This window comes from Zea mays, chromosome 5 (assembly GCF_902167145.1).
Source record: "Zea mays cultivar B73 chromosome 5, Zm-B73-REFERENCE-NAM-5.0, whole genome shotgun sequence".
Classification (NCBI taxonomy): domain Eukaryota; kingdom Viridiplantae; phylum Streptophyta; class Magnoliopsida; order Poales; family Poaceae; genus Zea; species Zea mays.
In genome coordinates this window covers 104,980,632-105,124,810 of record NC_050100.1, presented here as the reverse complement: position 1 = coordinate 105,124,810, position 144,179 = coordinate 104,980,632, and the positions used below count along the sequence as shown (strand labels likewise).

The 144,179-nt window shown below is 46.3% G+C and overlaps 1 pseudogene; it reads right to left on the bottom strand.

Moving 5' to 3' along the window:
* Window positions 1-69,948: 69,948 nt before the first annotated feature.
* On the bottom strand, window positions 69,949-134,016 carry LOC103628372 (putative protein Brevis radix-like 5; annotated as a pseudogene).
* Between the last annotated feature and the right edge of the window lie 10,163 nt (window positions 134,017-144,179).

Genomic DNA, 144,179 nt, shown 5'->3' with positions numbered 1-144,179 from the left:
AATTCGGACGAATGTATCCAGCCTCTTGTAATTCCGTTAACTGCTTCTTAAGTTCTTTTAGTTCTTCTACGGACATCATGTATAGCTGTTTAGAAATAGGGGCAGTCCTAGGTAAGAGATCAATGATAAACTCCACTTCTATGAAGAATGCCGCTAGTCTGGTGGCGGTAGTTACTGCAATTCCAACTTCGAATCTTTCTCCTTTGGAACTGGTGAGTTTTATGGTTCCTTTAGCATAGTGTATAAACTGCCTTTGCCTTTCTTAACCATGATATACCAAGGATAACGTCTATAGTGCTCTCTTCTAACACTATAGGGGTAGCCCATCTGGGTTAGGAACACAGGGTAAGAAAGAAAGGATTGTAGACAAGGCGAGTAATTACGAGGGATGTTACTGCGGGGGATTTATTAGCTAAGTAGATTAGTTTGTCACCTACTAAAGCTTATACATTACCTTGTGGTGGTACATGCTAAGATGCCCAACTATAATGTTTCAATCAATCAAAGAAGCAAATCAAGCATTCATCATCAGAACAATCAACCAACATTTTTAATAGAGAAAATAGTTCTAAATTTTGTCTTAGGTATCCTATCTCTTAAGAATGTCATAAATGTTGGATTCCAAGGTGTCAAATCCTTCTTGTCTTAGAGTAGAAAAGATAAGAATGATCAGAGTGGAATAGTAGAAGGTGAGACAGGGTCAAGATAAGTATAGAAAGAATCAGAGTAAGGTAAGTATAGAATGAATCAGAATAAAATAAGTAGGTAAAGGTTTTGTCTATTTCTATCTAGGTTTCTTCCTACAGTCAACATTTCCTCTGATACCACTTCTGTAACACGCGGCTTTAAGGAACAAAGGCAGGTGCATCTCATACATGCGCCAAGAAGACAACATATATAATAACAGAGTGTATAGAGATAAATGTCACAATAACATCAGAGTATTATTACATAGCAGAAGTCTTATTACAAAATAAAAGAATAAAAACAAACTAAGGATCGTCCTTGGCACAAGAGTCAACTGGGGAAACGCCACCTAGATTAGATCGAACTCCTCGCTTTGAGGCTCCTCCTGAACCACCTGATCTTCACGTGAGGGGGGGGGGTGAGACAACAAGGGTGAGCTCACACATGTTCATCGCTCAATAAGTTGTGGGGAATAATGTGGCATGAACTCACCAAAGGTGGGAGTTCATGAAGTGTAAGGCTGATCAACAATAGAGGTTAAAGCTGAGCATTGCTTTTATAAGTTGGTCAAAATTTTATTAGCAATTACTAGATGTAAGTAAATACCAAACCATAATAAATAGCAATAGAACAAAATTAACAATAAACCCATGCAAATGCAAATGACAAATTGAGTTTAGGTTCCATAATTTAATCATCAGAGAGTCCGGAGCTGGTCATGACCACGAGCATGGCTAGTATACCAGTTTTACACTCTGCAGAGGTTGTACCCTGTACCCACAAGTCATGTATCCCATGTTTCTAGGGTTAGCTAGACCCTTAGACACTACCGAGGTGAATGGCTAGGGATCCACTACGAGGCCTTGTGGTGGCACGTGTTTCTCAAGTTAAGCTCCATTTTCCAATTAACATTAATGATCTTGACATGAACATAAATAGAATAACAAAATAAATTGGAACATGAATATAATGTAGTATTAATCCCAAAACCATATAAAGAAATAGCAAAAACTACCCATGTGATTCAGGGGTAAACAAGGTAAACAGGATAAACAGACTAGGGTGACCTATTGGGTCCCACCAAAATTAAACCTATGCATGGTAAACGATTATAAAGAACATTATTGGGTAACAAAAGTGAATCAAGGGCACAACTTGCCTGACACTTGAGATTCCAGGTACCAACTTGCTTTTCAGATGACACGTGTCCTCGCGCTAGTCGTAGCAATACAAACAAACATGGTATAGATAAAATTAACATCACACTAAACATAAGGACAAATTGAATAATAATAATCTACGCGAAGCTACGAGATGGTGGGGTCGAGAACTACTAAGATTGGAGTTACCGTTACTGAGTTGTGATTTGCGAGAGATCTATGTGATGAATCAATTAAAACTAGGTCTTGAGTTGATTTTATAAAGATAATGAAATAATTAATTCATCTTTAATCTTAATTATAACTTAACTAGAGATCATACTTTATTCAAGTTAGGATTATGGACATGTTAAATTTGATTTAGAAAAGCTAATCTAGTAGACATAGAATAAATAAGTATAAAAGTATGTGACATGGTACAATTGATGTTGTTACTGCGTAGTAAATATTTATACGAGACTAACGCAACTTGAATGGATCAAATTCGAGTAAAAACGGGGAAGTTATGAATTTCCGAAGGTTTCATGTATTTGATGTAAGATTAATTACGAAATAAATTTTTAAAGTGGCTTTCATGTCAAATCAGTGGCACTAGATGATAAACAATAATCTTACTAAATTATAGAAACTGGAATAGTTAAATTTGGACTCAATATGAATTTTCTATGAATTAAATGGGTTTCTAGAATTATTTATATGCTAGAAATTATTTTCTATAGTTATTTATTTATTTTTACTGCTCCCTGGACCTCGCGCACAAAACCATAGAACAGCAGGGGGCAATCTACTAAAATCCCTAGACTCAGATCTATCTGCGTTGGACCGCGGATTTAATCCGCAGAAACGGAGGGGCTCTTATGCAAATGGTGCGGGCCGAAAGGGTATGGTGCATTTTGGGCTGCTGGATCATACACCAAGGGCTATGATTAGATCAGCCACAATAACGAATCGGCATCGGATTCCGACCGTAGGATTGAAGATGTGTGGCTCAGATTAGGTCTTCACCCAGGCGATCCGGTGACCGCACCCAGAGCGGCATCAAGATCCAATGGTCGCGGCATCCTGCTACTACCTCCCTGCGCACGACACGATAGCGCGCACCCAGAGCGGTGGAAGCAAACCGGCGAACGCGCCCTACGGTGAACCTCGTCCGATTCACACACCCGACTCCGTTTTCATGAATGCTCGGCCACCATGAATCTCATGGCTAACCCCTATCCATGAAACGGTGCGCCCAGGCCCCTGCCCACGGCGAAGCTCCGATTCACGGCGGTGCCGTTACTGGCATCAACAAAATCAACGCGACCGTGGTCCAAACACTAAAAAAAGAGGTGCCGAATGAAGCTAGGGATCTAGTGAGCTCGGCCAGGACTTCTTACCCAAGGATCGTGCGGCGTAGAGGTCCAGTGCCGATGTCCTGTGGCGTGGCGGTGGTTTCACGGCGGAGCAGCGGACACAGTGAGAAATTCCGGAGTCCCGAAGTACAATCCGCCCAAGGCGAGGCTTCGCCGGGACCATCTGTTCTTCTATTCTTGGGGGGTTTAGATATCGCATGAACTCACAAAAGGTGGGAGCTCATGTGAAGTGTAAGGATGGTCAACAAGTAATGATTAAAGCTGAGCATTGCTTTTAATAAGTTGGTCAAATTTTATTAGCAGTTACTAAATGTAAGTATATACCAAACCAGAGTAATAATAGATCAAAATTAATAATAAACCACAATGCGATGCAAATGACCAGTTAAATTTTATTCCATAAGTTACTCATGTGAGTGTCCGAGCCGCTCATGACCGTGAGCACGGCTGATATACGAGTTTTACACTCTGCAAAGGTTGCACATCTTTACCCACAAGTCGTGTTACCCATCTGCCAAGGGGTCATGAATCCCATACATCTCTACCATGGAAGTGAGGCAGGGTAACACTATGATGCCTTTACAAAGTTCCACTTGCTTTAGAAAACCCGCTACAGTGTTTAGGCAGCGCAACATAGGAATCCACCGTTTAAAAGCCATCGCAGCAAAATCAACCCGAGAAACTCCCTATACTGACCACTCCCCTACTGTGCTTGCCCCGTTCGAGTAAGGTAGTCCTCTACTAGCTTTCCTAATTAGTCAACCGAGGGCGTCCCATACCACCCTTGTGGTAGCACTGTTTTCCCGGGTGGTTCTCCATGTTCCAATTAACATAATGATCTTGTCATGAACAGTAAATTACTCATTTATAATAAAAGCATGATCATGAATAATGTGTATCTTAACACCCAAAACCACAAAAAGCCATAGCCAGTAGTAGCCAAAAGTTCAGTGGTAGACAAGGTTTAAAGATAGCCAAACTGGGGTGACCTATTGGGTCCCATCAAAATTAACCTATGGAGATCATAATGATTAATGTCATGTACGGCCGCTCGTACGCCAGGCAGCGTCGCGCCCGTGACAGGAGTCGCGTACAGGAGCGCGCAGGGCGCGCAGATCTGGGACATCAGCAGGAGAATATGGAAAGAAGTGGCTAGGAAGGAAAATAGAAGAATGGAAAGTAGAGGGAAGGAAAGGAGAGATTGATGGGTGATTGATTAGTAGAAGAATGGAAAGTAGAGGGAAGGAAAGGAGTGATTGATTAGTGATTGATTAGTGATTGATTAGTGTTACCATGTTTAGGCTTGCCTAAAATAACAGCAGGCCGATGGCTATATATGCGGCACAGGGAGACAGGAATAAAGGCAGCAAACAAGTTATCTCTTCTCCACCTCTCTCTCTCTCTCTACCAACTAAGCCTACGGCTGTGGGGGATAACCACGCCGGAGAAGACGACCAACCGCGGCTATGACCTTCATAGCCGAGGGCCCCCTACTCTAGACGCCCAGGCACTTGACAACCAGGTATCACGAGTCAGGCGATCTTCGTCCTCTCGATCCCACACCTCCGGTCAGTCCCTCAACGTCACCCAACCACCACCAAGCCCTCCACCATCACCGCCGTCGACCTCCTCCATTATGACCACCAAAACCATCGACAATTTGGCTACAATAATCAAGAAGCTCGTGGGCACGATATCTGTCCTCCAAAATGACGTCGAGTCGTTGAAGAAGGACGCCCTCCTCCTCGCCGTCCGGCAGCGGCGGCCACGACGGCCAGCACCACATCGATCGGCCACCAAGGTTCCAAAAAATCGACTTCCCGCATTTCGACGGCAAGTCAGACCCCATGCTCTTCTTCAATCGCTGTGAGTCCTACTTTCATCATTAGCGGATCATGGAGGAGGAGAAGGTTTGGATGGCCTCTTACCATCTCGAGGGCGTGGCCCAGTCGTGGTACCTCCAGCTACAGACGGATGAGGGGACTCCGTGCTGGCACCGCTTCAAGGACATCCTCCAGTTGCGCTTCGGGCCTCCCCTACACTCGGCGCCGCTGTTCGAACTCGCCGAGTGTAGGCATACGGGCACCGTGGAGGAGTACCAGAACCACCTCCAGGAGCTACTACCGCGTGCCGGACCACTGGAGGAACGCCAGCGCGTTCAACTCTTCACGGGCGAGCTGTTGCCACCGCTCAGCCATGCGGTGCGCATCCACAACCCCTAGTCGCTCGCGGCGGCTATGAGCCTCGCGCGGCAAGTGGAGCTGATGGAACTCGATAGGGCCCCAACGCCGGCCCATATCAGGCCAGCCGCACGCGGCGTCCTGCCTCCGCCGCTGAAACTGGCGCCTATGGCGCTTCCGACGCCCCACATCCCCTTGGTGCTCCCGGCACCACCGGCGGGCGCGGCTCTGAGCCATGGCGAGGGCAGAAGGCTTAGCACTGAGGAGATGGCCGAACGCTGTCGCCTCGGATTATGTTTCAATTGCAATGACAAGTATTCCAGGGGTCACAACAGGTTCTGCAAGCGCATCTTCTTCGTCGACGACGTCGAGATCATGGTCGAAGATGACACCGACCATCCCGACGGCCCCGACGCTGAGGCATCGTGCTTCTCGTTGCAGGCCGTCTCAGGCTGTCCCATGGCCGACACCATGTAGTTCGCCGTCAGGTTAGGAGCCACCTCGCTTGTCGCCCTCCTCGACTCGGGCAGTACACACAATTTCATATCCGAGGCAGCGGCGCGGCGTTCCGGCCTTCCCCAGCAACAGCGCCCGCGCCTTTCGGCCATGGTGGCCAACGACGAGCGCATCACTTGCGTGGGCGTCATCCGCAACGCGACCCTCACCATCAGCGGTGACGCGTTCCCAGCCAATCTCTTCGTCATGCCGTTGGCCGGGTACGACGTCGTCCTCGGCACTCGCTGGTTGGGCGCGCTGGGGCCCATCGTGTGGGATCTCGCATGCAGGCGCATGGCATTCCAGCACCACGACCGCACAGTCTGCTGGAACGGCGTGCCCACGTCCTTGGTGGCGGTGTTGGGCGCCACCACCGCGGTCGAGCCTCTGCTAGCGGCTCTCCTGGACACCTTCGCGCCCGTCTTCGTGGAGCCGGCCGGTCTGCCCCCATTGCGCGCCCATGACCACCGCATCATCCTCAAGCAGGGCGCGCAGCCGGTGGCAGTCCAACCTTACCTGTACCCGACGGCACACAAAGACGAGCTGGAACGCCAGTGCGCCGCCATGATCGAGCAGGGGATTGTTCATCGCAGCGATTCACCATTCTCGTCGCCGGTCCTCCTCGTGAAGAAGCCTGACGGGTCGTGGCGGTTCTGCGTCGACTACCGCGCGCTCAACGCGGTCACCATCAAGGACGCCTTCCCGATCCCGGTGGTCGACGAGCTGCTGGACGAGCTTCATGGTGCCCGATTCTTCTCCAAGCTAGACCTGCGTTCTGGGTACCACTAGGTGCGCATGAGGCCGAAAGACATGCACAAAACGGCATTTCGTACCCATGACGGCCAATACGAGTTCCTGGTGATGGCGTTCAGGCTTTGCAACGCATCGGCAACATTCCAAGCCCTCATGAACGATGTGCTCCGTCCCTTCCTGCGCCGGTTTGTCCTTGTTTTCTTTGATGATATCCTGATATATAGCAAGAATTGGGAGGAGCACCTGCACCACCTCAGGATGGTCCTCTAGGAACTACAACGCCACCAACTCTTCGTCAAGCGCTCCAAATGCGCCTTCGGAGCCCCGTCTGTCGCCTACCTTGGTCATGTGATCTCGGCGGCGGGCGTAGCCATGGACCCGACAAAGGTGCAGGCCATCTTTGACTGGCCGGTGTCGCGCTCGGCTCGGGCGGTGCACGGGTTTCTTGGCCTGGCAGGCTACTACCGCAAGTTTGTGCCCAACTACGGCACGGTCGCTGCACCGCTCACGGCCCTCCTCAAGAAAGACGGCTTCGCCTGGGATGACACGGCAGCGGTGGCTTTCGGCGCCCTCAAAGCCGCCGTCACCTCGGCACCGGTCCTCACCATGCTGGACTTCACAAAGACCATCGTGGTTGAGTGTGATGCGTCGTCACACGGGTTTGGCGCCGTGCTCACCCAAGAGGGACATCCGGTGGCATTCTTCAGCCGTCCCATCGCTCCTCGTCACCAGGCATTGGCAGCCTACGAGCGCGAGCTCATCGGCCTAGTCCAGGCGGTCCGGCACTGGCGGCCGTACCTCTGGGGGCGGTGCTTCGTCGTCAAGACAGACCACTATAGCCTCAAATACCTCCTCGACCAGCGCCTCTCCACAATCCCGCAACACCACTGGGTCGGGAAGTTGTTGGGCTTTACTTTCACTATGGAGTACAGGTTGGGCGCCAAACGTCGTTGCGGATGCTCTATCCCACCGCGACACGGAGGAGAGCGTGTTGCTGGCGATCTCCACGCCCCGCTTCGACTTCATCGCTCGCCTTCGTCAGGCCCAGGACATGGACCCGGCTCTAGCAGCCATCCATGAAGGAGTCGGCGCTGGCACCCGCGATGCACCGTGGGCGGTGGCTTATGTCACACCCGGTTTTAGAAGGCAAACCGAATGCGAACCATGTACGTGCCAGGATCAGTTATTCACGTACACAGCAGTTACATAATATGGACATCATCACACAGTGCTCAAAATAGTATAAATAAGGGAAATAGTTGATTACATCATACGTCTGAGACGTCCATATAGTTCTTACAATAAATCAAAGTGCGGAAAAGAAACGTAGATAACGCGGCCTTCACAGGCAGCCGACTGGGGGTTTGCCGCTAACCCACACCTAGAACTCGTCGTAGTCTTGGAACTCCTGGAAGTCTCCTTCCACAGCTTCATCTTCGCCTGAGCAGTGGTTGCAATGCTGACAACCTGGGGGGGGGGGGGGGTTTGGTGTGTAGAGCAAGGGTGAGTACACATCAACATACTTAGCAAGTATCCTGTTTGGCTGTAGTGGACTAGCTTTATGTGGGGATAAGTCAAGCAGTTGCTTTTAGTTGGTCAGATTATTATTTACTAGTAGAAAAAGCCAAGTTTTAGCATTAACCCAAGTTATTAACCCGATGTACCCTTTCCAAACGGAAAGAATACCACTTACCAGCACCAAAGTCGTAATCAGAACCATCAATCTCATAACCACCTGTACCAAAGTATCTCTGATCAAGTACCACTAATCACTGGAGCTCCCTTGGCCGCTCATAACCGTGAGCACGGCTGATATATCAGTTTCATAACACTCTGCAGAGGTTGTGCACTTTACCCACAAGCCGTGATTCCCTCTTGCCTCGGGCCGATCAAACCCTTAAACACTACCAAGGTGAATAGGCAGGGTTTCACTACGTAGCCTTTACAAAGATTCCCCGGGGCTGTAGCCGCCCGTTAGGTTTCCTAAATGTACCGCACTCCTCCCCAAGGGACAAATCAACCTTGGCAGAGCGAGCCGCATACACCGAGCCCCATTGACGGCACGACGGCGAAGCGAACTACACCCCGGATCCTCTAATTATTCAGCTAAGGGCACCCCATTCCACCCTCATGGTTGCACTGTTTTCCCGGGCGGTCATCCATAGAACAGGTCCTTACGGAGAGGCACTCGAGAAACCGCTCGAGCCCCCTTGAAGGTCACAAGTACAACATCATAATAAGAGAAGGGAAAACAGCGTATCATAGATAATCTCATCATGTTCATTGATTAGAGTTGAGCAATAGCATAAAGCTAAACAGTAATAATCCAACCCAAATAGGTAAACAAGGACATGGATAACAAAAGCTAGTCAATCCTTAGGTATAAAGGTGTAATGCGGGAGGTGAATTAAATAATGAATAGGACAGAGATAGGTCAAAGGACACTTGCCTCCACCAACCGACTGCTGCTCAGGGGCTTCTCCTGCGAATTCCTCGGGCTCTTCGACCGGATCGTTCTCTATGCGAGCGCAAACATACATACATCCACATATTTAATACAAAAGAACAGTACACCATACAAGGGAACAAGTAAAGCGAATATGCATCAAGTATGACATTCCATATCGCATTCATTATGGTTAGAAAGAAACGGGAAAAGGGTCTCGCAGGGGGGTTAAAGTTTATGCACTAATGATTAGTTAAATTATGCACTCTAGTTTCAATAGGTTCCTAACAAAAGAATTCTGTTATATGCACTAGTGGGAACCTAATCATTTTAAGTTGATCAACATCGCACGAGATAAACAATTAACTACATGAATCAATTAGCATAACGGAATTTTAAATTAAACTTCCTATTTCAATGGCATGAACAATGATTAACCTACCTAAAATAAAGTAACTAAGATCACAGAAAGTAAATAAAATAAAATAAAAAAAATAAAAAAAACAGAGGGGGGGGGCGGTTGAACCGGCCCTAGGGGCGGTTGAACCGGCCGGCTGGGCGGCCGAGCACGCAGGGGCGGGGGCGCGGCCGGGCGGGCGGCCAGGGCGTGGCCAGGCGCGGCTGGGGGCGCGCGGCCAGGGCGCGCGGCCAGGCGGGCGGCCGGGCGGGCGGCCGGGCGGGCGGCCGGGCGAGGAGAGAGGAGGGGGAGGGGAGAGGGAGGGAGGAGGGAGAGAGGGAGGAGAGGGGGGGGGGGCTCACCGGCGTTGGGGAGCGACGGCGAGGGGCGGCCGGCAGGGGGCGGCGGCGGCTTAGGGCAGGGGCGGCGCTAGGGCAGGAGGCGGGTAGGGGCGGCGGCTAGGGAGAGAATGAGAGAGGGAAAAAAATGAGAGGGAGAGGGAGAGGGTTTGGGGAAAAAGGGGAGGTGGGGGGGCGGCATGGGCCTATTGGGCCCAAGGGGGGGCGCCAGGGGCGGCTGGGCCGGCCGGGGTCGGCCCACGGCGTGGGAGAGAGAGAAAAAGAGGAGAGAAAAAGAGAGGGAAAAAAAAGAAAGAAAAGATCTTCTCCTCATTTTCGAAATCCGATCTTTCTACATGAATGCAATTGCGCTTTCAATGCAATCAAAAGAAATGCAAGGTTCGGCATGGTGCATCAAACAACATAAAGTATTTAGGGTTTTTCTTACACGGGAAATCCAAACCGAATCCCGCTAGAACTTTGGAAAAGGTCAAGGTTTAGCGAGGGGAAAAAGGAAAAAGAAAAGGTAACGCCCGAATTTTGGCGAGTAAAGAAAAGAAAAAATTCAACTGCAAAATTCGGGGCGTTACAAACCTATCCCCCTTAAAAGAATCTCGCCCTCGAGATTCAGGGCTGGCTAGCAAAGAGCTCTGGGTACTTGGCCATCAGATCATCTTCACGCTCCCAGGTTGCTTCTTCCTCAGAGTGGTGATTCCATCTGACTTTGCACATTCTGATGGTCTTCCTCCGGGTGACTCTATCTGCAATCTCAAGGATCTGAGCTGGCTTCTCAACATAGGTCAAGTCCTCCTGGACTTCAAGACCTTCCACTGGCAACTGCTCTTCTGGCACACGCAAGCACTTCTTCAACTGAGACACATGAAAGACATCATGCACAGCCGACAAATTCTCTGGCAGGCTGAGCTGATAAGCCACTTCTCCACGCTTTGAGAGGATCTGGTACGGACCAATGTAGCGGGGTGCTAGTTTGCCTTTCACTCCAAATCTTCTGACTCCTCTGATCGGTGACACTTTCAGATAGACAAAATCTCCGACTTCAAAACTCAGCTCTCTTCTTCTTGTGTCTGCATAGCTTCGCTGCCTCGATTGTGCTATCTTCAGATTCTCTCGAACCATCTTGATGTTCTCTTTGGCTTCAAGCAGAATGTCTGGCCCAAACACTTGCTTTTCTCCAGGCTGATCCCATTGCAACGGAGTTCTACAACTCCTTCCATAAAGCGCCTGAAACGGTGACATCTTCAAACTGGCCTGGTAACTGTTGTTATAGGAAAACTCTGCATAAGGCAATCGCTTGTCCCATCCGGACTGATCTTGCAACGCACAGGCTCTCAACATATCTTCGAGAATTTGATTGGTCCTTTCAGTCTGGCCATCTGTCTGCGGGTGATAAGCTGAACTGAAATTCAGATGCGTGCCCAAGGCTTCATGCAACTGCTGCCAGAAATGAGAGGTGAACTGCGTTCCTCTGTCTGACACTATCTTCTTTGGCACACCTTGAAGACAAACGATCCGAGACATATACAACTCTGCCAATACTGCACTATTGTAGCTGGTCTTGACAGGTATGAAGTGGGCTGACTTGGTCAAACGGTCCACTACTACCCAAATGGAATCGTAGCCGGCTCGAGTGCGAGGCAATCCGACTATGAAATCCATACCGATTTCATCCCATTTCCACTGAGGGATCTGCAACGGTTGCAACAATCCAGCAGGTCTCTGGTGTTCTGCCTTAATTCTTCGACAACTATCGCACATAGCCACGTGCTCTGCGATTTCCCTCTTCATTCCGTACCACCAGAATTTCTTCTTCAGATCCTGATACATCTTCTCACTACCAGGGTGAATCGAATAAGCCGTCTCATGAGCTTCCTTAAGAATCAACTCCCGAATGGACTGGACATTGGGGACACATAAGCGGTCTTTGAACCATATCACGCCTTCTGCATCTTCTCGAAAATCTTTGCCTTTGCCTTCTAGAATCAGTCGCCGAATCTCACTGATCTTTTCATCATTCTTCTGCGCTTCTTTGATTTCGCGCTCCAAGGTAGGTTCCAACTCAACTGTGACTCCTCGAGAATTGTTCAGAAATCCGAGACTCAACCTGTCGAACTCCTTGGCCAACTCATAAGGCATCGGGCGAGCGACCATCAGATTGACTTGACTCTTTCTGCTCAAAGCATCTGCCACTACGTTTGCTTTGCCTGGATGGTAATGAATCTCCAACTCATAGTCTTTGATCAACTCTAACCATCTTCGCTGCCTCATGTTCAACTCTGACTGAGTGAATATGTACTTCAGACTCTTGTGGTCTGTGTAAACATCGCATTTCTGTCCATACAGATAGTGCCTCCATGACTTCAGTGCGTGAACCACTGCTGCCAACTCTAGATCATGGATTGGGTAGTTCTTCTCATGAACCTTCAGCTGTCGAGACGAGTAAGCCACAACTCTTCCCTCTTGCATCAACACACATCCCAAACCTGTGTAACAAGCATCGCAATACACCGAGAAGGGCTTGTGCACATCAGGCAAGACTAGGACAGGCGCTGTAGTCAACTTCTCTTTCAGCGCTTCAAAGGCCTCTTGACATTTCTGGGACCACTTGAACTCAACTTTGTTGCCTAGCAACGCTGTCATTGGCTTCGCAATCTTAGAAAACCCTTCAATGAATCGCCGATAATATCCGGCCATTCCAATGAAGCTCTTGATTCCTCTAGCATCTGTTGGCGCTTTCCAGTTCAGAATGTCTGCCACTTTCTTCGGATCCACAGCCAATCCTTCCTTGTTGATTATTTGACCCAAGAACAGGACTTCACTGATCCAGAACTCACATTTGCTCAACTTTGCATACAACTGGTGCTCTCGCAATCTCTGCAATACCATCCTCAAATGATCCGCATGCTCTTCTTCGCTTTGGGAATAAACCAGAATGTCATCAATGAATACCACCACAAACTTATCAAGGTAATCCATGAATACACTGTTCATCAAGTTCATGAAGAATGCTGGCGCATTGGTCAAACCAAAAGGCATCACGGTGAACTCATACAACCCATACTTGGAAATGAATGCCGTCTTCGGAATGTCCGAAGGTCGGATCCTGAGCTGATGATAACCTGACCTCAGATCAATCTTGGAGAACACACTGGCTCCTCTCAACTGGTCGAACAGATCTTCTATTCTGGGCAAAGGATACTTGTTCTTGATCGTGACCTCATTCAAAGCTCGGTAGTCAATACACATCCTTTTGGTGCCATCTTTCTTCTCCACAAACAGGACAGGGGCGGCCCAAGGCGAGGTGCTTGGCCGAATGTAACCTTTCTCTGACAGCTCATCAATTTGCTTCTTAAGTTCATCCAACTCTGGTCCGGATATTCTGTAAGCTCTCTTAAAGATAGGGGCGGTTCCAGGAAGAAGCTCTATGGCAAACTCAACTTTCCGCTCTGGTGGCATACCCGGTAAATCCTTTGGAAACACATCTGGGAATTCAGACACAACCTTGATGCTCTCAATTGGATTTGCTTCACTGCTATCGACAGCCATCTGATAACAACTTCCTTTCTTTGGCTCAGGCGGGACTAACTCGATCACCACTTCCTCTCCTAGTGGGGACACCAACTTTATTGTCCTTTTATCACAACTGATAACTGCCTGATACTTATCTAGCCAATTCATCCCTAGGATGACATCTATTCCCTGAGTACCCATTACTATAAGGTTGGCGGGAAACGCTATCCCCCTTATTTTCACACTTATATTCAAACAAATGCTATCGGCTCGAATTCTACCACCGGCTGAGTAAATTTGAATGGGGGTTGACATGGTAGTAATTGGAAGATTATGTGCTTCTACCCATGATGCAGTAATGAAAGAATGCGTTGCTCCGGTATCAAATAACACTTCTGCAATATGGGAGTCGACTGGGAACATACCTACTATCATGCCGGGGGTCTCCTGAACTGCTTCAGCCTCCAAATGGTTCAGCCTTCCATGATTATAGCGCGGCTGAGAGCGATTGCCTGCTCCAGGCTGAGACACATTCTGCTTTGCTGGGGCATTGGGGCCTGACTGCTGCTGGGCTGCCTTCTTCGGACATTGCATCACCCAGTGACCCTGCTCTCCACAGTGGAAACATGCTCTGTTTCCAACCTGAGCTGGTGCTGCCTGACTGTTCTGCTGATTTGCTGGGGCAGGAAGACGAGATGCTTGCTGATTCTGCCTTTGAAACTGACCTCCTGACTGATTGCTCTGACGGTTCTGGTACTGATGCTGAGGATACTGCCTTTGAGACTGCTGATGCTGCTGAGGTGGACGCTGGTTCTGCCTGAACTGATTAGGTTGATTGCCTGAGAAACGAGGACGACTGCTGCTTCCAGACTGCGGTCCACTGATCTTGCGCTTACGATCTTCCATCTCCTTACGCTTCCTTTCTGTCATGATCGCTCTATCAATCAGGTGCTGGAATGTCGGGAAGGTGTGGTTCATCAGCTGATACTGCAGAGGGTCAACCAAGCCTCTCAGGAAACGGTACTGTCGCTTGGCATCGGTGTTGACATCTTCAGGAGCATAGCGAGACAATTGCAGAAACTTGTCCCGGTACTCACTGATAGACAATGGCCCTTGCTTGAGGGCCAGGAACTCCTCCTTCTTCACTGTCATCAGACCTGCAGGAACATGGTACTGACGAAAGCTACCTCTGAATTCTTCCCAGGTGATGGTGTCGGGGTTGGCATGGGTGGCGAGATAAGACTCCCACCATGACTGGGCTGCTCCTCTCAACAGACGGGGACCATACAGAACTTTCTCCCTGTCATCGCACTGAGCGGTATGCAACTCCCGCTCCACAGTGCGCAGCCAATCTTCAGCATCCATGGGGTCAGAAGAATGAGCGAACGTTGGGGGATGACCTCTCATGAATTCAGCACGCTTGTCTCTGGGCATCTGAGGCTGGGGTGGTGCTTGCTGCTGTTGCTGCTGCTGCTGCTGAATGGCGGCCAAAGTCTGACCGATGGCTTGAACTGCCTGAGTCTGCATCAGAAACATCTGCTCGATCGACATCGGGGGCAGGGGTGGCAGCTGCTGCTGCTGGGGCACCTCCTCCTGCGGAGCGGCTCGCTCCTGCTGAGCACGCCTTCCTCCTCTGCGCCTGTTTTCTGACATCTGCAGAATGCAACCACACATCAGAACTGATCTGGCAAATCTTGCAGCATAAGAGAAGAGAAGAGAATTCCTCAACAGCACTGAACAGGTGAGCATCTTCACTGATCTCCAACACAGACCACACAGCTTCTCAGATAGAAAGGAAAGTGGAATAAAAGGTTTCCCAACTATATAACTAACTTTATTAACATAATATGTAAACCAAAATGCAGGGGATACCCACACTCTGGTGACAATCATTACAAAGATCCAAACCAAACATAGTTCATCATGACAAACATAAATGCACAGGATATAGCAAACTACCCTGTCTAACTAAGACTAACTAAGACCGAGACTAACGCTAAGACTGAAGCTTCTATGTATATATATTTCGTATTAATTACAAGATCCAACTCTAACGATCTATGGTTCTAGATTTATCTTGGTCTTGCAGTCGGGATTGCCATAAGGCTGATGTCCACGCTGAGGTGAGCGGTACGGGTGCTGAGTCCCGACGGGAGCGGGGGAACCACCATCCAAATAACGACGTTCCGCGCGCTCAGCCCGCAGCAGGGCGATCTCAGCACGAGCCCTACTCAGCTCATCTAATGCATGGTCCAGCTCCGTGTTTAGCACGGCGGCTAGGTTGACTGTGCTGCTCAACCTAGGATTGCCCTCACCGACAGGTGAGACAATCACGCCTCCTGTGCTGCCAGATGAACGGCGGGGGTAATACTTCAGGTCAAGACCGTCAGCTGCCCCACCGAAAACCGAGCAGTAGTGCGAAAGCGCACGCCGTGCAGCATCTTGCATGGCTGCCTCAGCTGAGTCCCGCTCAGAAATAGAATAGTGCTCTGAGCAGGCCTCTGCACCCTGGAGACTGTCCTCCGGGCAGCGCACCAAGCAAGTCGCCTCCCAGCGGTCCGGGTAGACCCCGCGACTATGCTGGTAGACCACACAGCGATACTCGACGGACCAAGTATGCCGGTCAAATGCCCGACGTAGCAGGGTGTCGAGCGCATCATGGAAGTGACACCCGCGAGCAGCGTCGCGAGTGATGGGTCGAGCAACCCATCCTTCCGGCTCAGGGTTAGCAGAGAAGTCGGTGTCGTGGCTCGAGCTGTCGTCGCCATCTCCGTCGTCTGGGTCTCCTCCAGCAGCTACTCCAGAAGCTGGGGCGCCCAGTGGTGGTGCAGGGGGCGGCTCCAGAGGAAGCACAGGGGAGCAGCTCCTCACAGACTCTATCTCCTGGTGGAGCGAGAAGGAAGAGCTCTGCTGCTCCTGTCGTCGACGTTCCTGCTCCTCATGCAGGCGGTGGTGTAGTCTCTCCAAGTGGCTGGACTGTCCGGCCACGGGACGGCGAAGCGGACGCTCAGCAAGGCGGGAGGGTAAGAAGGGGATGACTGACTTTCGTGCAGTGTGTCTAAGTCGAGCCATCTACAAAAGACATCGCAAGCAAAAGGGTGAGAACAGTATTAATATGACCAGCAAGTAATGAATCATAAGTGAATGAAGGATTAGAATAAAACATGTTTTTCAGCAAGGTATAATATATAGTAGAACATAGGTTTGGTCGGTAGGACCAACTTTTGAAGGGATATCAAAGTCAAGGAAGAGACAGAGGTCTATAGTCCTTAGAACGACCATTCTATTCTAGGTTAGCGGTCCTACAGTCAGCACGGCTTTGATACCACTTATGTCACACCCGGTTTTAGAAGGCAAACCGAATGCGAACCATGTACGTGCCAGGATCAGTTATTCACGTACACAGCAGTTACATAATATGGACATCATCACACAGTGCTCAAAATAGTATAAATAAGGGAAATAGTTGATTACATCATACGTCTGAGACGTCCATATAGTTCTTACAATAAATCAAAGTGCGGAAAAGAAACGTAAATAACGCGGCCTTCACAGGCAGCCGACTGGGGGTTTGCCGCTAACCCACACCTAGAACTCGTCGTAGTCTTGGAACTCCTGGAAGTCTCCTTCCACAGCTTCATCTTCGCCTGAGCAGTGGTTGCAATGCTGACAACCTGGGGGGGGGGGGGGGTTTGGTGTGTAGAGCAAGGGTGAGTACACATCAACATACTCAGCAAGTATCCTGTTTGGCTGTAGTGGACTAGCTTTATGTGGGGATAAGTCAAGCAGTTGCTTTTAGTTGGTCAGATTATTATTTACTAGTAGAAAAAGCCAAGTTTTAGCATTAACCCAAGTTATTAACCTGATGTACCCTTTCCAAACGGAAAGAATACCACTTACCAGCACCAAAGTCGTAATCAGAACCATCAATCTCATAACCACCTGTACCAAAGTATCTCTGATCAAGTACCACTAATCACTAGAGCTCCCTTGGCCGCTCATAACCGTGAGCACGGCTGATATATCAGTTTCATAACACTCTGCAGAGGTTGTGCACTTTACCCACAAGCCGTGATTCCCTCTTGCCTCGGGCCGATCAAACCCTTAAACACTACCAAGGTGAATAGGCAGGGTTTCACTACGTAGCCTTTACAAAGATTCCCCGGTGCTGTAGCCGCCCATTAGGTTTCCTAAATGTACCGCACTCCTCCCCAAGGGACAAATCAACCTTGGCAGAGCGAGCCGCATACACCGAGCCCCATTGACGGCACGACGGCGAAGCGAACTACACCCCGGATCCTCTAATTATTCAGCTAAGGGCACCCCATTCCACCCTCATGGTTGCACTGTTTTCCCGGGCGGTCATCCATAGAACAGGTCCTTACGGAGAGGCACTCGAGAAACCGCTCGAGCCCCCTTGAAGGTCACAAGTACAACATCATAATAAGAGAAGGGAAAACAGCGTATCATAGATAATCTCATCATGTTCATTGATTAGAGTTGAGCAATAGCATAAAGCTAAACAGTAATAATCCAACCCAAATAGGTAAACAAGGACATGGATAACAAAAGCTAGTCAATCCTTATGTATAAAGGTGTAATGCGGGAGGTGAATTAAATAATGAATAGGACAGAGATAGGTCAAAGGACACTTGCCTCCACCAACCGACTGCTGCTTAGGGGCTTCTCCTGCGAATTCCTCGGGCTCTTCGACCGGATCGTTCTCTATGCGAGCGCAAACATACATACATCCACATATTTAATACAAAAGAACAGTACACCATACAAGGGAACAAGTAAAGCGAATATGCATCAAGTATGACATTCCATATCGCATTCATTATGGTTAGAAAGAAACGGGAAAAGGGTCTCGCAGGGGGGTTAAAGTTTATGCACTAATGATTAGTTAAATTATGCACTCTAGTTTCAATAGGTTCCTAACAAAAGAATTCTGTTATATGCACTAGTGGGAACCTAATCATTTTAAGTTGATCAACATCGCACGAGATAAACAATTAACTACATGAATCAATTAGCATAACGGAATTTTAAATTAAACTTCCTATTTCAATGGCATGAACAATGATTAACCTACCTAAAATAAAGTAACTAAGATCACAGAAAGTAAATAAAATAAAATAAAAAAAATAAAAAAAACAGAGGGGGGGCGGTTGAACCGGCCGGCTGGGCGGCCGAGCACGCAGGGGCGGGGGCGCGGCCGGGCGGGCGGCCAGGGCGTGGCCAGGCGCGGCTGGGGGCGCGCGGCCGGGCGGGCGGGCGGCCGGGCGGGCGGCCGGGCGAGGAGAGAGGAGGGGGAGGGGAGAGGGAGGGAGGAGGGAGAGAGGGAGGAGAGGGGGGGGCTCACCGGCGTTGGGGAGCGACGGCGAGGGGCGGCCGGCAGGGGGCGGCGGCGGCTTAGGGCAGGGGCGGCGCTAGGGCAGGGGGCGGGTAGGGGCGGCGGCTAGGGAGAGAATGAGAGAGGGAAAAAATGAGAGGGTGAGGGAGAGGGTTTGGGGAAAAAGGGGAGGTGGGGGGCGGCATGGGCCTATTGGGCCCAAGGGGGGGCGCCAGGGGCGGCTGGGCCGGCCGGGGTCGGCCCACGGCGCGGGAGAGAGAGAAAAAGAGGAGAGAAAAAGAGAGGGAAAAAAAGAAAGAAAAGATCTTCTCCTCATTTTCGAAATCCGATCTTTCTACATGAATGCAATTGCGCTTTCAAAGCAATCAAAAGAAATGCAAGGTTCGGCATGGTGCATCAAACAACATAAAGTATTTAGGGTTTTTCTTACACGGGAAATCCAAACCGAATCCCGCTAGAACTTTGGAAAAGGTCAAGGTTTAGCTAGGGGAAAAAGGAAAAAGAAAAGGTAACGCCCGAATTTTGGCGAGTAAAGAAAAGAAAAAATTCAACTGCAAAATTCGGGGCGTTACAGCTGACGGCATGGTCACCTACGATGGGCGCCTGTACATTCCACCGGCATCGCCCCTGCTGCAGGAGATTGTGGCCGCCGTGCATGACGATGGGCATGAGGGCGTCCATCGCACCCTGCACCGCCTGCGCCGGGACTTCCACTTCCCCAACATGCGACGCCTGGTACAGGACTTCGTGCGGGCATGTACGACATGCCAGTGGTTCAAGTCGGAACATCTACATCTAGCTGGCATGCTGCATCCGCTGCCGGTGCCCTCGACGGTCTGGGCAGACATTGCGATGGACTTCGTTGAAGCGCTACCTCGGGTGCACGGCAAGACGGTCATCCTCTCCATCGTCGACCACTTCAGCAAATACTGCCATTTCATCCCCCTAGCGCACTCGTACACGGTGGAGTCCGTGGCACATGCTTTCTTCACCGACATCGTCCGTCTCCACGGGATACCGCAATCCATCGTCTCCAACCGCGACCCGCTATTCACCTCGTTGTTCTGGAGCGAGCTGATGTGCCTCATGGGCACCAAGCTCCTCATGTCATCGGCGTTCCACCCGCAGACGGAGGTGGCCAACCGCGTCATCGTCATGTACCTACGCTGCCTCATGGGCGATCGCCCTCGCCAGTGGCTTTGCTGGCTCCCTCGGGCGGAGTACGTCTACAACACGGCCTACCAGTAGTCCCTCCACGACACCCCGTTCCACGTGGTCTACGACCGTGATCTGCCCTCCATCCGCTCCTACGAGCCCGACGACACAAGGGTGGCGGCGGTGGCACATGAAATGGAAGCGCGGGAAGCCTTTCTGGCTGACGTCCGCTTCCATCTCGAGCAGGCTCAGGCGGTCCAAAAGCTGCAGTATGATAAGCACCACCAGGAGGTCACATATGAGGTTGGGGACTGGGCATTCCTTTGCCTTCGCCAACGTGTGGCGGCGTCCCTGCCGTGAACCATCACTGGGAAGCTCAAGCCTCGCTACGTGGGACCCTACCGCGTCACCGAGATCATCAATGACGTGGCTGTTCGGCTAGAATTGTCGCCCGGTGCGCGCCTGCACGACATGTTTCATGTCGGCGTGCTCCAGAAGTACGTGGGCTCCCCACCCAGCACACCGCCGGCTCTGCCTCCACTTCTCAATGGTGCGGTAGTGCCTAAGCCTGCAAGAATAGCGGGAGCTCGCTTGTCGCGTGGCGTGCGGCAAGTCCTTGTTCACTGGAGCGGTGAACCAGCTTCATCAGCCACCTGGGAGGAGTTTGACGACTTTCGCGCCCGATTCCCAGCCTTCCAGCTCGAGGACGAGCTAGCCTTCGACGAGGGGAGAGATGTCATGTACGGTCGCTCGTACGCCAAGCAGCATCGCGCCTGTGACAGGCGTCGCGCACAGGAGCGCGCAGGGCGCGTAGATCTGGGAGATCAGTAGGAGAATATGGAAAGCAGTGGCTAGGAAGGAAAATAGAAGAATGGAAAGTAGAGGGAAGGAAAGGAGAGATTGATGGGTGATTGATTAGTAGAAGAATGGAAAGTAGAGGGAAGGAAAGGAGTGATTGATTAGTGTTACCATGTTTAGGCTTGCCTAAAATAACAGCAGGCCGATGGCTATATATGCGGCACAGGGAGACAGGAATAAAGGCAGCAAACAAGTTATCTCTTCTCCACCTCTCTCTACCAACTAAGCCTACGACTGTGGGGGATAACCACACCGGAGAAGACGATGAACCGAGGCTACGACCTTCGTAGCCGAGGGCCCCTGCTCTAGATGCCCAAGCCCTTGACAGATTAACATGAACATTATTGGGTAAATAGAAGTGGTCAAGGGTAGAACTTGCCCTCAATGAGCTCCTGCTCAGTATTTTCCACCTGCTGAGTACTTGGGTCCTCAGTCACTTGTTCGTCTACTCACAACAATACAAACGAACATAGTACAGGAGAAATTAACATCACACCAAACATGAGAACATACTGCATAATAATATTCTACGCATCGTAATGAGATCGTAGGTTCAAGAATCACTAAATTCGGAGTTACGGTTAAAGGGTTATGATTTTTCAAAGTTTCTATGTGTTTGATATAGAATAAACCAAGTGAATAAATTTAATCTATGTTCCATGCTAAAACAGAGCTACCAGATGATAAACAATATTAGTACATAATTAATGCAACTAGAATAGATTAAAAAGGAGTTAACATGAATTACTTATGAATTTTACAAGATTCTATAATTATTTCTACATTGGAAATCATTTCCTATACCCTTTTATTCGATTTTATTTATTATCTGGACTGCACGCATTATTCTAGAGTTCTACAGGGGTTTCTCTGCAAAATTCAGGACCTCGGGGTAATGATTTTATAAAAGACCAGGACTATGTGTTGATAACTGAAAACATCAGGGGCAATTTTACAAAATGGCACGACCGAAGGGGTATCAATGAATCCTGGTTGTCCGATGTCAGCCGATCGGCCCAGATTAGAATCATGCGATACAACACTCCGCAATCCGCCCTGGCCGCTCGATCCGGTTTCAAAGGTTGAGGGATGGCTACACCCCGACTTAATCGAACCACTCATCAAAGAACCGATGTCCAAGATCAAATCTCACGAAGAGGTACACGACGCTTAATCTTGGCTGCCCACAGCTAAACGGACAGCTAGGAGACCGTCTCCACCGTCGGTCCGCCCGCGGCGGCGCGGCAGAGGATCATGGTGGAGCCCTCATGGCGGCGAACCCAATTCCCCATTTCCCTACGGTAATCACTCAATCCTAATAGTGTTATCTCGCGCGGCAGTTCCCATGAACGGTCATGGGGGTCATCACTAGGGGAGATCCAGGCGGAAGTCGCCCATGGAGTACGGCGGATCCATCGTACGATTTGACCGTGGCTACCCACCTAAACAACCTTGATGATAAACTAACCATATGGTGATTCCCAGCGTGTAGGTAATAGTGCAGAAGGGGCGCAATCTATGAAGAGGTGCAGAACCGAGGCGGAGACGATGCTACGGCTAGAAATTGCCGCAGATTGATCGGCAATCTGCTCCTGGAACGCCCATGGGTAGTCACGTGATGTCTTTGGGAAATCCCAGACCACAGCCAACAGGTTCCCACGACGGTGTACGGGGATGTCAACTGTCACACCTGATTTTCGGGGCACCAAGACTCGGGCGCGAAGATAATCTCCAGGTGTGCTGGGACCAAGTGCCACACATATGATGAATCACGGTACAAAAACAAATGTCACATCTTTACTATAATAGGAGTTCTGTACAAAATAAATAAATAAATAATTACATCATAAGGAGACAATGATCCAGCAACCCAAAGTTGATTGGGAGACGACGACCTAGACTTCTCCTAAACTCATCACAGCATCCTTCATGCGCCTCATCCTGTTGTACCTGTTCTTGACCTGTGGGAGGGGTGTGAGACAACATGAGTGAGCTCACATACGTTCATCGCTCAACAAGTTGTTGGGAATAATGTGCATGAAATCGTGAAAGGTGGGAGCTCATGTGAAGTGTAAGGCTTACCAAAAAGGATGGTTAGAGCTGAGCATCGCTTTTAAAGTTGGTCAAAAGTTTATTAGTAGTTACTAAGTGTAAGTATATACCAACCCAAATAAGTAATAGTTCAAAATTGATAACAACACCCATGATGCAATGCATATGACAAATTGAATTTAATTCCATAAGTTAATCATGTGAGTGTCCGAGCCGCTCATGACCGTGAGCACGACTGATATACCAGTTTTACACTCTGCAGAGGTTGCACATCTTTACCCACAAGTCATGTTACCCATCTGCCAAGGGATCGCGACTTCCCATACACCTTTACCAAGGAAGCGAGGCAAGGCAACACTACGAGGCCTTTACAAAGTTCCACTAGCTTCAGAAAACCCGCTACAGTTCTAGGAAGCTCCAATGCAAGGACCCCTCGCCTGACCGCCATCGCAGCAAAATCAACCCAATGGCCTCCCTACACTGACCACTCCCCTACTGCCATTGGCCCTTTTGGGTAAGGTACTCCTCCACTAGCTTTCCTAATTAGTCAGTGAAGGGCGTCCCATACCACCCTTGTGGTAGCACTTGTTTTCCCGGGTGGTTCTTCATGTTCCAATTAACATAATGATCTTATCATGAACAGTAAATAACAAACTGATAATAAAAGTATGATCATGAATAATGTATATCTCGATACCCAAAACAACATAAAGCAATAGCAGGTACTACCCAAAAATTCAGTGGTAAACAAGGTATAAAGATAGCCAAACTAGGGTAACCAATTGGGTCACATCAAAATTAACCTATGCAGATCATTATGATTAATAAGAACATGATTGGGTAAAAAGAAGTGATCAAGGGCAAAACTTGCCTAGGACTTGAGGTTCCAGGTACCGACTTGCTCTTCAGGTGACTCGTGACCTCGCACTAGTCGTAGCAATACAAACAAATATGGTATAGGCAGAATTAACATCACACCAAACATAAGATCAAACTGCATAAGAATAATCTACGTGTAGTAACGAGATCGTGGGTTCGAGAATCACTAAAATCGGGATTACAGTTATAAAGTTAGGATTTATAGAAGATCTACGTGATTTAAATATTAAACTATATTATAAATTGATTAGTAACATCATATGAGAGAATATTCTATGAATAATTATCTCAACTTTAATCAAATTATAACCATAATATCATAATACTATATTAACAATAGAAAAGCTAATTCCACTAAACATAGATTAATCTAATTAGTTACTTAATTATAGAAGTATGTGATATTGTTTAGTTAATGTTGCTAGCTACTGTGTAGTAGATATTTCTATGAGGCTAATGCAATTTGAACGGATTGAATCGGGGTTAAGGTGTAAAAGTTGTGATTTTCTGAATAATTTGGGTGTTAAACATAAAACAAATTGAGTGTTAATTTTATAACTAAGTTACATAGTAAAATAAGGTTACTAAACGATAGAAAATATTATCATGAGTCTAATGCAATTGGAAATTGGAATGGATCAAAACAAAGTTAGAATGAATTAAATATGAATTAAACAAGTTTCTAGATTTATTTTTAATCTAAAAATCGTTTTTCTAAATTAATTTATTATTTCTGGATAACCTATGGACTGCAGACACAAAATCCAGGGAGTTCGGGGTTATTTTCGTTAATTCCAGGGCCTTCTGCCAATTAGTTTACTACTGACCTGTACTACGGGTTGATTCATGAAATATTCAGGGTCTCTTTTGCAATAAATACACGGCGAAGGGGTATCGACACTCGTGAGTCGTTCGATCTGTATTGGACCACCAAGATTAAACCATCCATTTTATAACCGGTACGCACCCACTGTCGCTAGATCAGAGCTCGACGGACAACGTTACGCCAACGCTTAATCTAATCCCTGGCCACCCGATCAAGATCGCACGACCAAACTTTAATAAAATCAAAACGCTTCGCCCGAGCACTCCAGACCGCACAGATCGGATCGAATGGAGCAGCGCTATCTTCTTCACTAGTACTAGACGCGAGGCGGCGCCGCCCACTGACGCGGTGACGACCCGCTAGAGTCCTTGCCTTCCGCCATGCCAGTGCCCGAAACCCTACCACAATTAGTGCCATGACTGGAGGAGAACTAGGCCAACACCACGGTCAAAGATTTACCGGAGATTGGTGTGGTAGAAGATCTAGCCACGACTAGGCGTGGTTTTGCGACGGAGATCAACCTCAGCGAGAAATTGCCACCCATCCACGATCACCAGAGGCCCAAATTCCCATGGTAAGAGTTCCCCGGGCACAGACATCCATCCTCGCCCGCCTGCAGCTCCCCAGGTTGGCATCGAGACGAGGACGTGGGCCAACAGCGGCGGCCATCAGCTTCCTTCCCCGCGGTGATGACACTAGGGCTCGGTTCTTGGTTTGGTGGGCGAGAAGGACCCAAGGGTTCGCTTTTATAGCCTAGAGACGAGGTAGAGTCGGCCAGATCGATCCCAGGCCAACAGCGCGCGCGGTTTACGTGGATCTTGTTGCCAGCAGTGAGTCCGAATTGAGGAGGAAGACAACTAACGAGGTGGACCCACCGGTCAGTGGCTCGGGTAGGAGACACGCACACTCGTTGTGAGGAATGAGCTGCTGACGCGCGGGCCCTACAGTAAGTGGACGAGGGGAGAGCCGTTCGTCGACCGTTTGCGCGCGATGAGCCCGAGCAGCAGGCCCACCCGCCACTGACTCCAGGGGAAAGACGCAAGTGGGCCGGCGGGGTGCTCATGGGCCATGTGGGTGAGAGACAGGTCGGGCCGAGAGAGAGTGGCCCAGGCACGGTTATGGGTTTTATTTTTTTCTTTTCTTCTTTTTTAATTCTCATTTCAAATTCCAAACTCAAGTATTCAAACTTAAATTTAAACCCTATTTTAAATTTCCAAGTTTCCAAATGTTTAATGGAAATAGAAATTCTACTGTTTACAAATTTTATTCTTCTTCCTATTCCATTGTGGAGGGAATAATTGATTTTATTAATATTTTGCCTTCTCATTTTATATTTTCTTTTCTTTCTCTAATTCAAAATCTACTTTCTGAATTTGAATTTGTTGGTGAGTTTCACCCATGGATTATGTGCACCAATAAAAGTGCCAACATGAAGGAATATTTGTATTCATATATATATATATATATTATAGTGTATATTATTTTCCTTCTCTTTTCTTTTCTCATCCCATTTTCAAATTCTAATTTTCAAACTTAAACTTGTGTGGCAGAACCGCCCGAATTATTCCAGGTTACGTGCCCGAGTCACGCCTTGGAGGCAGCAACACACTTAAATCAGAATAACCCGTCAGTCCCTCGGATCTAATCCGATGAAGCCACTTACCAAGGATCAAATACCACTAGCTCACACGAAGGTGAGGCCTAGAGAAAATACAATAAACATGAAACCAAAAATTAAGGTACTGAAATTATTACCTAAATCGAAGTTTTAGTAAAAGATAACAAGTTCGTAATTAAAATGCAGCGGATAATCGATAACGTTGATATTGAGGAATTGGGCAAGGCCTAGCCCACTACTCCTCCTCGTCCTCTCCTATCGAGACAGCATCCCACTCGACCGTCCAACCCAGTGGCAGGGTGGAAGGCCAAGTCACACCATCAACCACATCCTGTAGCGTACCTAAAAAAATATGCTACAAGCAAGGCTGAGTATACTAATACTCAGATAGACTTACCCGGTGTGAGGAGTTTACTCCTCTACCTCTAGACCATGCAGCTATTTGGCTGAGGGGTTTGGTTTGCCAAAAGCACTAGCTGAGTTTAAAAACAATTTTAGCTTTTCCCATTCTAGCATATTTATTTAAGCTAGGTTTGCTCCTTTCTAAGCATACATGGTGTAAGGCCCAAAATCTGTATAAAAATAATAATTAATAATAATAAAATAAATATATGAAGAGATAAAATAGTAAATTCAGATATCTCAAATTATACCTGAGTATTGAAAATTGAGGACTGAAATTTGAAAAATCAAGAATTACATTAGAAAAAAGTAGTAGAAAGGTTTTCAATTCAACAAAATGATTATTCATTTCATTGAAGGATGCACCATAAGCGTTTATTTACAAGAATATTTAATTTTAAAGTAACTTTTGACTCTTTTCCCACAATCTAAATACTATTCTCCTAAAAAGAAAGGAACAAAATGAGTTTGTGCCATATTTCAAACATTTATCAAGCAAATAAATTAATTAGAATAAATAGATATCTACTGTACCATGATTGATTTTAGTGGGAATCAAATTGAAATTCTTAAACTTCATCCTAGATTGGAATTCGAATTTTGTAAGTCAAAAAGAATAATATGGGAATATAATAATGAAAAGAAGGTTTTGACCTAATTTGAAACTTAGAATTTGGAGAGGAAATAGAATAGGGAGACTGCATGCAAAGTAGATAAAAATGTATGAATAAAGATATTATTTCATACTGCTATTTTTGAATTGTGTATTTAAATCTATGTACAAAAATTTACAACAAACTCTGGATTTAATTTGAGAATCAAAAATAGAAAGGAAGGAAAATAGAAAATATGAAAAAAGGAAAAAAAGGAAAAGAATAAAACGCTACTTGGGCCCATAACCTACAAAACCGGCCCATTCCCTCTTCCACTTCCGTCGGCCTGGCTGGGGAAATCGGGTGCCGACACCTGGGCCCGCTCGGCTAGGGGCACACTTGCACGCGCCTGCTTTCCTTTTCTGTTCCGCAGTTTCACCTACATGTGGGACCGCCTCGTCAGTTTTCCTCTCCCAACTGAACACCGCGCATGGTGGACGTGCGCTGGGAGGGATTGACCGAGGACGAGGAATCTTCCGCACGCATAAAGGACGAACCCAGCCCCTCTAATTGGGGCCCTATCCTTTCCCCGTGACCCACGTCGTCGTGAGCACCGTGCAGAGAGCTGAGAGAAAATCACCACCGTCGTAGCTGTCTACCGCCACTGTGTCTGTATAACACCCGTGGTTCGCTTCCGTGCTACCCTACGGTGGTGTGGAACCGGTGTCGGGGAGGAATTGGGCGTGTAATCCCGCGACGTGAGGTGAATTTCTCATCGGCTTCCACCTTCCATCGTGTAGCCGCCCCCTTCCGTGGACAAGCTCGTCGTCTAATCAATCATAAGTATCAACTCCATTTCTGGATTGACCGGTGCCTTAGCATTGTCTAGCACCAAGGGTAGCGAGTAATCGCGCACCAGGGGTCAGCATGGGTTTGCTGGTCATGGCGCGCCGCCGTGGACTCAACCCTGAGTTGCCGGCGTTCAACTAGGTGAAGGAGGGCTTTGCCTGTCTGTCGATCGCGCGATATAGGGCTGAGATTAGACTTCTGATGCTGCACGCCTCAACCGTTAGATGGGGGAATAGCGGTATGGATCGGAGTTCGCATAACGATTCGCGGCGCCGGTCTCGTGCCGTCCGATCCGATCGAACGAGATTGGAGTAAATGTATCGCGGTACCCTAGATCGCCATTCTAATGGTTACTAACGCATACCAGTTTGTTATGAATATAGGTTCCTCTGCGCCGTCCTGATCTAATCCTACGGCCGAAAACCCTAGATACCCCTTCGGCCGACAGCTTTACAAAAGAATCCCTGAGATTTACTAGATTCAACCCGCGGTCCGGGGCGGGCACAACCTGAGTCTTGGAAATTTTTGCACGCTAGCCCCTGTGCTCTCTGAAAATTGATGCGTAGTCCAGATAATAAAGAAAACCATATAAATAATATCAGAAATTGATTTTAACACAAAAATAATTCTAGGAACTTGTAAAATCCATATAAAATTTATTTTAAATCCTTTTCAGTTCATTCCAGTCCCTAAATTTTTGTAATAATATTATGCATCACATAGTATCTCTGTTTTGACATAAAAGTTGTACTAAAATTTATCTCATAATTAATCTTGTATCAAATACATAAAACCTTTGGAAATTCATAACTTTCCCATTTAAACTCTGAATTGACCCGTTTCAGTTGCGTTAGCTTCATATGAATATTTACTATGCAAGAACAACATTTATTGTACCATGTCTCATTCTTCTATAATTGGATCTTTATTTAACTTATGTTGGTTAGTCTTGTTAATTTGCTTACCATTGTAACCTAATATAATAAGATCTATGGTCAATTTGTAACTTAGATTAAAGTTGAGATAATTATTTATAGAATATTCTCTCATATGGGATATCCTAACCAATTTATAATATAGTTTAATATTTTAATCACATAGATCTTCCATAGATCATAACTCCCAAACCATGACTCTGATCTTAGTAGTTCTCGATCCCACGAACCTGTAGCATCGCGTTGATCATTATTATTCAGTTTGTTCTTATGTTTGGTGTGATGTTAATTTTATCTATACCATGTTTGTTTGTATTGCTACGACTAGAAGTGAGGTCACGAGGATTTGAAGAATCATCTTGGTACCTGGAATCTCAAGTGCCAAGCAAGTTGTGCCCTTGACCACTTTTATACCCAATAATGTTCTTTAATGTCATTTATTCATGCATAGGTTTAATTTTGATGGGACCCAATAGGTCACCCTAGTCTGTTTATCCTTTTTACCTTCTTTACCCCTGAATCATTTGGGTAGTTATGCTATTGCTCTACATGGTTTTGGGTTAATATTTCATTATATCCATGTTCCAATTATTTTGTTATTTTATTTATGTTCATGTCAAGATCATTAATTTTAATTGGAACATGGAGCTTAACTTGAGAAACACGTGCCACCACAAGGGAGGAATGGGACCCCTTGCCTAACTAATTAGGAAAGCTAGTGGAAGACTACCTTACCCAAAAGGGGCAAGGGCAGTAGGGGAGTTGCATTTAGGGAGGTTCTCGGGTTGATTTTGCTGCGATGGCGTTCAAACGAGGGATTCTTGCAAGTGCTCTTCCCATAACTGTAGCGTGTTTTTGGAAGCTAGTGGAACTTTGTAAAGGCCTCATAGTGGATCCATTGCCATTCACCTCGGTAGTGTCTAAGGGCCTTGCAAACCCTGGCGACATGGGATACATGACTTGTGGGTACATGGTACAACCTCTGTAGAGTGTAGAACTGGTATACTAGCCGAGCTCATGGTCAAGAGCAGCTCAGGACTCTCTCATGATTAATTTATGAAACTAAATTTAAATTGTCATATGGATTGCATGGGATTATTATTAATTTTGTTCTATTATTATTATTGTTTGGTATTTACTTACATCTAGTAATTGCTAATAAAATTTTGACCAACATTAAAAGCAATGCTCAGCTTTAACCATTCTCTTTGGTAAGCCTTACACTTCACATGATCTCCCACCTTTGGTGAGTTCATGCAACATTATTCCCCACAACTTGTTGAGCGATGAACATGTGTGACTCACCCTTGCTGTCTCACACCCCCACAGGAGAAGAGGAGCCACACAACGAGGAGTTTGATCTGATCTAGGTGGCGTCTCCCAGTTGACTTATTGGTGCCAAGGATGGACCTTAGTTCGTTTTATATTTATCTTTTATTTTGTAAGACTTCCGCATTGTAATAAGTACTCTGATGTTATTATGACATTTATCTCTATACACTTTGTTATTATATATGTTGTCTTCTTTGGCGCATTTATGAGACGCACTCGGCTTGTCCCTTAAATCCAGGTGTGACAGAAGTGGTATCAGAGGAATGTTGACTGTAGGACGAAACCTAGATAGAACTGGACAACCCTTACCTACTTACCTTACTCTTTTTCTTTTCTAAACTCATCTTAATCTTTTCTCATCTATTTCCGCTTTACCCTGATTCTTTTCTAAACTTATCTTACTCTTTTCTCATCTATTTCTGGTTTACTTTGATTATTCTTACCTTTTCCTTCTAAAGACAAATGTGGATTTCACACTTTGAAATCCTGTGCCTAAAGTGACCTTTAGGAATAGGAGACCTACTTTTAGGAACAAAAACAAAACTATTTTTATAGGTATCTATACGCTTGAGTGCTTGTTCATATGATACTTGTTTGATTTGGATCTTTGATTGAGTGTGATGAGTTGTGGAGTAATGTCCATAATTACATCTGCATATACATATGGACATAAATAGAATTCATAAGATAACTAAACAACCTAGATTATCCTCCATTAAAGTGTATCTATTTTAAATAGACCCCTCTTAACTTAAAGGAATCTATCTTATCCTAATAGGTTCATCTTGTGTTAAAAAATCTTATCCTCTTAAATTGTTTATAAGATAAACTAGACCAACTAAAAGTACCCTCACTAGAATATGTCAAATAGATCCATCTTATATTGAAAGGTTCTCTCTTATCTTAATAGATCCATCTTATCTCAAAGAGATTCTATCCTATCCTAATAGATCTAACTAATCTCAAAAGATTCTATCTTATTCTTAGAGACTCATCTTGTCCTAATAAGCATACTTATCCCCACCACTTTGCTTATCTCACAATAGTGTAACAAACATGAACTATTCCAAAATAAATTAAGTAGATCTTATCTAGTCCAATCTGATTACACCAATTTAAATCTGAGCCCATCTAATCTGATCAGATCTAATCTAATGTACAAACATGTTATATAATACTAGTAAAATAAGATTGGATCCTACTCTTATAAATATGTTTTAATCTAAATTGGAGTCTTAGTCTAACCTAACCTTATGCAACTACCACAACCATTCGATGGTTGCATAACCCCTCTGTTTAACCTAACAAAGATTCTGACTTACCTACACAATATAATCCATCATATCTCAAAAGATTCTAACATATATTATAAAATATATTCTACCCTAGTAGATCTATCTAACCTAAACTAGTCTATTCCAGTCATACCCGATCTTATCTAATCTATTATGGTCAAACCTAATGTGAGTCACTCAAACATGATTAGCTAATGCTGAGGAAACACATTAGACCCTGCTCCTATAAACAAGTCTGAGATCTTAGATCAACCTAATCCCACACAATAACTTGACCTACAAAAGCGGTTACATGACTAATCCCATCTAGCATATAGCTACCTACTAAACCCTCTACCCATCTGTTACCCACAAATCTATCTTGACCTCTTGTCCCAAACCTGAAAGGTGGCACCCAAGCTCAAGAAGGAAGACATCAATCTCATTAAAGAAGAATATGAATCAAGCTAGACCCCCAAAAGAAGCTCGACTATGCCATAGTACACTCATTCTATGTCAACACTCACCTAATAGTTAAAACTTAATGTACCGTTGTTTTCTATGCCACACCTGCTAATGGAATGAAAATTTTAGATGTATAAAAAAACCAATTGGAAGTTCCACTTAGAAACAAATATATACTAGAAGTTCATAAAGATAAAGTAAGCGAGATATGCTCAACTAAATGGTATTCTTAAATAGGATTATGGAATCTAGTGTGATCTAATCCAATGTGGTCTGCTTAAATAGATTAGTGGTACTTGGACCCTTCTAGCTAGGTGATAACTTAACTTAGCACATTAGACCAACTCAACCATGAACATAAGAGCTAACCCAACCCATAGAGTCATGATGAATGGTATAATCAATCTGTCCCCACCTAACATCAAACTAGATTTTGATCTACATAATGTAATCTATCCCACCCATATCTACCCCATATTGACAAAATTCTATCCTACCTTTGGATATTCATCTTATACAACTAGTTACCCCAAGCTTGATATAAGTGATGAAGACATCCACACTACTGATGCATCTATACCAATACAAGTACCAATTTCTGGTCCCATTACTCGCGCTCGTGCTCGTCAACTCAACCATCAGGTGATTACACTCTTGAGTTCATGTCCATCATATTTAGACCATGGAGACCCGTGCACTCTTGTTTTGCTTAGGAATCAGGGAGAAGACCGAAAGGGAAAAGGATTTGAACATGCTGGATTCGGACTGCAGAAGAACACCAACTTGTGACGGTCACCACGGTCAGATGCGGGCTCGGATTGGAATGTTCAAGCACAACATGGAAAGCTTATCAAGTCTACTTTCATACGGATCCGGAATTATAGTCATATCTGTTCTGAGGCCGCCGTAATCATTGTTTTATTACCGAGACATTTCCTGCCTTTTCTGCCCATGGTGCTGCGTCACCCTATTTTGGCCCAATGGGTCGTGTATCAAGTTAGGTCCATTAGGGACGCATCCTAGGGTTGCAGCACGACCCCAATACCCTTGTGGTCGTCCTCCCATGTTTATAAACCCCCTAGCCGCCACCAAGAACAGCGGGTTTTGTTTAGATCAAGTTTAGCTCTCGCTACTTGCTTGCAAGCGCGCGTGCTAGTTCAGCCGCCCGTCTTCTTGTCTTCGGAACCCCACCATATTGGAGTTTGATTTTGAAACCTACATTTAGATCTGGTAATTCAGTACTTGTTCTACTTGTTCTTGCTAGTTCTTCGATTGCTTGCAGGACGAGTGCCCTAGTGGCCAGGGTGTCACGCTCCACAAGATCGTGACAGCCATAGGAGGTGGTGTATCGGTTGCTAAGGCGCAGCGTCTTTGGAAGGCTGTAGTCGGGCCGTGAACGTCGTCTCCTCCCCCAATCGAGTTATTCCACACCCTCTCATCGAAAGATCGGGCAATCACCCAACGGGTGCACATCAGTTGGTAATCAGAGCAAGGTTTATCGGTGAGAGATTTACTTTTCTTCGCTGTTTTCTTATCTCCTATAGTCCAGAAAAAGCCAAAAAAATAGTAGATTAGTTTTACCGCAATCCTATAAACCATTGAGCATTTACTAGTACTACTTAGTTAGGGCTTGTTGAGTTTTTGGTTGCATCGGTTGTGTCGAGTTGCTGGTCTTAGTTTATTCCTTTAGAGTTTTGAGTTCTACCACGTTTTGGTCACCACGAGATCCACCATCACCAACAACATCTCTGGTTCGTTTTTGCCACCACGGATACATATCATATCCGATTTGGAAGTTTAAATACAATCTGGAAAGCTTATTTTATCTTCTTTCCAACGGATCTGACCTTATCTCAAAATTCGTTCTGAGCGCTCCGCAATCATCGTAGAGATTTCTGGACTTCCTATATTAACAAGATTTGTTAAATCTGATTTAAAGGGGTTGTTAGCAATATCTTTATTGTTTGGGTTGTCATAGTGAAAAAAAAAGGGTTTAGGCCCCTGCAAAAAAAAACAGAAGAAGAAGAAAAAAAAAAGAATAGAAAAAGAAAAAAAAAAGGAAAAGAAGAAGAAGGGGGCTGAATCTCTAAATCTGTTGTTTCTCTTTGTGCTGTGCTAGTTGTTCTTTTTCAGTGACTACCTTTGTGCCTAGGCTCACGTCTCTAGCCTGGTTTAGCCTAGGACCAGCACAGTACCACCGTTGAACGATTATTCAGCTTGCTTTTGTAACTAACGTGGTACTAGTGTATTCCTTGCTTCAGCCCACCTACAACTCTACATATTTCGACTACAGTTTGACAGGTCGTGTTGCTGCGGCACCGATACACTTATTCCACGGTTGCAGACTTGTTGGTTGCTGACCCCTCCTGTTGTGCAAGGTAAGAATTGGTAAGAGCTTGTGTGGCAGGTTGAGAGTGAGCGCCTTGCAGTAGCTACATCCTAATAGTTGTAGAGTTTTTATTCCTTCACGTTTTTTTTTCTTGTTGCCTCTGTTCGTCTAACCATGGCAGGATTGGAGGTTGATGATGCTTCTCGTAATATGCCACACTCTCCTCGCACCAAGGGTATCATACAACACTTTGTAAGGCTAGTGAAGACGCACACGGAAGGTCTTGATAATGACATGCAGGTGACGAATGAAAAGATGGGGCAATTGGAGGCCACACAGATCGACACGAACACCAAACTTGCAAATGTGGAAATGACAGTTGCTCATATTGACAAGAGCCTTGTCGCACTCTTGAGGCGGTTTGATGAGATGCATGCTAATATCAATGGTGGGCGTGATGAGGGCGCCGAAGGTAACTGGGATGACTATGTTGCTGATACTGAACAAGATGACCAAGAAGCACCTAATCACCGGCGACTACGTACTAACCGTAGAGGTATGGGTGGTTTTCGCCGACGTGAGGTACATGGTAATGATGATGCTTTTAGTAAGGTTAAATTTAAAATACCTCCTTTTGATGGTAAATATGACCCTGATGCTTACATTACTTGGGAGATTGCGGTTGATCAAAAGTTTGCATGCCATGAATTTCCTGAGAATGCGCGGGTTAGAGCTGCTACTAGTGAGTTTACTGATTTTGCTTCTGTTTGGTGGATAGAACATGGTAAGAAGAATCCTAATAACATGCCACAAACTTGGGATGCGTTGAAACGGGTCATGCGGGCTAGATTTGTTCCTTCTTATTATGCACGTGATATGTTAAACAAGTTGCAACAATTGAGACAGGGTACTAAAAGTGTAGAAGAATATTATCAGGAATTACAAATGGGTATGCTGCGTTGTAACATAGAGGAGTGTGAGGAATCTGCTATGGCTAGATTTTTGGGCGGGTTAAATAGGGAAATTCAGGACATCCTTGCTTATAAAGATTATGCTAATGTAACCCGATTGTTTCATCTTGCTTGCAAAGCTGAAAGGGAAGTGCAGGGACGACGTGCTAGTGCAAGGTCTAATGTTTCTGCAGGAAAATCTACACCATGGCAACAGCGCACGACTACGTCCATGACCGGCCGTACACCAGCACCAACTCCCTCGCCAAGTCGACCAGCACCCCCGCCTTCCTCCGGCGACAAACCACGTGCATCTTCCACAAATTCAGCAACCAAATCTGCCCAGAAACCAGCAGGTAGTGCCTCTTCAGTAGCCTCCACGGGTAGAACAAGAGATGTTCTGTGTTATCGATGCAAGGGCTATGGACACGTGCAGCGTGATTGTCCTAATCAGCGTGTTTTGGTGGTAAAAGACGATGGTGGGTATTCCTCTGCTAGTGATTTGGATGAAGCTACACTTGCTTTGCTTGCGGCTGATGATGCAGGCACTAAGGAACCACCCGAAGAACAGATTGGTGCAGATGATGCAGAGCATTATGAGAGCCTCATTGTACAGCGTGTGCTTAGTGCACAAATGGAGAAGGCAGAGCAGAATCAGCGACATACGTTGTTTCAAACAAAGTGTGTCATTAAGGAGCGTTCATGTCGTTTGATCATTGATGGAGGTAGCTGCAACAACTTGGCTAGCAGCGACATGGTGGAGAAGCTTGCACTTACGACCAAACCGCACCCGCATCCATATCACATTCAATGGCTTAACAATAGTGGTAAGGTCAAGGTAACCAAGCTGGTACGAATTAATTTTGCTATTGGTTCATATCGTGATGTTGTTGACTGTGATGTTGTGCCTATGGATGCTTGTAATATTCTGCTAGGTAGACCATGGCAATTTGATTCAGATTGTATGCATCATGGTAGATCAAATCAATATTCTCTCATACACCATGATAAGAAAATTATTTTGCTTCCCATGTCCCCTGAGGCTATTGTGTGTGATGATGTTGCTAAAGCTACCAAAGCTAAAACTGAGAACAACAAGAATATTAAAGCTGTTGGTAATAACAAAGATAGGATAAAATTGAAAGGACATTGCTTGCTTGCAACAAAAACTGATGTTAATGAATTATTTGCTTCCACTACTGTTGCCTACGCCTTGGTATGCAAGGATGTTTTGATTTCAATTCAAGATATGCAGCATTCTTTGCCTCCTGTTATTACTAACATTTTGCAGGAGTATTCTGATGTATTTCCAAGTGAGATACCAGAGGGGCTGCCACCTATACGAGGGATTGAGCACCAAATTGATCTTATTCCTGGTGCATCTTTGCCGAATCGTACGCCATATAGGACAAATCCAGAGGAAACAAAAGAAATTCAGCGACAAGTGCAAGAACTACTCGACAAAGGTTACGTGCGTGAGTCTCTTAGTCCGTGTGCTGTTCCGGTTATTTTAGTGCCTAAGAAAGATGGAACATGGCGTATGTGTGTTGATTGTAGGGCTATTAATAATATCACCATACGTTATCGACACCCTATTCCACGTTTAGATGATATGCTTGATGAATTGAGTGGTGCCATTGTCTTTTCTAAAGTTGATTTGCGTAGTGGGTACCACCAGATTCGTATGAAATTGGGAGATGAATGGAAAACTGCTTTCAAAACTAAGTTCGGATTGTATGAGTGGTTAGTCATGCCTTTTGGGTTAACTAATGCACCTAGCACTTTCATGAGATTAATGAACGAGGTTTTGCGTGCCTTCATTGGAAAATTTGTGGTAGTATACTTTGATGATATATTGATCTACAGCAAATCTATGGATGAACATGTTGATCACATGCGTGCTGTTTTTAATGCTTTACGAGATGCACGTTTATTTGGTAACCTTGAGAAGTGCACATTTTGCACCGATCGAGTTTCGTTTCTTGGTTATGTTGTGACTCCACAGGGAATTGAGGTTGATCAAGCCAAGGTAGAAGCGATACATGGATGGCCTATGCCAAAGACTATCACACAGGTGCGGAGTTTCCTAGGACTTGCTGGCTTCTATCGCCGTTTTGTGAAGGACTTTAGCACCATTGCTGCACCTTTGAATGAGCTTACGAAGAAGGGAGTGCATTTTAGTTGGGGCAAAGTACAAGAGCACGCTTTCAACGTGCTGAAAGATAAGTTGACACATGCACCTCTCCTCCAACTTCCTGATTTTAATAAGACTTTTGAGCTTGAATGTGATGCTAGTGGAATTGGATTGGGTGGTGTTTTGTTACAAGAAGGCAAACCTGTTGCATATTTTAGTGAAAAATTGAGTGGGTCTGTTCTAAATTATTCTACTTATGATAAGGAATTATATGCTCTTGTGCGAACATTAGAAACATGGCAGCATTATTTGTGGCCCAAAGAGTTTGTTATTCATTCTGATCATGAATCTTTGAAACATATTCGTAGTCAAGGAAAACTGAACCGTAGACATGCTAAGTGGGTTGAATTTATCGAATCGTTTCCTTATGTTATTAAGCACAAGAAAGGAAAAGAGAATATCATTGCTGACGCTTTGTCTAGGAGATATACTTTGCTGAATCAACTTGACTACAAAATCTTTGGATTAGAGACGATTAAAGACCAATATGTTCATGATGCTGATTTTAAGGATGTGTTGCTGCATTGTAAAGATGGGAAAGGATGGAACAAATATATCGTTAGTGATGGGTTTGTGTTTAGAGCTAACAAGCTATGCATTCCAGCTAGCTCCGTTCGTTTGTTGTTGTTACAGGAAGCACATGGAGGTGGCTTAATGGGACATTTTGGAGCAAAGAAAACGGAGGACATACTGGCTGGTCATTTCTTTTGGCCCAAGATGAGAAGAGATGTGGTGAGATTGGTTGCTCGTTGCACGACATGTCAAAAGGCGAAGTCACGGTTAAATCCACACGGTTTGTATTTGCCTCTACCCGTTCCTAGTGCTCCTTGGGAAGATATTTCTATGGATTTTGTGCTGGGATTGCCTAGGACTAGGAAGGGACGTGATAGTGTGTTTGTGGTTGTTGATAGATTTTCTAAGATGGCACATTTCATACCATGTCATAAAACTGACGATGCTACTCATATTGCTGATTTGTTCTTTCGTGAAATTGTTCGCTTGCATGGTGTGCCCAACACAATCGTTTCTGATCGTGATGCTAAATTTCTTAGTCATTTTTGGAGGACTTTGTGGGCAAAATTGGGGACTAAGCTTTTATTTTCTACTACATGTCATCCTCAAACTGATGGTCAAACTGAAGTTGTGAATAGAACTTTGTCTACTATGTTAAGGGCAGTTCTAAAGAAGAATATTAAGATGTGGGAGGACTGTTTGCCTCATGTTGAATTTGCTTATAATCGATCATTGCATTCTACTACAAAGATGTGCCCATTTCAGATTGTATATGGTTTGTTGCCTCGTGCTCCTATTGATTTAATGCCTTTGCCATCTTCTGAAAAACTAAATTTTGATGCTACTAGGCGTGCTGAATTGATGTTAAAACTGCATGAAATTACTAAAGAAAACATAGAGCGTATGAATGCTAGATATAAGTTTGCTAGTGATAAAGGTAGAAAGGAAATAAATTTTGAACCTGGAGATTTAGTTTGGTTGCATTTGAGAAAGGAAAGGTTTCCTGAATTGCGAAAATCTAAGTTGTTGCCTCGAGCCGATGGACCGTTTAAAGTGCTAGAGAAAATTAACGACAATGCATATAGGCTAGATCTGCCTGCAGACTTTGGGGTTAGCCCCACATTTAACATTGCAGATTTAAAGCCCTACTTGGGAGAGGAAGTTAAGCTTGAGTCGAGGACGACTCAAATGCAAGAAGGGGAGAATGATGAAGACATCCACACTACTGATGCATCTATACCAATACAAGTACCAATTTCTGGTCCCATTACTCGCGCTCGTGCTCGTCAACTCAACCATCAGGTGATTACACTCTTGAGTTCATGTCCATCATATTTAGACCATGGAGACCCGTGCACTCTTGTTTTGCTTAGGAATCAGGGAGAAGACCGAAAGGGAAAAGGATTTGAACATGCTGGATTCGGACTGCAGAAGAACACCAACTTGTGACGGTCACCACGGTCAGATGCGGGCTCGGATTGGAATGTTCAAGCACAACATGGAAAGCTTATCAAGTCTACTTTCATACGGATCCGGAATTATAGTCATATCTGTTCTGAGGCCGCCGTAATCATTGTTTTATTACCGAGACATTTCCTGCCTTTTCTGCCCATGGTGCTGCGTCACCCTATTTTGGCCCAATGGGTCGTGTATCAAGTTAGGTCCATTAGGGACGCATCCTAGGGTTGCAGCACGACCCCAATACCCTTGTGGTCGTCCTCCCATGTTTATAAACCCCCTAGCCGCCACCAAGAACAGCGGGTTTTGTTTAGATCAAGTTTAGCTCTCGCTACTTGCTTGCAAGCGCGCGTGCTAGTTCAGCCGCCCGTCTTCTTGTCTTCGGAACCCCACCATATTGGAGTTTGATTTTGAAACCTACATTTAGATCTGGTAATTCAGTACTTGTTCTACTTGTTCTTGCTAGTTCTTCGATTGCTTGCAGGACGAGTGCCCTAGTGGCCAGGGTGTCACGCTCCACAAGATCGTGACAGCCATAGGAGGTGGTGTATCGGTTGCTAAGGCGCAGCGTCTTTGGAAGGCTGTAGTCGGGCCGTGAACGTCGTCTCCTCCCCCAATCGAGTTATTCCACACCCTCTCATCGAAAGATCGGGCAATCACCCAACGGGTGCACATCAATAAGACAATAGATTAAGCCCTGCTAAAGAATCTTCAGATCATAACCAGCTACTAGCCTATTCATTCTGCTTACCAAATACTTTTCATTGCAAAACTATCCTATCATATGCTTCTAACTCTTATGGTCAATACCAGGAAGGGAAGATTATCAAGCAATAGCAAACAGAAATGAATCCTCCAGATCCTCCACCGGTGGGAATCGATCAAGTGGTTGCCGCCCAAATGATGGTAATACAACAAATGGCAAACATAGTACCGAGATGCAAAATCAGATAAGACAAGAACACCAGGAAATACGTCAGGGCCGGCTGGAGATACGTCAAGAAATAAGGCAAGCACGGTTGGAAAGACGACAACAACAACGCCCACTGCCTCCACCACCACCAGCAGCTCCACCAAGCTATATATATATATTACTATTTTAGTTAAATGTTACTTTAGTTAGTGGTTGGTATGATACTGTTTTAGGAGGAATAATAAGGTCTACTTGACCCCATGTGTTGCTAATAAATTATGCATCATGCTGAGATTTTTGTTTGTGCATATGTGTTGAGACAATATGAGTATACATCCCTTTTTCTTACAAATCTCGAGGATGAGATTTCTGTTAAGGGGGTAGGATTTGTAAGGCCCAAAATCTGTATAAAAAATTTAATTAATAATAATAAAAATAAAAATATGAAGTGATAAAATAGTAAATTCAGATATCTCAAATTATACCTGAGTATTGAAAATTGAGGACTGAAATTTGAAAAACCAAGAATTATATTAGAAAAGAAGTAGTACAAAGGTTTTCAATTCAACAAAATGATTATTCATTTCATTAAAGGATGCACCATAAGCATTTATTTACAAGAATATTTAATTTTAAAGTAACTTTTGACTCTTGTCCCACAATCTAAATACTATTCTCCTAAAAAGAAAGCAACAAAATGAGTCTGTGCTATATTTCTAACATTTATCAAGCAAATAAATTAATTAGAATAAATAGATATCTACTGCATCATGATTGATTTTAGTGGGAATCAAATTGAAATTCTTAAACTTCATCCTTGTAATGCCCAATTTTTAAGAGACAATATAAAAAGGAGAAAAAAATTATTTCCTTTATTTATATGTGTGTGTCGTATCCATTTATCATCACATGTGAATACCATATTTAAAGACAAATAACTAATAAAAAGATATGCCATTAAATTATACATCATGTTGGAATCTTTATTGTGAGTGCATTATTTGTGACAATATAAAAATAACATAAAAAATATGTTAAAGTCCAAAGTGGAATTTAATCCTAAAGGAAAATTCAAGAATTTAGAAAAAGAGAAGAAGAGAAATTACTATGAGAATAAAAATAAGTATAAAAAATATATATTCTTACACAGATTTAAGTTTGTACATTTGACTCAAAGGTGAAGTTCATAACAAGAATCAAATTCAAATTATAAATTCAAATGAAAAGAAAATGAATCAAAAAGGAAAAAAAGAAAAAGAAAAAAATGAAAACCATGCGCCTGGGCCGGCTTTGCTCTTTCCGGCCCATCTAGTGATTCCCCAGCGCAGTCCAACTTGCCCACGTCTGCGCCTCACTGCACACCGGGGCCCATCTGTCGGTCATTGTTGGCGATACTGCGCACATGCTTTCGCTTCCACATGGGGCCGCTACGTCAGGTTCATCCCCATCCAATTCGACCACCTCCTCCGGGGTCAGCACAGAGAGCTAGCTCGGCGCGAATCGTGTGTCCTAGATCTCCGCTCCCTATGACCCCGTCTCTCCCCGGCTTCAAAATCAGACCCGTGACTCTCTCGCTCTTCTCCGTTTGCGTCCCTTCTTCCTGCCGTCACCAGAAAAACGCGTGCGTAGAAAACCGTAAGGGAGGGTGAGACTCGCGCTGCCGCCGTCATCTTGAGCACATCACTGATGTGCACCCGTTGGGTGATTGCCCGATCTTTCGATGAGAGGGTGTGGAATAACTCGATTGGGGGAGGAGACGACGTTCACGGCCCGACTACAGCCTTCCAAAGACGCTGCGCCTTAGCAACCGATACACCACCTCCTATGGCTGTCACGATCTTGTGGAGCGTGACACCCTGGCCACTAGGGCACTCGTCCTGCAAGCAATCGAAGAACTAGCAAGAACAAGTAGAACAAGTACTGAATTACCAGATCTAAATGTAGGTTTAAAGATCAAACTACAATATGGTGGGGTTCCGAAGACAAGAAGACGGGCGGCTGAACTAGCACGCGCGCTTGCAAGCAAGTAGCGAGAGCTAAACTTGATCTAAACAAAACCCCCTGTTCTTGGTGGCGGCTAGGGGGTTTATAAACATGGGAGGACGACCACAAGGGTATTGGGGTCGTGCTGCAACCCTAGGATGCGTCCCTAATGGACCTAACTTGATACACGACCCATTGGGCCAAAATAGGGTGACGCAGCACCATGGGCAGAAAAGGCAGGAAATGTCTCGGTAAGAAAACAATGATTACGGCGGCCTCAGAACAGATATGACTATAATTCCGGATCCATATGAAAGTAGACTTGATAAGCTTTCCATGTTGTGCTTGAACATTCCAATCCGAGCCCGCATCTGACCGTGGTGACCGTCACAAGTTGGTGTTCTTCTGCAGTCCGAATCCAGCATGTTCAAATCCTTTTCCCTTTCGGTCTTCTCCCTGATTCCTAAGCAAAACAAGAGTGCACGGGTCTCCATGGTCTAAATATGATGGACATGAACTCAAGAGTGTAATCACCTGATGGTTGAGTTGACGAGCACGAGCGCGAGTAATAGGACCAGAAATTGGTACTTGTATTGGTATAGATGCATCAGTAGTGTGGATGTCTTCATCATTCTCCCCTTCTTGCATTTGAGTCGTCCTCGACTCAAGCTCAACTTCCTCTCCCAAGTAGGGCTTTAAATCTGCAATGTTAAATGTGGGGCTAACCCCAAAGTCTGCAGGCAGATCTAGCCTATATGCATTGTCGTTAATTTTCTCTAGCACTTTAAACGGTCCATCGGCTCGAGGCAACAATTTAGATTTTCGTAATTCAGGAAACCTTTCCTTTCTCAAATGCAACCAAACTAAATCTCCAGGTTCAAAATTTATTTCCTTTCTACCTTTATCACTAGCAAACTTATATCTAGCATTCATACGCTCTATGTTTTCTTTAGTAGTTTCATGCAGTTTTAACATCAATTCAGCACGCCTAGTAGCATCAAAATTTAGTTTTTCAGAAGATGGCAAAGGCATTAAATCAATAGGAGCACGAGGCAACAAACCATATACAATCTGAAATGGGCACATCTTTGTAGTAGAATGCAATGATCGATTATAAGCAAATTCAACATGAGGCAAACAGTCCTCCCACATCTTAATATTCTTCTTTAGAACTGCCCTTAACATAGTAGACAAAGTTCTATTCACAACTTCAGTTTGACCATCAGTTTGAGGATGACATGTAGTAGAAAATAAAAGCTTAGTCCCCAATTTTGCCCACAAAGTCCTCCAAAAATGACTAAGAAATTTAGCATCACGATCAGAAACGATTGTGTTGGGCACACCATGCAAGCGAACAATTTCACGAAAGAACAAATCAGCAATATGAGTAGCATCATCAGTTTTATGACATGGTATGAAATGTGCCATCTTAGAAAATCTATCAACAACCACAAACACACTATCACGTCCCTTCCTAGTCCTAGGCAATCCCAGCACAAAATCCATAGAAATATCTTCCCAAGGAGCACTAGGAACGGGTAGAGGCAAATACAAACCGTGTGGATTTAACCGTGACTTCGCCTTTTGGCATGTCGTGCAACGAGCAACCAATCTCACCACATCTCTTCTCATCTTGGGCCAAAAGAAATGACCAGCAAGTATGTCCTCCGTTTTCTTTGCTCCAAAATGTCCCATTAAGCCACCTCCATGTGCTTCCTGTAACAACAACAAACGAACGGAGCTAGCTGGAATGCATAGTTTGTTAGCTCTAAACACAAACCCATCACTAACGATATATTTGTTCCATCCTTTCCCATCTTTACAATGCAGCAACACATCTTTAAAATCAGCATCATGAACATATTGGTCTTTAATCGTCTCTAATCCAAAGATTTTGTAGTCAAGTTGATTCAGCAAAGTATATCTCCTAGACAAAGCGTCAGCAATGATATTCTCTTTTCCTTTCTTGTGCTTAATAACATAAGGAAACGATTCGATAAATTCAACCCACTTAGCATGTCTACGGTTCAGTTTTCCTTGACTACGAATATGTTTCAAAGATTCATGATCAGAATGAATAACAAACTCTTTGGGCCACAAATAATGCTGCCATGTTTCTAATGTTCGCACAAGAGCATATAATTCCTTATCATAAGTAGAATAATTTAGAACAAACCCACTCAATTTTTCACTAAAATATGCAACAGGTTTGCCTTCTTGTAACAAAACACCACCCAATCCAATTCCACTAGCATCACATTCAAGCTCAAAAGTCTTATTAAAATCAGGAAGTTGGAGGAGAGGTGCATGTGTCAACTTATCTTTCAGCACGTTGAAAGCGTGCTCTTGTACTTTGCCCCAACTAAAATGCACTCCCTTCTTCGTAAGCTCATTCAAAGGTGCAGCAATGGTGCTAAAGTCCTTCACAAAACGGCGATAGAAGCCAGCAAGTCCTAGGAAACTCCGCACCTGTGTGATAGTATTTGGCATAGGCCATCCATGTATCGCTTCTACCTTGGCTTGATCAACCTCAATTCCCTGTGGAGTCACAACATAACCAAGAAACGAAACTCGATCGGTGCAAAATGTGCACTTCCCAAGGTTACCAAATAAACGTGCATCTCGTAAAGCATTAAAAACAGCACGCATGTGATCAACATGTTCATCCATAGATTTGCTGTAGATCAATATGTCATCAAAGTATACTACCACAAATTTTCCAATGAAGGCACGCAAAACCTCGTTCATTAATCTCATGAAAGTGCTAGGTGCATTAGTTAACCCAAAAGGCATGACTAACCACTCATACAATCCGAACTTAGTTTTGAAAGCAGTTTTCCATTCATCTCCCAATTTCATACGAATCTGGTGGTACCCACTACGCAAATCAACTTTAGAAAACACAATGGCACCACTCAATTCATCAAGCATATCATCTAAACGTGGAATAGGGTGTCGATAACGTATCGTGATATTATTAATAGCCCTACAATCAACACACATACGCCATGTTCCATCTTTTTTAGGCACTAAAATAACCGGAACAGCACACGGACTAAGAGACTCACGCACGTAACCTTTGTCGAGTAGTTCTTGCACTTGTCGCTGAATTTCTTTTGTTTCCTCTGGATTTGTCCTATATGGCGCACGATTCGGCAAAGATGCACCAGGAATAAGATCAATTTGGTGCTCAATCCCTCGTATAGGTGGCAGCCCCTCTGGTATCTCACTTGGAAATACATCAGAATACTCCTGCAAAATGTTAGTAATAACAGGAGGCAAAGAATGCTGCATATCTTGAATTGAAATCAAAGCATCCTTGCATACCAAGGCGTAGGCAACAGTAGTGGAAGCAAATAATTCATTAACATCAGTTTTTGTTGCAAGCAAGCAATGTCCTTTCAATTTTATCCCATCTTTGTTATTACCAACAGCTTTAATATTCTTGTTGTTCTCAGTTTTAGCTTTGGTAGCTTTAGCAACATCATCACGCACAATAGCCTCAGGGGACATGGGAAGCAAAATAATTTTCTTATCATGGTGTATGAGAGAATATTGATTTGATCTACCATGATGCATACAATCTGAATCAAATTGCCATGGTCTACCTAGCAGAATATTACAAGCATCCATAGGCACAACATCACAGTCAACAACATCACGATATGAACCAATAGCAAAATTAATTCGTACCAGCTTGGTTACCTTGACCTTACCACTATTGTTGAGCCATTGAATGTGATATGGATGCGGGTGCGGTTTGGTCGTAAGTGCAAGCTTCTCCACCATGTCGCTGCTAGCCAAGTTGTTGCAGCTACCTCCATCAATGATCAAACGACATGAACGCTCCTTAATGACACACTTTGTTTGAAACAACGTATGTCGCTGATTCTGCTCTGCCTTCTCCATTTGTGCACTAAGCACACGCTGTACAATGAGGCTCTCATAATGCTCTGCATCATCTGCACCAATCTGTTCTTCGGGTGGTTCCTTAGTGCCTGCATCATCAGCCGCAAGCAAAGCAAGTGTAGCTTCATCCAAATCACTAGCAGAGGAATACCCACCATCGTCTTTTACCACCAAAACACGCTGATTAGGACAATCACGCTGCACGTGTCCATAGCCCTTGCATCGATAACACAGAACATCTCTTGTTCTACCTGTGGAAGCTACTGAAGAGGCACTACCTGCGGGTTTCTGGGCAGATTTGGTTGCTGAATTTGTGGAAGATGCACGTGGTTTGTCGCTGGAGGAAGGCGGGGGTGCTGGTCGACTTGGCGAAGGAGTTGGTGCTGGTGTACGGCCGGTCATGGACGTAGTCGTGCGCTGGTGCCATGGTGTAGATTTTCCTGCAGAAACAATAGACCTTGCACTAGCACGTCGTCCCTGCACTTCCCTTTCAGCTTTGCAAGCAAGATGAAACAATCGGGTTACATTAGCATAATCTTTATAAGCAAGGATGTCCTGAATTTCCCTATTTAACCCGCCCAAAAATCTAGCCATAGCAGATTCCTCACCCTCCTCTATGTTACAACGCAGCATACCCATTTGTAATTCCTGATAATATTCTTCTACACTTTTAGTACCCTGTCTCAATTGTTGCAACTTGTTTAACATATCACGTGCATAATAAGAAGGAACAAATCTAGCCCGCATGACCCGTTTCAACGCATCCCAAGTTTGTGGCATGTTATTAGGATTCTTCTTACCATGTTCTATCCACCAAACAGAAGCAAATTCAGTAAACTCACTAGTAGCAGCTCTAACCCGCGCATTCTCAGGAAATTCATGGCATGCAAACTTTTGATCAACCGCAATCTCCCAAGTAATGTAAGCATCGGGGTCATATTTACCATCAAAAGGAGGTATTTTAAATTTAACCTTACTAAAAGCATCATCATTACCATGTACCTCACGTCGGCGAAAACCACCCATACCTCTACGGTTAGTACGTAGTCGCCGGCGATTAGGTGCTTCTTGGTCATCTTGTTCGGTATCAGCAACATAGTCATCCCAGTTACCTTCGGCGCCCTCATCACGCCCACCATTGATATTAGCATGCATCTCATCAAACCGCCTCAAGAGTGCGACAAGGCTCTTGTCAATATGAGCAACTGTCATTTCCACATTTGCAAGTTTGGTGTTTGTGTCGATCTGTGTGGCCTCCAATTGCCCCATCTTTTCATTCGTCACCTGCATGTCATTATCAAGACCTTCCGTGTGCGTCTTCACCAGCCTTACAAAGTGTTGTATGATACCCTTGGTGCGAGGAGAGTGTGGCATATTACGAGAAGCATCATCAACCTCCAATCCTGCCATGGTTAGACGAACAGAGGCAACAAGAAAAAAAACGTGAAGGAATGAAAACTCTACAACTATTAGGATGTAGCTACTGCAAGGCGCTCACTCTCAACCTGCCACACAAGCTCTTACCAATTCTTACCTTGCACAACAGGAGGGGTCAGCAACCAACAAGTCTGCAACCGTGGAATAAGTGTATCGGTGCCGCAGCAACACGACCTGTCAAACTGTAGTCGAAATATGTAGAGTTGTAGGTGGGCTGAAGCAAGGAATACACTAGTACCACGTTAGTTACAAAAGCAAGCTGAATAATCGTTCAACGGTGGTACTGTGCTGGTCCTAGGCTAAACCAGGCTAGAGACGTGAGCCTAGGCACAAAGGTAGTCACTGAAAAAGAACAACTAGCACAGCACAAAGAGAAACAACAGATTTAGAGATTCAGCCCCCTTCTTCTTCTTTTCCTTTTTTTTTCTATTCTTTTTTTTCTTCTTCTTCTGTTTTTTTTGCAGGGGCCTAAACCCTTTTTTTTTCACTATGACAACCCAAACAATAAAGATATTGCTAACAACCCCTTTAAATCAGATTTAACAAATCTTGTTAATATAGGAAGTCCAGAAATCTCTACGATGATTGCGGAGCGCTCAGAACGAATTTTGAGATAAGGTCAGATCCGTTGGAAAGAAGATAAGATAAGCTTTCCAGATTGTATTTAAACTTCCAAATCGGATATGATATGTATCCGTGGTGGCAAAAACGAACCAGAGATGTTTTTGGTGATGGTGGATTTCGTGGTGACCAAAACGTGGTAGAACTCAAAACTCTAAAGGAATAAACTAAGACCAGCAACTCGACACAACCGATGCAACCAAAAACTCAACAAGCCCTAACTAAGTAGTACTAGTAAATGCTCAATGGTTTATAGGATTGCGGTAAAACTAATCTACTATTTTTTGGCTTTTTCTGGACTATAGGAGATAAGAAAACAGCGAAGAAAAGTAAATCTCTCACCGATAAACCTTGCTCTGATTACCAACTGATGTGCACCCGTTGGGTGATTGCCCGATCTTTCGATGAGAGGGTGTGGAATAACTCGATTGGGGGAGGAGACGACGTTCACGGCCCGACTACAGCCTTCCAAAGACGCTGCGCCTTAGCAACCGATACACCACCTCCTATGGCTGTCACGATCTTGTGGAGCGTGACACCCTGGCCACTAGGGCACTCGTCCTGCAAGCAATCGAAGAACTAGCAAGAACAAGTAGAACAAGTACTGAATTACCAGATCTAAATGTAGGTTTAAAGATCAAACTACAATATGGTGGGGTTCCGAAGACAAGAAGACGGGCGGCTGAACTAGCACGCGCGCTTGCAAGCAAGTAGCGAGAGCTAAACTTGATCTAAACAAAACCCCCTGTTCTTGGTGGCGGCTAGGGGGTTTATAAACATGGGAGGACGACCACAAGGGTATTGGGGTCGTGCTGCAACCCTAGGATGCGTCCCTAATGGACCTAACTTGATACACGACCCATTGGGCCAAAATAGGGTGACGCAGCACCATGGGCAGAAAAGGCAGGAAATGTCTCGGTAAGAAAACAATGATTACGGCGGCCTCAGAACAGATATGACTATAATTCCGGATCCATATGAAAGTAGACTTGATAAGCTTTCCATGTTGTGCTTGAACATTCCAATCCGAGCCCGCATCTGACCGTGGTGACCGTCACAAGTTGGTGTTCTTCTGCAGTCCGAATCCAGCATGTTCAAATCCTTTTCCCTTTCGGTCTTCTCCCTGATTCCTAAGCAAAACAAGAGTGCACGGGTCTCCATGGTCTAAATATGATGGACATGAACTCAAGAGTGTAATCACCTGATGGTTGAGTTGACGAGCACGAGCGCGAGTAATAGGACCAGAAATTGGTACTTGTATTGGTATAGATGCATCAGTAGTGTGGATGTCTTCATCAATCACCACTCGGGGCCTCTGTCACGGTCGAAACCCTTCGCCGGTGTACCTGGAGTGCGGGGGTGGACCTTGTGGGCATTGGAATCGGTAGCTCTTTCGGGAATTCCTCGTTAGAGCGCTCGCCACCGGACCGTACCACAGTCCGCCGCGGGCCGAGCTGCTACGCGTGCCACCTTTGGTGAGTAATTGCGTTCCTGTTTCTATTTAGTTAGAATTACTCGTCGCGATCAACGATGGAAGTAGATGACTTTAGATTTGGTGGATCGCGTTCGCCGGCAATGGCGCGCCGCCGTACCGCTCCTACTCCGTCGCCGGCAGGGCTCGGGAAGGGGAGGAACAGGCTAGGTCGTGGATCTGGGAACAGACGGCCCTGATTATTTGGGGCATACCGGTTGGATAGGCGAGATCTGCACCGATGATCAAGCATCGGACGATCGAGATTGTTTACCGATTTGTATAAAATGTAGGTCTAATCCTGGCGGCCGATTTCTGATTGGACGGCTCTGATTGAAAGATACCCCTTCGGCCGCAAGTTTTGTAAAGAGCCCCTCTGTTTTCCGAAAACCAACCCGCGGTCCTCGGGAACTATACTCGGGGTCTTAGGAAATTTACACTGAGAGCCCTGCTGTTCTCTATAATTGAGGCCCAGTCCAGTACTATTTTAATTTGAATAAATGAATTGGAAATTGGATATTTAATATGAAAATAATTACTAGAACTTGATAAATTCATAGAAAATCCATACTTGGTCCAAATTAATTCATTCCAATTTCTAAAATTTTGTAATATTATTCTACATCACTTAGAGTCTCTGTTTTGGCATGAAAACTGTAAGAAAAATGATTTCTCACTTAATCTTATTTTAAGCACATAAAACCTTTGGAAATTCATATCTTAAAATCTATAACTCCAAAATTTATGATTCTTGTTCCTAGGATTTCATTTTAATGTGTAAATTATTATTATGTATTTTGTTTACATGTTTGTTGTGATGTTAATTTTCTCTATATATTGTGCTTGTTTGTATTGTGGCGAGTAGAAGAACCTGTGACTGAGGATCCGGGTGACCTGCAGATAGAAGTAGCTGAGCAGGAGCTCATTGAAGGCAAGTTGTGCCCTTGATCCACTTTTTACCCAATAATGTTCTTTAATATCACTAATTCATGCATAGGTTTAATTTTGATGGGAGCCAATAGGTCACCCTAGACTGTTTATCTCTTTACCTTGTTACCCCTTAATCACATGGGTAGTTTTGCTATTGCTTTACATGGTTTTGGGATAACATTTCATTATATCCATGTTCCAGTTATTTTGTTATTCTATTTATGTTCATGTCAAGATCATTAATGTTAATTGGAACATGGAGCTTAACTTGAGAAACACGTGCCACCACAAGGGTTTAATGGGACGCCCTTGGCTGATTAATTAGGAAAGCTAGTGGAAGACTACCTTACCCGAAAGGGGCAAGGGCAGTAGGGGAGTTGCATGCAAGGAGGTTCTCGGGTTGATTTTGCTGCGATGGCGGTCAGACGGGGATTCTTGCAAGTGCTCTTCCCATAAACTGTAGCGGGTTTTCGGAAGCTAGTGGAACTTTGTAAAGTCCTCATAGTGGGTACAGGGTACAACTTCTGCAGAGAGTAAAACTGGTATACTAGCCATGCTCGCGGTCATGTGCAGCTCAGGACTCTCGCATGATTAATTTATGGAACTTAAATTCAATTTATCATTTGCATTGCATGGGATTATTATTAATTTTGTTCTATTACTTTATTTAAGGTTTGGTATTATCTTACATTTAGTAACTGCTAATAAAATTTTGACCAACTAATTAAAAGCAATGCTCAGCTTTAACACCTGTTGTTGATTAGCCTTACACATCACATGAACACCCCACCTTTGATGAGTTCATGCCTGCTGGTTCCCCACAACTTGTTGAGCTATGATCATGTGTGAGCTCACTCTTGCTGTCTCACACCCCCCACAGGAGAAGAACATGTGGTTCAGGAGGAGCCACAAAGTGAGGAGTTTGATCTGATCTAGGTGGCGTTTCCCCAGTTGACTTGCGCCAAGGATGATCCTTAGTTCGTTTTATATTTACCTTTTATTTTGTAATAAGACTTCCGCTATGTAATAAATACTCTGATGTTATTGTGACATTTATCTCTATACACTTTGTTATTATATATGTTGTCTTCTTGGCGCATGTATGAGATGTACCCGACTTTGTTCCTTAAAGCCCGAGTGTGACAGAAGTGGTATAAGAGGAAATGTTGACTGTAGGATGAAACCTAAATAGAAATGGACAAAACCCTTCACTACTTACCTTAATCTGATTCATTCTATACTTATCTCATCTTGATCTTGTCTCACCTTTTGCTTTTCTACTCTGATTAATCTTACCTTCTCTACTCCGAGACAAGATGGATTTCACACCTTGGAATCTTACATTTAGGATATTCTTAAGAGATAGGGAACCTAAGACGAAATTAAAACTATTTTCTTTATTTAAAAATATTGGTTGATTGTTCTGATGATAAATGTCTGATTTGCTTCTTTGATTGATTGAATTATTACAGATGGACATCCTAGCATGTACCACCATAAGGTATTGAGTTAGCTTTAGTAGGTAAAACATTAATCTGCTTAGCTAAAGAATTCTGCCAAAGTAACACGATTTGTAACTACTTGCCTTGTCTACTATTCTCTCTTACCATATATTTCTAACTCAGATGGTCAATACTAGGAAGGATGGTGGAATTGATTTACCTCCCAATCGACACACTCAGAGGATATTTAGACAACCCCAACCACAACCAGCAGAGATGGATCCTCCACCACTGCCTCCACCAGTAGGAGTTGACCCACTAGTTGCAGCTCAGATGAAGATGATGCAACAAATGGCTGACACTATGGCAGATATGCATGCTCAGATGCAGCAGGAATGCCAGGAGATGCGCTAAGAGCGGGAGGAGATACGTCGAGAGCTGCGCCAAGAATGAGAAGAGATACGACAGGAAAGGAGGGCATAGCAGCAACAACAGCAACAGCAGCAACAGCAACAAGCACCACTGCCTCCTCCTCCTCCACCACCAGTTCCACCCAGAGATAAGCACCGGGAGTTCATGAGCCATAAGCCACCGACATTTGCTAGTTCTCCTGATCCACTGGATGCAGATGATTAGCTGAAGTCCATAGAGAAGATGTTGAACATTGCTCAGTGTACTAACCAGGAGAAGGTTTTATATGCTTCTGGATGTCTGTTAGGTCCTGCTACTTATTGGTGGGATTCATACACTGCTTCCCACGATGCTGCTGACACTATCACATGGGCGGAGTTCACGACGCAGTTCAGGAACCATCATATACCAGCTGGATTGATGAAGATTAAAAATAAAGAATTTTTGTCGCTGAAGCAGGGAAGCATGTCAGTCAGTGAGTACCACGACAAGTTTATCCAACTATCCAGATATGCACCTGATGAAGTTGCTGAAGATGAGAGGCAACATGAGCATTTTATTGAAGGACTTAATGGACCCCTGCAGTATGCTCTAGTGGCACATACATTTCCATCATTTCAGAGGCTGCTTGACAAGGCCCTAGCTATTGAACACAAGTGTGTTCAGCTAGGAGATTTGAAGAGGAAGGCTATATCCCAAGGACAAGGAAGCAGCAGTGTTCGTCCATGCTACAGTTCACCCCAGGGAACACCAGTTCACACTGGCGGAGGCCAGCGCCCGGTTCAACAATCACCTCAGAGGACTCCACTGACTCGTCAGGCTACCCCCACTGGCACCCGACGAAGTTTTCAGGACAGAGTGCAGGCACTACTTGCTTGAAGTGTGGGAAGACTGGACATTATGCAAACGTTTTCCCATAGAGGATTGCTACCACCCCAGTTCAGAATAAGCAGCAGACTCCAGGATCTGGTAAGGGATACTCTATTGCCAGGGTTAATCAAGTGAGCATTGATGCTACTCCTAATGGTGCTAACATCGTACTTGGTATGTTTTACGTTAATGCAATTCCTGTAACCATATTATTTGATTCTGGTGCTACACATTCATTCTTGTTTGCTCGATATGCCAACACAAATGAGATACCACTGCTAAATATGAGAAAACCAATGATAGTAATTACACCTAAAGGGCCTGTTGAGGCAAATTATATGACACGTAGATTGACATTAACAATTATGGGAAGAGAATTTGGAGCTACTGTTATAATATTAGAGGCAAGCAGTATAGATCTGATCCTTGGTATGTCATGGTTAAGAAAGGCAAAGGCCATTATAACATGTGGTAGGGGTACCGTAGAACTCACCAGCCCTAAAGGAGAAAGTTTCAAGTTCAAATTGTAGTAACCACCTCTTCAAGACGTGAGATGTACTTTATAGCTGAGGAGTTTGTTGGTGACAACATCCGTGTGGTTAGAGATTTTCCGGATGTCTTCCTAGAGGAGTTACCAGGGATGCCACCAGATAGGGAAGTTGAGTTTGTTATTGATCTCTTACCTGGGACTGCCCCTATATTTAAACGGTCATACATGATGTCTGTAGAAGAGTTAAAGGAACTGAAGGAGCAGTTAACTGAGTTACAAGAGGCTGGGTACATTCGTCCGAGTTCCTCACCTTGGGGAGCACCTATTCTGTTTGTACAAAAGAAGGATGGATCACAAAGAATGTGTGTGGATTATAGATCTCTTAATGATGTTACTGTGAAGAACAAGTATCTGTTACCCTGTATTGAGGACCTATTTGATCAGATGAGAGGTGCTAGAGTATTCTCGAAGATTGATCTCCGATCAGGATACCATCAAATGAAGATTAGACCCTCAGATATTCCCAAAACAGCTTTCTCGACTCGATATGGATTATATGAGTTCACCGTTACATCATTTGGACTAACTAATGTGCCAGCTTATTTTATGAATTTGATGAATAAGGTGTTTATGGAGTATTTGGACAGATTCATCATAGTATTCATTGATGATATTCTTATTTATTCCAAGAGTGATAGCGATCATGAGGAACATCTGAGATTGGTGCTACAGAAGCTACGAGATAATAAACTCTATGCCAAGTACAGTAAATGCGAGTTTTGGATTGACGAGGTACCATTCCTTGGACATATCATTTCTAATGGAGGGATTTTAGTGGATCCTCCTAAAGTCAAGGAGATAATGGAGTGGAGCATACCCACTACAGTTACGGAGATTCGGAGTTTCTTGCGGCTTGCAAGATATTATCGGAGATTTATTGAAAGATTCTCTAAGATTGCCAAGCCTATGACCTCACTTCTGGAGAAGGGAAGAGAGTTCAAGTGGGACGAGAAATGCCAAGATAGCTTTGATCAATTAAAGAAGAGATTGATGTCACCACCGGTGTTGGTTATGCCAGATCTACAGAAAGGGATTTGACATTTATTGTGATGCATATGGCCAAGGCTTGGGATGTGTGCTCATGCAAGGACATGTGATCGCCTACGTGTCTCGTCAATTGCGGAAGCATGAGTTAAACTACCCAACTCATGACTTAGAACTAGCAGCCGTTGTGCACACACTTAAGATATGGAGACACTACATTATGGGAACTAAGTGCCAAGTATACACGGATCATAAGAGTTTGAAGTATATATTCACTTAGAAGGATCTCAACCTTAGGCAATGCCATTGGTTGGAGCTCATAAAAGATTATGATTTGGAGATTCATTAGCACCCGAGCAAGGCAAATTTGGTTGCAGATGCCTTGAGTCGAAAGGAGCATGTTCATTCAGCTTTTGTTGCCCAGCTACCCGATGAGATTGTTGAGGATTTCAGGAGACTTAACCTAGGGATAGTTGCTCACACCGAAGGAGTTACTATTGATGTGGAACCTACTTTGGAACAAGAAATCCACAAAGGACAAATTGGTGATGCTAAAATACAAGAGATTAAGGATCTGATTACTGAAGGTCGAGGTCTGGAATTCACGGAAGATGAGCAAGGCACCATATGGTTCAAGGACAGGATTTGTGTTCCTAATATTGAAAGCATTCGTCAGACTATTTTAAAAGAGGCCCATGACTCGGATTATTCTATTCATCCTGGTAGTACCAAGATTGTGATATCCTGGCCCCTAGGATGGGATGTCCTGGCCCAAGGCTTAATAGAATTAATAGTGTAATCATACCAACAAGGTGCATCTTCTTTTTCGGAAGCCTATCTCGAAAGAACCTCCAAGTTAAGCGTGCTTGGCTTGGAGCAATTTGGGATGGGTGACCGACTGGGAAGTTTTCTCGGGTGCGCATGAGTGAGGACAAAGTGCGCACAAAAAGACTTGTGTTGGTCTGTGGGGACAATATATGATCCTAGAGAGCTGCCAGGAGTAAGTACCGCCGGTCCAGGGATTGGACGGGGTGTTACAAGTGGTATCAGAGCTGACCCTCGTGGTTTCACGGGCGTGTGTGGGCTAGGAGGTTCGGGTATATGGCGCATGTGGGCCCGGTGTGGTCACATGGCATGGCATATGACGACACTAGACATACAGACGTGGTCAAGAGGGGAGGATCCTGGATTGGGGTTGACCGACGAGGACGTCGGTCTTCTAAGGGGGGTGGATTGTGATATCCTGGCCCCTGGGATGGGATGTCCTGGCCGAAGGCTTAATAGAATTAATAGTGTAATCATACCAACAAGGTGCATCTTCTTTTTCGGAAGCCTATCTCGAAAGAACCTCCAAGTTAAGCGTGCTTGGCTTGGAGCAATTTGGGATGGGTGACCGACTGGGAAGTTTTCTCGGGTGCGCATGAGTGAGGACAAAGTGCGCACAAAAAGACTTGTGTTGGTTTGTGGGGACAATATATGATCCTAGAGAGCTGCCAGGAGTAAGTACCGCCGGTCCAGGGATTGGACGGGGTGTTACAAGGCGCATGGCGCATGTGGGCCCGGTGTGGTCACATGGCATGGCATATGACGACACTAGACATACAGACGTGGCCAAGAGGGGAGGATCCTGGATTGGGGTTGACCGACGAGGACATCGGTCTTCTAAGGGGGGTGGATTGTGATATCCTGGCCCCTGGGATGGGATGTCCTGGCCCAAGGCTTAATAGAATTAATAGTGTAATCATACCAACAAGGTGCATCTTCTTTTTCGGAAGCCTATCTCGAAAGAACCTCCAAGTTAAGCGTGCTTGGCTTGGAGCAATTTGGGATGGGTGACCGACTGGGAAGTTTTCTCGGGTGCGCATGAGTGAGGACAAAGTGCGCACAAAAAGACTTGTGTTGGTTTGTGGGGACAATATATGATCCTAGAGAGCTGCCAGGAGTAAGTACCGCCGGTCCAGGGATTGGACGGGGTGTTACAAGGCGCATGGCGCATGTGGGCCCGGTGTGGTCACATGGCATGGCATATGACGACACTAGACATACAGACGTGGCCAAGAGGGGAGGATCCTGGATTGGGGTTGACCGACGAGGACATCGGTCTTCTAAGGGGGGTGGATTGTGATATCCTGGCCCCTGGGATGGGATGTCCTGGCCCAAGGCTTAATAGAATTAATAGTGTAATCATACCAACAAGGTGCATCTTCTTTTTCGGAAGCCTATCTCGAAAGAACCTCCAAGTTAAGCGTGCTTGGCTTGGAGCAATTTGGGATGGGTGACCGACTGGGAAGTTTTCTCGGGTGCGCATGAGTGAGGACAAAGTGCGCACAAAAAGACTTGTGTTGGTTTGTGGGGACAATATATGATCCTAGAGAGCTGCCAGGAGTAAGTACCGCCGGTCCAGGGATTGGACGGGGTGTTACAAGGCGCATGGCGCATGTGGGCCCGGTGTGGTCACATGGCATGGCATATGACGACACTAGACATACAGACGTGGCCAAGAGGGGAGGATCCTGGATTGGGGTTGACCGACGAGGACATCGGTTTTCTAAGGGGGGTGGATTGTGATATCCTGGCCCCTGGGATGGGATGTCCTGTGATGAAGACATCCACACTACTGATGCATCTATACCAATACAAGTACCAATTTCTGGTCCCATTACTCGCGCTCGTGCTCGTCAACTCAACCATCAGGTGATTACACTCTTGAGTTCATGTCCATCATATTTAGACCATGGAGACCCGTGCACTCTTGTTTTGCTTAGGAATCAGGGAGAAGACCGAAAGGGAAAAGGATTTGAACATGCTGGATTCGGACTGCAGAAGAACACCAACTTGTGACGGTCACCACGGTCAGATGCGGGCTCGGATTGGAATGTTCAAGCACAACATGGAAAGCTTATCAAGTCTACTTTCATATGGATCCGGAATTATAGTCATATCTGTTCTGAGGCCGCCGTAATCATTGTTTTCTTACCGAGACATTTCCTGCCTTTTCTGCCCATGGTGCTGCGTCACCCTATTTTGGCCCAATGGGTCGTGTATCAAGTTAGGTCCATTAGGGACGCATCCTAGGGTTGCAGCACGACCCCAATACCCTTGTGGTCGTCCTCCCATGTTTATAAACCCCCTAGCCGCCACCAAGAACAGCGGGTTTTGTTTAGATCAAGTTTAGCTCTCGCTACTTGCTTGCAAGCGCGCGTGCTAGTTCAGCCGCCCGTCTTCTTGTCTTCGGAACCCCACCATATTGGAGTTTGATCTTTAAACCTACATTTAGATCTGGTAATTCAGTACTTGTTCTACTTGTTCTTGCTAGTTCTTCGATTGCTTGCAGGACGAGTGCCCTAGTGGCCAGGGTGTCACGCTCCACAAGATCGTGACAGCCATAGGAGGTGGTGTATCGGTTGCTAAGGCGCAGCGTCTTTGGAAGGCTGTAGTCGGGCCGTGAACGTCGTCTCCTCCCCCAATCGAGTTATTCCACACCCTCTCATCGAAAGATCGGGCAATCACCCAACGGGTGCACATCAGTTGGTATCAGAGCAAGGTTTATCGGTGAGAGATTTACTTTTCTTCGCTGTTTTCTTATCTCCTATAGTCCAGAAAAAGCCAAAAAATAGTAGATTAGTTTTACCGCAATCCTATAAACCATTGAGCATTTACTAGTACTACTTAGTTAGGGCTTGTTGAGTTTTTGGTTGCATCGGTTGTGTCGAGTTGCTGGTCTTAGTTTATTCCTTTAGAGTTTTGAGTTCTACCACGTTTTGGTCACCACGAAATCCACCATCACCAAAAACATCTCTGGTTCGTTTTTGCCACCACGGATACATATCATATCCGATTTGGAAGTTTAAATACAATCTGGAAAGCTTATCTTATCTTCTTTCCAACGGATCTGACCTTATCTCAAAATTCGTTCTGAGCGCTCCGCAATCATCGTAGAGATTTCTGGACTTCCTATATTAACAAGATTTGTTAAATCTGATTTAAAGGGGTTGTTAGCAATATCTTTATTGTTTGGGTTGTCATAGTGAAAAAAAGGGTTTAGGCCCCTGCAAAAAAAAACAGAAGAAGAAGAAAAAAAAGAATAGAAAAGAAAAAAAAGGAAAAGAAGAAGAAGGGGGCTGAATCTCTAAATCTGTTGTTTCTCTTTGTGCTGTGCTAGTTGTTCTTTTTCAGTGACTACCTTTGTGCCTAGGCTCACGTCTCTAGCCTGGTTTAGCCTAGGACCAGCACAGTACCACCGTTGAACGATTATTCAGCTTGCTTTTGTAACTAACGTGGTACTAGTGTATTCCTTGCTTCAGCCCACCTACAACTCTACATATTTCGACTACAGTTTGACAGGTCGTGTTGCTGCGGCACCGATACACTTATTCCACGGTTGCAGACTTGTTGGTTGCTGACCCCTCCTGTTGTGCAAGGTAAGAATTGGTAAGAGCTTGTGTGGCAGGTTGAGAGTGAGCGCCTTGCAGTAGCTACATCCTAATAGTTGTAGAGTTTTCATTCCTTCACGTTTTTTTTCTTGTTGCCTCTGTTCGTCTAACCATGGCAGGATTGGAGGTTGATGATGCTTCTCGTAATATGCCACACTCTCCTCGCACCAAGGGTATCATACAACACTTTGTAAGGCTAGTGAAGACGCACACGGAAGGTCTTGATAATGACATGCAGGTGACGAATGAAAAGATGGGGCAATTGGAGGCCACACAGATCGACACGAACACCAAACTTGCAAATGTGGAAATGACAGTTGCTCATATTGACAAGAGCCTTGTCGCACTCTTGAGGCGGTTTGATGAGATGCATGCTAATATCAATGGTGGGCGTGATGAGGGCGCCGAAGGTAACTGGGATGACTATGTTGCTGATACTGAACAAGATGACCAAGAAGCACCTAATCGCCGGCGACTACGTACTAACCGTAGAGGTATGGGTGGTTTTCACCGACGTGAGGTACATGGTAATGATGATGCTTTTAGTAAGGTTAAATTTAAAATACCTCCTTTTGATGGTAAATATGACCCTGATGCTTACATTACTTGGGAGATTGCGGTTGATCAAAAGTTTGCATGCCATGAATTTCCTGAGAATGTGCGGGTTAGAGCTGCTACTAGTGAGTTTACTGAATTTGCTTCTGTTTGGTGGATAGAACATGGTAAGAAGAATCCTAATAACATGCCACAAACTTGGGATGCGTTGAAACGGGTCATGCGGGCTAGATTTGTTCCTTCTTATTATGCACGTGATATGTTAAACAAGTTGCAACAATTGAGACAGGGTACTAAAAGTGTAGAAGAATATTATCAGGAATTACAAATGGGTATGCTGCGTTGTAACATAGAGGAGGGTGAGGAATCTGCTATGGCTAGATTTTTGGGCGGGTTAAATAGGGAAATTCAGGACATCCTTGCTTATAAAGATTATGCTAATGTAACCCGATTGTTTCATCTTGCTTGCAAAGCTGAAAGGGAAGTGCAGGGACGACGTGCTAGTGCAAGGTCTAATGTTTCTGCAGGAAAATCTACACCATGGCAACAGCGCACGACTACATCCATGACCGGCCGTACACTAGCACCAACTCCCTCGCCAAGTCGACCAGCACCCCCGCCTTCCTCCAGCGACAAACCACGTGCATCTTCCACAAATTCAGCAACCAAATCTGCCCAGAAACCCGCAGGTAGTGCCTCTTCAGTAGCTTCCACAGGTAGAACAAGAGATGTTCTGTGTTATCGATGCAAGGGCTATGGACACGTGCAGCGTGATTGTCCTAATCAGCGTGTTTTGGTGGTAAAAGACGATGGTGGGTATTCCTCTGCTAGTGATTTGGATGAAGCTACACTTGCTTTGCTTGCGGCTGATGATGTAGGCACTAAGGAACCACCCGAAGAACAGATTGGTGCAGATGATGCAGAGCATTATGAGAGCCTCATTGTACAGCGTGTGCTTAGTGCACAAATGGAGAAGGCAGAGCAGAATCAGCGACATACGTTGTTTCAAACAAAGTGTGTCATTAAGGAGCGTTCATGTCGTTTGATCATTGATGGAGGTAGCTGCAACAACTTGGCTAGCAGCGACATGGTGGAGAAGCTTGCACTTACGACCAAACCGCACCCGCATCCATATCACATTCAATGGCTCAACAATAGTGGTAAGGTCAAGGTAACCAAGCTGGTACGAATTAATTTTGCTATTGGTTCATATCGTGATGTTGTTGACTGTGATGTTGTGCCTATGGATGCTTGTAATATTCTGCTAGGTAGACCATGGCAATTTGATTCAGATTGTATGCATCATGGTAGATCAAATCAATATTCTCTCATATACCATGATAAGAAAATTATTTTGCTTCCCATGTCCCCTGAGGCTATTGTGCGTGATGATGTTGCTAAAGCTACCAAAGCTAAAACTGAGAACAACAAGAATATTAAAGTTGTTGGTAATAACAAAGATGGGATAAAATTGAAAGGACATTGCTTGCTTGCAACAAAAACTGATGTTAATGAATTATTTGCTTCCACTACTGTTGCCTACGCCTTGGTATGCAAGGATGCTTTGATTTCAATTCAAGATATGCAGCATTCTTTGCCTCCTGTTATTACTAACATTTTGCAGGAGTATTCTGATGTATTTCCAAGTGAGATACCAGAGGGGCTGCCACCTATACGAGGGATTGAGCACCAAATTGATCTTATTCCTGGTGCATCTTTGCCGAATCGTGCGCCATATAGGACAAATCCAGAGGAAACAAAAGAAATTCAGCGACAAGTGCAAGAACTACTCGACAAAGGTTACATGCGTGAGTCTCTTAGTCCGTGTGCTGTTCCGGTTATTTTAGTGCCTAAAAAAGATGGAACATGGCGTATGTGTGTTGATTGTAGGGCTATTAATAATATCACGATACGTTATCGACACCCTATTCCACGTTTAGATGATATGCTTGATGAATTGAGTGGTGCCATTGTCTTTTCTAAAGTTGATTTGCGTAGTGGGTACCATCAGATTCGTATGAAATTGGGAGATGAATGGAAAACTGCTTTCAAAACTAAGTTCGGATTGTATGAGTGGTTAGTCATGCCTTTTGGGTTAACTAATGCACCTAGCACTTTCATGAGATTAATGAACGAGGTTTTGCGTGCCTTCATTGGAAAATTTGTGGTAGTATACTTTGATGACATATTGATCTACAGCAAATCTATGGATGAACATGTTGATCACATGCGTGCTGTTTTTAATGCTTTACGAGATGCACGTTTATTTGGTAACCTTGAGAAGTGCACATTTTGCACCGATCGAGTTTCGCTTCTTGGTTATGTTGTGACTCCACAGGGAATTGAGGTTGATCAAGCCAAGGTAGAAGCGATACATGGATGGCCTATGCCAAAGACTATCACACAGGTGCGGAGTTTCCTAGGACTTGCTGGCTTCTATCGCCGTTTTGTGAAGGACTTTAGCACCATTGCTGCACCTTTGAATGAGCTTACGAAGAAGGGAGTGCATTTTAGTTGGGGCAAAGTACAAGAGCACGCTTTCAACGTGCTGAAAGATAAGTTGACACATGCACCTCTCCTCCAACTTCCTGATTTTAATAAGACTTTTGAGCTTGAATGTGATGCTAGTGGAATTGGATTGGGTGGTGTTTTGTTACAAGAAGGCAAACCTGTTGCATATTTTAGTGAAAAATTGAGTGGGTCTGTTCTAAATTATTCTACTTATGATAAGGAATTATATGCTCTTGTGCGAACATTAGAAACATGGCAGCATTATTTGTGGCCCAAAGAGTTTGTTATTCATTCTGATCATGAATCTTTGAAACATATTCGTAGTCAAGGAAAACTGAACCGTAGACATGCTAAGTGGGTTGAATTTATCGAATCGTTTCCTTATGTTATTAAGCACAAGAAAGGAAAAGAGAATATCATTGCTGACGCTTTGTCTAGGAGATATACTTTGCTGAATCAACTTGACTACAAAATCTTTGGATTAGAGACGATTAAAGACCAATATGTTCATGATGCTGATTTTAAAGATGTGTTGCTGCATTGTAAAGATGGGAAAGGATGGAACAAATATATCGTTAGTGATGGGTTTGTGTTTAGAGCTAACAAGCTATGCATTCCAGCTAGCTCCGTTCGTTTGTTGTTGTTACAGGAAGCACATGGAGGTGGCTTAATGGGACATTTTGGAGCAAAGAAAACGGAGGACATACTTGCTGGTCATTTCTTTTGGCCCAAGATGAGAAGAGATGTGGTGAGATTGGTTGCTCGTTGCACGACATGCCAAAAGGCGAAGTCACGGTTAAATCCACACGGTTTGTATTTGCCTCTACCCGTTCCTAGTGCTCCTTGGGAAGATATTTCTATGGATTTTGTGCTGGGATTGCCTAGGACTAGGAAGGGACGTGATAGTGTGTTTGTGGTTGTTGATAGATTTTCTAAGATGGCACATTTCATACCATGTCATAAAACTGACGATGCTACTCATATTGCTGATTTGTTCTTTCGTGAAATTGTTCGCTTGCATGGTGTGCCCAACACAATCGTTTCTGATCGTGATGCTAAATTTCTTAGTCATTTTTGGAGGACTTTGTGGGCAAAATTGGGGACTAAGCTTTTATTTTCTACTACATGTCATCCTCAAACTGATGGTCAAACTGAAGTTGTGAATAGAACTTTGTCTACTATGTTAAGGGCAGTTCTAAAGAAGAATATTAAGATGTGGGAGGACTGTTTGCCTCATATTGAATTTGCTTATAATCGATCATTGCATTCTACTACAAAGATGTGCCATTTCAGATTGTATATGGTTTGTTACCTCGTGCTCCTATTGATTTAATGCCTTTGCCATCTTCTGAAAAACTAAATTTTGATGCTACTAGGCGTGCTGAATTGATGTTAAAACTGCACGAAACTACTAAAGAAAACATAGAGCGTATGAATGCTAGATATAAGTTTGCTAGTGATAAAGGTAGAAAGGAAATAAATTTTGAACCTGGAGATTTAGTTTGGTTGCATTTGAGAAAGGAAAGGTTTCCTGAATTACGAAAATCTAAATTGTTGCCTCGAGCCGATGGACCGTTTAAAGTGCTAGAGAAAATTAACGACAATGCATATAGGCTAGATCTGCCTGCAGACTTTGGGGTTAGCCCCACATTTAACATTGCAGATTTAAAGCCCTACTTGGGAGAGGAAGTTGAGCTTGAGTCGAGGACGACTCAAATGCAAGAAGGGGAGAATGATGAAGACATCCACACTACTGATGCATCTATACCAATACAAGTACCAATTTCTGGTCCCATTACTCGCGCTCGTGCTCGTCAACTCAACCATCAGGTGATTACACTCTTGAGTTCATGTCCATCATATTTAGACCATGGAGACCCGTGCACTCTTGTTTTGCTTAGGAATCAGGGAGAAGACCGAAAGGGAAAAGGATTTGAACATGCTGGATTCGGACTGCAGAAGAACACCAACTTGTGACGGTCACCACGGTCAGATGCGGGCTCGGATTGGAATGTTCAAGCACAACATGGAAAGCTTATCAAGTCTACTTTCATATGGATCCGGAATTATAGTCATATCTGTTCTGAGGCCGCCGTAATCATTGTTTTCTTACCGAGACATTTCCTGCCTTTTCTGCCCATGGTGCTGCGTCACCCTATTTTGGCCCAATGGGTCGTGTATCAAGTTAGGTCCATTAGGGACGCATCCTAGGGTTGCAGCACGACCCCAATACCCTTGTGGTCGTCCTCCCATGTTTATAAACCCCCTAGCCGCCACCAAGAACAGCGGGTTTTGTTTAGATCAAGTTTAGCTCTCGCTACTTGCTTGCAAGCGCGCGTGCTAGTTCAGCCGCCCGTCTTCTTGTCTTCGGAACCCCACCATATTGGAGTTTGATCTTTAAACCTACATTTAGATCTGGTAATTCAGTACTTGTTCTACTTGTTCTTGCTAGTTCTTCGATTGCTTGCAGGACGAGTGCCCTAGTGGCCAGGGTGTCACGCTCCACAAGATCGTGACAGCCATAGGAGGTGGTGTATCGGTTGCTAAGGCGCAGCGTCTTTGGAAGGCTGTAGTCGGGCCGTGAACGTCGTCTCCTCCCCCAATCGAGTTATTCCACACCCTCTCATCGAAAGATCGGGCAATCACCCAACGGGTGCACATCAGTGCCCAAGGCTTAATAGAATTAATAGTGTAATCATACCAACAAGGTGCATCTTCTTTTTCGGAAGCCTATCTCGAAAGAACCTCCAAGTTAAGCGTGCTTGGCTTGGAGCAATTTGGGATGGGTGACCGACTGGGAAGTTTTCTTGGGTGCGCATGAGTGAGGACAAAGTGCACACAAAAAGACTTGTGTTGGTCTGTGGGGACAATATATGATCCTAGAGAGCTGCCAGGAGTAAGTACCACCGGTCCAGGGATTGGACGGGGTGTTACAAAGATGTATGAGGATTTGAAGCAGAAATATTGGTGGTATGGATTGAAGAGAGATGTGGCTACACATGTGGCGATGTGCGATGTGTGTCAAAGAGTTAAGGCTGAACACCAGAGGCCAGCTGGACTACTGCATCCACTGAAGATACCCGAGTGGAAAGTGGGAAGAGATTGTTGTGGATTTCATTACTAGATTGCCTCACACCTAGAAAGGATATGACTCTATATGGGTAATTGTGGATAGATTGACTAAAGTAGCCCATTTCATTCCCGTAAAGACTACTTATAAAGGTTCTCAACTGGCAGAGTTATATATGGCTCGGATTGTGTGTTTACATGGAGTACCAAAGAAGATCGTGTCTTATCGAGGTTCACAGTTTACTTCAAGATTCTGGAGAAGCTTTCATGAGAATATGAATACAAAGTTGAACTTTAGTATAGCCTATCACCCTCAGACTGATGGACAGACTGAAAGGACTAATCAAGTATTGGAAGATATGTTGAGAGCTTGTGCACTTCAGCATGGAGGAAGTTGGGATAAGAGTCTACCATATGCTGAGTTCTCATATAATAATAGTTACCAAGCCAGTTTGAAAATGTCACCTTTTGAAGCTTTATATGGGAGGAAGTGCAGAACTCCTCTATATTGGGATCAGACTGGAGAAAGACAGTTCTTTGGGCCTCAACTGATTCAAGAGGCAGAAGAACAAGTCCTTATAATTTGAGAGAATTTGAGGGTAGCTCAAACCAGGCAAAAGAGCTATGCTAATAATAGAAGAAGACCACTGGAATTTGAGGAAGGAGATCATGTGTACCTCAAGGTGTCACCACTTCGTGGAATGAGGAGATTCAAAGTTAAGGGCAAATTGGCCCCTCGTTTTATTGGACCATTCATGATCTTTAGGTGAGTTGGGGAGATGGCATACTAACTCGAGCTACCTGCTAGTCCATCTGATGTGCACAATGTATTTCACGTGTCTCAACTTAAGAAGTGTCTCTGTGTCCCTGAGGAACAATTACCAATGAAAGAGCTCAGTGTTCAGGGTGATTTGACTTACACAGAGTATCCTGTCGAGATTCTTGATACATTGACTCGAGTTACAAGAAATAAGGTGATAAAGATGAGTAAAGTACAATGGAGTCATCATGGAGAAGATGAAGCAACATGGGAAAGAGAAGAAGAGCTTCGCATAGATTTTCCCTATCTTTTCCCTAGTCCTTCCTAAATCTCAAGGGCGAGATTCTTGTTAAGGAGGGTAGGATTTGTAATGCCCAATTTGTAAGAGACAATATAAAAAGGAGAAAATAATTATTTTATTTATTTATATGTGTGTGTCCTATCCATTTATCATCATATGTGAATACCATATTTGAAGACAAATAACTAATAAAAAGATATGCCATTAAATTATGCATCATGCTAGAATCTTTATTGTGAGTGCATTATTTGTGACAATATAAAAAGAACATGAAAAAATATGTTAAAGTCCAAAGTGGAATTTAATCCTAAAGGAAAATTCAATAATTTAGAAAAAGAGAAGAAGAGAAATTATCATGTGAATAAAAATATGTATAAAAAATATATATTCTTACACAGATTTGAGTTTGTACATTTGACTCAAAGGTGAAGTTCATAACAAGATTCAAATTCAAATTAGAAATTCAAATGAAAAGAAAATGAATCAAAAAGTAAGAAAAGAAAAAGAAAAAAAGAAAACCATGCGCCTGGGCCGGCTCTGCTCTTTTCGGCCCATCTAGTGATTCCCCAGCGCAGCCCAACTTGCCCACGTCCGCGCCTCACTGCACACCAGGGCCCATCTGTTGGTCATTGCTGGCGATACTGCGCGCATGCTTTCGCTTCCACGTGGGGTCGCTGCGTCAGGTTCATCCCCAACCAATTCGACCACCTCCTCTGGGGTCAGCACGGGGAGCTCGGCGCGAATCGCGCTTCCTAGATCTCCGCTCTCTATGACCCCGTCTCGCCCCGGCTTTAAAATCAGACCCGTGACCTCTCCTGCTCTTCTCTGTTTGCGTCCCTTCTTCCTCCCGTCGCCAAAAAAATGCCTGCGTAGAAAACCGTAAGGGAGTGTGAGACTCGCACCGCCGCTGTCATCTTGAGCACATCGCCGCTCGGGGCCTCTGTCGCGGTCGAAACCCTTCGCCGGTGTACCTAGAGTGCGGGGGTGGATGTTGTGGGCATCGGAATCGGTGGCTCTTCCGGGAATTCCTTGTCGGAGCGCTCGCCACCGGAACGTACCGCAGTCCGCCGCGGGCCGAGTTGCTGCGCGCGCCACCTTTGATGAGCAATTGCGTTCTTGTTTCTATTCAGTTAGAATTACATGTCGCGATCAAGGATGGAAGTAGATGACTTTAGGTTTGGTGGATCGCGTTTGCCGGCAATGGCGCGCCGCCGTACCGCTCCTACTCCGTCGTCGGTAGGGCTCGGGAAGGGGAGGAACGCGCTAGGTCGTGGATCTAGGAACGGACGACCCTGATTATTTGGGGTGTACCGGTTGGATAGGCTAGATCTGCACCGATGATCAAGCATCGAACGATTGGGATTGTTTACCGATTCGTATAAAACGTAGGTCTAATCCTGGCGGCCGATTTCTGATCGGACGACTCTGATTGAAAGATACCCCTTCGGCCGTAAGTTTTGTAAAGAGACCCTCTGTTTTCCGAAAACCAACCCACGGTCCTCGAGAACTATACTCGGTGTCTTAGGAAACTCACACCGAGAGCCGTGCTGTTCTCTGTAATTGAGGCCCAGTCCAGTACTGTTTTAAATTGAATAAATGAATTGGAAATTGGATTTTTAATATGAAAATAATTACTAGAACTTGATAAATTCATAGAAAATCCATACTTGGTCCAAATTAATTCATTCCACTTTCTAAAATTTTGTAATATTATTCTCTATCAATTAGAGTCTCTGTTTTGGTATGAAAACAGTAAGAAAAATGATTTCTCACTTAATCCTATTTTAAGCACATAAAACCTTTAGAAATTCATATCTTAAAATCTATAACTCCAAAATTTATGATTCTTGTTCCTAGGATTTTATTTTAATGTGTAGATTATTATTATTATGTATTTTGTTTACATGTTTGGTGTGATGTTAATTTTCTCTATATATTGTTCTTGTTTGTATTGTGGCGAGTAGAAGAACCTGTCAATCAGGATCCTGGTGACCAGCAGATAGAATTAGTTGAGCAGGAGCTCATTGAAGGCAAGTTGTGCCCTTGATCCACTTTTCACCCAATAATGTTCTTTAATTTCACTAATTCATGCATAGGTTTAATTTTGATGGGACCCAATAGGTCACCCTAGACTGTTTATCTCTTTACCTTGTTACCCCTGAATCACATGGGTAGTTTTGCTATTGCTTTACATCGTTTTGGGATAACATTTCATTATATCCATGTTCCAGTTATTTTGTTATTCTATTTATGTTCATGTCAAGATCATTAATGTTAATTGGAACATGGAGCTTAACTTAAGAAACACGTGCCACCATAAGGGTTTAATGGGACGCCCTTGGCTGACTAATTAGGAAAGCTAGTGGAAGACTACCTTACCCGAAAGGGGCAAGGGTAGTAGGGGAGTTGCATGCAAGGAGGTTCTCAGGTTGATTTTGCTGCGATGGAGGTCAGACGGGGCATTCTTGCAAGTGCTCTTCCCATAAATTGTAGCGGGTTTTCGGAAGCTAGTGGAACTTTGTAAAGGCCTCGTAGTGTTGCCCTGCCTCGCTTCCTTGGTAGAGGTGTATGGGAGTCACGATCCCTTGGCAGATGGGTAACATGACTTGTGGGTTCAGGGTACAACCTCTGCAGAGTGTAAAACTAGTATACTAGCCGTGCTCGCGGTCATGAGCAGCTCAGGACTATCGCATGATTAATTTATGGAACTTAAATTCGATTTGTCATTTGCATTGCATGGGATTATTATTAATTTTGTTCAATTACTATATTTAAGGTTTGGTATTTACTTACATTTAGTAACTCCTAATAAAATTTTGACCAACTAATTAAAAGCAATGCTCAGCTTTAACCCCTGTTGTTGATTAGCCTTACACATCACATGAACTCCCACCTTTGGTGATTTCATGCCCACTGGTTCCCCACAACTTGTTGAGCTATGATCATGTGTGAGCTCACTCTTGCTATCTCACACCCTCCCCCACAGGAGAAGAACAGGTGGTTCAGGAGGAGCCACAAACTGAGGAGTTTGATCTGATCTAGGTGGCGTTTCCCCAGTTGACTTGCGCCAAGGATGATCCTTAGTTCGTTTTATATTTACCTTTTGTTTTGTAATAAGACTTCCGCTATCACTACAAGAAACTAATAAATATTCGTGGGTTAATTTAAGAACGTGGGTACCGACGTTCTTAATTGAGTTATGTTCGTGGGTTAAGTTAAGAACGTGGGTACCCACGTTCTTAAATTAAATTCGTGGGCCCGTGGTAAAACCGTCAAACTTATCGTATTAGGAACGTGGGTACCCACGTTCTTAACTTAAATTCGTGGGCCACATGGACACCGTCGAACTTAACCCAAAATACTAAATCTCTCACCCCGTGTGTATCTCTTCTTTCCCTCTGTCTATCGCGCGTGCCTGCCGCTAGCTGCCAGCCACGCGCTCGCCGCTACCTGCTCGCCGCCACCCTGCGCTCGCCCCGCCGCCCCACCGCGCGCCGGCTCGCGCACTGCCACCCAGCGCGGCCCGCCCTCGCCACCCCGCGGCTCCTCTGCCGCCACTAGCGACTCGCCGCGCGCGCCCCTCCGCCACCCCGCGCGCCAGCCCGGGCTGGACGACGATACTGTAGAGCTCTACTATGCAGTCGTAGTTGTCTGCCCACCAGGTCTGCGCCGCCCACGCATCGCCGAAGTACTCCTCGCTGAACCGGATCCTGCAGAGATAGTTGTGTGACACCCCAGTGTCACCGAGGGTTTCTTCTCAGTGCTAACTCAAGTGCCATCATTTCATGTAAACCAAATTGGGCAGGAGGCACCAATCAACTAAGAATAAAAGATCCACTAAGTTTATATCTAAAGAATCATGTCTAAAACAAATGAGGTTTTCAAAAAAAGGGAAAAATGTTGAAACCCTAGACCAACCCTAATTAAGCCACTTAAGTAGAAAGGAAGAAAAGGGATAAAAGACCATGAAAAACATGGAATCATGGCTTAGGCCAATTATAAAAATTGGAATACACTAACTAAGCTACAATAAAGATTATAAAAGTTTTGCCACAATGGTTTGTTATAAACCCCAAGCAAGCCATTCAAGTGGAGGTGTAATGGGGAAATCTGAAATTCAGATTTCTGAATTTTCGGCCTCTAAACCAAAACCGAGCGCGTTCACCTTGATCTCTATCTCAAAACTCTAATGTCCCATTGACAAAAATGTGTCTAACTAACCTCTCTACCTCATACATAAAGATGGCATTGGGACGCTTGCCCTGGACACGTCAAACTCGGGATCTTCTCTCAGTGTTCGGCAGTGAGACAAACCCAACTTCACCCCTCCATATCTCTTGATCCAGTCAGCGAAACCCGCAAGCCCCCACACACAAACGACAAAGGAATGTCAGGGGAAGAGATCTCTCAATGGGATCATGGCCATAATCTCAAAGATTTGGAGCCAATCCACGCTTGAACACGACCTCTCTCTACGCTGCCTCGTGCTCGACGTTGTGCCTAGACGCTAGAGCGCGCACTGGCGCTCGCCCGCGCACGCCCCGAGCGCTTGTCAGAGCCTCCCCTCGGTCGTGCTCGCCTGTGCCTTTAAAAACACCCCGGGCGCGGCTTACCTCACTCCGCACTCACCCTCGCTGGCCAGACACCCCTCCCTTAGCTCTGGCGAGCTCTCCTCCGCCCGCCATCACTGCCCGAGCCTCGGCCACCGCGGCCAGTTCACTCCAGCCACGTCCAAGCCGCGCCTGTCACTCGGTTAGCTTCGCCAGTGGCCTGTAAAGCTTTCCAAGCTCTCGGACCCGACAGAACCTCACCGGAGACCCAGGATCGCCTTCGCCGGACTTCGGTCACCCGCGGCCGCGCGTAGACCGAGCAATCCGGTGAGCCATTCTCAAATTCCTCGCGCACACATCTTCCTTGATCTGTACAGCCCTGGTTAGGCCGGATTCCTCGCTGCCGACGAGCTCCCCCGCATGCGCGCGTGGACCGACCTACTCCGACCACCATCGCCGACGATCCGTACCTCGACGTGATCGCCAGAGACCCCCGGACCTTTGCCCGACCCCTTACCGGAGCAACCTCGCTGCCGGTAAGCCCCTCTGCCCTTTTCGTCCGCCACGGTCACTGTTCCATTAGGGGAAGGACTGCGGGTTCGATTTCGTAAAACCCTAGGGGGTTTTCTGCAGAGTCATATACTCAGATGAATAGTGAACCAAGGACCTGTATGTAATACATTTAAAACCTTTCGCCAGGGACCCAGTGCAAAACTATTTTTTCTTTATCCATTTCTATTTATTCTTTTTAAATTCAGTAGAGAACTTAGGAAAATTATATCTTGAGAAATATTTAGCCAAATCTAGTCAAACCAATTTTACTGGATTCAGAATATTATGAACTTTCATATCAAAATAGTGAACCCTGTGTTTTCTGTTTTAAATTTTAGAGTTTGGAATTAATTAAGGAAACTGACCAAACCTTATTAAAATAAACAAAATTAGTCATGCTTCTGTGCTGAACTTAAGAAAATTTGTAGAAGTATAAACCCCACTTAGACACTGTTCAAAAATAGTAAGCGCCCCAGTATTAAAGATTTAGACAAGGTTACTTATTAAAAGCCATATTTACCCAAAACTTAGGAAAATAAGAAAGGCACTGGAAAATAATGAACAGTGGATGCAAATATTTTTCCTAGTCCACTTAAGTAATAAAGAACCTAGGAAAAATAAAGGAAACCCTAGTCCAGAGCAAATTCAAGGTAAAATGTTTTATTAGGCACTAACCAAACTAGAAAGACAATTATTAGAATTATGAAAACAATTTCAAAATTTTTAAGAAAAATTCAGTGGACATGTAACCACTAGGGCACCACTACAAAAATGATAAACACCCCAGTCCATCATTTTATGTAGAATAAACAAATAGAATTTGATATTGAGCCATATTTCAATTAAATCATAAGCAAGCCAAAAAGTGTGCAATAGTGGGCAAATAAACTTTTACCAGATTAATAATGAAGTAGGCCACCAGAGAAAAATGCAAAACCTATTCAAAACTACAAATAATACCCATTGCCAATACTTCATGAAAAAGGCCATTTAGTTCAAGAAATTCCTACCACCTTTCCCTTAAGCAAAAAGTTACCAATTTTCAAAATGATTGCTCTTGCACAAAGAAGAAGATAGGAAAAATTAGAAATCTGTTGTTTGATATTTTTCAAATATAGTGGTAGTAGAAAGCACCCCTTTGGCTAGAAACTTTAGAAAATCATACTAAAATAATTAATAAGTATTAGTGGCTGAAAATTTGTACAAAGTCATGTTATAGCATCTAAATGCTAGCAAAAATAAGCCTTAGAGAATAACCTACTGTTAAAAGGAAGTTGTAGTTCAAAACACCCCCTCTGCCCTAATGTTTGATAATTTTATACAGAGAGTACCCCTCACTTTTTAAGCCCCAAATTTTGAGACAAAAATTATACACCAGTGAAAAGCTACTGTAATTTATGCAGAATTTTTAGAAATTTATTAAGCTATCTTGTAGTTCAAACCCACCTCAAAAGTATAAAAGAAATAGAGAAGAAGAGAGGAATAAGAAAGATTAATGAGTATTACCCCAACATGGCAGCTGAGAATATTGTTAAAAATATCTATAGGATATGAAGAAGAAAATCAGTGGAACACTAAACATGGGTTAACCATTCAGTAACCAACTGGCCCTAAGTTGCTAAGTATACCCCAAAAAACTCCAATAGTAAGAATAAGCCCTACCTTATTAAATTGATCATCCCCCATCAAATATTAATTGTAAACTACATATCATGCCATACATCTATCTTACTTATTGCATTCATTAGATTGCAATCTCGCTGACGGAGAGTACGTGCTCATCCCTGAGCAAGGAGTTGTCCACGAGGGAGACCAGGAGCAAGCTCCCGAGACTGCCATCGAGGATCTCCCCGCAGCCCCATCAATTGAAGGCAAGCCCCAGTTTTATGCATAACCATATATATATATATATATGCTACTTTACTACACTTAATGTTTGTAGGCTTGTAATGTGCACTTAAGTGTAGGAGTTGCTTGAAACCTCTAGTTGCATGAACTCAGGATTCCTTTTTGAGATGAATACTAGTATGCTAGGTCGAGTAGCTGCTTTGCTAAATCAGGATCTTGGTAGAAGTCGAGTGATTTTTCTAGCACTCACGCGAGGTCTGGAATTGATTGTATTCATCTTGATAACAGGATATATGATGGTCTATGGACTTGGATCTAGGGAGGATGCCTTGTCCATGAGACAGGAAAAGGAATTAAGGATTAATGTGTGGATACCTGAGTCAAGTGTTTGAACGTACTAAACACATGTCGGGAAATATGGTAACCGGTAAACCTAGTACCTGAGTGAAGCCGGGCGCGGACTTTAACCCTCATGCGACCTGAGACTGGGTCTCCCATGCTAGCTATGGTTGGTACAAGTGCAACCACTACACGGCGGTAGCCAGGGTCAGTGGAGCATTGTATGCCAAGGTGGTGAGGCCTGGCCGCGAACGGGGAATCAATGGGGACGGTTGACGTGTGTGGGGACGGAGTGCCCTGACATGTCGTGTGTTTTGGTTTACCTTGCAAGGTTTTAAAACTCGATTCGAATTGTCTGCTTCTCGCAGCTAATGAGACTGCTTGACCCCTTGTACTACATTGAGTAAGAAGTGAAATGGGGTTCTACACGAGATAACTTGTTGATTGTATTAAATGATTGTTACCATGTATGCTTAGAAGGAGCAAACTTAGCTAAGATAATGATGCTAGAAAGTGAAAAGCTAAAAATTGATTTTAGATACAGCTAGTGCTTTTGGCAACCAAACCCCTCAGCCAAACAACTGCATGGTCTAGAGGTAGAGGAGTAGATTCCTCACACCGGGTAAGTCTAGCTGAGTATTAGTATAATCAGCCTTGCTTGTGGCATAATTTTTGCAGGAACGCTTTAGGATATTGTTGACGGTGTGACTTGGCCTACCACCCTGCCACTGGGTTGAACGGTCGAGTGGGATGCTGCTCCGGCAGGAGAGGAGCAGGAGGAGTAGTGGGCTAGGCCTTGCCCCATTCCTCACTTTCGACAATATCGATTATCTGCTGCAATTTATTTGTGAACTTAGATTAGCTACTTGAAAAACTCCGATTTATGTAATAACTACAGTACTTTAATTTGAGGTTTTTCCTATTTTATTGTATTTCTTCTGTGACTCACCTTCGAGTGAGTTTGTGGTACTTGATCCTGGTTAAGTGGCTTAATCAGACTAGATCTGAGGGACTCACAGGTTATTCTGATTTAAGTGTGTTACGGCCTCTGAGGCGTGACTTGGGCACTTAAACTGGAATAATTCGGGCAGTTCTGCCACAGCTGGTATCGGAGCAAATACCAGCACAGAGAAGGACAATAAACCATGAATACCAAATTTTCAAAAATCTAAAACTTGCTTAGAAACTGGTGTGAATCGTCAAGACTAGAACGCTAGACTTAAGACGAAAGGCCTTAAGGATAGTGGGAGAAATAGGTGGCTAATTAAGTAGGCCCTATGGGACAGTATTTAGATTCTTAGAGGATGCCCTAAAAAGCACCCTTTTATTCGTTGAGGAGACGTTATTTTCAGCATGCATGCATTATAAAACTAAAAGGATTAAGAACTAAAGAAGTAAAAATTTGAGCTAACCCACTTCCTTTTAAAACCACCCAGGTTCCTTTTATTTTCTTCTTCCACCATAATCTTTACATCTAATACCCTTCCGCAGATGACCTCACCTACCCTCGCCAGTGGAGGAGACACTCGTTTCAGCTGTGATTTCCTTTCTCACGATGGCTTTCCTTCCATCTTGTGGGAAGTGCTTAACTCTGCCGGTTACCCTACGCCCCCTTTGTACACGATGCAGCTGTACGAAGAGCATCGGGTACCACGTTGCCGAGTTTGGTTGACTCTGGAGGCTCATCCCCTTTAGCCGGGTTGGCGTTCTCTTGACTCCGAGATGATTGGATTCAGGACAGACGACACCACTAAAGCGGCAGCTATGAAGACCCTGACGACTTTCTGTGGCTACCATCCATTGGAGATGGTGATGCACCCCTTGGGACTCTTCCCAGCTGAGAAGAAGGATGACCCCATGTGGTGCAACCACGTGAGCCATGTGAAGGACGTGTGGGCGATGTACCCTGACTTGGTTGGGAGGGTCACTGTTCAGTGCATGAGTGCGCTGTACCGCCTTCAGGCCCTATAGAGCGACGCTATGGCACATCTTGCTAACCTCGCTCAAACCGCTAAGCTCACCCTCGACAGCCGAGAAGACTTTATGGTCGACTTGTCCTTCGAGTTGGTAGAGAAGGACCTACAGGTGGAAAGGCTGAGCCTGCGCATCACCACCTTGGAGCAGCAGGTGGAGATCCAAGACAACACTATTGATGTCTTGGAGAACCAGCTCCACGATGTGCAACAGGAACTTGAAGAAGCTAATAACCACCTAGACATGCATCACTTGGAGATGGAGGCCAATGAGGCCGGAAGCGAGGGAGAAGAGGCTCCTGAGGAGTTAGGACCAGCCCCTAGTGCCAATGTGACTACCTCCGTGATGCCCCCTTCACCCGCATCCAGTGTCGCTTCCACTACTCAGGGTTGATGAGTCGTTTGACGTTTTGGGAGGATAGAAACCTACGCAAGCTTAGTAATGGCAGATTTTGGGCTAGGCTTACGGGTACTTTCCCTAATTGATGTAACCCTTGAGAACTTTTGAGATCTTTGGGATGTTTGTAACCATGTTATCTTCATTCGAACTTAATGTTATGACTATGGCAATTTCTTCCCATATGAGATAATAGCATGTTGTTTGAAATTGTGAATTGGGATAACAATGGCGACAACCTCTACTTTCAGATGGCAGCTAGGCAGCGTCGTGGACATAACAAGCAAGTTCCCCCGCCACCTCCTTTAGCTCCCACGGTGAAGGAGCTGATGGCCCAGCAGAACGAGATTCTCCGACAGCTCTTGCAGCGCAAGCCCCACCCTCAGCAGTATGGTGGAGGCCAGTCGCAGTGACCTCTGGCAGCGGCAACCTACCAGGAGTTCCTGAGTACGCAGCCGCCCTTGTTCACCAAGGCAGAGGATCTGTTGGACGCCGACGTGTGGTTACGCGTCGTGGATCCAAGTTTCCCCTCCTCGCGGGAGACTACCCTGATGATACCAAGGATCGCTTCGCCACGCAGCAGCTTCGCGGCCCTGCTAGGACTTGGTGGGACCACTTCCGTGCTATGCTACCTGCTGATCATGAAGTTTCTTGGGAGGAATTGAAGACTGCTTTCAGAGGGCACCACATCCCAGCTAGAATTCTTGATCGCAAGCTGAATGAATTCCTGGCACTCAATCAAGGAACCCGCACGGTATTGCAGTATGCTCAGGCCTTTAACGACCCGTGCGAGTACGCAGGTTATCATGCTGATTCTAATGAGAAGAAGAGAGACCGCTTCCGCAGGGGTCTCAACACCAAGTTGCGTGAGCGTCTCAACACTGTTCGGGCTGATAGCTTCAATGAGTTGGTCAACCTAGCCATCTCCTAGGAGGATTGCATTGTAGCTCACCGGGCAGAGAAGAAGAGAAAGGCACCAATGGCAGCACCCTTCGCTCAGACCCAGAGGTTCAGGATTGTTTCCCACAATCAGAGCAGGGGATTTCAGCATCAGGCAGGCATATGGGTGATCAGGCCACCTCAGCAGCAGCCAGCACCCACTCGTTTTCCAGCTCCCGCTCCAAGGAACAATCAGCCTCCGCAGCAGCAGTTTCGCCAGGGAAATGGGAACAAGTGCTTCACTTCTGGCAATGTGGGCCACTATGCCAAGAATTGCCCAAGAATTAGTAGAGGCCGATGCCAGCACCAAATCAAGACAAGGGAAGAAAGCAGAAGGTACAAGGCAGGCAAGGGAAGCTCAACTTCACTACTCTGGAGGAGTTACCTGAGGGAGCCCCGATCATGACTAGTAACTTTTTAGTTTATAATCAACCTGCATTAATTATGTTCTGGTGCATCTCATAGTTTGATTAGCCAAAAGTTCAGTGCTAAATGTCAACTGCCTTTCTATCACACAAAAAGGGTCATTCATGATAGCCACACCTGGGGGTAAAATTGCAACTAACCAATTAAACCAGAGTGTGCCTATTCAACTGGGAAGCCACATTATCAAAACCACCCTCCTTGTTTTGGGTTTGGAGAATGTGGATATTATTCTGGGAGCCAATTGGATGACCAGACACCAAGTAGTGCTTGATGTAGCCAGCCGCATCGTTGAAATCAATTCCCCAATCTGTGGGAGTTTCACCTTGTTTCTGCCCAGTCAAGATTCTACTCAGTCATGTGCTTTTGCTATGACAGAGTTACCCCTGAAGAAGATTCCAGTGGTCTGTGAGTATGCAGATGTTTTTCCGAATGAATTACCAAGAATGCCCCCAGACGGGGATATCGAATTCGCCATCGAATTGCAACCGAGAACGACACCTATTTCCAAGAGGCCTTACCGGATGCCACCGGCTGAGTTGGCAGAATTGAAGAAGCAATTGCAAGAATTGTTGGACAAAGGTTTTATCTGCCCAAGTAATTCGCCTTGGGGATGTCTAGTCTTGTTTGTAAAGAAGAAAGATGAAAGCTTGTGGCTGTGCATAGATTACCGCCTGCTTAACGCGGTAACTATCAAGAACATGTATCATTTGCCTCGTATTGATGTTCTTTTTGATCAGTTGGTCGGAGCCAAAGTGTTTTCCAAGATAGACCTTCACTCCGGCTATCATCAGATCAAGATACGAGCAAGTGATATTCCGAAGACTACCTTCTCTACCAGATATGGGTTGTATAAATTCTTGGTGATGTCATTTGGGCTGACTAATGCACCAGCATACTTCATGTATCTGATGAACTCTGTTTTCATGCCTGAATTGGACAAGTTCATAGTGGTTTTCATCTATGACATCTTGGTGTACTCAAAGAACGAAGAAGAACATGCCGGGCATTTGCATGTAGTGCTTCAACGTCTGCGAGAGCACCGTCTTTATGCCAAATTGTCAAAATGTGATTTTTGGCTAAAGGAGATCAAATTCTTGGGTCACACTATCTCTCAGGCAGGTATAGCTGTTGATCCTGATAAGGTGCAAGAGGTGATGAACTGGAAGCCGCCAACGACTGTCCGTCAGATTCGAAGTTTTCTGGGATTAGCTAGTTATTATCGAAGATTCATTCCGGATTTCTCTCGAATTGCGAAGCCCATAACTGAATTGTTGAAGAAAGAAGCCAAGTTTGTTTGGGGTCAGAAGTGCGAAGATGCCTTTTGTGCATTGAGGCAACATCTGACCACAGCACCGGTGTTAGCGCAACCCAACAGCAGCAAGCCATTTGATGTGTACTGTGATGCCTGTGGCACTGGACTGGGTTGTGTCTTGATGCAAGACAACCGAGTCATTGCTTACGCATCAAGAGCACTCAGGCCTCATGAGCAAAATTATCCCACTCATGACTTGGAGTTAGCAGCCGTGGTCCATGCATTGAAAATGTGGAGACACTATTTGATGGGAACCCACTGCAACATCTTCACAGATCATAAGAGCCTTAAGTACATCTTTACTCAGGCTGATCTCAACATGAGGCAGAGAAGATGGCTAGAGCTGATCAAGGACTAAGACCTGGAGGTACATTATCACCCAGGAAAGGCCAATGTAGTGGCAGATGCCTTGAGTCAGAAATTGCAATGCAACTGTGTTATGATGGATTCTCGCGTCAACACCCTATGTGATGAGTTGAGCAAAATGAAGATCGAAGTGATTCCTTCTGGTGCTTTGTCTCACATTTCCGTTGAGCCAACTTTGCAAGACCAGATCATCATGGCCCAACTCAGTGACAAGGGAGTGCAAATCATTAAGGAGAACCTCCATCAGAAGACCGAGAAATATAAATGTTTCCGCCAAGATGGAAAGGGTATATTGTGGTTTGAAAGCAGATTGGTGGTTCCTAAAAATAAGGATCTCAAGAAAAAAATCTTGGACGAGGCCCATCTCTCCAAATTCTCCATGCATCAGGGAGCACCAAAATGTACCATGATCTAAGGCCCTTGTATTGGTGGACCAGAATGAAGAGGGAGATAGCCCAATATGTATCAGAATGTGACACCTATCAGAGGATAAAGGCAAGCCACTTGAAATCAGCTGGAGCTTTGCAACCCCTATCTATACCTTCTTGGAAATGGGATGACATCAGCATGGATTTCATTGTGGGTCTGCCCAGCACCTCTCGTCATCATGACTCAATTTGGGTTATTGTGTAACGATTGACGAAAGTGGCACATTTTCTTCCTGTGCACACCACTGATAAGGCTCAAAAGTATGCAGAGTTGTACATTGACCAAATCGTGTGTTTGCACGGATTGCCCCGGACCATTGTTTCTGACCGAGGAGCCCAATTTATTGCCAGATTTTGGGAACAACTGCAAGAGTCCTTGGGAACCAAGCTATTCAGAAGTTCAGCTTACCACCCGCAATCTGATGGTTAGACCGAGAGGATAAATCAAATTCTTGAAGATATGCTGATGGCTTGTGCGATCGATTGTGGCAAGAACTAGGATAAGCACCTCTCCTTGGCAGAGTTTGCTTATAACAACAGTTATCAATCCAGCCTAAAGATGGCACCCTTCGAAGCTCTCTATGGAAGTAGGTGTAGAACACCCCTCAATTGGTCTCAGCCTGGAGAAAGAGAAGTTTTTAGATCTGACTTAGTGACTGAAGCCAAAAGGAAGGTCAAACTAATCAGGAAGAATCTAGAAGCTGCTCAGGCCAGGCAGAAGAGTGACCATGATAAGAGAAGGAAACCTCTCCAGTTCGAGGTGGGAGATTTCGTATATCTGAAGGTATCATCCACCAAGGGAGTGCAGAGGTTTGGGATCAAAGGCAAGTTAGCCCCTCGTTACATTGGACCTTATGAGATCATAGAAGCATGTGGACTCGTGGCATACAAATTGAGGTTACCTCCAAAAATGTCGGCCATCCATAATGTATTCCATGTATCCTAACTGAAGAAGTGTGTTTGATTGCCGACTGAGATCATAGCAGAACCAGAATTGGAGATAGAGCCAGATCTATCGTACCAAGAGTACCCTTCCAAGGTTCTGGATTGCAAAGAAAGATCAACTCGGGCTAAATCGATCAGAATGTATAAGATCCAATGGAGTAATCACTCAGAGGAAGAGGCTACTTGGGAGACTGAGGAATTTCTGCGTTCCAACTTCCCCGATTGTCTATCTAAGGAAATTGGTACGTAATCATGCCCAACCCCTCCCCCTGCCCTATGAATTAAATCATAAGAAAAATGATCTTAAATTAGAAAGAGTTAATTGTAAAACAAAAATTAAAGGGACTTCCTTTTGAAGTTGCAAAGAGAATGACATTCGAAGAGCACATTGCCTTAATGAAAAAGTCACCCACTTCAAGCAAGCCTTAACCCTCACTTCACCCTAGGAGGACTCCGACCGGAATCTCAGGACGAGATTCCTTGAAGGGGGGAAGGCTGTGACACCCCAGTGTCACCTAGGGTTTCTTCTCAGTGCTAACTCAAGTGGCATCATTTCATGTAAACCAAATTGGGCAAGAGGCAACAATCAACTATGAATAAAAGATCCACTAAGTTTATATCTAAAGAATCATATCTAAAACAAATGAGGTATTCATAAAAAAAGGGGAAAATGTTGAAACCCTAGACCAACCCTAATTAAGCCACTTAAGTAGAAAGGAAGAAAAGGGATAAAAGACCATGAAAAACATGGAATCATGGCTTAGGACAATTATAAAAATTGGAATACACTAACTAAGCTACAATAAAGATTATAAAAGTTTGGCCACAATGGTTTGTTAAAAACCCCAAGCAAGCCATTCAAGTGGAGGTGTAATGGGGAAATCTGAAATTCAGATTTCTGAATTTTCGGCCTCTAAACCAAAACCGAGCGCGTTCACCTTGATCTCTATCTCAAAACTCTAAGCTCCCATTAACAAAAATGTGTCTAACTAACCCCTATACCTCATACCTGAAGATGGCATTGGGACGCGTGCCCTAGACACGTCAAACTCGGGATCTTCTCTCAGTGTTCGACAGTGAGACAAACCCAACTTCACCCCTCCATATCTCTTGATCCAGTCAGCGAAACCCACAAGCCCCCACACACAAACGACAAAGGAATGTCAGGGGAAGAGATCTCTCAATGAGATCATGGCCATAATCTCAAAGATTTGGAGCCAATCCACGCTTGAACATGACCTCTCTCTGCGCTGCCTTGTGGCAGAACCGCCCGAATTATTCCAGCTCAAGTGCCTAAGTCACGCCTCAGGGGCCGTAACACACTTAAATCGGAATAACCCGTCAGTCCCTCAGATCATGAACTCTTAACCAAGATCAAATTCCACAATCTCACTCAAAGGTGAGTCACAGGAGAAATACAATAAAGCAGGAAACCTCAAATTAAAGTACTGAATTATTACATAAATCAGAGTTTTTCAAGTTGCTGATAAGAGTTCATAAAATAAGATGCAGCAGATAATCGATGTCGTCGGTAGCGAGGGAATGGGCATGGCCTAGCCCACTACTCCTCGTGCTCCTCTCCTGCCGGAGCAGCATCCCACTCGACCATCCAACCCGGTGGCAGGGTGGTAGGCCAAGTCACACCATCAACTATATCGTGAAGCATACCTGCAAAAATTATGCCACAAGCAAGGCTGAGTATACTAATACTCGGCTAGACTTACCCGGTGTGAGGAATCTACTCCTCTACCTCTAGACCATGCAGCTGTTTGGCTGAGTCGTTTCGTTTGCCAAAAGCACTAGCTGTATCTAAAATCAAGTTTTAGCTTTTCCATTTCAAGCATCATTAGCTTTACTAAGATTGCTCCTTCTAAGCATACATGGTAACAAGCATTTAGTTCAATCAACAAATTATCTCATGTAACCTCATTTCACTTCTTACTCAATGTAGTACAAGGGGTCAAGCAGTCTCATTAGCTGCGAGAAGCAGACGATTCGAATCGAGTTTTATCCTTGCAAGGTAAACCTAAACACACGACATGTCAGGGTACTCCGACCCCACACATGTCAATCGTCCCCATCGATTCCCCGTTCGCGTCCAGGCCTCACCGCCTTGGTATACAATGCTCCACTGACCCCGGCTGCCGCCGTGCAGTGACCACACTTGTACCCACCATAGCTAGCATGGGAGACCCAGTCTCAGGTCGCGTGAGGGATAAAGTCCGCACCCGGCTTCACTCAGGTACTAGGTTTACCGGTTACCATATTTCCCGACATGTGCTTAGTACGTTCAAACGCTTGACTCAGGTATCCACACATTAATCGTTAATTCCTTTTTCCCGTCTCATGGACAAGGCATCCTCCCTAGATCCAAGTCCATAGACTAACTCAGATCCCATTATCAAGATGAATACAATCAATTCCTGACCTCGCGCGAGTGCTAAAAAAATCACTCGACTTCTACCGAGATCTTGATTAGCAAAGCAGCTACTCGACCTAGCATACTAGTATCCATCCCAAAAAGGAATCCTATGTTCATGTAACTAGAGGTTTCAAGCAACTCCTACACTTAAGTGCACATTGCAATCCTACAAGCATTAAGTGTAGTAAAGTAGCATATAATAATACGGTTATGCATAAAACCGGGGCTTGCCTTCAATAGCTGGGGCTACGGTGAGATCCTCGATGGCAGCCTCGGGAGCTTGCTCCTGGTCTTTCTCTTGGACAGTCCCTTGCTCGGGGATGAGCACGTACTCTCCGTCAACGAGATTACAATCTAATGAATGCAATGAGTAAGATACATGCATGATATGATATGTGCTTTAGCAATTAAACTTTGATAGTGAATGATCCACTTAAATCAGATAGAGTTTAATCTTGCTACTAAAGATTTTTGGTGGTATACTTAGTATTTTAGATCACACTCAGTTAATCTAAGTGGTAAGTTCATTTTGGTGTTTCACTGAATTCTTTTTAAAGCCTTAGTGAGAATTGTCAAGATTTCTAGTTGAACTTATTTGGGTGAGGTTTATCTTTCATTTCTTTCCCTCTATTTCTTTTATGTTTTTAGAGTGGGTTTGAATTACAAGTTGTCTTAATAAATTTCTAAAAATTCTGTAAAAATTACAGTGGCTTTTTAATGGTGTATAATTCTCTGTCCTAAAATTTGGGGCTTAAAGAGTGGATAGTTCCCTCTAGACAAAATTATAAAATGCTAGGGTAGAAGGGGTGGTTTGAACTACAACTACCATTTAACAGTAGGAATTTTTTTAAGACTTATTTTTGCTGGCATTTAGATGTTATAACATGACTTTGCACAAAGTTCTATCCATTAATACTTATTAGTTATTTTACTGATTTTCTAAAGTTTCTAGCCAAAAGGGTGCTCTCTACTACCACTATATTTGAAAAATATCAAACAACAGATTTCTGATTTTCCTAGCTTCTTCTTTGTGCAAGAGCAATCATTCTGAAGTTTGGCATCTTTTTGCTTAAGGGAGGGGGTGGTAGGAATTATTTGGATTAAATGGCCTTTTTCATGAAGTATTGGCAAGAGGTATTATTTTGCATCTTTCCAATGGGTTTGCATTTTTCTCTGGTGGCCTATCTCATTATTGATCTAGCAAAATTTTATTTGCCCATTATTGCATTATTTTTGGGTTACTCATGATTTATTTGAAATATGACTCATTATCAAGTTTTATTTGTTTACCCTACTTAAAATGATGGGCTGGGGTGTTATCATTTTTGCAGTGGGGTTTTGGTGGTTACAAGTCCACTGGATTTTTATTAACAAATTTGGGTTTGGTTTTATAACTCCAATAATTGTTTTCTAGTTGGAATAATGCTAAATAAAACATTCCACTTTAATTCTGTTCTGGACTAGTGATCTTTTCATTTTTCCTATGTTCTATGTTACTTAAGTAGGCTAGGAAAAATAATTGCACTCACTGTTCATTAATTCCTAATGTCTTTTTGATTTTATTAAGTTTTGGGTAAAAATGGCTTTTAATAGATATCCCTACCTGAATTTTCAATACTGGGGTTCCCACTATATTTAAACAGTGTTTAAATGGGGTTTGAACATCTACAAATTTTCTTAGGTTCAGCACAGAAGCATAACTAATTTTCTTTAATTAAACAAGGTTTGGTCAGTTTCTATATTTAATTCTAAACTCTAAAGAACAGAAAGCATGGGGTTCAGTATTTTTAGTTGGTAGTCCATAATATTTAGAATCCAGAAAAATTGGTTTGACAATTTTTGGTTAAGTATTTCTTAAGTTATGAATTTCCTAAGTTTTCTGTTCATTAAAAAGATTAATCAGAAATGATTAAATGGAAAACTACTTTGCAACGGTGTTCATGGCGGGTGTTTTCAAGTTTCCATACAGACTAGTCCTTGGGCTACTATTCAAGTGAGTCACTGACAGTTCAGAAAACCCCCTGGATTCTTCTAATCCTAACCCGAGGTCATTCCCCCAAATCAAACAGTACCCGCAGCGGAGGAAAGGGCGGAGGGGCTTACCAGCGGCGAGACTGCTTCGATGAGGTGGCCGAGGGTGTAGGGGAGGTCCTGAGGGTCACGGCGATGAGCCGGTTGCCGCCGGGGATGGTCGGAGTCGGCCGGTCCACTTGCGCAGGCGGGGGAGCTCGTCGGTGGCGAGGAGTCCGGCCTATCCAGGGCACAATTGACCAATCCAATGGGTTTGAGAGCTTCACCAGGGATCAAGGAAGGTGTGTGCGCGAGGAATTGAAGAACGGCTCACTGATTGCTCGGTCTACGCGTAGGCGAGCGGCCGAAGTCCGACGAGGATGATCTTGGTTCTCCGGTGAAGTTCTGCCGGGTCCGAGGGCTGGGAAAGCTTCACAAGCTATTGGTGAAGCTAACCGAGCGGCTGGCGCGGATTGGAAGTAACTGGAGTGGACTGGCCATGGTGGCCGAGGCTCGGGTGGCAATGGTGGGCGGAAGAGAGCTCGCTGGAGCTAAGGAGGGGCGTCTGGCCGACGAAGGTGAGCATAGGGTGAGGTGAGGCGCGCCTGGGGAGGCTTTATAGGCACGGGCGAGCACGACCGAGGGCGAGAGCGCGCGGCGGACTTGATCGAACGCTGGGGCGAGCGCGCGAGCGTGTTGGGCGAACGCCGGCGTGCCGACCATGGTCGAACACGTGTGCACGTTCATTCTGCCCAAGTTCTGGCACGTGTGGTCATTCATCCGAGCCTGCTCTTGCCTTGGTCAGTGCATAAAACCTCTTCTCCTCCCTATAAGCTACTGATCTTGTGTGGGGGTCATAGGATTTTGCCTACTGGTTTCAAAGATTTGGAGCCCTGAAACCTGGTCTGTCTCCCTACCCGAGCCCGAGGCAAATCCTGGGTTTTGTCGTGTCTACGGCTCTCGTCCCAATGCCATCTTGTGGCATGTGACAGAGGGATTAGTTAGGCACAATTTTGTCAATGGGGGTCATTAGGATTTGAGCTAGGGATCAAGGTGAACACGCTCGGTCTTTAGCTCAAGGGCTGAAATTCAGAATTCTGAATTTTAGAAATCCCCATTGAACCCTCACTTGAGAAGCTTGTTTTAGAGTTTTTATTAAACTATTTTGGACAAGCTTTCATAATCTTTATTGGTGCTTATTTAGTATACTTGAATGTTTATATTTGGCCTAAGCCTTGATTTTATATTTTTCATAGTCTTTTGCCCCTTTTCTTCAATTCTACTTAAAGAGCTCAATTAGGGTTGGTATTTAGGGTTTCAACATTTTGCTCTTTAAAAAAACTTATTTGTTTGGAACATGATTCTTTAGATATACACTTAGTAGATCTTTTCTTCTCAAGTTAATTTGGTGCTTCATGCTTAATTTGGCTCACATAAATTGTTAATTCTTGGGTTGGCATTGAGAGAAACCCTAGGTGACACTGGGGTGTCATAGCCTTCCCCCCTTAAAGGAATCTCGTCCCAAGATTCGGGTCAGAGTCCTCCCAGGGTGAAGCGAAGGGTGAGACTTACAGAAAGTGGGTGCTCTATTATTAGGGCAAACTGCTCTTCGAATGTCATTGTTGAGGACTTGTTCTCAAATGCCATGAGTTAAGAACAAGGTAACACAGAAATATTAAATGTTATTGTCCTTCGTCCTTCGAAACATTATTTCCCTTAGGATATAATGATCTTCAGACGAAGGTCATGAGGGACATACCTTCATTACCACAGTATGCGTTGATAAAAGGGGAAACATATGAAATCATAAGGGATAACATGAATAGTTATATGACATAATCAATTTGTTCTCATTTTATTATTATGGAGAAATAGAAATGATATGGAATTACAAAAGTACCTTCGGCTTGATAGAAGATAAAAGTACAAGAGTGACGCACGAGCAAATACCGGTCAGCGTGAACAGTACAGGGATACTGTTCATCTATTTATAGGCACAAGACGCAGCCTGTGAGAAATTACATTCATGCCCTTCACATTTATTACTGACTTATATACAAATCTATGAGGACTAGATAGCCTTTTCACCTTTAAATCGGTTCCTTTTTCTGCGATTGATCCAAAGCTTCCTTGCGTGTAGCTTCGAAGCAATGACAACCTTCGTCACGATCATGCTCTTCTCATCGTATATGCTTTTATTCTGAGTCCGAAGGTACCTGTTCATAAGCTGTGCTTGGAAGACATTGTTAAATTACATTTTTGAGGACCTTCGGAGGACGAAGGCCGCCAACAGTAGCCCTTCGTAGTATTAATTTATTTAGGATAACGAATTAAAACTGCGACATAGACGAAGGCCTTAAGCCGAAGGTCCGAAAAAACACCTTCCCTTTGCTAGAATAGCAACAGTCAATGACAGCCGGGACCCTTCAATTTGGAGCACGCAGAGCGTATAAATAAGAACTCACCCTGACCACATTTGGTACGCTGTTTGTGCCACTTGCTTTGTTTGCTCAATTTTATAGCTCTTGCTCACCAACGCTTGCTTAGTTTTTCAAGTTTCCTGAGCTTCGGTTAAAGAGACACGTTTTTGTCATTGCTGAAGGAAAAATGTCTCAAGACAAGAAGGCTGTTGCTGAGACGAAGCTAACCGAAGAGGAGAAGCTCTTTGAACAGAAGAAGGCGGTGCATCCTTATATAGCTGGGTTTTTAGAATCAATGGCAAAATCAAATACAAAGAAGATTACAAAAGAGATATTGGAGGGCCTGTCTGAAGACACTGGTGATAGTGACAGCTATGATGCAGAAAGTGGGGGTGAAGATTCCGAAGATTGACCGTGGAGGCCAAGCCATACAATTTTCTGAAAGTCGACAATTAAACAAAGTCATCTTGACAATATGAGGGGAAGGTGCTTTCGAGATATGTCTATTATGAGAGTCGGTGGAGACAACAACGTCCCTGCCCCTAAGGAAGACGAAGTTGTGATTTACCGAAGTTTCTTTAAGGCTGGGCTTCAGTTTCCATTGAGCAAGTTTGTAGTTGAAGTGCTAAAAACCTTCCAAATTTTCCTTCATCAACTGACCCCCGAAGCTATATTGAGGATGGGAGTCTTCGTCTGGGCGGCATGGAGCCAAGGTATAGACCCAAGCGCAAAATGCTTCTGTAGTATGCATGAACTTATGTATGAAACGAAGGCCACAGGAAAAGAATAGTATCACAACAACTTCGGTTGTTATGGATTTATTGCCCGTCCCAACTCAAGCTACCCAGTGCCAGCATTTTGGAAAAGATGGCCGACAAATTGGATGGAAGAATGGTTTTATGTGAAGAATGATTTGGTGGCAAGGGAGGATGTTAAGGAGGTTATTATGCGCCCCATTTGGTCCCGCTTCGGCCTCCGAAGGCCGAAGGTTGAGATTGACAAAGCCACTGAAGCATGCCAAAAGGCTTTTGGTACTGTCTTCTTTTTTATTGGTACAAGGGATTTAATCCAAGAGCATATAGCTTTCAGAGTATGGCCGCTTGTAGAGAACCGGGAAATGCCAAAAGAAACTGTCACCGAGTCTAGCGAAGGTGACCTGGTATGACTAAAATACACCTTCAGATACGGAGATAAATTCAATGAACCAAACGATGACTGGCTAAAATGCATCGAAGCTACCAGCGATGAACTGCTTGGATCATACTCCAAGGCGGAAGATAATGCATTATCCACAGCCTTCGGAGGTCAAGGAAGAAAGAGATTGAACAGAGTTTTTGACACTATTGGCTTTATCTACCCCGACTACCGTTATCCACTTCGAGGTCAAGGAAAGAAGAGGAAAACTGCTGCTTCAGCCACTCCAGTCGATCCTGCGCCGAAGGGCAAAAAGTTGAAGGTCCTTACCCATCGGCCATGCTATATTGAACCGGCCGTGGTGCCTGAGTTTGGTGGGGAGACTTCTTCAGCTGCTGAACCAGAAGAGCTAATTCCTCCTACGCAGAAAGTTGAAAAGCTAGTTACAATGCCGAAGGAAGCATCGGTTGAACATGCTGAGTCGAAGACAAGGGAAGATAAAGCTGAAAAACCAAATATTGAAGAAACAAAAACGCTAGAAATTATAAGCCCTTCATCGGAAGTAACAGTGCCGAAGGCACAAAGAGGTTCCGCTGCAACTCCTAAAAGGAGAAGGATGGTGAATGTACTAGATGTGCTAGAAACAGTAAAGACTTTGCCTGAAAAAGTTGCCACTCCTGCACCCGAAGCTTTAAAAGAAAGTAATGAATATATCATCCAGCATGCTTCGGGAAAAAGACTCTCTAAAGAAGAAGAAGAAGCTCAACACTATGCCCAAAAACTGAAATATCTGAAGGGGCCATTAGTGTTCAATGGTAGCGGGGAGGAAGATTTTTTGTACTGTCTCCTGGATAGCAAAGAGATATCTATTTGTCGGGAGATAGGTAGAAGCTTCGGATTTCCAACGTTAGAAGATGGCCTCTCAGTACTGTCGAAGGATGAATTGGCTTACAGTTTAGCATATAATAACATAAAGGTATGAAAATCAATTTTGTATTTGAAAACGAATTACTTCATTTGTTTATACTTAATGTTGTAGTCCTCTTACAGGGCTTGATCCTTAGCAATGCCCTCAGAGCACAGAAAAACATCGAAGATGAAGGGTGTACAATGGCTCTTAACAACCTTCGTTCAGAGGTGATTGAACTAAGGAACGAAGGTCTTGAGAAAGACAAAATATTAATTTCGTTGGTAAACAAAATAAAAGAAGACGAAGCTAATTCCAAAGCTCAAGGTGAGGCCCAGAAAAATGAAATCGAAGACCTTTGGAAGCAACTAGATGAGGCCAAAGTAAAGTGTGTTGTCGCTAAAGCTGATCGAGATGTCAGCGAATATTGGAAGAATTATTTAGAAAAAATAGTTGCAGAGCTTCGCACATCCAAGGAAAGATGTTTTGAAAAATCTGTGGAGTGCGTGAAGAAAATAAAGACTAGCTTCACCAATGTGGGTGCTTATTCAAACGAAGACAACTTCATACGAGGCGATCCCGAGGGTGTTATCGAGTGGATCAGCGGAGAAGCCGAAGCTTTTGAGGAAATTCTGAGTGATCGTGGGGATGTCTGTGCGTTTTCTGGTGTGAGAGGAGTTTCGGCTATCTTGGAGAAGGCGGGTTACAATCATGTTAAAACCCTAGCTCAGGCCGAAGCTGCCTTCTCTGTGGAAGACACGAAGGATCCCTCGGCCGAAGCAAGTTTATTAGGCGGCAAATTTTTTACTGATATTTGGGAAAATGGTGGCCAAGAAATAGCCCATGAAATAATGAAGAAGAGCGAAAAAGATAGCCACGACTCTCGAGAAGCAGCAAAGAAAGCTGAGAAAGTTGCAGAACTTGAGAGACGGATAGGTATTGTTTAATGGCTTGCATCTTCGCCATTTTTTTCGTGGCTTCGAACTGATTGATTTTTTTCTATCGCAGCTGAGCTACCTCCTCCACCGGAGCCGTTCGACCGCCTGGCCAATCCGGAGACAAAGAAAACGATAGAAATAATTAATATGGCCGAAGTTATTGTCGACGAAGTTGTTACCAAACTGCTTAACGAAGCTGCAGAAAAAGTTCTGAAGGAAGAGTAGTAGTTACTGTAAAAACATTTTTAGGATATTAATGTAATATTTGCTGAACTAAGTCTGTAATATTTGATGTTTATAATTTTGAATCTAATATGTTAGTTGTTTGTAATTCAATTCTTTGCGATGCATGAAATTTTATGTACATACCATTTTTGAGCCTTCGGCGAAAAAACACCTTCGCTTCTTTTCATGCTTCGTAAAGAAGAGTTTTTATGCCTTGCAAGAACATCCACACTTCATAAAAACATCAATGCTTCGTGAACAATAGATCCCTTCTTCCACATCGGAACTGATGAAGCTGTAATTCTCAGCTTACTTTGTGCCTTAGCACCTTTTCATTTTTGTAAAGCATTCTCTGGAGATCAGCTTCGTTTCCAATTCATGTCATTGGTGTGATATAATGTATGATGTGATGCTATGCGATATGATGTGATGATATGATGCAAAGAATGATGCTAATGCCGAAGACACATACCCACGCTGAAACACAACCTCTGCGTCCCCTTAGGAACGATCAAAATCTCTTGCCGTTTATTTTTCGGCTTCACCGCTTATTTTTCGGTGTAAGTTCTGCATTCCCTTAGGAACGTCTTTTGAACTTCTTCGCCTTCTATTTTGGTGGTATTCGCGTTGACTTTTCGCGCTTCGCCTTATATTTCGGCGGTATTTGGCTCTGCATTCCCTTTGGAACGACTTTTGAGCAGAAAACTTACGCTGCGCTCCCTTAGAAACGACTTTTTGTAGCATCGGCAAACTTACGCTGCGCTCCATAGGAACGACTTTTTGTAATTTTGGTGAAACTTGCACTTCGATTTTTAGCTCTGCATTCCCTTAGGAACGACTTTTGAGCTTCAGCAATTTTTGAGCTTCGTGAGTCTATGGAAAAAATATATTTCACTATGACAAGAACGAAGCTATTACAAGAAATCAAAAATGACAAGAAAACTAGGCTTACATTGATTGTTTCTTATTAAAAAGAAAATGACAATGAATGTAAAAATGCTTTAGAGGTAGGATATCTCTCAATAGATGTGTTTTGATTCTGGCACACTACTATTGACTGTGCGAGCTTCGGATTCCTCCCTGAAATCTCGCTCCTGATGGGTCTAGTGGCTCCCTTCGGGCTGCTGACCTCGTGAATAGGCAGGTTGTAGTGGCGGCGGAGGTGGAAGCTGTGGCCAAGAAGCCTGTGGCTGACTAGCCGAAGCAACAGAAGCTGCAGGATGATTACCCACATATTCTGGTATGTAAGGTGAGTGACACGAAGCAGTGTGCAGGACCTGCTTCGGTTGATTTTGCCGGGCTTCAGCTTCTGCGATCTCCTTCTGCTTTTGAATGGTGATTTGGCACATTCTTGTAGTATGGCCCTTGTCTTCACCACAAAATAGGCAGTAGATCTTTCTTGGCTGATCCCCATATCTTCCTCCGAAGCCCTTGGCACCTCTACTTCTTGGAGCTGGCGGCCCGAAAGAGCATTATTGCTGCCCCGAAGATTATGAAGTATATTGTAGCCTCTGCAGCTGACTTCCTCTATCATCACTCTGAGTGGAGTTGTGAATTGACCTGACATGCCTCGGGTGGATTCTTCCTCCGAAGCCCCTGGTCATCTCAGAGAACCTGTAAGCTTCCTCCCTTCTTTGGCGGAAGTCATTATTAGCCCGGATGTACTCATCCATCTTTTCAAGCAGCTTCTCCAGAGTCTGTGGAGGCTTTCTAGCAAAATACTGGGCAGTAGGACCTGGACGAAGCCCCTTAACCATGGCCTCAATGACAATTTCATTGGGCATTGTAGGCGCTTGTGCTCTCAGACACAAGAACCTTCAGACATATGCCTAGAGATACTCCTCATGGTCTTGCGTGCACTGAAACAGGGCCAGAGCTGTGACTGGCTTCGTCTGAAAGCCTTGGAAACTTTTCACTAGCATATCCTTGAGCTTTTGCCACGAAGTAATAGTCCCTGGCCGAAGAGAAGAATACCATGTTTGAGCCACATTCCAAACTGCCATGACAAAGGACTTGGCCATGACAGCTGCATTGCCTCCATATGAAGATATAGTTGCTTCATAACTCATCAAAAATTGCTTCGGATCTGAATGCCCATCATACATGGGGAGTTGAGGTGGCTTGTATGATGGAGGCCATTGGATAGCCTGCAGTTCTGCTGCCAAGGGAGAAGCATCATCAAAGGTAAAGGTATCATGATTAAAATCATCATACCATCCATCCTCGTTGAATAAGCCCTCTTGATGAAGTTGTCTGTGTTGGGGCCTTCGATCTTGTTCGTCTTGAGCAAGATGGCATACTTCTTCAGTGGCTTCGTCGATCTGTCTTTGAAGATCAGCCAATCGGGCCATCTTCTCCTTCTCCCTTTCTACTTGCTGATGGATTATCTCCATGTTTCTGATTTCTTGGTCCAGCTCCTCCTCCTGGAGTGTTGGACTGGTGGCCTTCCTTTTCTAGCTTCGGGCCTCTCGGAGAGAGAGAGGGTCTCCTGATTTGGGTCCAGTGGCTGTAATGCGGCAGCCCCTGGTGCTGAAACTTTCTTGGGTGGCATGACGAAGATCAGTGCTTGCCGAAGGTGGTCGAAAATGGTTCACCGGAGGTGGGCGCCAATGTTGAGGACTTGTTCTCAAATTCTATGAGTTAAGAACAAGGCAACACAGAAATATTAAATGTTATTGCCCTTCGTCCTTCGAAACATTATTTTCCTTAGGATATAATGATCTTCAGACGAAGGTCATGAAGGACATACCTTCATTACCACAGTATGTGTTGATAAAAGGGGAAACATATGAAATCATAAGGGATAACATGAATAATTATATGACATAATCAATTCGTTCTCATTTTATTATTATGGAGAAATAGAAATGATATGGAATTACAAAAGTACCTTCGGCTTGACAGAAGATAAAAGTACAAGAGTGACGCACGAGCAAATATCGGTCAGCGTGAACAATACGGGGATACTGTTCATCTATTTATAGGCACAGGACGTAGCCTGTGAGAAATTACATTCATGCCCTTCACATTTATTATTGACTTATATACAAATCTATGAGGACTAGATAGCCCTTTCTCCTTTAAGTCGGTTCCTTTTTCTGCGATTGAGTCGAAGCTTCCTTGCGTGTAGCTTCGAAGCAATGGCAACCTTCGTCACGATCATGCTCTTCTCATCGTATATGCTTTTATTCTGAGTCCGAATGTACCTATTCATAAGCCATGCTTGGAAGACATTGTTAGATTACGTTTTTGATGACCTTCGGAGGACGAAGGCCCCCAACAGTCATTCTCTTTGCAACGTCAGAAGGAAGTCCTATTAAGTTTTGTTTCATAATTACTTCATTCTGATTTAAGGTTATATTTCTAAAATTTTGATTCGAAAGGCAGGAGGAGGGGTTGGGTATGATTACGTACCAATTTCCTTAGGTAGGCAATCGGGGAAGTTGGATCGCAAGAATTCCTCAGTCTCCCAAGTAGCCTCTTCCTCTGAGTGATTACTCCACTGGACCTTATACATCTTGATCGATTTAGCCCGAGTTGATCTCTCTTTGCAATCCAGAATCTTGGAAGGGTACTCTTGGTACGATAGATCTGGCTCTATCTTCAATCTTGGCTCTGCTCTGATCTCGGTCGGCAATGGAACACACTTCTTCAGCTGAGATACATGGAACACATTGTGGATGGCAGACATTTTTGAAGGTAACTTCAATTTATATGCCACGTGTCCACATGCTTCTATGATCTCATAAGGTCCAATGTAACGAGGGGCTAACTTGCCTTTGATTCCAAAACTCTACACTCCCTTGGTGGGTGATACTTTCAAATACACGAAATCTCCCACCTCAAACTGGAGAGGTTTTCTTCTCTTATCATGGTAACTCTTCTACCTGGCCTGAGCAGTTTCTAGATTCTTCTTCATTAGTTTGACCTTCCTTTCGGCTTCAGTCACTAAGTCAGGTCTGAAAACTTCTCTTTCTCCAGGCTGAGACCAATTGGGTGGTGTTCCACACCTTCTTCCATAAACAGCTTCGAAAGGTGCCATCCTTAGGCTGGATTGATAACTATTGTTATAAGCAAACTCTGCCAAGGAGAGGTGCTTATCCAAGTTCTTGCCACAATCGATTGCACAAGCTCTCAGCATATCTTCAAGAATTTGGTTTACCCTTTCAGTCTGACCATCAGTCTGTGGGTGGTAAGCTGAACTTCTGATTAGCTTGGTTCCCAAAGACTCCTGCAGTTGTTCCCAAAATCTAGCAACAAATTGGGCTCCTCGGTCAAAAACAATGGTTCGAGGCAATCCGTGCAAACACACGATCCGGTCAATGTACAACTCTGCATACTTTTGAGCCTTATCAGGGGTGTGCACAGGGAGAAAATGTGCCACTTTCGTCAGTCGATCCACAATAACCCAAATCGAATCATGATGATGAGAGGTGTTGGGCAGACCCACGATGAAATCCATGCTGATGTCATCCCATTTCCACGAAGGTATGGACAGGGGTTGCAAAGCTCCAGCTGATTTCAAGTGGCTGGCCTTTATCCTCTGACAGGTGTCACATTCTGATACATACTGGGCTATCTCCCTCTTCATTCTGGTCCACAAATACAAAGGCTTCAGATCATGGTACATTTTGGTGCTTCCTGGATGCATAGAGAATTTGGAAAGATGGGATTCATCCAAGATTTTCTTCTTGAGATCCTTGTTTTTAGGAACCACCAATCTGCTTTCAAACCATAATATACCCTTTCCATCTTGGCGGAAACATTTATAGTTCTCAGTCTTCTGATGGAGATTCTCCTTGATAATCTGCACTCCCTTGTCATTGAGCTGGGCCATGATGATCTGGTCTTGCAAAGTTGGCTCAACGGAAATGTGAGACAAAGAACCAGAAGGAATCACTTCAATCTGCATCTTGCTCAACTCATCACAAAAGGTGTTAATGTGAGAATCCATCAGAACACAGTTGCATTGCAACTTCCGACTCAAGGCATCTGCTACCACATTGGCTTTTCCTGGGTGATAATGTACCTCCGGGTCATAGTCCTTGATCAGCTCTAGCCATCTTCTCTGCCTCATGTTGAGATCAGCCTGAGTAAATATGTACTTAAGGCTCTTATGATCAGTGAAGATGTTGCAGTGGGTTCCCATCAAATAGTGCCTCCACAGAACGGGGAATTTATTTCCACAATGCGACTGGCTACATCAAGCACTACTTGGTGCAGGGTCATCCAATTAGCTCCCAAAATAATATCCACATTTTCCAAACCCATAACAAGAATGGCGGTCTTGACAATGTGGCTTCCCAGTTGAATAGGCACACTTTGGTTTAATTGATTAGTTGCAATTTTACCCCTAGGTGTGGCTATCATAAATAACCCTTTTGAGTAGTAGAAAGGCAGTTGACATTTAGCACTGAACTTTTGGCTAATGAAACTATGAGATGCACCAGAATCAAACAGGATTAAAGAAGGTTGATTATAAACTGAAAAGATACTGGTCATGATGGGGGCTCCCTCAGGTACTTCCTCCAAAGTAGTGAAGTTTAGCTTCCCTTGCCTGACTTGTACCTTCTGCTTTCTTCCCTTGACTTGATTTGGTGCTGGCATCTGCCTTTGCTGATTCCTTGGACAATTCTTGGCATAGTGGCCCACATTGCCACAAGAAAAGCACTTGTTCCCATTGCCCTAGCGGAACTGCTGCTGCTGCTGCTGTGGAGGCTGATTGTTCCTTGGAGCGTGAGCTGGAAACCGAGTGGTTGCCAACTGCAGCTGCTGAGGTGGCCTGATTACCCATCTGCCTGCCTCCTACTGAAATCCCCTGCTCTGAATGTGAGAAACAATCCTGAACCTCTGGGCCTGAGCGGATGGTGCTGCCATTGGTGCCTTTCTCTTCTTCTCTGCCCGGTGAGCTACAATGCAATCCTCCTGGGAGATAGCCAGGTTGACCAACTCATTGAAGCTATCTTCCCGGACAGTGTTAAGACGTTCCCGCAGCTTGGTGTTGAGACCTTGGCGGAAGCGATCTCTCTTATTCTCAACAGAATCAGCATTGTAACCTGCATACTGGCACAGGTCGTTGAAGGCCTGAGCGTACTACAATACCGTGCGGGTTCCTTGATTAAGTGCCAGAAACTCATTCAACTTGCGATCGAGAATTCCGGCTAGAATGTGGTGCCCTCTGAAAGTAGTCTTGAATTCCTCCCAAGACACTTCATGATCAGTGGGGAGCATGGCATGGAAGTGGTCCCACCAAGTCCGAGTAGGGCCGCGAAGCTGCTGCGCGGCGAAGCGAGCCTTGGCATCATCAGGACAGTCTCCCGTGAGGAGGGGAAACTTAGACTCAACGATGCGGAGCCACCTGTCGGCGTCCAACGGATCCTCTGCCTTGGTGAACAAGGGTGGCTGCGTGCTCAGGAACTCCTGGTAGGTTGCCGCTGCCGGAGGTCGCTGATGCTGGCCTCCACCATGCTGCTGAGGGTGGGGCTAGCGCTGCAAGAGCTATCGCAGAATCTCATTCTGCTGGGCCATCAGCTCCTGCACCGTGGGAGCTGGAGGAGGTGGCGAGCGAACCTGCTCGTTATGCCCGCAACGTTGCCTAGCTGCCATCTGAAAATAGAGATTGTTGCCATTGTTATCCCAACTCACAATTTCGAACGACAAGCTATTATCTCATATGGAAGGAAAAATGCCATAATCATAATATTAGGTTCGAAATGAAGATAACATGGTTACAAACATCCCACAGATTTCAAAAGTTCACAAGGGTTACATCAATTAGGAGAAAGTATCCGTAAGCCTAGTCCAAAATCTGACTTTAACTAAGCTCGCATAGGTTTCTATCCACCTAAAGCGTCAAAGTGACTAATCAACCTTGAGCAGTGGAAGCGACACTGGATGCGGGTGAAGGGGGCATCGCGGACGTAGTCCCATTGGCACCAGGGGCTGGTCCTAACTCCTCGGGAGCCTCTTCTCCCTCGCTTCCGACCTCATTGGCCTCCATCTCCAAGTGGTGCATGTCCAAGTGGTCATTTGCCTCTTCGAGTTCCCGCTGCACATCGTGGAGCTGGTTCTCCAAGACATCAATAGTGTTGTCTCGGATCTCCACCTGCTGCTCCAAGGTGGTAATGCGCTGGCTCAGCCTTTCCACCTGCAAATCCTTCTCCACCAACTCGGAGGATAAGTCGACCACAAAATCTTCTCGGCTATCAAGGGTGAGCTTGCTGGTTTGAGCGATGTTATTAAGATGTGCCATAGCGTCGCTCTGCAGTGCCTGAAGGTGATACAACGCACTCATGCACTGAACAGTGACCCTCCCAACCAAGTCAAGATACATTGCCCACACATCTTTCACATGGCTCACAGAGTTACACCACATGGGGTCATCCTTCTTCTCAGTAGGGAGGAGTCCCAAGGGGTGCATCACCATCTCCAGGGGATGGTAGCCACAGAAAGTTGTCAGAGTCTTCATGGCTGCCGCCTCAGTGGTGTCGTCCGTCCTAAATCCAATCATCTCAGAGTCAAGAGAACGCCAACCCGGCTGAAGGGGATGAGCCTCCAAAGTCAGCCAGACTCGGCAACAAGGTACCCGATGCTCCTCATACAACTGCACCGTGTACAAAGGGGGCGTAGGGTAACCGGCGGAGTTAAGCACTTCCCACAAGATGGAAGGAAAGCCATCATGAGAAAGGAAGTCAGAGTTGAAACGAGTATCTCCTCCATTAGCGGGGGTGGGTGAATTCATCTGCGGAAGGGTATCAAAGGTAAAGATTATGGTGGAAGGAAGAAAAATAAAAGAGCCTGGATGATTTTAAAAGGAAGCGGGTTATCTCAAGTTTTAATTCCTTTTAGCTTTTATAATGCATGCATGCTGAAACTAACATCTCCTCTCCGAATATAAGGTGCTTTAAGGTATCCTTTAAAAATCTAAGTACTGGCCCATAGGGCCTACTTAATTAGCCACCTATTTCTCCCACTATCCCTAAGGCCTTTCTAACTAGGTCTAGCGGTCTAGTCCTGACGATTCTTAGCAGTTTCCAAGCAAGTTTTAGATTTTGAAAATTGGTATTCATGGTTTATTGTCCTTCTCTGTGGTGGAATTTGCTCTGATACCAGCTGTGGCAGAACCGCCCGAATTATTCCAGCTCAAGTGCCTAAGTCACGCCTCAGGGGCCGTAACACACTTAAATCGGAATAACCCGTCAGTCCCTCAGATCTAGTCTGATAGAGCCTCTTAACTAGGATCAAATTCCACAATCTCACTCGAAGGTGAGTCACAGGAGAAATACAATAAAGTAGGAAACCTCGAATTAAAGTACTGAATTATCACATAAATCGGAGTTTTTCAAGTTGCTGATAAGAGTTCATAAAATAAGATGCAGCGGATAATCGATGTCGTCGGTAGCGAGGGAATGGGCAAGGCCTAGCCCACTACTCCTCATTCTCCTCTCCTGTCGGAGCAGCATCCCTCTCGACCGTCCAACCCGGTGGTAGGGTGGTAGGCCAAGTCACACCATCGACCATATCCTGAAGCGTACCTGCAAAAATTATGCCACAAGCAAGGCTAAGTATACTAATACTCAGCTAGACTTACCCGGTGTGAGGAATCTACTCCTCTACCTCTAGACCATGCAGCTGTTTGGCTGAGGGGTTTGGTTTGCCAAAAGCACTAGTTGTATCTAAAATCAAGTTTTAGCTTTTCCATTTCTAGCATCATTAGCTTTACTAAGTTTGCTCCTTCTAAGAATACATGGTAACAAGCATTTAGTTCAATCAACAAATTATCTCATGTAACCTCATTTCACTTCTTACTCAATGTAGTACAAGGGGTCAAGAAGTCTCATTAGCTGCGGAAAGCAGACGATTCGAATCGAGTTTTATCCTTGCAAGGTAAACCTAAACACACGACATGTTAGGGTACTCTGACCCCACACATGTCAACCGTCCCCATCGATTCCCCGTTCGCGTCCAGGCCTCACCGCCTTGGTATACAATGCTCCACTGACCCCGGCTGCCGCCGTGCAGTGACCGCACTTGTACCCACCATAGCTAGCATGCGAGACCCAGTCTCAGGTTGCGTGAGGGATAAAGTCCGCACCCGTCTTCACTCAGGTACTAGGTTTACCGGTTACCATATTTTCCGACATGTGCTTAGTACGTTCAAACGCTTGACTCAGGTATCCACACATTAATCCTTAATTCCTTTTTCCCGTCTCATGGACAAGGCATCCTCCCTGGATCCAAGTCCATAGACTAACTCAGATCCCGTTATCAAGATGAATACAATCAATTCCTGACCTCGCGCGAGTCTAGAAAAATCACTCGACTTCTACCAAGATCCTGATTAGCAAAGCAGCTACTCGACCTAGCATACTAGTATCCATCCCAAAAAGGTATCCTAAGTTCATGCAACTAGAGGTTTCAAGCAACTCCTACACTTAAGTGCACATTGCAATCCTACAAGCATTATGTGTAGTAAAGTAGCATATAATAATACGGTTATGCATAAAACCGGGGCTTGCCTTCAATAGCTGGGGCTGCGGGGAGATCCTCGATGGCAGCCTCGGGAGCTTGCTCCTGGTCTTCCTCTTGGAGAGTCCCTTGCTTGGGGATGAGCACGTACTCTCCGATTCGTCAATGAGATTACAATCTAATGAATGCAATGAGTAAGATACATGCATGATATGATATGTGCTTTAGCAATTAAAATTTGATAGTGAATGATCCACTTAAATCGGATAGAGTTTAATCTTGCTACTAAAGATTTTTGGTGGTATACTTAGTATTTTAGGTCACACTCAGTTAATCTAAGTGGTAAGTTCATTTTGGTGTTTCACTGATTTCTTTTTAAAGCCTTAGTGAGAATTGTCAAGATTTCTAGTTGAACTTATTTGGGCGAGGTTTATCTTTCATTTCTTTCCCTCTATTTCTTTTATGTTTTTAAAGTGGGTTTGAACTACAAGTTGTCTTAATAAATTTTCAAAAATTCTGTAAAAATTACAGTGGCTTTTTACTGGTGTATAATTCTCTGTCCTAAAATGTGGGGCTTAAAGAGTGGATAGTTCTCTCTGGACAAAATTATAAAATGCTAGGGCAGAAGGGGTGCACTAGTAGAAAAGAGCTCATAGCCTGCGGCACCCATAAATTATCACTGGCGGTTTCAGTTATCGCGTGCCAGTAAAAAAACGAGGTGGGCCCGGCTTGGGAACCGCCAGTGGAAACCTATTTCCACTGGCGGTTATCTTAACAAAACCGCCAGTGGAAATAGGATATTTCCACTGGCGCTTGGTGTAACAGAACCGCCAGTGGAAACCTATTTCCACTGGCGGTTGGTGTAACACAACCGCCAGTGGAAATACCCTATTTGCACTGGCGGTTGTGTTAAGATAACCACCAGTGGAAATAGGTTTTCACTGGCGGTTTTTCAAGCCAACCGCCAGTGAACTGTCTGTTATAAATACCCCTCTTCTTCCCCCCGACAGTGAACTGTATGCTCGCAGCCAACTTCCATTGGAGGCGATTTTGGAGGTTCAGATTTCACAAAAATATAAGGGGGGAGGTTTTGGTCTTCATTTCTTGGAAGAAGGTGGATAAGAAAGGTTGGTTTATGTTTCTTTGTCAATGTTTGTTCATTCTTGCTCAATTTTAGCCACATTTTGGATCTAGGGTTTTACATGTGAGAGAGAAGAGTATAGCTAGGTTATTTTCTCTATTTCCTCAAATGAGGTTGCTTAAGATGGTTAGTTTTTGTCTATTCCCTCTCCTTTTTCATGTTTAGTTCTCAAATAAGTTTATCCATAACACATATTTAGTTGCTTAATGAATGGTGAATGTGTTGTATGGAAGGTTGGTTTAATTATGTTTCAATTGTCAGTTATTGTTTATTTTTGCTCAATTTTAACTACATTTTGAAACTAGGCTTTCACCATGTGTTAGAGATAGGTTTGGGTATTAAATTTTTTTGTTTATTAGTTGCTGGCTTATGTTTCTTTTGCCAAATTTTGTTCATTTTTCCTCCATTTTAGCCACATTTTGGATATAGGGTTTCACCATGTGTTAGAGATAAAGTAGTCTAACTACTTTTATTGGAAGAGATAAAGTAGTCTAACTACATTTTTCGATATAGGGTTTCACATTTTAGCCACATTTTATTGTTAGAGATAAAGTAGTCTAACTACATTTTTGGAAGAAGGTCGCTATGAAAGGTTGTTCATGTTTCTTTTGCCAATTTTCTTTATCCATGATATATTTAGTTGTTACGAAATATTGGTATATGTTTCTCTTGCCAATTTGTGTGCCTTGTGTGTTTTATGTTACTTTTTTTACAGGTGATGATGGAGAGGATATCCTGGATGTATAACTTATCAAGGCTAGATCCATCATACATATCTGAGGTCCATAAGTTTATTGTTGTCGCTAAGAACCATGCTTGGAGAACAAAGACAAAGCATATATATTGTCCATGCATGGACTGCAAAAATGCTGTTGTATTTGATGACACAGAACAAATCATATCTCATCTGGTATGCCGAGGATTTGTGAAGGATTACATAATTTGGACAAATCATGGAGAGGGTAGCTCTTTGCCTTATACAGCTGGAAACCCTGCGAACATCGACGACAGCTTTCAGTTCGTTCACGAGACACAACAACCTCTTCCACAGAGCGAACATGTAGTGCCAAATGTTACTGATCATGGTTACACCGGAGGAAATGAACATGAAAGAACCCATGTTCTGCCAAATGTTATGGACGAGGAAGATGCAGAATTGTTAGAGGCAATGTTGCGTCGTCATACAGATCCATCGATGTTCTTCATGAAAGGTATGGAGTCCCTGAAGAAGGCAGCAGAAGAGCCTTTGTACGACGAGTCTAAGGGTTGTACCAAAGAGTTCACGACGCTCCGGTCTGTGTTAAAGTTGTTGATGTTAAAAGCTAGATATGGTCTGTCTGATGCTGGCTTCGATGCATTCTTGAGTATTGTCGCAGACATGCTTCCAAAGGAGAACAAAGTGCCTGCTAACACGTACTATGCAAAGAAACTAATCAGTCCACTCACTATGGGCGTGGAGAAGATCCACGCGTGTAGAAATCACTGTATCCTTTATCGAGGTGATGATTATAAAGACTTGGAGAGCTGCCCAAAGTGTGGTGCAAGTAGGTACAAGACGAATAAAGACTATCGAGAGGAAGGGTGTGTTGCATCTGTGTCTAAAGGGAAGAAGCGAAAGAAAGCCAAAAAGAAGACTTCAAAATCCACGAGCAAAGAAAAAGAAGAAGTAGACTATTATGCGCTCAAAAAGATTCCTGCTTTGGTGATGTGGTACCTCCCCGTTGTCGATCGATTGAGGTGTTTGTTCGCTAACCCTGAGGATGCCAAACTTATGAGCTGGCATGCTTCTAATGAGCACAAAAACGATGGGAAGCTTTGACATCCAGCCGATGGGAAGCAGTGGCAAGATTTCAATGAGAACCACCGAGACTTTGCCGATGAACCAAGAAATGTTAGGTTCGCACTGAGTACTGATGGAATGAATCCATTTGCTGAAAGGAGCAGCAAGCATAGCACATGGCCAGTGATCCTCACCATATACAACCTTCCTTCATGGTTGATGCAGAAACGGAAGTACATTTTGCTAACCATGCTTATTTCTGGTCCTACACAACCTGGAGTTGATATGGATGTATTTTTAGAGCCCTTAATGGAGGATATGAAAATATTGTGGGTAACGGGTGTTCAAATGTTGGATGAGTATCGTAAAGATTCATTCACGCTGAGAGCAATTATTTTTGTTACGATCAACGATTACCCTGCACTCTTCACATTATCAGGCCAATTTAAGGGAAAGGTTGGCTGTACAGTATGCATTGATGAAACTGCTTACGTGTCCCTTACTGCATCTAAGAAGATAGTGTACATGAGGCACAGCCGCTTTTTATTGGAAGGACATAGGTGCCGCATGCGAAAGATGGATAAGTACTTTGACAATAATGGTGAACTACATTCTACTGCTCCATCGGGTAACAATAAAGGTCATAGAGTTTTTGAAATAGTCAGGAATATCAAGTTTGTTTTCGGGAAGAAGACAAAAGACGGAAAACAAGGAAGGATGTCAAACCAGCTCTTGGGGCTATATTCAAGAAAAAGTCTATTTTCTTCGAGTACTTGCCTTACTGGAAAGAGTTAGATGTGTGGCATGCGATCGATGGTATGCACGTTCAAAAGAATGTGTTTGAAAGCATAATTGGCACCTTGCTAGACATAAAGGGCAAAACAAAAGAAGGGCTCAATTCACGCATGGACTTGGTAAATTTAGGCATAAAAAAGGAACTACATCCTGTTCTTCAAGAAAATGGGAAGTATCATCTCCCAGTAGCAAGCTACAATCTCAATGTAGATGAGAAACATGCGATGTGTGTTTGGCTTAAGAATTTGAAAGTCCCATCCAGATTCTGCTCTAGCATACGAAGTATTGTGTCAATGAAAGACCTGATAGTCACCAACTACAACTCAGATGATTGTCATGTCATGTTGACAACATTCCTACCTATTGCCATCAGGGCTATAAATCCTTTGTTTTAAAGATGGCAATCACATGGTTGTGCTACTTTTTCAACAGAATTTCACAAAAGGTAATTGACCGTGATGAGTTGGCATCTCTTCAGGAATTCGCAGTGGAGACAATAGCACAGTATGAGATGTGTTTCCCTCCATCGTTCTTTGATATTATGGTGCACCTTGTGGTGCACTTGGTGCCACAAATAGAGGCATTGGGTCCTATGTACTTGCATGAAATGTGGACGTACGAGCGTTTCATGTCAATACTGAATGGCTATGTATCAACCCGTGCTCGTCCCGAGGCATCCATGATAGAGGGGTACTGTACCAAAGAGACCATTGAGTCCGGAGGTCCATTCTGCAATAATATCCTAAAAGATCAGGTTGCAATAGGTCTGCCTCCTTCACGACACGGGGGTAGATTGTATGGAAGCGGGAGGATGGGACGGAAATCTTTCATTCCACCAGATTACAATACAGTACTTGAGGCACATCACAACATCCTACATCAGCTAGCGATAATAGAGCCATTTATCCAACAACACATCAATGAGCTTCACTAGCAAAATCCTGGGCATACGGCTGATTGGGTAATGAAGCAACATAAGCAGCGGTTCAACACATGGCTAATGGTGAAGGACATTCCACGTGGAGAAACAATAGAAGAAAAAACCATCAAGGGGTTGGCATCTGGACCATCACGCCAGGTCACAACATGGCAAACCTATGACATTAGTGGATTCACATTTTGTACAAAGTCCAAGGACAAAAAGAGCATGTCACAAAACAGTGGTGTTCGATGCAAGGCCATAGATGATGAAACTGGTGAGATTATTACATATTTTGGCTTTATTGAGGACATATGGGAACTAGACTATGGTACATTTCAGATCTCGGTTTTCCGATTTCAATGGGTTGAAGACAAACATGTCACGGTAGACAACTTTGGGGTCAGAGTTCTTGATCTAAGTAAGGTAGGTTACAAAGATGACCCATGGATCCTTGCTAATCGTGCTGCATAGGTCTTCTATGCTGAACAGATCATTTCTAACAATGAGAAGAAAAGCACCGACAAACCGAAGCATGTAGTTTTTCCTGGAAAACAACAAGCTATAGGAGTTGATGGTGTATCTGATTTAGAGGATTTTAACCAGTTCATCGACATGTCTCTTTTCATAGACCATCCAACCAAGATAAGAAACGTTGAGCGAAGCATCCCACGCAATTCGATGACCTGGGTATGCCACGATGGACAAGGCAGAACAATAGCTCCCTAGATTATATAGTTGTCATGTAATTGATTATTGTTAGGACATGTCATGTAATTGATTATTGTTAGCGACAAACCGAAGCATGTAATTTTACACGACTTTCTAGTGACTTTCTAGAGAGGAGAGGGAGAGGGAGAGAGAGCTATTGTTGCCAATGCGCTCGGAGCAGGTCCAGCACTTACCGTCCGTGCGGATGCAGCACTTTGCACATCCAGAATGCCCGTTCTTGCACTGATTTTACACAGAGCAGAGCATCATGCTGGAGCCTACCGATCAATGTGTACTGTATATATACATGCATGGTAATCTGACTTGCCATGAAAACTTCGGACTAGAATGGTAGGCAGTAGATGTCGCACTCCAGCGCGTCCTTCTCCACGGATAGTGTCACAGTCGCCTCTTCCTCATCCTCCACCACCACCTTGGCTTTCTTTGGAGTGTCGCCGTCTGAGGAAGCCGTGGTCTTTTTCCCGGTCATGGTTTATCACCTAGAACGCGAGGTAAAATAAAAGCCGGGAGGACTATTCGACTAATATATACATATCAGGCAGTAAGAAACAAGCATCTTCAAAGAACATGTTGTGAAAGAACTTGGAAAGATGTTTACCAGATCTGATACTTGTGAAAGAACTTCACACCAATGGTGATGAGAGACGCAAAGCCAGGAGACGACGTAGTATTTAAACACTGCAAGAACGGGCATTCTAGTGACAGAGGAGGGAGAGAGAGGGAAGAGAGAGGAGGGAGAGAGGGGAGAGAGAGATAGAGGAGAGAGAGGAGCGATAGAGGAGAGAGAGAGGATAGAGAGAGAGAGGAGAGAGAGAGAGGGAGAGGGGAGAGAGAGGAGCTAGGGACAAGAGAGAGAGGAGAGAGAGAGAGGAGAGAGAGAGGAGAGAGAGAGGAGAGAGAGGGAGAGATAGAGGAGGGAGAGAGAGGGAAGAGAGAGGAGGGAGAGGGGAGAGAGAGAGAGGAGAGAGAGGAGAGAGAGGAGAGAGAGAGAGAGGGGAGAGAGAGAGGAGGGAGAGAGAGAAGTAATATATAAATATATATATTATGTATACTAAATATATATATTTATATATTTAATATGTATAAAAATTTATATACTTAATGTATGAATATACAATAAAAAATAATATACTAAAAACATTACTACTGGCGGTTCACAACGAAAATCGCCAGTATAAATGATTTCTACTAGCGGTTGTCGATGAAAACCGCAAGTAGAAATGGCCTCCACAGTCTGTGGATGGCATTTCTACTGGCGGTTCTCTATGACAACCGCCAGTAGAAATGATTTCTACTGGCGGTTGTCATTGTCAACCGCCAGTAGAAATATCTCCTATATAAAGGAGCGCGCGCGGGGGCGAAAATTTCGCTAAGTCTCTGGCGCCCTGTCTTTCACACTTCCCGCCGTCAGGCTGCCAAAATTTCGCCCGGCGATTTTCTCCGCCGTGCGCCACCATCGTTCACGCCGTCGTCCCCGCGCCGTAGGTAAGTTCTTCTCTCTCTCTCTCTCCCTTTCTTCTACTATGATCGCTCGGGCTCGGGCATGCGCGCCGCCGCCGCCGTGCACGCGCCGCGGCTAAACCCTAAGCCTAGGAAGAGTGAGAGAGTGAGAGGGAAGAGAGAGGAGGAAGAGGGAAGAGAGGGAGACCCCTGCGCGTGTCTCTGCAGAGAGTGAGAGAGAGGGAGAGAAGATAGAGGAGGGAGAGGGAAGAGAGAGGAGAGGAGAGAGAGGGAAAGGGAAGAGAGAGGAAAGAGAGTGGAGAGAGGGAGAGAGATAGAAGAGAGAGGAGGGAGAGGGAGTGTATATATAGGAAAGAGAGTGGAGGGAGAGAGAGGGAAAGGGAAGAGAGAGGAAAGAGAGTGGAGGGAGGGAGAGAGAGAGAAGAGAGAGGAGGGAGAGGGAGTGTATATATAGGAAAGAGAGTGGAGGGAGAGAGAGAGAGAGGAGAGAGAGGGAAAGGGAAGAGAGAGGAAAGAGAGTGGAGGGAGGGAGAGAGAGAAGAGAGAGGAGGGAGAGGGAGTGTATATATAGGAAAGAGAGTGGAGGGGGAGAGAGAGAGAGGAGAGAGGGGGAAAGGGAAGAGAGAGGAAAGAGAGGGAGAGGGAGGGAGGGAAGAGAGAGGAAAGGGAGGGAGATGGAGAGAGAGAGAGAGAGGAGAGAGCAACGGAAAGCATGTTTTTCCATTGTATTCCATTGTAAACAACGTATTCTATTGTATTCTATTGTAAACAACGTATTCCATTGTAAAATGTAGACTAGATTCACTAGTATAAAATGTTTTTTGGCTTCCACTCTCTAGTAAACAACGTATTCCATTGTAGTACTATTAGCTAGAGAAATTAGAAGACGACGTACGACACACTTGCGTTGCTTCGATTAAGAGCAACTCATCAGAACCCCACTTGACCAGAGCGAGTTCTCATCACCTCTCTCCCTCTCTATACGTCCTATACGACTCCTCCTCTCTCCCTCTCTCTCTCTCTCTATACGTTCTATACGACTCTCCATCTCTCTCTCTCCCTCTCTCCCTCTCTATACGTCCTATACGACTCCTCCTCTCTCCCTCTCTCTCTCTATACGTTCTATACGACTCTCCATCTCCCTCTCTCCCTCTCTATACGTCCTATACGACTCCTCCTCTCTCCCTCTCTCTCTATACGTTCTATACAACTCCCTCTCTCCCTCTCTCCCTCTCTATACGTCCTATACGACTCCTCCTCTCTCCCTCTCTCTCTCTCTATACGTTCTATACGACTCTCCATCTCCCTCTCTCCCTCTCTCCCTCTCTATACGTCCTATACGACTCCTCTCTCCCTCTCTCTCTCTATACATTCTTGTCGGCGTTTCGAGACAGGGGGGTCCCTAAGCCGACGAGTGAGTGTGCTGCGTGCCCCAGCCAGATGGGTCGAGCGCGTGGGCGAGCGCGAAGGGGGGAGAGGCGAGGTGGCCGGAGTCGGACGTGAGAGAGGTGGAAGTCCCGCGGCCTTCGTGTTCGTCCCGTGCCCAGGTCGGGTGCGCTTGCAGTAGGGGGGTTACAAGCGTCCACGCGGGTGAGGGAAGCGAGCGGCCCCAAGAGAGCGCCTGTCTCGTCCTCGTCCCCGCGCGGCCAACCTTCTCTAAGAAGGCCCTGGTCCTTCCTTTTATAGTCGTAAGGAGAGGATCCAGGTGTACAATGGGGGGTAGCAGAGTGCTACGTGTCTAGCGGAGAGAGAGAGCTAGCGCCCTGGGTACATGCCAATGTGGCAGCCGGAGAGGTCTTGGCACCTTGCTGGCGTGATGTCGTGGCTGTCGGAGTAGCGACGGAGCCTGGCGGAGGGACAGCTGTTGGAGCGGTTGAGTCCTTGCTGACGTCGCTCTGCTGCCGTAAGAGAGCTAAGAGCCGCCGTCGTCACAGAGCTTGGGGGGCGCCATCATTGCCCATCCGGCGGAGCTGGCCAGATGGGACGCCGGTCTTGTCCTTCGTGACCCAAGTCGGCTCGGGGTAGGTTGGTGATGGCGCTTCCTGTTGACGTGGCGGACCTGTGCCCTAGGCAGGGCGACGTGGGGGCTCCTCCGAAGTCGAGGTCGAGTCTGTCTTCCGTTGCCGAGGCCGAGCCCGAGCCCCCGGGTCGGGCGAGGCGGAGATCGTTTGGCCGAGGCCAGGGCGGAGTCCGAGCCCTGGGGTCGGGCGAGGCGGAGATTCGCCGTCTTCCGGGTCTTAGCCCGAGTCCGAGCCCTGGGGTCGGGCGGAGCGGAGTTCGCCGTCTTCCGGGTCTTAGCCCGAGTCCGAGCCCTGGGGTCGGGCGGAGCGGAGTTTGCCGTCTTCCGGGTCTTAGCCCGAGTCCGAGCCCTGGGGTCGGGCGAAGCGGAGTTCGCCGTCTTCCGGGTCTTAGCCCGAGTCCGAGCCCTGGGGTCGGGCGGAGCGGAGTTCGCCGTCTTCCGGGTCTTAGCCCGAGTCCGAGCCCTGGGGTTGGGCGGAGCGGAGTTCGCCGTCTTCCGGGTCTTAGCCCGAGTCCGAGCCCTAGGGTCGGGCGGAGCGGAGTTCGCCGTCTTCCGGGTCTTAGCCCGAGTCCGAGCCCTGGGGTCGGGCGGAGCGGAGTTTCCTATGGCGCCTTTGGCAGGGCCCGACTGCCTGTCAGACTCACTCTGTCGAGTGGCACTGCAGTCGGAGTGGCGCAGGCGGCGCTGTCCTTCTGTCAGACTGGTCAGTGGAGCGGTGGAGTGACGGCGGTCACTTCGGCTCTGCCGGGGGGCGCGTGTCAGGATAAAGGTGTCAGGCCACCTTTGCGTTAAATGCTCCTGCAACCTGGTCAGTCGGCGCGGCGATTTAGTCAGGGTTGCTTCTAAGCGAAGCCAAGGCCTCGGGCGAGCCGGAGGTGTGTCCGCCGTAAAATGGGGGGCCTCGGGCGAGACGGAAGTCTCTCGAGGTCGGCTGCCCTTGGCCGAGGCTAGGCTCGGGCGAAGCGTGATCGAGTCACTCGTGTGGACTGATCCCTGACTTAATCATACCCATCAGGCCTTTGCAGCTTTATGCTGATGGGGGTTACCAGCTGAGAATTAGGCTTCTTGAGGGTACCCCTAATTATGGTCCCCGACAGTAGCCCCCGAGCCTCGAAGGGAGTGTTAGCACTCGCTTGGAGGCTTCCGTCGCACTTTTTTGCAAGGGGACCAGCCTTTCTCGGTTGCATTTCGTTCCGGTGGGTGCGCGCGAGCGCACCCGCCGGGTGTAGCCCCCGAGGCCTCGGAGGAGTGGTTACACTCCTTCGAGGTCTTAATGCCTTGCGTAATGCTTCGGCTGGTCTAGTCGTTCCCTCATGCGAACTAGCCGTAGCCCGGGTGCACGGTCGGGGCCCAAGCTCTCGGGCTGGTATGTTGACGCTGTCAACGGTTTGGCCGGAGCCGGGTTTGCGAGAGCAGCCCCCGAGCCTCTGCACAGGGCGAGAGGACGATCAGGGACAGACTCGGCTTTTTTACATACACCCCTACGTCGCCTTTCCGCAAGGAGGAGGGGGGGAGTGCGCCATGTTACCCTCGATGGGCACCGAACATGGTGTCTCCGGTGAGCTGCAAGCGGGTAATCCGAGTGGACGTCCGTGCCCCGTTCATTGGGGGTCGGCTAGGGGCCCAGAGGCACGCCCAAAAGTACCTGCGGGTGATTTGCCGGACCTGGTCCCCTGGCGACGGGGTCCGAGGGCTCGATGCCTCCCTCCGATGGGATTCCGTTACAAGATCGTTCCCGCTGGTCTCGGAAATGTCCTAGGGTACCTCGGGAGCGCAGCCCGAGCCTCGGTTATGTATCGAACGTACCCCCGGTCATCCCTCGCTCGGTGTCTGAGGCGACTGTGAACCCTTCGGGGGCCAGCCTTCGAACCCCTGATCAGTAGTGGGCGCGGAGCCCGAGTAGCCTGAGGCGGCCATGGAACCCTTCGGGGGGCTGGCCTTCGAACCCCTGACCAGTAGTGGGTGTCGGGCCCACGCGATCAGAGGCGACTGTTGAACCCTTCGGAGGGCCAGTCTTCGAACCTCTGATCAGTAGGGAGGGGCTCGGAGCCCAGTTCCTTCGCGGAGAAGGATCCTTTTCGGGGTATCCCCCTTTCCCGGTCCCTGTTGCAAGAGATAGAGAAAGAGGAAAAAGGAAAAGGATGCGAAATCGAAACGACGTGGCGTACCTTTTTTGACGCGGTTGTTATGGCGAAGGCGAAGCGTCGTCCGCTTCTCCTGCCAGAATCGCCGCCTGTCCCGCCGCGGAGTTAATGCGACGGGGCGAGTGGTTGGCGGGGCGGCCGTTGCGCGTGCGCGATCCGTTCGAGGAACGGGTCACGGGTGCACCGTCTTCACGCCGTGGGAGGAGGCTCTCTTGCTGTCCCAGGATGGGACGTGAGCCTGGCTGACGACGTGACTGCTGCGCCCGCCCGCCTGCCACCGCCATTACTGCCGGCCCACTTTCGGCCGCTTTGACCAACGCGCCAGGCTGGCGCTGCTGGGTCGTGCGCTAGGTCGCCTCGAGTCGCGGCATAGGCTCCGCAACCGAAGAGGTGCGACGGCGGCACAAGTGGCGGTGCGGTTGCTTGCATGCAGCAACTGGCGCGCTGGTTGCGCGACGCGTGGGCCTGGGCCTCCAAGCTGGCGTGTCGGAAGTCGGAGAAGTGCGTCCACCTGGCGCGGTTGCATGCCGCCTGCATGGCTGCCCGCCCCTTCCGCCCGTTGGTCTGGGCAAAAGTGGGGGGTCGCTTGTAACCGCCGGGCGGTCGTGCGCACCACGCGCGGCGGTTTGGCTTCTTCTGCCCTGAGCCGGTTTGCGTGACATGCGGGACCCAGCCCCCGAGTCGCAGGGGAGGGCCTTGGAGCGTGTTGGAGAAGACTCAGCCCGTGGCGTCTAGGGGCGCACGTAGGGAGAGTTGCCTTTAAAAGGAGGGAGACTCCTTTCAGAAGGCAACCATGTCTTCTTCCTCCCTTATGCGTCGTGTCTTTCCATCTTCCAAGCCCCCGGATGGGGGGTATCCGCCGCCTTTCCGCCTCCTCGTTGGAGGAACGCAACTCCATGGGAGTTGGTACCTCTCAGCCATCGTTCGGCTTCAAGGATTTTCATCATGCAGCCCGGTCGCACCCCTCCACCGGTGGTCACCCAGGATGGCGACCTCCGGCTTGATGGTGGGGGAAAGCGAGCCGCGCTGCGGCCTCTGCCCCTCCCTCAGCCTCAAGGATTTTCATCACCAGGGCTGGGGAGGGGAGTGCGCCGAGTTGAGGTCGGCCCCCGCATGGGCGGCGGCCCGCTCCTTCACTCAGTGATGGGGGGGAGGAGCGGTTGTTGTCCGTGGCGCTGGCAGCTGCAGCGTGCCCGGTCTTCAGACGCGAGTGGCTTCGGAGCCGCTCGCGGCGCCGGCGTCCGCCACGGCAGCTGGAAGAGGTTCTTCCGCCGACGCGACAGCCGGGGCCGGCCACGGACTGACCTCCAACTCTACGGCCTTCTGCCCGTCCTTGCCTCACGAGTTTTGGCGTGGGCGGGGGCCTCCTGGCAGCAGCATCCGCCCTGAGGTCAGTGCTGCCGCTGTTCGACCCCCCGGAGCAGAAGTCGTCGTCGTCGCTGCTGCTGGAGCAGGTGACGGCGCGCCGTTCGCCGGCCTTCCGTTGCTCCGCAGGCCTTCCCCCTCGGAGGGGGGTTGTCCGTACCTGCGGAGGGGGAACCGGAGTTCCGTTTGTGATGGCACTTTGAGTGCCAGTGTTTTTTGTTCATTGTGGCTGTCGAGGCCTGAACATGTATGTAATTTCGGCACGGAGCCGTGTCTTTTCCTCATTTTCGAGCACTAAGTCTCGCCTATTGATTATCTGAACCGCTTCACCAAACATGAGTCGCCCCGTGTCAAGGTGACGAGTGAGGTATCCGTATCCCGGAGGCGTAGGAATCCCTCGGCTCGATCGGCCTTGTTGTCTGGGGCTCCTCTAGCTTAGTTAAAGAGACCCCTCGGCCGCTCTTCGATGAGCCGAGGCCAGGGGTAGCGATATCAGTATGAACAGAGGCGGAGTTGGCTCGAGAATGGGAACCTGGTTGGCCGGAGCCTAGCCGGGTTGTCCGTCAGCGGAGCCGACGCCGGAGTCGATCAGCCGAGGCCTCGGGTCGGGCTGGCGCCCTCAGAAGATGCTTGGCCGAGGCCTCAGGGGTAACCGGCCGAGCCGCCTGCTCGGGCCGGATTCCCGGAGAAGTCCTTGATCGCATCGCCGTCCGAGGCTGGGTCGGACTTTGCTGAAGACGTCGTCGATGCCGAGGGTGCTACGGCTCCCTTCAGCGTGAAGACCCGAGCCTGCAGGATCAGATCGTCTTGTAGCGTGTGCCTTCTGCGGCCGCCGAGGCCAGAAAACACACCCTCGCCGTGCTTGCAAAGTTGTGTCTTTTTTCCTCTTGTTTCGAGCATCTGGACTCTCTGTTGGTAACAGGGATGTTTGTGTGAGCGAGAGTTGCTTCTCGTGGAAGGGACGAGTGAGGTATCCGTATCCCAGAGGCGTGGGAGTCCCTCGGCTCGGTCGGCCTTGCCGCTTACGCGTACTTTCACCCATCCATGAGGCCCTGTCCCCGACTTAGTCGAGAAAGCTTGAAGGACTGCTTCGGCAGGAGAGCTTCTGAACGTGAAGACTTGTTCGGTCCACGGAGTCGCTTTATCCGAACGCGAGTTACTTATCGCAGAAGGTGATGAGTGAGGTATCCGTATCCCGGAGGCGTAGGAGTCCCTCAGCTCGGTCAGCCTTGGCTGCTTACGTGTACTCCGTCGTTTCCAGGATCCGCTTTCCGAAGTAGTCAAGAAGCACGAAAGAAATCCTGCTAAAGAGATCCTTTTTTCGAGAAAAAATTCGACGCAGAGGGGGTCTCCCCCCTTTTAGCCCCCGAGGGAGGGTCGGGCTTCGCCGAGGCGAGGCCGACCCTTCCTTGATGACTAAACTTTGCGTTGGTGCGAGGTATGTGAATAACTTGAAAACATCTTAAGGGTAGAAGCGACGTAGCTGTTTGATGTTCCAAGCGTTGCCGTAGATCTCGCCTTGATTGTTGGCCAGCTTGTATGTTCCGGGCTTCAGAACTTTGGCGATGACGAATGGCCCCTCCCAGGGGGGCGTGAGTTTGTGCCTTCCCTGGGTGTCTTGTCGCAGCCGAAGCACCAGATCGCCCACCTGGAGGTCTCGGGACCGGACCCCTCGGGCGTGGTAGCGTCGCAGGGACTGCTGGTACCGCGCCGAGTGTAGTAAGGCCCTGTCCCGAGCCTTCTCCAGCTGGTCCAGCGAGTCTTCTCGGCTAGCTTGGTTGCTTTGGTCGGTGTAGGCCCTCGTCCTCGGGGAGCCGTATTCCAGGTCAGTGGGCAAGATAGCTTCGGCCCCGTAGACCAGGAAAAACGGCGTGAAACCCGTGGCACGACTCGGCGTCGTCCTTAGGCTCCAGACCACCGAGGGGAGTTCCTTCATCCATCGCTTGCCGAACTTGTTGAGGTCGTTGTAAATCCGAGGCTTGAGCCCTTGTAGAATCATGCCGTTGGCACGCTCTACTTGCCCATTCGACATGGGATGAGCCACGGCGGCCCAGTCCACCCGGATATGGTGATCCTCGCAAAAATCCAAGAATTTTTTGCCGGTGAACTGGGTACCGTTGTCGGTGATGATGGAGTTTGGGACCCCGAAGCGATGGATGATGTTGGTGAAGAACGCCACCGCCTGCTCGGACCTGAGGCTGTTCAGGGGTCGGACCTCGATCCACTTGGAGAATTTGTCGATGGCGACCAGTAGGTGCGTGTAGCCCCCGGGCGCCTTCTGCAATGGACCGACGAGGTCCAGACCCCATACAGCGAAGGGCCAGGTGATGGGTATCGTCTGCAGAGCCTGAGCGGGCAGGTGGGTCTGCTTCGCATAGAATTGGCACCTTTCGCAGGTGCGGACAATTCTAGTGGCGTCAGCCACCGCCGTTGGCCAGTAGAAGCCTTGCCGGAAAGCATTCCCGACAAGGGCTCGAGGCGCTGCATGATGGCCGCAAGCCCCCGAGTGTATTTCTTGCAGTAGTTCCCGACCTTCGGCGATGGAGATGCATCGCTGGAGGATGCCCGAGGGGCTGCGATGGTAGAGCTCCTCTCCATCGCCCAGCAAGACGAACGACTTAGCGCGTCGCGCTACCCGCCGAGCCTCGACTTGGTCGAGGGGTAGCTCTCCCTGGCGGAGATATTGCAGGTACGGGGCCTGCCAATCTCGATCAGGCGTGGCCCCGCTCTGCTCTTCCTCGACGTCCAGTGCCTCACCCTCGGGGGCTGAGGGTACCTCGGGCTGAGCCGAGGGTGCCTCGGGCTGTGCCGAGGGTGCCTCGGGCTGTGCCGAGGGTGCCTCGGGCTCGGGCGCGTCGTCGATCTTGACAGAGGGTCGATGCAGATCCCGGGAGAAGACGTCTGGGAGGACCGTCGTTCGCCCCGAGGCTATTTTAGCCAGCTCGTCTGCAGTCTCGTTGAAGCGCCGAGCGATGTGGTTGAGCTCGAGCCCGAAGAACTTGTCCTCCAGGCGCCGAACCTCATCGCAGTAGGCCTCCATCTTCGGGTCGCGGCAGTGGGAGTTCTTCATGACTTGGTCGATGACGAGCTGCGAATCACCATGGGCGTCGAGGCGTCTGACCCCTAGCTCGATGGCGATCCGCAACCCGTTGACCACAGCTTCGTACTCGGCCACATTGTTGGACGCCGGAAAATGGAGGCGCAGCACGTAGCGCAGGTGCTTTCCAAGGGGCGAGATGAAGAGAAGGCCCGCGCCGGCTCCTGTCTTCATCAGCGATCCGTCGAAAAACATGGTCCAGAGCTCCGGTTGGATCGGAGCCGTCGGCAACTGGGTGTCGACCCATTCGGCCACGAAGTCCGCCAACACCTGGGACTTGATGGCCTTCCGAGGGGCGAACGAGATTGTTTCGCCCATGATTTCCACCGCCCACTTTGCGATCCTGCCCGAGGCCTCTCGGCACTGGATGATCTCCCCCAGGGGGAAGGATGACACCACAGTTACCGGATGAGACTCGAAGTAGTGTCGTAACTTCCGCCTCGTCAGGATCACAGCATACAGCAACTTCTGAACTTGTGGGTAGCGGATCTTGGTTTCGGACAGTACCTCGCTGACGAAGTAGACTGGCCTCTGAATGGGCAATGCATGCCCTTCCTCTTGCCTCTCGACCACAATCGCGGCGCTAACCACCTGAGTGGTCGCGGCGACGTAGACCAAGAGGGCTTCTCCATCCGCCGGGGGCACCAAGACAGGCGCCTTTGTAAGGAGCGCCTTCAGGTTCCCGAGGGCTTCCTCGGCCTCAGGGGTCCAAGCGAAACACTCGGCCTTCCTTAAGAGGCGGTACAGAGGCAGACCTCTTTCGCCGAGGCGTGAGATGAAGCGGCTCAGGGCCGCGAGGCATCCCATGACCCTCTGTACGCCTTTTAAGTCCTTGATGGGTCCCATGCTGGTGATGGCCGCGATCTTCTCCGGGTTGGCCTCGATGCCTCGCTCGGAGACGATGAACCCCAGGAGCATGCCTCGGGGCACCCCGAAGACACACTTCTCAGGATTGAGCTTGACTCCTTTCGCCTTGAGACATCGGAATGTCACTTCAAGGTCGGAGAGGAGGTCGGAAGCCTTCCTTGTCTTGACTACGATGTCATCGACGTAGGCCTCGACTGTGCGACCGATGTGTTCGCCGAACACATGGTTCATGCACCGCTGGTACGTCGCGCCCGCATTCCTCAAACCGAACGGCATGGTGACATAGCAGTACATGTCGAACGGCGTGATGAAAGAAGTCGCGAGCTGGTCGGACTCTTTCATCCGGATCTGGTGATACCCTGAGTAGGCATCGAAGAAGGACAGGGTTTCGCACCCAGCGGTGGAATCCACGATCTGATCGATGCGAGGCAGAGGGTAGGGAACCTTCGGACATGCTTTGTTGAGACCAGTGTAGTCTACACACATCCGCCATTTCCCCCCTTTCTTCCTCACAAGCACAGGGTTGGCAAGCCATTCGGGATGGAATACCTCTTTGATGAACCCTGCTGCTATTAGCTTGTGGATCTCTTCGCCAATCACTCTGCGCTTCTCCTCGTCGAATCGGCGCAGAGGCTGCCTGACGGGTCGGGCTCCGGTCCGAATATCCAGCGAGTGCTCGGCGACATCCCTCGGTATGACGGGCATGTCCAAGGGACTCCACGCAAAAACGTCGGCGTTCGCGCGAAGAAAGTCGACGAGCACTGCTTCCTATTTGGGGTCGAGCCCGGAACCGATCCGGATCTGCTTGGTGGTGTCGCCACTGGGGGCAAGAGGGACGGCCTTAACCGTCTCCGCTGGCTCGAAGTTGCCGGCGTGACGCTTCACGTCTTGCACCTCCTTAGAGAGGTTCTCCAGGTCGGCGATGAGGGCCTCGGACTCGGCGAGGGCCTCGGCGTACTCCACGCACTCCACGTCGCATTCGAACGCGTGTTTGTACGTGGGGCCGACGGTGATGACCCCGTTGGGGCCCGGCATCTTGAGCTTCAGGTAGGTGTAGTTGGGGATGGCCATGAACTTCGCGTAGCATGGCCTCCCTAGTACGGCGTGGTAGGTTCCTCGGAACCCGACCACCTCGAACGTCAGGGTCTCCCTTCGGAAGTTGGAGGGTGTCCCGAAGCAGACGGGGAGGTCGAGTCGTCCGAGGGGCTGGACGCGCTCCCCAGGGATGATCCCGTGGAAGGGCGCAGCGCCTGCTCGGACGGAGGACAGATCGACGCGCAGGAGCTTGAGGGTCTCGGCGTAGATGATGTTGAGGCAGCTGCCCCCATCCATCAGGACCTTGGTGAGCCTGACGTTGCCGACGACGAGGTCGACGACGAGCGGGTATTTCCCCGGGCTCGGCACGTGGTCGGGGTGGTCGGCCTGGTCGAAGGTGATGGGCTTGTCGGACCAGTCTAGGTAGACTGGCGCCGCCACCTTCACCGAGCAGACCTCCCGGCGCTCTTGCTTGCGGTGCCGAGCCGAGGCGTTTGCCGCATGCCCACCGTAGATCATGAAGCAGTCGCGGACCTCGGGGAATTCTCCTGCTGGGTGATCTTCGTTCTTGTCGTCGTCGCGAGCCCTGCCACCCTCGGCGGGTGGCCCGGCCCTGTGGAAGTGACGCCGAAGCATAACACACTCCTCGAGGGTGTGCTTGACGGGCCCCTGATGGTAGGGGCACGGCTCCTTGAGCATCTTGTCGAAGAGGTTTGCACCTCCGGGGGGCTTCCGAGGGTTCTTGTACTCGGCGGCGGCGACAAGGTCCACGTCAGCGGCGTCGCGTTTCGATTGCGACTTCTTCTTGCCTTTCTTCTTGGCGCCGCGCGGAGCAGACGCCTCGGGAGCCTCTTCCGATGGGCGGCCCTGGGGCTGCTTGTCCTTTCGGAAGATAGCCTCGACCGCCTCCTGGCCAGAGGCGAACTTGGTGGCGATGTCCATCAGCTCGCTCGCCCTGGTTGGGGTCTTGCGACCCAGCTTGCTCACCAGGTCGCGACAAGTGGTGCCGGCGAGGAACGCGCCGATGACATCCGAGTCGGTGATGTTGGGCAGCTCGGTGCGCTGCTTCGAGAATCGCCGGATGTAGTCCCGGAGCGACTCCCCCGGCTGTTGCCGGCAGCTTCGAAGGTCCCAGGAATTCCCGGGGCGCACGTATGTGCCCTGGAAATTGCCGGCGAAGGCTTGGACCAAGTCGTCCCAGTTGGAGATCTGCCCAGGAGGCAGGTGCTCCAACCAGGCGCGAGCAGTGTCGGAGAGGAACAGGGGGAGGTTACGGATGATGAGGTTGTCGTCGTCCGTCCCACCCAGTTGGCAGGCAAGGCGGTAGTCCGCGAGCCACAGTTCCGGTCTCGTTTCCCCCGAGTACTTCGTGATAGTAGTCGGGGGTCGGAACCGGGTCGGGAATGGCGCCCGTCGGATGGCCCGACTGAAGGCCTGCGGACCGGGTGGTTCGGGCGAGGGACTCCGATCCTCCCCGCTGTCGTAGCGCCCCCCACGCCTGGGGTGGTAGCCTCGGCGCACCCTTTCGTCGAGGTGGGTCCGACGGTCGCGTCGATGGTGCTCGTTGCCGAGGTGGCCCGGGGCCGCAGGCGCGGTGTTACGCGTGCGCCTGGTGTAGACCGAGGCTTCCCGCATGAATCGGGAAGTCGCGGCATGAGGTTCCGAGGGATGTCCCTGCCTTTGGGAGGCAGTGCTCTCGGCCCGTCGGGCCGCAGCGCCTTCCAGGAGATTCTTGAGCTCTCCCTGGATTCGCCGACCCTCGGTGGTCGATGGCTCCGGCATCGCGCGGAGGAGCATCGCCGCGGCTGCCAGGTTCTGACCAACCCTGCTGGATGCGGGCGGCGGCCTGACCCTGACATCGTTGGCGACGCGGTGCTGGAGACCTTGGGGCAGGTGACGTATTTCTCCGGCCAGGGGTTGGCCCGCCCATACCTGCCCGACGTCCCGACGGATCGGCTCAAGCGCTCCTGTTCCCTCGTTGAGCCTGGCCTGCACCTCGCGGACTTGCTCGAGTTGTCGGTCGTAACCCCCCACCGGAGCGGGGACCACAGCTAGCTCCCGTGGGATGTCGGCGCGAGGCACCGGCCTAGGAAGATCACCATCCTCCGGCATGCCGAGACGGTTGCCTTCGGAGGGATCCCCTAGCTCGATGTGGAAACATTCGTGGCTTGGGCCGCAGCTCTCGTTGTCAAGGCTGCGGCTTCCGTCGGAACAGTCGGAGAGGCAGTAGTCACATGCGGTCATGAAGTCCCGCATGGCACCGGGGTTGCCAAGTCCGGAGAAATCCCAACAGATGCTGGGATCGTCATCTTCCTCGGACCCAGAGGGCCCGTAGGTCGAGACGTCCGTCAACCGGTCCCAAGGCGACCGCATACGAAACCCCAGTGGGGTTGCACTCGCCTCAATGAGAGCGCCCGCCAAAGCGAGGTCGTTTGGCGGGTTGAGGCCGAGTCGAAATGATGTAAGATGGGAGTTAGTCGGTACATTTTGGTCGACGAGGAGCGACGTAGTCACATCGGGGACTGGTTGCACCACCATCTCAGGTACGAGGGCGACGTCCTGCAGGCTTTCCGCGAGCGCGCTGGCGTCGTCTTCTTGCTCGGGATCAGCGTGTCGCGGGGGGACGGCGCTTGCCTTCGTCTCGAACGCGAGGTCGACGTCCGGCGTGCCTTCCGTCGGGGCGTCGGGGGCATCGATTCGCTCGACAGCCGACGGAGCGCGGCCTCCCGCTTGGCCTTGGTTGCCTCGCCTCCTCCTCCGTTGACGGGGGAGAGGACGGAGCGAGCTCGAATGTTGTTCTTCCACCACGCGGGGAAGGTGTCGTCGATTCCGCCGCCGGCGGGCGGGTTGTCGGCCGCCATTGTCGTTGTCGCGCGGCGGTGGAAGAAGTATCATGTCGTAGCTACCGTCGAAGGACATGAACTCAAGAGTCCCGAAACGAAGCACCGTCCCGGGCCGGAGAGGTTGCTGGAGACTACCCATCTGGAGCTTGACGGGAAGCTGTTCGTCAGCACGCAGCAGGCCCCTACCTGGCGCGCCAACTGTCGGCGTTTCGAGACAGGGGGGTCCCTAAGCCGACGAGTGAGTGTGCTGCGTGCCCCAGCCCAGATGGGTCGAGCGCGAAGGGGGGAGAGGCGAGGTGGCCGGAGTCGGACGTGAGAGAGGTGGAAGTCCCGCGGCCTTCGTGTTCGTCCCGCGCCCAGGTCGGGTGCGCTTGCAGTAGGGGGGTTACAAGCGTCCACGCGGGTGAGGGAAGCGAGCGGCCCCAAGAGAGCGCCTGTCTCGTCCTCGTCCCCGCGCGGCCAACCTTCTCTAAGAAGGCCCTGGTCCTTCCTTTTATAGTCGTAAGGAGAGGATCCAGGTGTACAATGGGGGGTAGCAGAGTGCTACGTGTCTAGCGGAGAGAGAGAGCTAGCGCCCTGGGTACATGCCAATATGGCAGCCGGAGTGGTCTTGGCACCTTGCTGGCGTGATGTCGTGGCTGTCGGAGGAGCGACGGAGCCTGGCGGAGGGACAGCTGTTGGAGCGGTCGAGTCCTTGCTGACGTCGCTCTGCTGCCGTAAGAGAGCTAAGAGCCGCCGTCGTCACAGAGCTTGGGGGGCGCCATCATTGCCCATCCGGCGGAGCTGGCCAGATGGGACGCCGGCCTTGTCCTTCGTGACCCAAGTCGGCTCGGGGTAGGTTGGTGATGGCGCTTCCTGTTGACGTGGCGGACTTGTGCCCTAGGCAGGGCGACGTGGGGGCTCCTCCGAAGTCGAGGTCGAGTCTGTCTTCCGTTGCCGAGGCCGAGCCCGAGCCCCCGGGTCGGGCGAGGCGGAGATCGTTTGGCCGAGGCCAGGGCGGAGTCCGAGCCCTGGGGTCGGGCGAGGCGGAGATTCGCCGTCTTCCGGGTCTTAGCCCGAGTCCGAGCCCTGGGGTCGGGCGGAGCGGAGTTCGCCGTCTTCCGGGTCTTAGCCCGAGTCCGAGCCCTGGGGTCGGGCGGAGCGGAGTTCGCCGTCTTCCGGGTCTTAGCCCGAGTCCGAGCCCTGGGGTCGGGCGGAGCGGAGTTCGCCGTCTTCCGGGTCTTAGCCCGAGTCCGAGCCCTGGGGTCGGGCGAAGCGGAGTTCACCGTCTTCCGGGTCTTAGCCCGAGTCCGAGCCCTGGGGTCGGGCGGAGCGGAGTTCGCCGTCTTCCGGGTCTTAGCCCGAGTCTGAGCCCTGGGGTTGGGCGGAGCGGAGTTCGCCGTCTTCCGGGTCTTAGCCCGAGTCCGAGCCCTGGGGTCGGGCGGAGCGGAGTTCGCCGTCTTCCGGGTCTTAGCCCGAGTCCGAGCCCTGGGGTCGGGCGGAGCGGAGTTTTCTATGGCGCCTTTGGCAGGGCCCGACTGCCTGTCAGACTCACTCTGTCGAGTGGCACTGCAGTCGGAGTGGCGCAGGCGGCGCTGTCCTTCTGTCAGACTGGTCAGTGGAGCGGTGGAGTGACGGCGGTCACTTCGGCTCTGCCGGGGGGCGCGTGTCAGGATAAAGGTGTCAGGCCACCTTTGCGTTAAATGCTCCTGCAACCTGGTCAGTCGGCGCGGCGATTTAGTCAGGGTTGCTTCTAAGCGAAGCCAAGGCCTCGGGCGAGCCGGAGGTGTGTCCGCCGTAAAATGGGGGGCCTCGGGCGAGACGGAAGTCTCTCGAGGTCGGCTGCCCTTGGCCGAGGCTAGGCTCGGGCGAAGCGTGATCGAGTCACTCGTGTGGACTGATCCCTGACTTAATCATACCCATCAGGCCTTTGCAGCTTTATGCTGATGGGGGTTACCAGCTGAGAATTAGGCGTCTTGAGGGTACCCCTAATTATGGTCCTCGACAGTTCTATACGACTATCCATCTCCCTCTCTCCCTCTCTATACGTCCTATACGACTCCTCCTCTCTCCCTCTCTCTCTCTCTCTATACGTTCTATACGACTCTCCATTTCTCTCTACGTCCTATACGACTCTCCCTCTCTATACGTAACTCGATAATATTCGTATCACAATATTAGGGGTTAGGGTTAGGGCTTAGGGTTAGTGTTAGTGGTTAAGGGTTAGGGTATTTGTTAATATGAATTTAATTATTGCTTATGTTAATATGTAGCTCAATGAGTTCTCCAACCAAGGACCAAAGATTTGGGCCCGACCACATGGACAAGAGTGTTGCTCAAGAAGAATCCAGCAGTGAAGGATATGAAACGCCTAGCGACCCTTTTCCTACCACTAGGATAGATAGGGCCGCTGCGCGTGAGTTGCAACGTGACCCTACTTATGATCCACAAGAACATGAGGTAAATTACACATCCTTAATTTCGTGTGTGTACCTAATTAATTAGCTGATTTCACAATGTCTATTACACATGCATGATTTCTTGTGCATTTTATTACATGAATAGGAAGTCTTGTCTCAATTTCGTGCGATGCTCGAAAAAGCTGCGGCACAATACCAAGACGCACCGGAACCGACCCAAGACGCACCGAAACCGATCCAAGGCGCACCGGAACCGACCCAAGGCGCACCGGGATCGACCGAGACAACCACCGAGAGGTCAAGGAAAAGGAAGCAGAGCGATCAGAACAGAGGTGACAGGGGGCTAAACAAGTTTCCTGACAAGACATATAAAATCACAGACGTGAGCCCGAATGGTCAGCCCCTAGCTCCAGAAGAGGCACTGCCTAAGTTCCGGAATGCACTTGGGTTCTTAGTTAGAGATAATCTTGACATCACAATCCGACAGTGGAGAGATGTATCAGATGATGTCAAGAATCAAATGTGGAATAAGCTAGTAACGAGGTTCGTTTTGCCTGGGGGTTCAGAAGAACTCGTGAAAAAATACACGATGAAGCAGTTTGCAATCAATTTCCGAAACTGGAGGTCTGAGATGAATACAAAGTTTGCAAAGAAAGGCCTAGACCTGACGAAAAAAATATAAAATCTCAGCAGGTCAGTGGGCAGTATTTCTAGAGCAGAGGAGCAGCCCTGATTTCATATCGCTAAGTGAGGCAAATTCAAAACTGTCTAAGAAGAATAAATACCGCCACCACCTTGGCACAGGTGGTTACAAGCGTCAGGTTCCTAAATGGAGACAAGAAGACACCGAGAAGAAGGCTGCAGGGTTGCCGACGCTGTCCGAGCAACTTGGTGAAAGGACAGCTAATTGGATCCGTGTTAGAAAACCAAGGGAAACTGAGTCTGGTGTATCTTTTGATGACCCCCTGTCGAAGAAGCGGCAAAAAACATATATGCAATTGCAGCTAAGCAGAGCGAAGGAACATTTAAGCCGCAAAGGGAGAAAGACATTCTAACGGCTGGTCTCGGTAACCCTGAGCATCCTGGTCGTGTACGAGGAATCTGATCTAAGGAAGGATAGAAGGAAGGATTCGGACCACAATGGGAAGGTCTGTACAAGAAACATGATCGATACAAGGAAGAGATGGCAAATTATTTTAAGGAGGAGGCCAAGAAAGAGTTTAAAGGCCTGATGTCTGAAATGCTATCGAATCCTCCTCTAGAATTGATGCAGCAATTGGCGATGGCGAGTGCGATGTCTGTTCAACAGATGACCACTCCACAGATGCAAATAATTCCAGCAGCTCAAACGCCGGCTGCCACCGAGGGTACAACCATCCCAAGCTCTGTCGCGTCAATGGGAAATAAGGTCCGCTATCCAGTTGATGACATCAAAAGGCCTGTGGCATGCACACTAGTTATAAGATATGGTATTAACAATCAGCGTACAAAGAAAGTAGCCACAGGCCTTGCGATCCTAGGACGCAAGTTCCATGGAAACGACATTCCAGAAGAATATTGCAGGGTAGAAGTGACGACAGTCGTCCAAGGATATGAGGACGACATGCTAGACATCCCTGGGCCCGAAGGTATCGAGACACTTGGACAAGCTATCAAGAATTCTATCCTTTGGCCTCGAAGGGATGTCGAATTGGTTGATTGGTCGAATTCGTCGCAGGCCCAACCGTCTCCGCCTTCTCAAATTGTTGTTCCTATTGTACATCCATCATCACCTCCTCAAACTTCACATGTTGCTCCTCATCCTCTTTTTGACCCTCCTTCTCCTCATCCTCATGGTGGCCCACCGTCTCCGCCACATACATCGCCCTTCAGGGATCCACCTTCTCCACAGCCATCTCCACGACCATCAAAGAAATCTAAAGTTTCTATACCAAAAGTAGTGTCCCCATTTGATAAGAAAAAGAAGAGTAAATCCACTGCTGGCACTGTTTGTTTTTTGAAAGGGATTGGACGGAGCCTCACGTCAGACACTGTTGATTTGGCCAATCTCGAGGAGTCCGCAAAAAAGGTTGAGGCAATGGCCGCAAAGATAAAGAAGCCAACTAAGGCAGATTATAAAAATGTGCCTAAAAAATATGTGTCGGGCAGACCACTACTCACTTTTGAGAAACTAAGGAAGGTCCCGGCTAATATTAAAAGGTTGCATGATTGGTACATGCGGGCATCTTCAGTTGGCATCGACACCATCAGTGTTAATATACCAGCCCATGCTTTTATTGGTTCAAATCAAAAGGCCGTTGTTACATTCGAGGACATGTGGTTAATGATGAACCTTCAGAGACTCGACGTGCAACTTGTAACCATATTTGCATTGTAAGTGTCACTCATACTCCACATATATGTGTTATTATTAGTGAGTTGTATAAATTTTCAATATCTGACATGCACGTGTGCGTTGCAGAATGCAACATGATCAGCAGGAGATCCTTTATGGTACCAATCCCAATGCTAGTGCCAGTAAAAGGGTTGGGTATCTCAACCCAATAAAGATATGCGAGGATAACCACACTTTTAGAGTCGGAAAAGGCAACGAAGCATTACAGGGGCTAACAGACGAAGAAATTGAGGTGTGTATCCAGGATCTGAAGAAGGATTTTGAAGCAAGATACGCCACCTACATAGGACACGCAATGCTTCAATTTCAAGACAGGGAATCCATAGTAGCCCCGTACAATTTTAAGTAAGTGTGATTTTGCATAAATAAAATTAATAATTTCAATACACATGTATCACAAGTTTGATTCATACAGGGACCACTGGATATGCTTCTTCATTTATCCTAAGGTTGGAAAGGTGCTGGTGCTCGACTCCTTGCACACCGAGCCTTCGGCCTATTCAAAATTCCTCAGCATCTTAGAGCTGTAAGCCTTTTCTATGCATGCATACTTATATCGATGAGAATTGTAGAATAACATGGTGATTCTATTTGAGATCACAGGGCATTTAGGTTTTATAAGCTACATGGTGGAAAGTACGACACGTCCAAAAAAGGCATGCCACTAGACATCCATTATAACTGGCCGGTAAGTATGTGAATTTATGAATACATATCAAACATGTACGTACATAGGACAATGTTGCAACTAAATAACCAATCTCCCATTATGTAGTGCCACAAGCAACCACCCGGATCGGTCCTATGTGGGTTCTACGTGTGCGAGTTCATGAGAATGAACGGACGATACATCACGAACCCTGGCAAGGTATTATTAGTAATAGTCACGTACGTATTTATGTCATTAAAGATGCAAATGTGTTATTATTGAGTATAAATAGATGATGTTTATAAACTTCCTTTACATCAATTTCAAAAAGGAAGCCCGAAGAACTTGACTGAAGGTGCATTGTTTGGCATAGTTGAGGACCTGTGCACATTCATATTGAAAGAGGTCATTCCCGCAGAAGGGAAATATCACGATGCTTCCGGAACATTAGCTTTGCCAGAGTTTAGAATCCTAACAGAAATTAGTAGACTATCTCTTAGCCAAGATAGTTATTAGAGCTTAAGTGGAAACTTTGATGTATATAATGTGTGATGCATACATGGTTGTAAACAAGACTTTGATGTATATACATGTATGATAGAATTTAATTCCATGTTGCTTTTAATATCAATACTACATGTTTATCAATATATATATATATATATATATATATATATATATATATATATATATATATATATATATATATATATATATATGTTTGTGTGTGTAAATATATAAATTTCAGTACGAAAATTTTAAAAAAGGCGGGAAACCTTTCCACTGGCGGCTAAATAAAATAAACCGCTAGTGGAAATAGCATTTCCACTGGCGGTTTTCTTAATAAAACCGCCAGTGAAAATAGCATTTTCACTGGCGGTTGCTTAAGAAAACCGCCAGTGGAAATGCTATTTCCACTGGCGGTTCTTGAATAACCGCCAGTGGAAATGGCGATTTCCACTGGCCCCTAGCACTAGCGGCACTGAAAAGCGCCAGTGAAAATGTCTCTAGAACCGCCACTATAGAGGCTGTGTGTACTAGTGGTGGTTTGAACTACAACTACCATTTAACCGTAGGAAATTTTCTAAGACTTATTTTTGCTGGCATTTAGATGTTATAACATGACTTTGCACAAAGTTCTAGCCATTAATACTTATTAGTTATTTTACTATGATTTTCTAAAGTTTCTAGCCAAAGGGGTGCTTTCTACTACCACTATATTTGAAAAATATCAAACAACAGATTTCTGATTTTTCCTAGCTTCTTATTTGTGCAAGGGCAATCATTCTGAAGTTTGGCATCTTTTTTTCTTAAGGGAGGGGGTGGTAGGAATTATTTGGATTAAATGACCTTTTCATGAAGTATTGGCAATAGGTATTATTTTGCATCTTTCCAATGGGTTTGCATTTTTCTCTGGTAGCCTATCTCATTATTGATCTAGCAAAATTTTATTTGCCCATTATTGCATTATTTTTGGGTTACTCATGATTTACTTGAAATATGACTCATTATCAAGTTTTATTTGTTTACCCTACTTAAAATGATGGGCTGGGGTGTTTAACATTTTTGCTGTGGGGTTTTGGTGGTTACAAGTCCACTGGATTTTTATTAACAAATTTGGGTCTGGTTTTATAACTCCAATAATTGTTTTCTAGTTGGAATAATGCTAAATAAAACATTTCACTTTAATTCTGTTCTGGACTAGTGGTCTTTTCATTTTTCCTATGTTCTCTTTTAATTAAGTAGGCTAGGAAAAATAATTGCACTCACTGTTCATTAATTCCTAATGCCTTTCTAATTTTCTTAAGTTTTGGGTAAAAATGGCTTTTAATAGATATCCCTACTTGAATTTTCAATATTGGGGTTCCAACTATTTTTAAACAGTGTTTAAATGGGGTTTGAACATCTACAATTTTTCTTAGGTTCAGCACAGAAGCATAACTAATTTTCTTTAATTAAACAAGGTTTGGTCAGTTTCTGTATTTAATTCTAAACTCTAAAGAACAGAAAGCATGGGGTTCAGTATTTTTAGTTGGTAGTCCATAATATTTAGAATCCAGCAAAATTGGTTTGACAATTTTGGGTTAAGTATTTCTTAAGTTATGAATTTCCTAAGTTCTCTGTTCATTAAAAAGATTAATCAGAAATGATTAAATGGAAAACTACTTTGCAACGCGGTCCCTGGCAGGTGTTTTCAAGTTTCCTTACAGACTAGTCCTTGGGATACTAATCAAGTGAGTCGCTGACAGTTCAGAAAACCTCCCTGGATTCTTCTAATCCTAACCCGAGGTCCTTCCCCCAAATCAAACTATACCCGCGGTGGAGAAAAGGGCGGAGGGGCTTACCGGCGGCGAGACTGCTCCGGTGAGGTGGCCGAGGGTGTAGGGGAGGTCCTGAGGTCACGGCGATGTGCGGGTCGCCGCCGGGGATGGTCGGAGTCGGCCGGTCCACGTGCGCAGGCGGGGGAGCTCGGCGGCAGCGAGGATTCCGGCCTATCCAGGGCACAATTGACCAATCCAATGGGTCAGAGAGCTTCACGAGGGATCAAGGAAGGTGTGTGCGCGAGAAATTGAAGAACGGCTCACCGGATTGCTCGTTCTACGCGCGCAGGCGGGCGACCGAAGTCCGGCGAGGACGATCTTGGTTCTCGGTGATGTTCTGCTGGGTCCGAGGGCTGGGAAAGCTTCACAAGCTATTGGCGAAGCTAACCGAGCGACTGGTGCGGCTTGGAAGTAACTAGAGTGGGCTGGCCACGGTGGCCGAGGCTCGGGTGGCAATGGCGGGCGGAAGAGAGCTCGCCGAAGCTAAGGAGGGGCGTCTGGCCGGCGAAGGTGAGCACGGGGTGAGATGAGGCGCACTTGGGGAGGCTTTATAGGCGCGAGCGGGCATGACCGAGGGCGAGGGCGCGCGGCGGACTTGACCGAATGCTGGGGCGAGCGCACGCGCGGGTTGGGCGAACGCCGGCGTGCCGACCAGGGTCAAACACGTGTGCGCGTTCATTCTACCCAAGTTCTAGCGCGTGTGGTCATTCATCTGAGCCTGCTCTTGCCATGGTCAGTGCACAAAACCTTTTCTCCTCCCTATAAGCTACCGATCTTGTGAGGGGGTCATATGATTTTGCCTACTGGTTTCAAAGATTTGGAGCCCTGAAACCTAGTCTGTCTCCTTGCCCGAGCCCGAGGCAAATCCTAGGTTTTGTCGTGTCTAGGGCTCGCGTCCCAATGCCATCTTCTGGCATGTGACAGAGGGATTAGTTAGGCACAATTTTGTCAATGGGGTCATTAGGATTTGAGCTAGGGATCAAGGTGAACACGCTCGGTCTTTAGCTCAAGGGCTGAAATTCAGAATTCAGAATTTCAGAAATCCCCATTGAACCCTCACTTGAGAAGCTTGTTTTAGAGTTTTTATTAAACTATTTTGGACAAGCTTTCATAATCTTTATTGTTTCTTATTTAGTATACTTCAATGTTTATATTTGGCCTAAGCCTTAATTTTATATTTTTTATAGTCTTTTGCCCATTTTCTTCAATTCTACTTAAAGAGCTCAATTAGGGTTGGTATTTAGGGTTTCAACATTTTGCTCTTTTAAAAAAAAACTTTTTTGTTTGGAACATGATTCTTTAGATATACACTTAGTAGATCTTTTCTTCTCAAGTTAATTTGATGCTTCATGCTTAATTTGGCTCACATAATTTGTTAATTCTTGGGTTGGCACTGAGAGAAACCCTAGGTGACACTAGGGTGTCACATGCCTCGTGCTTGACGCTGTGCCCAGACGCTAGAGCGCGCACTGGCGCTCGCCCGCGCACGCCCCGAGCGCTTTTCAAAGCCTCCCCTCGGCCGTGCTCGCCCGCGCCTTTAAAACCACCCCCGGTCGCGCCTCACCTCACTCCTCGCTCACCCTCGCTGGCCAGACACCCCTCCCTTAGCTCCAGCGAGCTCTCCTCCACCCGCCATCACTGCCCGAGCCTTGGCCACCGCGGCCAGCTCACTCCAGCCACGTCCAAGCCGTGCCTGTCACTCGGTTAGCTTCGCTAGTGGCCCGTAAAGCATTCCAAGCTCTTGGACCCAACAGAACCACACCGGAGACCCAGGATCTCCTTCGCCGGACTTCGGTCCCCCGTGACCGCGTGTAGACCGAGCAATCAGGTGAGCCATTCTCAAATTCCTCGCGCACACATCTTCCTTGATCTCTGGTGAAGCTCCCTGACCCGTTCAATTGAACTGTACAGCCTTGGTTAGGCCGGATTCCTCACCACCGACGAGCTCCCCCGCCTGCACGCGTGGACCGACCTACTCCGACCACCATCGCCGACATTCCGTACCTCGACGTGATCGCTAGAGACCCCCAAATCTCACCCAACCCCTCACCGGAGCAACCTCGCCGCCGGTAAACCCCTCCGCCCTTTTCGTCCACCGCTGTCACTGTTCCATTAGGGGAAGGACTGCGGGTTCGATTTCGTAAAACCCTAGGGGGTTTTCTGCAGAGTCATAGACTCAGATGAATAGTGAACCAAGGACCTATCTGTAATACATTTAAAACCTTTCGCCAGGGACCCCAGTGCAAAACCATTTTTTCTTTATCCATTTCTATTTATTCTTTTTAAATTCAGTAGAGAACTTAGGAAAATTATATCTTGAGAAATATTTAGCCAAATCTAGTCAAACTAATTTTACTGGATTCAGGATATTATGAACTGTCATATAAAAATAGTGAACCTTGTGCTTTCTGTTTTAAATTTTAGAGTTTGGAATTAATTAAGGAAACTGACCAAACCTTATTAAAATAAAGAAAATTAGTCATGCTTCTATGCTGAACTTAAGAAAATTTGTAGAAGTATAAACCCCACTTAGACACTTTTTAAAAATAGTAAGCTCCCCAGTATTAAAGATTTAGACAAGGTTACTTATTAAAAGCCATATTTTCCCAAAACTTAGGAAACTAAGAAAGGCACTCGAAAATAATGAACAGTGCATGCAAATATTTTTCCTAGTCCACTTAAGTAATAAAGAACCTAGGAAAAATAAAGGAAACCCTTGTCCAGAGCAAATTCAAGGTAAACTGTTTTATTAGGCACTAACCAAATTAGAAAGACAATTATTAGAATTATGAAAATAATTTCAAAATTTTTAAGAAAAAATCAGTGGACTTGTAATCACTAGGACACCACTACAAAAATGATAAACACCCCATTCCATCATTTTAAGTAGAATAAAGAAATAGAACTTGATATTGAGCCATATTTCAATTAAATCATAAGGAATCCAAAAAGTGTGCAATAGTGGGCAAATAAATTTTTACCAGATTAATAATGAAGTAGGCCACCAGAGAAAAATGCAAAACCTATTCAAAACTACAAATAATACCCATTGCCAATACTTCATGAAAAAGGTCATTTAGTTCAAGAAATTCCTACCACCTTTCCCTTAAGCAAAAAGTTACCAATTTTCAGAATGATTGCTCTTGCACAAAAAACAAGATAGGAAAAATTAGAAATCTGTTGTTTGATATTTTTCAAATATAGTGGTAGTAGAAAGCACCAGTTTAGCTAGAAACTTTAGAAAATCATACTAAAATAACTAATAAGTATTAGTGGCTGAACATTTGTACAAAGTCATGTTATAGCATCTAAATGCTAGAAAAAGTAAGTCTTAGAGAATAACCTACTGTTAAAAGGAAGTTGTAGTTCAAAACACCCCCTCTTCCCTAATGTTTGATAATTTTATACAGAGAGTACCCCTCGATTTTTAAGCCTCAAATTTTGATACAGAGAATTATACACCAGTGAGAAGCCACTGTAATTTTTGCAGAATTTCTAGAAATTTATTAAGCTATCTTGTAGTCCAAACCCACCTCAAAAGTATAAAAGAAATAGAGAAGAAGAGAGGAATTAGAAAGATTAATGAGTATTACCCCAACATGGCAGCTGAGAATATTGTTAAAAATATCCATAGGATATAAAGAAGAAAATCGGTGGAACCCTAAACATGGGTTAACCATTCAGTAACCAAGTGGCCCTAAGTTGCTAAGTATAACCCAAAAATCTCCAATAGTAAGAATAAGCCCTACCTTATTAAATTGATCATCCCCCATCAAATCTTAATTGTAAATTACATACCATGCCATGCATCTATCTTACTCATTGCATTCATTAGATTGCAATCTCGCTGACGGAGAGTACGTGCTCATCCCTGAGCAAGGAGCTGTCCACGAGGGAGACCAGGAGCAAGCTCCCGAGACTGCCATCGAGGATCTCCCCGCAGCCCCAGCAATTGAAGGCAAGCCCCGGTTTTATGCATAATCGTATATATATATGCTAATTTACTACACTTAATGTTTGTAGGCTTGTAATGTGCACTTAAGTGTAGGAGTTGCTTGAAACCTCTAATTGCATGAACTCAGGATTCCTTTTTGAGATGAATACTAGTATGCTAGGTCGAGTAGCTGCTTTGCTAAATCAGGATCTCGGTAGAAGTCGAGTGATTTTTCTAGCACTCGCGCGAGGTCAGGAATTGATTATATTCATCTTGATAACGGGATCTATGATGGTCTATGGACTTGGATCCAGGGAGGATGCCTTGTCCATGAGACGGGAAAAGGAATTAAGGATTAATGTGTGGATACCTGAATCAAGCGTTTGAACGTACTAAACATTTGGGAAATATGGTAACCGGTAAACCTAGTACCTGAGTGAAGCCGGGCACGGACTTTACCCCTCATGCGACCTGAGACTGGGTCTCCCATGCTAGTTATGGTGGGTACAAGTGCGGCCACTGCACGGCGGCAGCCGGGGTCAGTGGAGCATTGTATGCCAAGGCGGTGAGGCCCGGCCGCGAACGGGGAATCAATGGTGTCGGTTGACGTGTGTGGGGACGGAGTGCCCTGACATGTCGTGTGTTTAGGTTTACCTTTCAAGGTTTTAAAACTCGATTCGAATCGTCTGCTTCTCGCAGCTAATGAGACTGCTTGACCCCTTGTACATTGAGTAAGAAGTGAAATGAGGTTCTACATGTGATAACTTGTTGATTGTATTAAATGATTGTTACCATGTATGCTTAGAAGGAGCAAACTTAGCTAAGATAATGATGCTAGAAAGTGAAAACCTAAAAATTGATTTTAGATACAGCTAGTGCTTTTGGCAAACTAAACCCCTTAGCCAAATAGCTGCATGGTCTAGAGGTAGAGGAGTAGATTCCTCACACCGGGTAAGTCTAGCTGAGTATTAGTATACTCAGCCTTGCATTTGGCATAATTTTTGCAGGAACGCTTCAGGATATGGTTGACGGTGTGACTAGGTCTACCACCCTGCCACCGGGTTGGACGGTCGAGTGGGATGCTGCTCCGGTAGGAGAGGAGCAGGAGGAGTAGTGGGCTAGGCCTTGCCCCATTCCTCACTTTCGACGATATCGATTATCCGCTGCAATTTATTTGTGAACTTAGATCAGCTACTTGAAAAACTCTGATTTATGTAATAACTCCAGTAGTTTAATTTGAGGTTTTTCCTGTTTTATTGTATTTCTTCTGTGACTCACCTTCGAGTGAGTTTGTGGTATTTGATCCTGGTTAAGTGGCTTAATCAGACGAGATCTAAGGGACTGACGGGTTATTCCGATTTAAGTATGTTACGGCACTTAAACTGAAATAATTCGGTCGGTTCTGCCACAAGTTGGAGCCGTCGCCGCGTGACCACAGCGTCATCAGCACGCCGGGCTCCGACTCCGCCGCCCACTCCTCGTCGCCTGCCACGTCCGCCGTACCCGCGGCGGCCTCCTCCACGTCGTCTTCCAATGGCGAGCAGCACTTGTCGCAGTGCCCGTGTTTAGCTCCTCCTTGCTGCCACAGCTCCTCGTCTTGGTGGAGGCGGTCTCTCCGAAGGTCACCGCGGTGGCTTCGTGCGGCTGCGCCGGCGCGATCTTGGCGGACGAGGACGCGGACGATGATGCCGCTGTGACGTCCTTGTCCTGCAACTCGTCTGCCTCGGGGGAGCGCCTTCGATGCCACCGTCGATGACGACGCGGCGCGCGTGGATGGCCGTCGCCCGCCGTCTTCACTTTTAGGAGGGACAGGGCCTTCATCTGCGCAAGCAATTGAAGGACACGACGTTACGTTAACATCACGTGCGGGCGCACAAAGTAGAAGCAGGGGAGCGATTGGGGATGTCGGGCGGCGTACACTCTTGACGATGAAGCCGACGGACTTGGTGATCCTGCTGTTGCCGCCACCGCTACCATGGAAGCATGTGAGCATCGAGAAGAGCAGTGTCGCCTCTGATCTCCGTTGATTCTAGTTGTTTCCAGAGCCACTGCTCGCCCTACGCTCGTGCTGGTTTGGAACAAAAATGGAGGGGGCTGGAATTTGAAAGAGGCGAAGGGCGGCACGGAATTAACGGGCTAGAGTGTCCGCCGCGCAATCAATACCAAGAGGACATGAAGACAACTTGGCTGTGATATACAAGCAACAGGTGGTTTTCTTCCCTTCATTTTGTCTGATCATGTTGTAGTTGTAGGACAAAGTTCTTGTTCTAATGTTCAAATTAAATGATTGCTTGAACAATATCCAACACCTAATACCTGTTCTTTCTCTCTCCGATTTCTCAATTTTGTCGTATGCACCAGGGAAACTATGTTGATGCTGTCACATGTTACAGTGAATTACACCGTATAGATCCTACAACAGCTGATGCACTAGTTAATAGAGGGAACACATTCAAAGAGATTGACAGAGTTAATGAAGCAATTCAGGATTATGTTCAGGCAGCAACAATCAGGCCAAGCATGCCAGAAGCCCATGCCAACTTGGCCTCAGCATACAAGAACAGGTATTCTATGAATCTTAAGCCTATGCAGTGTTAATATAATGCATTTAATTTCTGGCAGTATTTTTTATTTCTGTTTATAATATTGGTAAATGTAATCTTTTTTTAGTGGGCATGTAGAAACGGCTATAATTAACTATAAGCAGGCTCTCCGGCTGCGTCCTGATTTTCTTGAGGCAACCTCCTGCATACTATACATGTACCTTGCAATTTTTCTCTACCCTTTTAATGCACTTGTGACATAAAGATTTGAATAAGACTGTTGTTGGGGACTTGTTCTCAAATACTAAGAGTCAAGAACAAGGCAACACAAAGTGTTAAAGGTTAATGCCCTTCGTCCTTCGAAGCATTATTTCCCTTGGGATATAACGATCTTCGGACGAAGGTCATGAAGGACATACCTTCATCATCATAGTTATAAGATATTTGAAAGATGAAATGTATAAAGTATGAAAGATAAACACAAATAAGCATATGACAACATCATTCGCATGTTATCATCATACAAACTTGGATATTTAAATACGATATTTAATCACATTTATACCTTCGACTTTGCAGAAGGCAAAAATTCAAGTGTTGCGCGCAAGCGATTACAAGATAGCGTGAACAGTACAGGGGTATTGTTCATCTATTTATAGACACAGGGCGCAGCCTGTGTGAAATTACATTTATACCCTTTACAATCGATTACAATCATGACACAAATTATCATGGGTCTAATGGTCATTTCATCTTTAAGTCGGTTCACTCCTTCGTCTTGAGACATGTCACCTTGCCGAAGCTTTATGAGTGCTAGCTTTGGAGCTGCTTTAGAGAAAATCTGCCGAAGGTGTTTCTTCTCTTAGGATCTTCGGCTATGAAGCATACCCCCAACAGTAGCCCCTTCGCGGTACTAGATCGTTTTTCGTAACGAGCTTGATCCGTGAAAAAGTCTCCTAGGCTTCGGGATGCCGAAGATCCGAAAAACACCTTCACTGAGCTCGTTGCTGAGAAACGATTAAAATAATCTGAGCGCAAGGTGGCCCTACCATGCAGCGGTAACGTGCGTCCTGGTGTAACACCCAAAAGTCTTAACTTGAGATTTAAGGAAAATCCTTTGGAGAAAAATAATAAGAATAATAATAATCATCAAACTAAGTAACCTTATACATAATTGAACTTCAAAACTCACCCTTTCTAAGAAAATGGTCATAATAAAATATCATTAGTAAAACAAACCTTAATAAAAGTTTAGCAATTGGAAAAATATTTTCTAACAAAACCAAAGAATATGAACTCGTGAATATACCTTTAAATTAATTACACACTCGAACTAATATGTTATGGAAATAAATGTGGTAAGTAATCCATGCTGAAAGCATTTCCTAAAATAAAATAATGATAATAAATAAGGCAACTAAATAGGTTAATAAAACTATCCCACATTATGTTGGGGTTCCATTAGACTTGAACTCACATTTGGAATAGGTTTGAATTCAAAGTTGAATGGAAAAGAGAATAAAAAAATAAAAGAAAAGAAAAACTCACATGTTGCCGTTTGGGCCGAAATACGGCCTGGTCGGCCCAATCAGCCACGCTGGTCACATTCGCTGACACGTATGGCCCACTAGCCAGTTTCCCCCACCTCACCCGCACGTGCTGGCACACTTGTGTGTTTAGTCACTGCCGTGTGGGACCAAGCGTCGGTCGTCTTCTTCCCAATCCGAATCAACGCCTACAACCGATTGCCAACAAATCCCGCCGATTCGGCCTCAACCCGAGCTTCTCGGCAACAGATTTTCTCGCTCACTCGGATATATAAACAGACATCGTATGCCCTTGTCCCATAGGCTCGGCGCTCGGCCACGGCAAGAAATCAAAGAACGGGGAGGAAGGGAGGACACAGAGAGCCATCGCAATTGAGAACGTTGACGACCGCGCCACCTGAGCCATCGCTCTACACCTCGGTCGGCACCGATCGGGCTTCTTCATCAAGGGATCTTCAAGCTATTGGCGTCGCGACCGGTTCGTACAGGGTGCCAGCACCGGTGAGACCCTCTCCTAAAGACTCGATCTCTCCATCACCAACGCCGCGCTTCCCTGACTCCCTCTCCCGGAACCATAAATAGCCGGCCCTAGCGCCTCCTATTGAATCCAGCCATTAGCAGCCCCAAGTTAGCCACGCAAGAAGAAAGAGAGAAAGAGGGAAAGAAAACCATCACTGGTTGTGCCTCGGTCGTGTGGTTCTCTGCGGTGCGGTCTGGGAGGTCGGCCAAACACCGTGAATAAATCGAAGTGTGGGCTGGGGGGTTGACCTTGAAGCCGCTGCCATCGTTGTTCGCCTCGCCTTGCTGTGGTGTGTTCGGTGGGAATGCTGCCGTCGCTGGGTTCTGGGGGGCATCGAGGGGGATTGCCGGACTTCATTAGGTATGGGCGCGTCGTCTGCGGGCGATTGAGAGCCAGGCACAGGGATTTCCGTACTGGTGCCTGGGCATCGCCGGGTGCGGCCACCTTGGGTGCTCACGCCGCTCGGGAGGATGGGGCTCGGCCCTATGCGACTTGGCTGCCGCCTTGGGGAAGAAGATCTTGTGACCGTTGATTTGCTAATCAGACGTGCGTGATTGGGAGAAGGGTACCGGTTCGGACCAGGGGATCGCAGCCGTTGATCCGTTTATCCACGATCAGGAACTGATCTCCAGTATTTTAAAATCACCACAGTTGGTCTCTGATCCAAGGCTCGGCGTGGCATACCCCCCCCCCTTGAGCTTATAATCGTGGCCGGTGATCATAGATCTAACGGCTATGATCGTCGGATACCCCTTCGTCGTGCATCTTTTACATAAAACCCCCGTGGAAACTATGAATCAACCCACCATCCTGTGCGGTGTTCACTGAGTCTGGGGAGAATTGCGTGTTAGCCCCCGAGTTTTCGGAAAATAGTGGCCGCCGTCCTGAGTTTTCGGAAAATAAAATCTAAAATGATTTTCAGGATAAAAAAATAAATATGATAAACTTAGAAAATTCATAACTTTATGAATTTAACTCCAAATTGATCCGTTCCAGTTTCTATAATTTTGTAATATTATTGTTTATCATTTAGTACCATTGTTTTGACATGAATATCACAATAATATTTGTATCCTATTTAATCTTGTACAAAGCACATAAAACCTTTAGAAATTCATAACTTAAAATCTATAACTCCAAAATTAATAATTCTTGTTCTTGTGATCTTATTTCAATATGTAGATTATTAATATGTATTTTGCATATATGTTTGGTGTGATGTTAAATTTTGCATATAAACTGTTTGTTTGTATTGCTACGACTAGCGCGAGGTCACGAGTCATCTGAAGAGCAAGTTGGTACCTGGAATCTCAAGTGTCAGGCAAGTTGTGCCCTTGATCACTTCGTTTACCTAGTCATGTTCTGATTAATCATAATGATCTGCATAGGTTAATTTTGATGGGACCCAATAGGTTACCCTAGTTTGATTATCTTTATACCTTGACTCCACTAAACTTTTTGGGTAGTACCTGCTATTGCTTTATGTGGTTTTGGGTATGAAGATTACACTATTCATGATTATACTTTTGTTATCAGTTGTTATTTATTGTTCATGTTAAGATCATTATGTTAATTGGAACATGGAGAACCACCCGGGAAAACAGTGCTACCACAAGGGTTTATGGACGCCCTTGGCTAATTAACTAGGAAAGCTAGTGGATGATTACCTTACCCGAAAGGGGCAAGGGCAGTAGGGGAGTGGTCAGTGTAGGGAGGTCCTTGGTTGATTTTGCTGCGATGGCGGTCAGTCGAGGGACTCCTGCACTGGAGCTTCCTATAAACTGTAGCGGGTTTTCTGAAGCTAGTGGAACTTTGTAAAGGCCTCATAGTGTTACCCTGCCTCGCCTCCTCGGTAGAGGTGTATGGGATTGGCCGTCTCTTGGCAGATGGGTAACATGACTTGTGGGTAAAGATGCGCAACCTCTGCAGAGTGTAAAACTGGTATACTTGAAAGGGAAATGTGCACTTGGGCCATTTCTAAGTATTTTGGTGATTTAGTGTCCAACACAAGTGCCTAAGTGTTAAATGGTGGACAAAGTACAAATCAAGTATAAAGGTATGTTTCTCAAACTTAGTACATTGTTTTAGAGACTAATGTATTGTGTCTAAGTGCTGGAAACAGGAAAAATCAAGTTGAAATTAAAGATGGCTTTGTTCAGCCAAAGTCAGCTCTGTCTGGGTGCACCGGACAGTGTCCGGTGGTGCACCGGACAGTGTCCGGTGCGCCAGGCTAGCTCAGGCGAACTTGCTGCTCTCGAGAAGTGATTAACGGCGTACGGCTATAATTCACCAGACTGTCCGGTGTGCACTGGACTGTCCGGTGAGCCAACGGTCGGCCGCGCGATCCACGCGAGACAAGTGGCTGAGCCAACGATCGGAAGGGGGCACCGGACAGTGTCCGGTGCGCCAACGGCTCAAAAGCGCCAACGGTCGGCTTTGCCAAATAAGGAAGGAGATTCGCACCGGACTGTCCGGTGCGCTAGGCGACAGAAGGCAAGAATTGCCTTCCTAAAATACTCTCAACGGCTCCTAGCTGCCTTGGGGCTATAAAAGAGACCCCTAGGCGCATGGAGGAGAACACCAAGCATTCTCTAAGCACTCCTAAGCATCAAGACTTCGATTCCGCGCATTTGATTCTTTGCGATAGCAATTAGAGCTCCATTTGAGTTGTGAACTCGCTAAGTTGTGTTGTGAGCTCTTGTTGCGACTTGTGTGCGTGTTGGTACTCTGATTTCGTGTCTTCTGTGTGTTGCTCATTCCTCCCTTACTCTGTGCTTCTTTGTGAACAACTTTGTAAGGGTGAGAGACTCCAGGTTGTGGAGATTTCTCGCAAGCGGGATATAGAAAAGCAAAGCAAAACACCATGGTATTCAAGTGGGTCTTTGGACCGCTTGAAATGGGTTGATTGCAATCCTCGTCCATTGGGACGCCACAACGTGGAGTAGGCAAGTGTTGGACTTGGCCGAACCACGGGATAAACCACCGTGCCATCTCTATGTTGATATCTTTGTGGTTATCGTGTCTTGCAAAGACTCTTCTCTAGCCACTTGGCTTTATTGTGCTAACTCCTAATCAAGTTTTTGTAGCATTAAAGTTTAAGTTTTACAGGATCACCTATTCACCCCCCGCCTCTAGGTGCTCTCAATTGGTATCAGAGCCGTTTTCTTCAAGAAAGGGACTAACCGCCCGAAGAGATGGATCCTAGGGGCAAGGGGATGGTGGTCAACGACAAGGAGAAGGAGTCCTTCGTCAACGAGCCTAAAGATGACAAGCCTACCGACTCGGGCTCGGGCCACAAACGAAGAGATGGGAAGAAGAAGAAGACGAGGCGCATCAAGGAGATCGTCTACTACGACGACAGCGACGAGTCCTCTTCTTCCCAAAAGGACGACGACAACGTCTACAAGAATAAGAAGGTGGTTAATTCAAACTTCTCTTTTGATTATTCTTGTATTCCTCAAAGTACCAATGCTCATTTACTCTCCATTCCACTTGGTTAACCTCCTCATTTTGATGGAGAGGACTACGGATTTTGGAGTCACAAAATGCGTAGTCACTTGTTCTCTCTCCATCCTAGTATATGGGAGACAGTAGAGAGTGGAATGAAATTTGATATCTCGGATAGTCCTTTGTTTATCAATGAACAGATTCATAAAAATGCACAAGCTACTACTGTGTTGTTAGCCTCATTGTGCAGGGACGAGTATCATAAGGTGAGCGGCTTGGACAATGCCAAGCAGATCTGGTACACCCTCAAGATCTCACATGAGGGAAACGACGTCACCATGCTCACCAAGATGGAGTTAGTGGAAGGCGAACTCGAGAGATTCGCGATGATAAGAGGGGAGGAGCCAACCCAGACATACAACAGGCTCAAAACCCTCATCAACAAGATAAGGAGCTATGGAAGCACGCGATGGATGGACCACGACGTTGTCCGCCTAATGCTAAGGTCTTTTACCGTCCTTGATCCACATCTTGTGAACAATATTCGTGAGAATCCTAGGTACACGAAGATGACGCCAGAGGAGATCCTTGGAAAGTTCGTAAGCGAGCAGATGATGATCAAGGAGGCTAGATACGTCGACGATGCATTAAATGGTCCAATCCAAGAGCCTCAAACTATTGCTCTCAAGGCAACAAGGAGCAAGGAGGCACTACCTTGCAAGGTGGCGCAAGTTGAGGCGGTCGGGCTTAATGATGAAGAGATGGCCCTCATCATCAAGCGGTTCAAGACGGCGCTAAAGGGTCGCAAGGAGCACCCCAACAAGAACAAGACGAAGGGGAAGCGCTCCTGCTTCAAATGTGGTAAGATTGGTCATTTTATCGCAAATTGTCCCGATAATGATAGTGACCAGGAAAAGAAGAGTGGAAAGTGGGAAAAGAAGAACTACAAGAAGGTGAAGGGCGAGGCACATCTTGGAAAGGAGTGGGATTCGGATTGCTCCTCGTCCGACTCCGACAACGAAGGACTCGTCGCCACCGCCTTCAACAAGTCATCCCTCTTCCCCAACGAGCATCACACATGCCTCATGGCAAAGGAGAAGAAGGTATGTACTCGAAACAATACTACTTATGCTTCTTCAAGCGAGGATGAGTCTAGTGATGATGATGAAATAGACTATTCATGCTTATTCAAGGGCTTAGATAGAACTAAGATTGATAAGATTAATGAATTGATTGATGCTTTGAATGATAAGAATAGATTACTAGAAAAACAAGAGGACCTTTTATATGAAGAGCATGATAAATTTGTTAGTGCACAAAATTCTCTTGCTCTAGAAGTTAAAAGGCATGAAATGCTTTCTTGTGAACTATCTACTTGTCATGAAACCATTTCTACTTTAAAAAGTGTTAATGATGATTTAAATGCTAAACTAGAAGTAGCAAGTAAATCTAACTCTTGTGTAGAACATGTTATGATTTGCAATAGGTGCAAATATTTTAATGTTGATGCTTGTAGTGAACACCTAGTTTGCATTTCTAAATTAAAGGCTAGTCTTAATGCCCAACTTAAGACTAGCAAGAGTGAATTTGACAAGCTAAAATTTGCAAGGGATGCCTACACGATTGGTAGACACCCCTCAATTAAGGATGGTCTTGGCTTCAAGAGGGAAGTCAAGAACTTAACAAGCCAAAAGGCTTCCATCTTCGCCAAGGAGAAAGGGAAGGCCCCTATGGCTAGAAGTGCTCAAAAGAACCATGCCTTCATGTATCATTATAGGAGACAGTCTAGAAATGGCTATAGAAGTTATAATGCTTTTGATTCGCATGCCATGGTTGCTTCTAGTTCTTCTATTATGCATGATAGAAATCTAGCTAGGAGAAATGTTAGTAATCACATGCCTAGAAGAAATGTTGTTCATGTTTCTAGGAAAATAATAAATGAACCTTCTACAATTTATCATGCTTGCAATGCTTCATTTGCAATTTGTATAAAGGATAGGAAAGTGATTGCTAGGAAACTAGGGGCAAAATGCAATGGTGATAAAACTTGCATTTGGGTCCCTAAGGATATTGTCACTAACCTTGTAGGACCCAACAAGAGTTGGGTACCTAAGACCCAAGCCTAAATTTGCCTTGCAGGTTTATGCATCCGGGGGATCAAGCTGGATTATCGACAGCGGATGGACAAACCACATGACGGGGGAGAAGAAGATGTTCACCTCCTACGTCAAGAATAATGATTCCCAAGATTCAATCATATTCGGTGACGGGAATCAAGGCAAGGTTAAAGGCCTAGGCAAGATTGAAATTTCAAATGAGCACTCTATTTCTAATGTATTCTTAGTTGAGTCGCTTGGATATAATTTGTTATCCGTAAGTCAATTATGTAATATGGGATATAATTGTCTATTCACAAATGTAGATGTGTCTGTCTTTAGAAGAAGTGATGGTTCACTAGCTTTTAAGGGTGTATTAGACGACAAACTCTATTTAGTTGATTTTGCAAAAGAGGAGGCCGGTCTAGATGCATGCTTAATTGCTAAGACTAGCATGGGCTGGCTGTGGCATCGCCGCTTAGCACATGTGGGGATGAAGAACCTTCACAAGCTTCTAAAGGGAGAACACGTGATAGGTCTAACAAATGTTACTTTCGAAAAAGATAGACCTTGTGCAGCTTGTCAAGCAGGGAAACAGGTGGGAAGCTCTCATCATGCCAAAAATGTGATGACAACATCAAGACCCCTGGAGTTACTTCATATGGACCTCTTCGGACCCGTCGCCTATCTAAGCATATGAGGAAGTAAGTATGGCTTTGTTTATAGTTGATGATTTTTCCCGCTTCACTTGGGTATTCTTTTTGCAGGATAAATCTGAAACCCAAGGGACCCTCAAGCGCTTACTAAGGAGAGCTCAAAACGAGTTTGAGCTCAAGGTGAAGAAGATAAGGAGCGACAATGGGTCCGAATTCAAGAACCTTCAAGTGGAGGAGTATCTTGAGGAAGGAATCAAGCACGAGTTCTCCGCTCCCTACACACCACAACAAAATGGTGTGGTAGAGAGGAAGAACAGGACGCTTATAGACATGGCGAGGACGATGCTTGGAGAGTTCAAGACCCCCGAGTGCTTCTGGTCGGAAGCTGTGAACACGGCTTGCCACGCCATCAACCGGGTCTACCTTCATCGCCTCCTCAAGAAGACTTCGTATGAGCTACTAACCGGTAACAAACCCAATGTTTCGTATTTCCGAGTTTTTGGGAGTAAATGCTACATTCTAGTGAAGAAGGGTAGGAATTCCAAATTTGCTCCCAAAGCCGTAGAAGGGTTTTTGTTAGGTTATGACTCAAATACAAAGGCGTATAGGGTCTTCAACAAATCATCGGGTTTGGTTGAAGTCTCTAGCGACGTTGTATTTGATGAGACTAATGGCTCTCCAAGAGAGCAAGTTGTGGATCTTGATGATGTAGATGAAGAAGACGTTCCAACGGCCGCAATGCGCACCATGGCGATTGGAGATGTGAGGCCAATGGAACAAAAAGAGCAAGATCAACCTTCTTCCTCAACAATGGTGCATTCCCCAACTCAAGAAGATGAACATGTTCATCAAGAGGAGGCGTGTGATCAAGGGGGAGCACAAGATGATCAAGTAATGGAGAAAGAAGCACGACCGACACCTCCAACTCAAGTCCGAGCGATGATTCAAAGGGATCATCCCGTCGACCAAATTTTGGGTGACATTAGCAAGGGAGTAACTACTCGATCTCGATTAGTTAATTTTTGTGAGCATTACTCCTTTGTCTCTTCTATTGAGCCTTTCAGGGTAGAGGAGGCCTTGCTAGATCCGGACTGGGTGTTGGCCATGCAAGAGGAGCTCAATAACTTCAAGAGAAATGAAGTTTGGACACTGGTGCCTCGTCCCAAACAAAATGTTGTGGGAACCAAGTGGGTGTTTCGCAACAAACAAGACGACACGGGGTGGTGACAAGGAACAAGGCTAGACTTGTGGCAAAAGGTTATGCCCAAGTCGCAGGTTTGGACTTTGAGGAGACTTTTGCTCCTGTGGCTAGGCTAGAGTCAATTCGCATTTTGCTAGCATATGCCA